Source organism: Maylandia zebra, linkage group LG4 (assembly GCF_041146795.1).
Source record: "Maylandia zebra isolate NMK-2024a linkage group LG4, Mzebra_GT3a, whole genome shotgun sequence".
Taxonomy (NCBI): domain Eukaryota; kingdom Metazoa; phylum Chordata; class Actinopteri; order Cichliformes; family Cichlidae; genus Maylandia; species Maylandia zebra.
Genome location: NC_135170.1, coordinates 27633337 through 27768743, shown reverse-complemented (window position 1 = coordinate 27768743; position 135407 = coordinate 27633337). Strand labels below are relative to the sequence as shown.

General features: G+C 39.1%; 7 protein-coding genes and 1 non-coding gene across 15 annotated transcripts; 3 read left to right on the top strand and 5 right to left on the bottom strand.

The window, feature by feature from the left end:
• Positions 1-2444: 2444 nt before the first annotated feature.
• Positions 2445-32392, bottom strand: axin1 (axin 1). Of its 6 annotated transcripts, none has more exons than XM_076883336.1 (12): positions 32263-32392; positions 28557-28742; positions 22201-23172; positions 16887-17027; positions 16176-16272; positions 13598-13735; positions 9912-10435; positions 9659-9823; positions 9233-9472; positions 8754-8837; positions 5825-5974; positions 2445-5729 (listed from the first exon to the last, which is right to left on the bottom strand). In XM_076883336.1, exons 3-12 carry the CDS (start codon positions 23094-23096, stop codon positions 5603-5605), a joined length of 2562 nt encoding a protein of 853 aa, XP_076739451.1. In that variant the 5' UTR covers positions 23097-23172; positions 28557-28742; positions 32263-32392; the 3' UTR covers positions 2445-5602. The 6 variants fall into 6 exon arrangements, with proteins under 6 accessions (XP_076739451.1, XP_004552275.1, XP_076739452.1 ...); XM_004552218.3 differs by lacking the exon at positions 32263-32392 and adding an exon at positions 31343-31618; XM_076883337.1 differs by lacking the exon at positions 32263-32392 and adding an exon at positions 31343-31618 and having other exon boundaries at positions 28557-28739.
• Positions 32393-36609: 4217 nt separating this feature from the next.
• Positions 36610-36681, top strand: trnat-cgu (transfer RNA threonine (anticodon CGU)). Its single transcript has one exon. It is a non-coding gene; the product is annotated as a tRNA-Thr (tRNA).
• A 4921-nt stretch (positions 36682-41602) lies between these two features.
• Positions 41603-44620, bottom strand: pla2g10 (phospholipase A2 group X). The gene is made up of 4 exons (XM_004552217.5): positions 44518-44620; positions 43825-43993; positions 43039-43145; positions 41603-41775 (listed from the first exon to the last, which is right to left on the bottom strand). The coding sequence occupies exons 1-4, from the start codon at positions 44552-44554 to the stop codon at positions 41627-41629; spliced, it is 462 nt and encodes a 153-aa protein (XP_004552274.1). The 5' UTR covers positions 44555-44620; the 3' UTR covers positions 41603-41626.
• Positions 44621-55113: 10493 nt separating this feature from the next.
• Positions 55114-76371, top strand: zc3h7a (zinc finger CCCH-type containing 7A). 2 transcript variants are annotated; one of them, XM_014408093.4, is made up of 23 exons: positions 55114-55275; positions 56561-56663; positions 61056-61095; positions 61290-61493; positions 63168-63326; positions 65352-65432; positions 66697-66750; positions 66837-66876; positions 66972-67315; positions 67403-67655; positions 67752-67786; positions 67876-68020; positions 68160-68318; positions 69476-69681; positions 70326-70426; positions 70586-70767; positions 70920-70993; positions 72758-72891; positions 72974-73079; positions 73180-73288; positions 73379-73512; positions 75400-75563; positions 75653-76371. In XM_014408093.4, exons 2-23 carry the CDS (start codon positions 56596-56598, stop codon positions 75840-75842), a joined length of 2982 nt encoding a protein of 993 aa, XP_014263579.1. In that variant the 5' UTR covers positions 55114-55275; positions 56561-56595; the 3' UTR covers positions 75843-76371. The 2 variants fall into 2 exon arrangements, with proteins under 2 accessions (XP_014263579.1, XP_014263578.1); XM_014408092.4 differs by having other exon boundaries at positions 72755-72891.
• A 148-nt stretch (positions 76372-76519) lies between these two features.
• On the bottom strand, positions 76520-78201 carry rmi2 (RecQ mediated genome instability 2). Its single transcript, XM_004552216.4, has 2 exons — positions 77806-78201; positions 76520-77141 (listed from the first exon to the last, which is right to left on the bottom strand). Exons 1-2 carry the CDS (start codon positions 78092-78094, stop codon positions 76990-76992), a joined length of 441 nt encoding a protein of 146 aa, XP_004552273.2. The 5' UTR covers positions 78095-78201; the 3' UTR covers positions 76520-76989.
• Positions 78202-79952: 1751 nt separating this feature from the next.
• On the bottom strand, positions 79953-87237 carry ubfd1 (ubiquitin family domain containing 1). Its single transcript, XM_004552215.4, has 8 exons — positions 87100-87237; positions 86689-86808; positions 83533-83802; positions 83208-83416; positions 83063-83128; positions 82841-82946; positions 82680-82762; positions 79953-80374 (listed from the first exon to the last, which is right to left on the bottom strand). Exons 2-8 carry the CDS (start codon positions 86702-86704, stop codon positions 80264-80266), a joined length of 861 nt encoding a protein of 286 aa, XP_004552272.1. The 5' UTR covers positions 86705-86808; positions 87100-87237; the 3' UTR covers positions 79953-80263.
• A 1958-nt stretch (positions 87238-89195) lies between these two features.
• Positions 89196-100043, top strand: LOC101485820 (UNC93-like protein MFSD11). Its single transcript, XM_004552213.5, has 13 exons — positions 89196-89706; positions 90083-90138; positions 90234-90341; positions 90423-90502; positions 91587-91683; positions 94363-94421; positions 94549-94693; positions 95625-95674; positions 97398-97463; positions 97548-97673; positions 97768-97942; positions 98029-98164; positions 99319-100043. The coding sequence occupies exons 1-13, from the start codon at positions 89617-89619 to the stop codon at positions 99469-99471; spliced, it is 1341 nt and encodes a 446-aa protein (XP_004552270.3). The 5' UTR covers positions 89196-89616; the 3' UTR covers positions 99472-100043.
• A 2570-nt stretch (positions 100044-102613) lies between these two features.
• Positions 102614-108617, bottom strand: kdm8 (lysine (K)-specific demethylase 8). 2 transcript variants are annotated; one of them, XM_004552211.3, is made up of 8 exons: positions 108517-108617; positions 106757-107241; positions 105850-106022; positions 104956-105088; positions 104338-104388; positions 103086-103235; positions 102894-102986; positions 102614-102809 (listed from the first exon to the last, which is right to left on the bottom strand). In XM_004552211.3, exons 2-8 carry the CDS (start codon positions 107222-107224, stop codon positions 102645-102647), a joined length of 1233 nt encoding a protein of 410 aa, XP_004552268.3. In that variant the 5' UTR covers positions 107225-107241; positions 108517-108617; the 3' UTR covers positions 102614-102644. The 2 variants fall into 2 exon arrangements, with proteins under 2 accessions (XP_004552268.3, XP_076739449.1); XM_076883334.1 differs by lacking the exon at positions 108517-108617 and adding an exon at positions 108325-108490.
• Positions 108618-135407: the final 26790 nt, after the last annotated feature.

Sequence of the window (135407 nt, the reverse complement as noted above, 5' to 3'; positions counted from 1 at the left end):
AGAAATAGTCTGATTGATAATGCCATTCATATTACTTTCGTTTATTTAACTGAATCAGGAGATGTTAGTCACCTAAAAAGATCCCACACCCCACCCCACACCCCCACCCACCTCCCCAAATATGATAATAAACCACAGCAACATAACTAACAATATGGCAGCATCAGCAGAGATTGCCTTATTTGCTCTCAGCATCATGTTCATTTAACTCTCCATTATATAAAATGCTGATCAGACTTTATGTGTAAAGTGACAAACACAGCACTTCCTGGTAATCTATGCAGGAAACCCATCGTTAGCAATGAGAGCGAGTAGTTATTAACTCTGCTACCTGCTCCTCGCAGGAGATTTGTTTCAATGTTATTTTGTAAAATGGGTTTTTTCTTTTCTTTTCTTTTCTTTTTGGTCCAAGTTTGAGATGTGTGAGGAGATCTTCTGGTTCAGCTGTTCACTCTCTCTCAGACAAGTAAACATATTATACACACTAAATACATTTCACATGAATCAGTGGTAATTGTGCACAGAAATTCATTTCACTGTAGTTGTGTAGCTTCCAATCCATATGTTTGTCCAAATTATATCCTAAAGCCTCAGCAATATTGCTTTATAAAACTTTCATGCCCATAAGACCCCTTTGAACTGAATTGAACTGAGCAGTGTTTGCATCCTCCATTCTTGTAATCTTCTAATGTTGGTGAACAAAGCTCAGCAGGATTTCCCGGCGAGATTCTGATTTCTTCACATCCACAATATCCTTTCTTTCTTTATACTCAGTAAACACATTGAGCCACCGTTCATTTTTCATGTATAGCATCCGATATGCTTGTCCTAACCATTTGGCTTGGAAGAATATGAGTATTATGTAAAAATAAGGTGCAGCAAATCTATTATTACCAGCACCCTGTGAGTGCCATCTACAGTCTGCAACAAAACACTGCAGTTGTACCAAGCTGCTGCTATCTGAAGCATGGTATGATTACCAGCAGTGACAGTGTGGACAGGGTTGTTTACACCTAATGAGTCTGTGCGTCTATGCATGTTGATTATCGCAGCAAAATATGGGCCTGGAGATGACTACAACAGCAGTAAATATCAAAAAGTTAGGTGTGGTTAGTGGTATATGTCTGTGGACAGATTTTTTTTCCAAGACACAAAATTTGTGGCTGGGATCAAAATAGAGGTCAAGTTTACAGATCAATGTGGTTTGACCCAAGGGTAATGATTAAAGGATACTGGAACTATGGGGTCAAAGGGTTCCGTGGCCTTTTTCCACAAAACATGGTTGAATATCCAGTCTCTTTAATATTCAGTATGTAATTAGCTATTTAAAGTAAGTTTACATTTTAAATATCATTATCCTGGGGGCCTGCTCATTGGTGTCACAGGTCACTCCATCCGTATGGACTGGAGCTCCAACCATAGGTTGTATATGAAAGATAGAAGCCTGATAATTAATGAGTAGAAACAGACAAGTCAAATGCTAAAATTCTTACCACCACCACACTCACCAAAACAAAGGCACAATTGTTCTCTAGTGGTGTGTATCATGCAGTACTGTAGTGCTCCAAAAGCCATCAACACCTCTAATTTGGTTGAAAGATGACATGACTCAGATGGGTACAGTTGCATGTGTCAGTACGCTAAGATCATAAATTTAAGCTACAACAATATGAAATGTTTTAACAACAAATAAAAGCTCAACCTGCATAGTTGTGATGGAGGAAGAAATTAGCTAATGTGATTTTTCCCCTATCACTGTGTCTTAGCCTACTTTATCCCTGGGTTAGCACTTGTTTTACGGTGTAGCTCCAGAATGTGCTGCACTTTAAAAGCTTATAGAAATAGTAAGGCATTTTTAGCAACCCTATGAAGTATTTATTTTTAAAGTATTCCCCAATTACTTTTAAATAGAGCAAGGATTTTTTTTTAAACATTTAGCCTCACTGATGCTAACAGTCAATTGTGTATTTTTTTTTTTTTTTTGGGGGGGGGGGGAATGACAGCCTGCAGTCATTTGAGTTTTCAACAAGTCTCCCACACGTCTCCTGAGCAATCCCAGCCCACTCTTTTTTTCGTCAAATCCCCCAGATTTAGTGGTTCTCTGGCATGGACCTCAACCTTCACTTCACCCCACAGATAAACAAGTCAGGGCTTTGTGCAGGGCTGTCAGTAATGTTCACTCTGGTCTTCTCGAGGCTGTTCTTCACCGGGAGCGACATATGTTTTGGGTCACTGTCATGTTGGAAGTCAAAACAACGACAAATGTAAGTAGCGTCTCTATGCCCAGAGAGCTCTCGCTTCATCTCATCTGACCAAAAGCACTTGGGAAAATTTTGACAAAACCTTTACATTTCCTAGCACGGCTACAAATTTTATTGTGCCACAACACTCACTACTACGTAACCAATTCAGCAAATAAAGATGCAACGGAACAATTTGTATTGAACACAAGTGCTTTTTTATTGCAAGTATTTATTGGTACCTCAAATGGTTCCCATGCCAGTCACTGAACAGAAACCGCTCCAAGGTACTGAATGAGACAGTTGGGCTGCTGGTCAGGGGCAATTTAAGTTTTACATATTTACATTAAAAGGTGGAACTGTTACAAATACTGAACTAAACTCATGGCAATGCAAAATTAAAGCTCGTCCCCATATCCCTCTGAAAGTTACACTAAAGACATCATTAGCATAGCAATAAAGGCACTCTGCTGTTTGTTATCCACATACTGATCTTAAATAAGAGAAGTTCACTTCTGGGACTATTACAGTAAGACTGATGATAGAGTTGATATTTTAAAAGAAATAATAAATGGGAATTTCAATTTGTTAAATGCACAATTTACCAGGCAAACGACAACAGAAGGCTAACACACTTCATATATTAAACTGACTTAAATTAGAAATCTAAAAAAAGCAGCATGTCAAGAAAAAAAAAGCAGGCATTCTTTACACAAGGTTCTACGCAACAACGCATACAATACAGCACTTTGAATTCAAGGCCCACGGGTCTTTCCATTACAAAGGAATACACACTCATTACAGCACACTGCTTCAGCACAATGGGGAAGAACAGAAAATAAGAAAAAATAAAACATGGAGGCCTTGAATCTTAATGTCACCTTAGACACTCTAGCTGACTTTTTTTGTGTGAGATATTTCAGTATAAACCTGGTGCCATAATCAAAAAGTCAGAAAATACAAACAGGTGGAAAAATACCACTGTAGTTAAACTGTATTATTCAAATATATTAAAGCCTAAATGGTTTAAACCCTGTTACTTGGATAATACATTTTACATGTTTGTATATTATGAAACTGCCCAATCTTTTTTGAAGCAAGTTGCTGAAATCAAATCAATTCTGTAGGCTTTCACTTACAGCTATTTTGGAAACGAGGCTTCAACATTTATGAGCATTTGCCTCCTTTTCCTCCTCTTTGGTTTAATGTGTCCGTTGCAAATTTACTAAACGTCAATAAACACATCCTGTCAGGCACAATATGTGACTGTTATAAGCTAGAAAAGGCGATCGAGTAGACATGAGCTCTTAGTGCAGTCCCTTATTAATTTACCAGCCAACTACGGACCTCAAAGTTGAAAAGACAAAAAATAAACTTGAAATTGATATTGAGATGCTTTTTGGCATCACGATGTTCAAATAGATTCTGTAATTAAAAATTAAAAATTAAAAAAAAATTAAAACTTGTTTACCTCAAACAAGCAAAAGTTAGAATTTTAACTGGTAATATCAGTTTTACACAAGTCAATAAATAATTAGAACGAAAAATCTGCAAAATCTCGTGCCGTTTCAAATGTTGGCTTTATTTAATTTATTGATACTGACTTTTTATAGCCTGACAGATATGTGAAGTCTTTAATTATATATTTTTTTCTATTTAATGTGCTTATTTTGACTTAAAAAACGCAACGCCTAATGTTTTTGTTGTTGTTAAGTAACCAAAATTATAAACCAAGTTGCATAGGTATTCACCTTGGGATTTTTAATCACAACTTTTTCGTCACTATTATTGCATCCATTTTCACCTGTTAAGTTTAATTTAGGATAAAAGCAATGTAATGGACAAATCTTAAAGAACATAGCAATAAGCCACACTTACATGCCATATACAGCAAATGTATGGAGGATATGGTTGTTCTCTGTTACAGTCACCTATACCAGGGAAAACAGTGGCTGAGAGACTGTGACAAAAAAAATTAATTGAAGCCACATGCAATAAACTTGTGGTCTTGTTGCCTTTGTAACGGTTGCTTCAACTAGATGTAGTAAGTTGCCATTTTTAAAGCAACTTTCGTTGGGGTCAAGTTGGCATGCAATAAATCGCCAAAAAGAGAAAATCTGTTTCCAACAACATACACAGAAATTCACATTAACTACTTACATTCAGAGTCAAGCCAGAACCTCACAGATATGAAACAGATTCCTGCAAAAATAGTGACATAGTTTCTGTAGGACAGTAATTTAACTGCAAAATAGCATGGGTGCTTGACAACCTATCAAGTCCCCTAATGCAAAATGATGCAAGGCAGCAAGACTGACTCAGAACGACTGGAATATGTTTGCAGTCTGCATTTATAAATCAAATGGCAGATATTTGTCAGCCTTTGCTAATCTAAGAGTGACTGCAGTCAGTCCAACTCAAATCGTTACTGCTTGGCCCTGTTCAAATGGCAGAGGAGATCTAAAGTGGTCACCCACAGGTTGAGGGTGTTACACATTAAACCACTGGTGGCTTGTGACCATAACTACTTGCAGTCCAACAGCAAACAAATTCAGTGCAATCAAACTGTTGCAAGAAGGTTGCCATCCTACTTTTACTCATGTGTGACTGAGCCATAAGACAGACATTATAATCTGTTCTGTATTGGACTTTTTAAATATATTTTTAAATACATTAATAAAATTCCTACACTGGGTTGCAAGAATGGGTTCTTAAGAAGGTCTACACCGAGTCAGTAGTATATAATATAACGAACAAGCAGTCTGATTTGATGCCTCTAAATAAAGTTCTGAGAAGTGAAGTATTAAAAGCACTTTAAAGTCACAAACATTAGCGTCCAGAGGGCTCTTACAATTAATGAAAAAAAGCAAACAAGAATCAGCCCTATCGAGGAATCGGATCGTCTTCACGAGGGGCAACGCTTCAGCTTTAATTAGGCTTAAAAGTAGCAATTTAAATACTTAAATAGATAGAAATTTTTTGCTGTATTTTAACACAAACTGTACACATCTGGTATCAATACATATAAAAATTACAAGTGCAGTTATTTTAGAAAGGAAACCCTTTGATAAGTCATTATCAAAAATACGTAGCATTAGTAGCACTTTTTGTTCTTGTTTTCTAGTAAACTTTACAATGCTACATTACACTCCAAAAAGAAAATGAGATTTTTCTTCTTCAAGTCCAACTTCACTGCAGCCGTGATACAGAAGTCAATGACCACTACTATAATCTTCTGATGCTGGATCCACCTTTTTTCTTGCCTCCTTATCCATTCTCCTTTGTAAAGCACTTCCTCTTCACCATCCACTTGCTCCTCAGTCCATCATACACTGGCTACTCGGCTCTCTCCTCTTTAAAATTTAGTCAACTTTTTCTACTTTGCCAATGATCTTCTCCTCAAAGATGGGCAGGATAGCGTCATCTTCACGTACCTCTTCAAACACCACCCCACAGTCAAACTCATCGCTTACCTTCTTGAAATAATACCTAAAAAGAGAAAAAAAAATAATACAAGGTCAACTTGACTTTCTTTGATACCAGAAGACACCCCACATGTTACCCAGTAGCACCGTGAGTCTCACCTGTAATTTCCTTTCTTTGTTAGCAGTTCTTTGAACTGGCCCAGCGTGACAACCCTCCCTTTGACAGAAGTCCTGTAAGGTATCAGCTCCTCACAGAAGTAGTACGCCACAGTAATGTTTTCACACGGCTGCTTTTTAGTAGCTTTGTGTCTGAAAAGAGTAAAGAGAGGATTTTCTTTTTTAGAACATTTGAAGTTCTCTCATGTCCAAAGCTATGTAAAACATTTTTCACTTAAAAGACACACAGAGGGAAAAAAGTCTACTTTGAATAGAGTTTGCTGAGACTTAGAGTAGTGACAATTGTAAGTTACTCAAAAAAATCACAGCAATAGATGGAAGAACAGGGGAAAAAAAGACTAATTGAATTCATGGACTGGAAAGGAGGTTTACATTTTTGCTACAAACTTGATCAATTGTATAACTTGATTCAAGTTACGGAAAGTTTCAGATATAAACTGATTTTTGTCCGCAATTTATAGCCTGTGATTTCATGATGAATCAAGGCCAATAATCACAGCTGAGAGATGTCAATGAATAAGCAGCTATCATTAGTCAACACGTTACTGTAGGAGTGCATTTACATAGCATCGCATCCATCTGGCCTCTAACAGATGGCAAAATGCAGGTGGCCGTTTTTCCATCGATCTAAACACACAGCTTTCATTATAGGATACATACATTGGTTTTGATGCATTCGTATTAATACGTCTCTGCCGCATGATTTTCTCTTTTCTGCAAGAACTGCGGATGCAAATTAAGCCTGATATTCACAATTTGCTTCCAAAATCCTCATCCTTGTGAGTCACAGCTGGTCATGAAAACACAACACGCATGCTTTTGGATTCAGTGTCACATTTACCAAAGATGTCATTATCCACCTCAAACATGCTCCCTCAAGTAAACATCCATAAATCTAGTTAGAAATCACAGAAAGATTAGAGAGAAGATACTTATGACTCCAGAATTTCTGTGAGAACCTAGCCTTTAAGCTTCTTTAATAAGACACTTCAAATAATCTAATACCAGCACACAGCACAGAGAGCATAAAAGCTTCCGAGTCTCAAAAATGAAGAAAATCTAATCTGTAGAAATCTGAGGTAAAACTGCTCTCAGCTCTGACCTCAGTAAACACTTTCCTGATGAGTTTAGAGCAGCGGTGTCAAACATATGGCCCGTGGGCCGGATATAATTGTATCAGGCGAGTGAGATAATTTCATATGTCAATTATTAATGGCCCATTGGTATGTGCGAGCCGAATCTTCAGCCCTGCTGAGAATCCAGGAAGGAGTGGGACTTTATTTTGATGGGCACACCATCCGGCCAATCACATGCAAACCTTTATGTGAAACAAGAAAGGGGTGCAGACGTTCTGAAGCCAGCCAGTATAGGCATACAGGCCAGGTACACAGAAGTAAACTCAAAAGTGTCGGGAAGAAGTGAAGAAAGGAGCAAAATGTAAAATGAGCATCATGAAGCCATTTATAATTCTTATAATTCTTAACTTGTTTGATCTGCTGCTCACCACAAACAAGCACAAGCAGACATTTTGGACTTTTAACTGTATTTTCATATTTTTTGCAGCTTTTCCTATTGATAAAACCCTCCCTTGTAGCCATTCATACTACACAAAGTAATTAAACAATAAATAATCAAATGACAGAATAGTTTCTGCTTTTCACTTTCTACTGTAGACATTTTTTTACGACTACAGCTGAAAAAAAGGACAGTCTGGGCAATGAGCTAACAGAACTTGTTTTGTAATTTTACACATTTATTTCTTACAATTTAAGTCCAAAGAGTCAAGACAGATTTCTTTCTTTGTCGCAGGAGCCTTTTCGTTATCGTGTAGAAAAACGGACATGGAATTTCTTTACACTGACAGGAAGGCGGAGTTTCACTCGTCCGGCCCACTTAAGATCAAAGTGGGCTGTATGTGTCCCGCAATGTAAAATGAGTTTGACACCTCAGGTTTAGAGGCTTCGTCATTTTGGGTCACAGTGAATAAAGTTCATTTTGTAAAATACGGCCCATCTAAAAGGACTGGTGGATTCTCCAGTTTATGCTCATGTGCTAATGAATCGTGAATAACAAGTTCAGTTTCAAAATATTAAGACGGTGATGACAAAAACGCTTTCGAAGAAAATAAGTGACAACAGTGGCTACGCCCAGCTTTTATACTGCCAGTGATGCAGGGTTTCCAGTATACGCCCCAGCCCACAGCTGTCTCACCAAAAGTATCAGAAATTCTATATTTATAATTTAGATTTATGTATAATTATAATTCCTAAATACTATTATTATTATTATCCTATTGTCCTTCATATTTTCTGTATTCCAATTTTGCTGTCATCTTTAAGTAATTTTTTTAGAGGTGCGTACTCGAGTTACGGAAAGGTCCGGTCAGTAAACGAATGCCAGACCTCGCAAATCTAACAGGAGGATTCAGGAGGTGGTGTCACGTAATCTTTCTTTCATCTGCAGTTCTCATGTTCTTCCTCATCTGGTAGGCAGCTATCAGGCAGTCAGACATCAAACAGAAATACATGTTTCTCAAATAACATCAAAAACAGATCCTTTTTGTAACACTCTAGCTAGTCTGCCGCTCCGGGAACAGAGAAAACATACACTCCTACTTCCTCTGTGACCTAATTTTTTTTTTGGTCTTCACAGAAACTAATCACCAAGAAATCTGATGATCTCAGCCTTCAAGTCTGATCAATTTATTTGTGAGCAGTTGAGGAAATGATAAACCTTAGATCATGAAAATATTCTGCCACATACAGTTAACAGTAAAACCATTGTTATTAAATCAGTAATAATCCTGCAATAGGGCAGTACTGCAGGAAAGTGCTATTTGTCCATTATTTTCCACTGACTTAACATGTCGCACACAATGTTAAAAGCTATTTGTGGAACACAGTGGACGTACTCGGGCTCGGAGAGCTCGCTGAGCTGAGGGAACTGTACGGGCCTGACTGCTGTGCGATCTCTCTGGATCACCTCCAGCACATACCTGAGAGACCAAAAAACCCCGGTGGTTAGACACAGACCAGCTTAAAAAAAAAAAAAAGAGGCACACGGGCTAAAGCTTTTCACTAGATAACAGGGAAAGGGCTGGCTTTCTCTTTTGTGGCTTAACTAATATATATAAATTACAGTCTGTGACATGCAAACCCTTTTCAAACCGTTTACACAAGCTTGTCTGTGCCTTTTAAATCTCTTTGTATTTCACAATATATTTGAGATTTCTATCTGCTGACAGCCAGCAATGACTTAGCTCCCAGAGCTGAAGAGGGGAGCAATTGTCACAAGTACGACAGAGCAGGGTACAGATATGGCAGAATATTATATTCTTTGGAAAAACTGAAGAACTAAACAAGTGGACATGAGTCATATCTGTTCTTTTACCTTTGCTTAGGCTGCAATGTTCCGGACTTCATCTTCTCCTCCTCGAGTCGCCGGCAAACCTCCTCCAGCTGAATGAGGGGGCTGGGAGCTGGGTTGGGCGGCATGGTGGGATCCTGGATGAAAGGGTGAGAGGGCTGCACACTGTTCCGCAGCTGACCACTGATGCACGGATGCATCGACCCCGTTGAGCCGAGGCGGGATCCCTCATGTCCAACAGTCCTTTTGGACCCAGTGGTGCTCCTATGATAAAAAACATATCAGCAATTTATTTAATAAAATAAAGAAACATGCTTATTTTAGCATATTTTAGCTTTACTTGTGCACTGGTGACGTAGTGGCATGAGCACATGTCTAAAATGTTTTAGTTTTATTTAATTTTAAAAAAGGAAAAAAAATTATGTTTTCTAATAAAAGGTAATCACTGACCCATATGGGCTTCTCTTATGCTGAACCATTTCTTTCTGTCCTTCCATCAGCCACAAAAGGATCTTCTGGTTTTTCTCCATCTCCTCTCCAGGCCCCGGCATGTCATAAGGCCGCAATTCCTCACCTCTCTTTGATGCTCTTTTACACTGTGTGCCACCTCTGCCGCTACAAAATAGAAAATAAATAACTGATAAGTAGAAAACAACAGGTATTTTTCATGTGTGAATTCAGTTTTTCTTAGTTTGTTCCTTACATGTACCCTGCATAGTCCATGGGGTTGGATCCCATGCCGTCTGCATAGCTGCGAGACTTTGATCCGTAATGACTTGACTCGGTGCTCCAGGGAAAGCTCCCATGCACATGCGTGACTAAATCAGCCTCCACCTGCTCTTTGGGCTTGCCCACGCTTGTGTGGTGGCCATGGTGTTTGTGGTGGTACAAGTGGCTAGTTTCTCCCTTGAAACCGTGCCTGGATGCATGTTTACCCTGGCCTGGCATCCCAATCCCTTTTATCCCTGGGAAACCGTCTGGTGAGCGCGACTTCGGAGAATGACGGCCGGTTCCCGGCGACTGGCAGCCCGGGGTCTTCATGACTCGCTGCACGTGGTCGTCCAAGATGCTCTCTGGGTTTTCTTCATGAGCATCTCCGACAAAAGGAGCGCTGTAGGTGTTGTCAGCATAGCGAGGGTTGTAATTCTGTGAATAAGCACCAGGGGGGAACCTGTGACTGGATAATGATGTTGCTGTGGCCATCATGACTTCGTCAGCCTCCTCTTCCTTTAGCACAAACACATATACGCACAATGTAAAAGATAAAACCTTGAAATAAAAATCTAAATAAAGATAAACACAACATATAACACAAAGAAAACACAAAAAAGGCTAACCTAATTTATAAATAATGTATATATACTCGTAGCATGGATTACAATGAATGTTTAAATCATATAGCAAAGAAATACAAAATATGTAAATGTGCATTTTATTTATTCACCAGCTGTGTTCCATGTGCACTATCAGCACAACTGATGCTATTCCACCAGGCTGCAGCTGCAGTACTTATTTCAACCTGAAGATGGCAGGTTTAACCTTAAGTTGAAATGTGTGTTCTCCTTCTTAATGCAGCAGTTTGGAGACAATCTATGAATACAACCGTTTCAGCATCCAAATAGCATATTTCTGTGGCTTCGTGTCATGACAAGCAGAATTGCTACAGCTCGAGCGCTGACTGACTGGGACAAAACTCTCTGACAGACTCGTCTCCAGGGGGATTTAAAGGGTGGGGTGCTGCAGGCTTTCATAATAGGTTTTGATAAGCAGGCACTGTAGGAAGTGCAGGACGTGCAATGTTAAACGGAAAGAGTGAACGGAGAATGCCGGTCAAGAACTGCATGGTCATGTTGTTATTCCTATATGGCCCAGGATCTCACGCCTCTGTTAACAGAAATACTTTATTCTAAATGAAATACTGACATAACAAACCATCATAAAACATTACTAGATTTTTTTAATGTAAACTTCTAGGAGTGTAATGTCTCTAGAAATCCACACTTGAGCTCGAGCATTTTTATTTGATACTCGTGGTTGAAAAAATAAATCCCTATCAGAGATTACCGATCATGACAGGATCACGAATGATATATAATTTCCCCTCTTCTAACTTGTTTCCACATAATCCTTGATGTGAATGATATTTTAGCTTAGCACTAGCATGCTTCACTACTATACAATAAGGCCCCGTGGCTATTTAAACGAAGCAGCATTAAGCAAAGGGCAGATTTACATGAGCACTTTAAAACTATTTCTCCACCTATTCAAACACATGTTGTTTACACCAAACCAAAATGAGCACCTATTTACAACAACGGCTCTTGGCTTGTGGTTAAAACTGATGACACAGTCATCATGTAATCCTACTGCCCCCTGTAATCTCAACAGTCATGCCAGTAGGTTGTCCAGGGTGACAGTAAAGACCTTAAGCATTCAGTTTTACCCTGATAATAATATATTCATCATAATTTCCCGGGGAAATTTGGATAAAGAGAAAACATTTTATTGTAGGTGGAGAAATGAGCACCATACGCCTTTTATTTTGCCTCCTGTATAAAGGTGGGAACATTTTGGCAGAGAAAGAAGGTAAAGGAGAGAATATGTATATATGGAAAGACAGATTTTACTTTTCATTTTTAACCAGCACAAGCTCAAACCTTTCATGCCAGCTATGTCAATAATTAAATCAACCTTCAATAGATCTCCACTTGTAAACATGCCAAACCATCTTTTGAGCGCTGCCTCTGTGCTCGCCATCCTCTTACTCCAACTGTGTGAAAAGGAAACTCAGCCTGTTCATACACGCAGTTAACTTTCTCATGCCCACGGCTTTCTTAGATGCAGCTGTATTGCAAAATATGACCCATGCAGGCCAAGTATTTTTTGGCAAGTTTTTAAGTAATTGATGTTTCTTTACATCTCCGCGTTCCATCCGGATATCTGCGCTAGCCGAGCCCACAAAATCCACACAGAACAATGAAGAAGAGACGAGCAGATATTTCGAGGAATCAATGAGAGCCCTGCTCACAATCTTTTGCCGATAATTTGCTTACTCCGTACAATAATTACATTATGTGAAGTCCTAATCAAATTTTGTGCAGAATGCATGACGGAGCTGTAGAAAGCTGAAAAGTTGCATTGTCATGGAATCAGATTTTGGATTTTTTAACAAGATGGCACACCCTTAAAAATCTAATTTTATGCTACAGACACCATAACTATATCACATTTTACTGCTTCTGATATCCTCATTTACAAGCTAAAACCCAAGCTCACATTTCCAAAGTATTACTTGATGAATGGCGTCCTCGCCTCCCGTTTCCACAGGCCAAACCTTCAGCTGCGTGATGGCACCTTCTTTCCTTTCATAGCTACCCACATAAATTGCCTGCCTTGAGACTTAATACTTGGCACCGTACACTGAGGGAGATTTCATTTGTGGTTTCAGGAACCATTTCATCAACATTCAAGTGACATCAAACAGGCGGCTCACTGTTCCAGGCTTACAAGTGGCGGAATGTGCAGGTGCTCCATCTGATTCACAGACAAAGCCAGATTGCTGACAGGCCAAGGACAGAATTCTCCAAGTGATTCATAATGTTTTTTATTCCCTATTCAAATGGTTGGCCTCATTAATTTCATTAAGGCCAGGTGGATTTAAGTCTCCTTTGTTACTGAAGACTTAAAGCTCAACGGCCGAGCACACACCTCACAGTCTGGCTCAGAAATAAGCATCGGTAGAATCTACTGTTACACTTCAACCAGCAATCTGCTTTTCAATAAGCTTTCACAATCTATTCAAGTATTCTTTTATTAAAGTAAACCAAACTTAGTAAATTGGGAAAACAGAGCTCTTTGATTTTACCATTTGCACTGTGAGGACTTTAAATGTGATCTTTAAAACCAGCCCTTCATGTTGCAATCACAAACAATCTCTGACTCAAGCTTTGCAAATGAAAAAAATGTTTTAAGTTTAGTTCTTTAGGTCACTGTACTGCATTTTTCATTATTAGCTGACATATTACTGATGATATAGCAAATAAAAAAAGAATTGTTCCTTTGCCCCAAAGCATTTTTAACTTTAGGAACTCATACTTTAATTTCCCCTATCCCCTCATCACTAAAATTCTTCAGTTGTGTTACACAGTAGTAGCAATATTCAGCTCCTAACACTTCCTCACATGACTTGAATGTGTAACCAGTAGCTCTGCACTGTTGAGACTATATTAGAGGTCATTCAGTGAACACGTGATTCCATTCAGCCTGAACCTCTGTAGAAACCGCTAAAGGATGCTTCTTATTCATATAAATTAGGCAGAATTAACAAAATACAGCTTCTGATTGTTCTTTCAATAGTATACGCTTCTTCAGAAAACAGAGAGAACATACCAACTGTACTCTCTTCAGTCGTTCCTCTAGTTTCTCCTGAGCCTCCCTCTCTTTCAGTACGCCCTCCAGTCTCCTGATCAGCTCTGCAGCAAACCTTTCTGGCTCCACGTGTATATCCTTTGGAATCCGGTTTGGGCGCTGGAGAAAGAAATGTCAAAATGTAAGCACTGCTGCATTACTGTCAAAGCCACTTCAGCAGTCCCAGGATGTTTTCCCACCTTGGCCTCCAACATCCTTTCAGCAATCACATTAAAGTGCTTAAACATAAGCAGGAAGACATTAAACTAGATGGTGTTGAGTGTTAAAAACACCAAAGGGATAATAAATTTAAGTATTAGCAAATGTGCCACAACTTTACCACTAAATATCACTAAAGCTGATGGGCTTTTTTTCAGTATGCTTCATTCACTGCTGTAAAATACTCTTAACCTTGCAAGTCTGAGTATTTGCTCAAGACTGATTGGTGTGAACCATGAAAAACCTTAAAATAAGTATTAACAGTAATTATTTCTGAAGATGTGGGTTTGCTCCCCAGCAGTAGGGACTCACCAGTTTGGTATCTGAATCATTTAGTCTTCAATTCAGTTAATAATATTTCATTGACAAGTGTCTTGCCATATTGTACAAAGAACTTTTACAGAAGAATATCAGGGCAGCACAACCTTAGGAGAGGTTGACTAATGGAAAAAGACAATGACAGAAAGAACATAAGTATGAATGACAAGACGTTAATCTTATTGAAGTTTTAAGGCATGAACTAAAAATATTAATGATAATTTTAATGAGCTAAAACTGTTTTGTTGGAATAAAATGGCACAAAATTATTGTTTGTGCTGCTTAAGGAGGTTCTCTGACATAAAAGTAAGATAAGATAACTCTTAATTGTCATTGCACAGTCATACCTCGTACAATAACACAACGAAATTGGAAAACTGTCCCATGTCGGCACTAAACACAAAAAAAAAAAAAACACAACACAGTAAACCTTAAAGTGCAAAAAAAAAGATATGAATAATAAATTAAAGAATGAATGTTCATTGTGCATTATTGCCCCCCCCACAAAAATAGCTAATCAGGTCAGCTGTTAGCACTGATTAGGGCTATTGCCCCGTTGTAAAAACAACAGGGCAATGTAGTTCATATATTTAACTAACATAAAGATCAAATCACATTTTCTCATAAACACAGTTATCTTAGAAATACATCACTTACATTATTTTACTTACTTACATTATAATACATATATTTGATAAAGGTGTCTTTCTTTGTGAGGACATAAAGAGATTTAGACCAGATTTAATAACGGCCTCATTCTACAGATATGTGACAAATTCAATTTAAAGCAGGAATGCTTGGTCCCTACAGTGAGGGGGATCCACCAGAGCTGTTATGCTGTGGGAGCATTTTTCTGGCATAGCTGGGCCCAACTAGACCCCTGCTTTTTCGGGTGTTCGTCTTTCATGTCTGTCATGATGGAAGTAGTCTGCTGAATTGAAAGACAGTCATGCGTAGGTCTTGTGGGGGTTGGGATGAATATCAAAATGATGTAAAACATATGCTACTGCTTTTACCATAGGCATATTTAAACCTTGTTAACCGACTGCAGATTTAACACACCACAGTCACAAAAACTCTAAATGGAGGCTTTGGGAGAACTGTCCAGTAGAGTTCCTGGGACCTCGAGAATTAACACCAATGAGCACTAAAGCTGTTGTGCCAGCATTCATTAGCCCAACACCTTAGAAAGACAGTTAATGTTGTTTTTTGTTCTTTTAAATAAGGTTTTAAATAATATTAAGTACTGCATGATTTCCTTCCACTTTTCCACCACTTTAATTTATTTCCTTGTTTGATTGCTTTTTTAGTGTACCTACCTTTAAGTATTTGTATGTTAATATAATTACATTGTCATTTCAAATAAAATAAATTCTACTGAAATTCTACTTAATTACACAGGAACTGCAACTTTAGTCTTGGGATTTTTTGTAAAGTGTACAATTTCTTCTCCTGTCAGTGTATGCAATTACACTGCAATCTTACCTATTCAAACTGTGCCCCCGATTTGAATCCAGTAAGTGCAAAAATAACTTGACAAGAGACTCTTCTTTAAACATATTTAAAACATAATCTCTGTTTTTTCTTATTAAAAAAAAACTGAAGAGTAATTTGTTAGGGGTAGAGATTTGGGCTCTTCTATATAGTCAATTCTTACATCTTAATGAGAGGCTGGATGAGGCATTTTAATTTGACGCTTTACTCCAAGGCCTAATTAGAGCTCGAGTTTCCTACCAAGAGAGAGCAGGAGCTGCAGAGGGAGGCATCAGGCTGTCACAGGGAAAGGTTCATGTCTACTAGGCTTCAAGCGCACGCAGCTTAGGAAAGCATCAAGCTGCATTTAGACAGACTACTCTTTCACCATCAGCTATTCTTATACTCCATCACAGGACCCCGCGACACAGCAGAGCTTAAATATGCACATCTCCAATGGCGGAGCAGAAAAAAATAAGCCAGGAACCGACAGCTAAAGGTGTCGAGGCAGAAATGGAGAGAAAAGGGAAATAACCCATGAATAACTCACTGGAATATGAGGTAGTGGCACTAGCCCATTTGCTCTGGCACTTTCATGCATCTCGCGGCGATGCTGCTTGCGGTATCTGTAGGGTGGAACCCCGTCTCTGGAATTAAACAAAGACATTTTCATAAAACATGCTCATGAATAAACAACAGAGGCAGCTTTGAAGTTGAAAGCTTTTCACAGAATTTGTGCCTAAAATGAACACCTAGATAGTGATTAATTCGTAAAGCAGGACAGGTATGCTCACAGGCTAATAGTGTCCCTTCTGCACAAGCGGCGTTGCACATTATGGTCACATATCACATGCAGAAGAGTGTCATTTTATATGATATTACTCATTCTGGGGTTTTTTTCCTGTTCTGGAAGTCCTGGATCAGTTAGCTGATAACAGCCTCTAATCCATTCAGCTTCAAAAACATTTTTGTGCAGTTGTGCATGCTTTGAAGCTTCGTTGGCTGAATTCCCCAGTGTCATATCTGCAACTAAAAGTCTTTATTTTGCATATCTTCATTCAAAAGCACACAACTGGCAATGACTTAAAAACACTGAAATCCAAGTTGCACTAAAATATATACTATTCCCACATATAATAGGATCCTGTCTATTTTATTGGTGAAGGTAAAACTGTCATTCCCCTAAAAGTTGTAACCTGCATAGCCTGTTTTAACTGGTACAACTGTGTGTGAAATGTTTGGATGAAGCCAAAATACATACACACTGCTGTCTGTAAGGGAAATGGTGTCTGCGTCACTGGACATGCTCTGTTGCTCACTGTCATTGGCGCTGGTGGCAGGAGCCATAACATGGCCAGTGTTGACGTAGTACGGGTTGATTGTCTCCCGACATGGTGCATGCCTGGAAAAATGAGGGGAAAAAAGAAAGAAGAAAAAAACAAAAAACAGGACATGGTGACAAAAGGGTAACAAACAGAAGTAGACCGAGATATGAAAGGCATCCTCAAGTTTTTTGGATGATTTCTAAGGTAGTTAACATACCAACATAAACAAGATTAGAAATGCTACATCTTGTAAAACACCAGCCTTCAGGCCAAGAATCAGTTGAACTGAGTGCATTAATGAGAAGTCAGTTTTGTTTTGTTTTTTGTGCAGTATAGGCAGCAGTGTGCTGTCTTCACAACTTTGAAGCAAAGAATAAAGGAGCAGAGGACATACAATTTGCATATAAAAACAAATCAATACATGAATGAATATTGATTGATTGATATTTTATCTTGCTTTTTTTTAAACTGAGTTTGCCTCAAAGTAAGGATGAAGTAAGCAGGATGGATAAACTCTATGTCACTACATTCTGGAGTTTATTTGTTCCTGCTATTTATTTTCTGTAACATACTCATTTAAATGTTTTCCATCTGTCAGAAAGCTCTACTATTATAACAGAACCTGCAGCTCTTGTAGCTGGATGAAGATTTCTATCTTCAACCACAGGAATGAGGATAGGAGAACATGAGAGTCCTTCGATTTAATTCTTCATATTTGCTTAATTTTTTGCCATTGTTGGCATAAGTGAGATTGGATTTAAGTTCATATAGGCCCACCAATTATACACAACTTAGGTCATTTGCAAATACTATACAGTGTTTTCCCAAGTTTGACAGTGAGCCTAATGCTAGTTTATATCAATCCCCTGACCCCTCCTGACCCCTCGCGCCACCTGACTGCCAGTGATTCACATCTGAAAAATGTCTGGCACAAGGAAGCAGAGGCTTCAAAGGCCATAAACAGCCATTAACTGCGAGTTATGAATGACTCCGTTTGTTCATACAGTGTAAAAGGTTTTTATCTTTTTTATTTATTTTTTTGCTGCTGTAATATCCTGTCACTCGCACTTCTATCTCTTTGGCATGGCTTACACAAACAGGCTCTCAACCAGAGTAAAGTAAGAGCAACAGAGAGCAAGAAAGGCTAGCAACAGCATTTTTGATAGCATTTCAGCATGTAAAATACTCAAATGCCCTGTGTGCCCTGTGGCTCAAATCAGAGTCACAGGGCATTGGGGCCTATTCCAGCTGTCATAGGGCAAAAGGCAGGGTACAACCTGGACAGACCACCAGTCCACAGCAGGAACACAGAGATGACCATTCACGCTCACATTCACACCTACGGACAATTATAGGATCACCTTACGTGCATGCTTTTGGATAGTCGGGGGAAGCTGGAGTACTTTGGGAGAACACAGGAACTTGGAGAACATGTAAACTCCAGATGGCCTGATCAGGGATCTTATTGCTCTGAGGCAACAGTGCTGACTGCTGCACCATCATGCCATACTCTTCAAATTCAATACCAGAGTATTGGACAGTCAAATGTCAGACACATCCAGATGCAATTCTTCCTCATAGATTTAATGAAATTTAGGGAAACTTCTTTTAAAACCTTTTACATTTTTAGAAAACATTTCTATAAATGTTTTTCTGTAACTGTGAGACACCTGCTGCTGCCTATCTTGGCCAGGTCTCCCTTGAGAGTTAAGAGTTTCCTTGTTAAGAGCCAGAGTTCAAAACAAAATCACTGCACTCAACTTCATTAACATTTAGCTTATAAATATGTTATAATTATGAATAATTAGAACGCCAGGTTAGCAAAGGGCTAGTACAAGTATAAAAATTGCATTCTATCAAAACCTTTAAACTGGTAATTGTGGAGTATGTGGTAACAGTTTTGATACAACTGAAAGAAGAAAAGGTGTTATCTGTTTACTGGTTTCTTAACCCACCACCTCTGTTCAATGATAGTCATTCACTGGGTACATAGATGCTTTCTTTAAGGCCAGATTTTCCCGGCCCAATTGTCACTTTTCTCGCCACTGTAACATTGTCTCAAATTGCAGTATTCTCCTGAATGATAGGTGTTGCAACTCAGATAATACTGGCACATAAATACTGATATACAAGGAAAATAAGCCAAAACCAGAAGCAAAGATTTGACTTTTTGTTTTTTTGCAAAGTTTTCGCAAATTCACAAATTCTCAAGTTTTCAAAAAGTTGCAAAATCTTCCTCTGTATATCTGTAAGTCTTTGAGCTTCTGTGCTGGAATATCATTAAAGTGGCCGTAAAAAACCCGACACGATCGTACACTCGTGTCTTCAACCCAGCTTTGGCACCCGGTTTCAAAAACGGCGAGGTACACGACCTGACTGGCTGAAGCGCCACAAAGATTTTGGCATGCAACACACGAAGCTACGTCAAAATCAGCACACGACACCCGCGATAATGAGCGTAGGGCCATTAGTCGTATCGAACCATCTCTGTCACCGAACACTGAACACTCGTCTCTTCGATACATTCAGGCATAGCTCTCGAAACATGTGCATTTCAGCATTCTTTGCCAGCCAGGAAGAAAGCATGGGTGGCACTGGCAGTTCAAGATTTTAACTTGAAAAATGCAATACAGTATCTCAGTATCTCTATCTAACTTACACAATATAAAAATTGTGACTAATATTATTATTCCATGTGCAACTCAACTCTACTTAAGCCTGGTGATTGTTGTGGGGTGGCTTTTAATATTACTCAGAGGCAACAACAACTTTCATTGAAAATAACAAATATAGTGAAGTCGTGCCTTTGAAATATAACTTTAACTTTAATGAGAACAAATCTGACTCGTTCACATTGCAAAAATCTCCCAAAACATTAACGCACTTAAAGGCTATTCTCTTTCAAGTCATCTGATTTCTTAAAGCTGTTCTGAAAGACTATTTAATGTCTCTTGTTGCCTGTCTCTGAAGAGATCTGACAAAACTGCTGTAAAATTTAGTTTCACAAAAACCCAATGGGTGATGCTTTAAAAATGAAATGCTTTTTTGTAATTCTGGCCAAATGCTTGATTGCTGAAATAATGATGTGGAAATAAGCTCACAAGTGTGTTTCAATCACAACTTAAAACCTCTTTATCAGTTGCCGTGTAGATTTTCACCAGCAAACGCCCGAAATGCCTGCGGCAGAAGCTTTTTTTGTTTTTTGTTCCTTTCTATATTTTGGATAAGATTTCAAACATTCATATCCTCCAACAGAGCCTTTTGCATTCTGCAATCTTCAGATATCAGCTAGTAAGAGTCTAGGTGCCCACAGTGAACGAATTTAGAAAGAAAGGGTAGTAGTCATGCTCACGCTATTTAACTGACCAAATGATTATCGGGATTTTTTCAGTCACAGATACATAGTACAGGGCTGTGTTCAATATTGCTGCAACAGAGAACTTTCTATCTGTAAGGTATTCTATGTTTGTCAGCTGATGTAAATTCCTGTCCCCACCATCATACCGCTGCTACTGCAGGAACAGAGGTCAAACATGGCAACATTTTTGTAGTCTGACAGTGATGCAAATTGAAAATTATACATAACAGCAAATTAGGCAATTGCGTTAAAGTCTTACAATGTAGCTATTTACGTTGTAGCAATAACCGAACAATGCTACAAGTGCTCCTTGTGAGATTTCAACAGTGACACACACCAAACATGCTTCTGTTGGCCATTTTTACTGCAAGAGTCCTTAACCCTCCGCTGAAGCCGTAACCTTAGTTCACACTAAGTTTTAGAAGTTGACTTCCTATCAGCCCTTGTAACAAAGTTTCTGTTTCTAAGCTGCTTTTTTTTTTTAATTTAACAGGATTATAATTTCCTTTGCCTTTGAATCATCTAGATCCTGGTCTAAATACTCAGAACCTACCAAAGCCAATAAAATATCACTTCTTTCTGCCAGTCTCTCGACTGCTGTATGTTGGAAAGGTTCCATGCATAAAATATCACTGAGATCTACCCACATATATCCAGTACATTCTGTAATATAACCAACCTTAAACCAAAGTTTTCTTTCCCTTCATACAGCTCCAAGCTATTAATTATTTGCACTATTATGCATATTTAAAAATCAAGGAAAAGATTACCAACAACCTAAGGCCAGCCTATACAAAAAAAAAAGAACAAGAAAGAAATCCAAGTGTTGCATCAGTGAAGATTTGTCTTGTTTGATTAATCAGACTTGGTCTTCCGGGGCATTTCCAGTTCACTCATGCAGACATTACCAAATATAACAGCACATAGCTATAGGTAATTTAATAAACCACCAGTTCTGTTCAGCTGTTAACAATGCAATCAGAAATATCAGCACTGGAATAAATACTGTGAACAACAAGAGCATGTGCAGGAGCATGACAGGCAAACACAAAACAGTACACCTCGACTCAACACTTGACTGGCGCTAAAAAGCCAAGACTTTGTAGACCTGGACATTGGTATGCAGCTGATGTGCTTCAGAATACAAAAAATGAACTTTGTCCCAATTCTACATAACACATTCCACTTTTTATTAGCATATTTTCTTTGACTTTAAGCTGCACTATTGACCATGTAATGTACTGAAAGCTTGTAGCAGATGTGTAAACTGAAAAAAGATCATATAGGATTGTGCATTCCAACATGTCATATTGTTGTGAAGATTTTAATATTTTTGTGAATTAAAATTCAAAAAGGATCCCTACTTTAAGGATCTATTAACAGCCCTGGCTAACAGTAAAAAAATGTTTGGGAGCTCTAGACTAAACAGTCAAACAGGATTTTTGCAATATTTTATTATGGAGCCCTCATATACAGAGGAAAGGGAAGGCAAAGATTACAAACTCCAGGGTCAATGATTTCAGGAGAACTCCTCCTTAAACAAAATCATTGTTTGACTCTTTCAATACAAAGTCTGTTCCAGTGCCTAAGCAAAACACATGATTATTAGAGCGCCCTCACAAGCACCACAGAGATTTCTGCTGCAACCTCCAAACAGTCGGTAATGCAGCCTTATTATCTTCTGAGATTTGTTCACCACCATAAGTGCAAATACTTAAAACTCTCTTCACACACAGTCTTTGCCATCTCCTGAGCTACACTCACAGTCACATCAGCCCAAGTGCTGGTGTGCAGTTTCAGGGCTTTTTTATTTTTCTAATTCAGCAGTTTTCAGAGGAATGCTGTGCAGCTAAAACTGAAGTGAAGCTTTTTCGATTGCTCAGAGGATTTACCTGTACTCGTGACTGTCCTGGAATCTTGTGCTGTTGGCAACTCGTTGCTGTGCCGTCTCCATCAGCAGCTTCTGAGTCAGACGGCTGCTTGGCGTGGGGTCGCACTCAGGCAGCTCCTCTGGTCCTTGGTCGCATCTCCATTCCTCATACTCCTTTAAAGGTGGTAAATAGCTCGATAGCCCCTTTCCATTGCCAGAAACCGAGCTCTGGTCACTGTACAACTTTGGGCTTTCACCCCCTGTCCGTGTGTATTCCAAATATAGGTCAGATTTAAGGAATAATGGATAGGTATTTTCCTCCATCATAGTCTGTATTTCAGTCTGAGCCTGATCAAACATGGCAGGATCAATGTGAAGCTTCATCACACAGTCTCTGATGAAGGACTTTGTAGCTGGTTTGATCTGTCTAGAGACAATCCCATTGTTGTCCAGGATGTATTTTTTATATATCAGCTTTGCCAGTTTCACCTTCTTCTCCTCAGTAACCTCACTGGCTTCAAGTTTCCGAAAACCACTGCAGGCAAACCAGAAGTCCAACATATCTGCACATTCCTCTTGCTTGAGGAACGTCCTAAACAGCAGGATGCCATCCTGGTCATCCAGGAGAGAATGAAGAGATTCCGCCCACTTTAAGTAGGGTGGTGTTGGCGAAGCGCTGCCCTCCGGCTCGTAACCCAGGTCCAAGTCAGATCGCCTGGGTGTAGCCACAGACGGCTCACATTTGAGGCTCTCATTCTTCGAGGAGAAGCTGAGGTTGCTGTGCTGGCGACCATCACTGCATATGAGCTCTCCTTCTTCACCGGGGACAGGAGGTCTGGGAGCATCCTCAGTGAAGCTGCCTCCTAGGTCTGCTAAGTAGCCCCGTTTGTCGCTTATGCTCATAGTCCCAGCATCCATATACCACTTCCCCGTAGAGCCCACACTGCACAACTATTCGATCCAGAGTTCTACTTATGCCACTGCAAAAGAACTCCTGCAAGGAGGAAAATTTATAATGAGATGCAGCTTCAACACGTCATAGAAAGGCAGTCTTTTGCTACTCAGTGACAGGGCACTAACAGTGTAACATTGCTCTGAGGTTTTTACAATACAATTTATTCCACACTGAGAAATTCACAATCAATAGAATACCAATGTGGTTTTTGGGCTTTTTCTTTTGCCGGATTTTTTTAAAGCAGGTAAATAAATATCACTTATTTCTGTGTCAGCTTTTGAAAACTACTCTAAAGCCCTAAAGCACATTGATCTCACATTTGAGTCATGTCCAATAACACACCCACAGTAAAAATCAGTACAGCGGTACTTTATAATCAAAAAAGCATAAAGTGAAAGAAAAGCATTCATGCGCTAGGATCAGATATTCGACATTCAATCTGCAAACCTGAGCAGAAATCGAAATCTACAGCTATTAGGCCTTTAATATGCGCCGAAAGTCTAGAGGCGTATTTTTACTAGACAGCAGTATGAATACAGTGTAGCAAATGCATATCATTAGCTCACACATCTATTCCAGTTTCATTCAAATTAGTATTGGAAGGGTGAAAATTCACTTGGGGTTTACAAAATTAAATTGATAATGAAGCAGCCCAAGTCTATTTCCCACTAGCTGACATAGCAGTACTGCAAATGACACATTCTACATCCTTATGCCATATTCTCGTTTTATATGATACCCCCTGGTGTTAGGGAAGGACCTGGGATGGTGTATCAAATGATTTTAGGGATCAAGGACACATCTTAGTCTTTGTGTAATAACCAAGTGTGCTGCTTTTTTGCTGAGGAACGACACCGTAGAGCCCGGATCTCCACCTCTACGCAGTCCGGACTGCTTAGCTTATGGCTAAGCTTCCCAGATACTGTGTCAGGATTCAATTTAAGGTCTAATGCAGCCACAGCTGACCCTTTAAATTCACATATCCACAGCAGCTCCACTACATATCCACTACTTCTTGACAGCTGCAAGCAGATCCAAATCACGGGTAGAGAAGCTGAACGCAAATAGCCCTGACTTCAGCCTAAATCACTTCCCAATCGAAATCCCAGTGCAGCCTACTTGTTGACTAATAGGATTAAATATAAATGTTGCCAAATTATGATTTCAGAACAAATGACAGGTGGGTTTACTGTAGCAAGATCACCCTTCCCTTTAGGGCACACCCACTCTCTTGTCTGGTTCAGTACTGATACAAATCTTTTCTTTCTGATTGAACAAAGGCTGTATGAAGACAAAACTGGCAGCAGCGGCTCTGCTCGCTGCAGAGCCCTGGAGTGTGAGCAGCACGTGCACTGTGCATCAGGCCAGATGTGCTGGAATGAAAATTAGCCCTCCCCTCCAAGAAAACGAGCGTTTCAGGCCTATTAACGATGCTGGTAGGAATAAATCACCCGGGCAAACTGCTGCTACCTGTAAAGACGATGCATCCGCGTATTAATATATAAATGAACCTTCTGTGCTCTCAGGTGTGCGGCTCCGGCGGAGGTATATTTAGAAGGGATTCCATACAATTTCCGCCGGTCAGAGTCGAGTTAAAACAGGGGAAAAATGACCCTTTTTTCTGAAACCGTGTCAGTTGGGTTGTTCCTTTGAAGTGAGCCTCTCATCACATCCATGTCTTGGCCTCTCCAGAATGAGCAGAACGACAGCGAGTGGGGGAGGGGAGCCAGAAACAAACTCCACACACACACACACACACACACACATAGAGGGAGAGAGCGAGCCAGGCCTATCAGCAGCCGACCGACAAGTGCACAACTTTGTCACACTAATAATATCTGTGGTGTACCCGCTAACAGCTGCTAAACTAAACACACAGCATAAGCACCCGTAAACATTTCCCCTACCGTCAGAGGACACAGAGGGAATCCCAGCAACCATTTCCGAACACATTTACAATCAGCAAAGCAAAGCGATGGTATATTTCCCCCCCGATTACCGCAATCCCAATCTCTGAGCAAGGGGGGAGCCATTAAAAAAAGTGACATATACTTAACCGGTGAAAATCTTTCTGCTTGCGAGTGCATCGGGCTATCGGACCGACACGAGTCCCAGCCGACAGTGTCATTGTTGCGAATTGCAAGAGTTTAAAAATAACAAAGAAAGCAGCCCGCTCTCCGCCTCTCCATGGCTGTCTCTCACTGTCTGTATGGAGCTGAGGCTACAGGAGATGATGCACAGCGCCTCGCCTGTTCACTTCACAAACTGCCGGTGTTAAGCTTCGGTACATGTGGTACACCGATTTTTCCTCTCCACCCGCCTCCTCCTCCCCTCTCTCTCTCTTTCAAGTGGTGAAATACATGAAAATTCATGCATAATGCACAGAAATACGACATAACAACACATTTAAAAAGTCAACCTAAAATAAAACCGCAGTGCAATACGACTGATTAACTGCTACACACATCAGCATCACTGTGCACATTAAGCTGAAAAGCCGTTTTTTTGTTGTTCACATCAGATCTACAGCCAGTATGATAACCTGTGATGTCAGCGTTGCCCTGATTTTTAATCCCTGGTATATATAAAGATTCAAAAATGCTCAAATGTTTACCTTAATGGGTTTGAGGAGCCTTATTTTGTCAGAGTGTGTCTTGCCAGGCAGAAACCATGACACAGACTCAGAATGTATCCACAAAAGACACTAAAGAACTTCTTCAGGGAATGAGTAGCACTTATCAGCAAGAGTAGACTACACTTCAGAGCAGGTTGGGCAACCACTTGTTTCGGAGTCAGAGAGTCTACAGGTTTCATTCCAACCACAGACTGCATCAGATGACTTTACTGATTATTCTACAAGAGCCGCTTTGATCAGTTAAAATCAGCAAAGGTTTACTCTTCCTGTTATGTGCTGCATTCAGGCGGCCTTTATCATAAACTTTTACCACCAGGAAGTTTCGCTAGAACATCTGATAAAGCAGACATCAAACGTACCGGTACATAACACATAATGATGAGGCCATCAGCTAAACTTTAACATACTAATAGTGTGAAAACAATGAATCTGGCTGGCCTCATTATTCATGACACAAAAAAATATGGTACATTTTCTGTGTAAATGCAATTTTTGCAAGTATTTTTAAAGCAACTGGGATAAAGAGATCTTGTTCAAGTGTCTTTATGAAGAAAACTGAAATGCATGAATTAACAAATATAATAAGCAGTTTGCAATAGCCAATGTGCAGCTGCTGACTGATTGTGTCATTTGAATTCCTCAGCTGTCACACTGTTTTACTGAGCCTAAGATGTAAAGCTAGTGGGACACTATAATAACATATTGTTTTTGATTAGTAAGTAATTACATGAAATCATTAAAAAAAAAACTAGAGTAGGATAACAGGATACAGGTGTATACAACAAGAACACAAACATTTCACACTTTGTCTCAACGTATCACTCCAAACACCGGCTCAAACCTGGAAACCTTTCAAGTGTGAACTGTAGTTCTTACAATATTTATGCGGGCAACATAAAACATGAAAAAGGCCCAATGCACTGCAGCCTCCTCGAGGCAAAATTGATTTTGTGCAGAAGCAGTTTAAGCATTTTAAGTACCCTGACAGTTCTCTCTTTATAGCATCAGTTACTCTGTGTTATTGTTGTTTCTTCCAAAAGCAAATCAGAATAATTCCAGCACTGTCAATTTTTTAACTGGTACTTTCTTTGAGTGAAACAAAAATAATTTGGTCCTCTAGTCACATATGTAGATCTGTAGTTTAAATCTTGATGTTTTTATGGATTCATTCTTAGCTTTTAACAATCAAACAGGTAATGTTGTGAAGAACAGCTTCTTACGAACTACAAGTGCTAATACAAATAGTTATCCAAACCTTTGTCACTCCTCAGCTGGTTAACTGTAAATCCCTGCACATATTCGTGACATATCGATATCAGAATTTGTAATGGCCGATGAATATAAGATGGGAGATGTTGCATAGTCTGTCAGCCAGGGGGCACTGTGTAACTTCCCAGTTGGCAACACTTGTTTGGAATATCCCAATCATAACAACCAGTTTGTCCGAGCAGAGTCGGGCAGAGCGTAAACAGAGTGTACACAAGTAATCCATGGCTTGCTGTGACAATAATCAAGCATTGTGATGTTATCTTAATAAGGACTCGTGAATAACTACTCCTATCAAATGATAGGCAAATCTGTTTATGTTTGAAAGGGAAAAAAATGGCTGATTATATTTGTAAATGACCATATATCAGTATTGGCCTTAAAAATCTTGCATTGGCCAGGCTATAGTATTATAGTCTTATAGTATTATAAGACAACGCATCACTGTTGTTTTTACTCACTGGCCAGCTGTGAAATAAGGAACTGATTTTAAACATTTTAATTGTTAAAGCCCTTCATGAATCAGCTGCACAAAAATATTACAGGTTTTTTAATTCCATATTTTGCTCCTTAAGGTCATCCCAACAATTTCTCTTCGTCTTGTCTATAATCTAAAGGCAACCATTCTCTGCCACCAGACTCTGGAATCGTCCCACATAAGAACATATTTATGTGCTTATTTTAACTGACAAATTAATCATTTTATCCTAGGGTTTGCATACCATTTTATTTATTTATTGCATATTTTATTAGGTTTTTTTTATTGTTATCACATTGCCTTGTTATGGGTTCTTGCGTTTTGTACCTGTTTTTGGAGACTTGAGAGTATACTATGAAGCAAGATCAATGGGTTAGCGATGATGAGTTTAAAGTCAGAGTTTTACATGAGCAACTTGCTAAGGCGTACATTACTAAAGCTATTTTAATATCCCCTTTAGTGGGCTACTTGGAATAGTAACATGTGATGTTACTTGTATCTAATCTAAAGTTTCCAAGCTCCAATTAAAAATCCAATTAAAAACAACCAGCAGCACCAAGAGTGCAATCAGCTTTAAAATAAATACATGAACTCCAGTCAAAATCTTTATTTTAACGCTCTTGTTGCAGCATTACTCTCTTTGCTTATTTCCAGTAGTGTTGTACTTTTTGTCGGATTGTTTTTGAATCATCATGACCTGATAATGTCTACGATTGGAATCATTTTGTGAAAAAGAAAAGTCATATGGCGAGTGAAACGCCTCCTTTTATGTCAGGACACACAAAGCCTGAACCAGAAAACCAAGTTTAACGGAGAAAGTTGAAAGATACCCCTTATCACTGACTGAGAGTTTCAGGTTTAGTCAAGCCAGCTAGCGCAAAGGAAGTGTTGCTATGTCAAACTTCTTTTGTAGTATACTCCTTTGTAGTGTTAACTGGAAATTTTCTCCTCCAAGGGTCAACAGCTTCTGGGTCTACATGTTTATATTTGGTGAACACACAGATGGAGAAAAGGCAGATCTGCAAGCAAATCCACCTGCATTACCTTGAGTTTGATTGACTTCCTCACGCATCCTCCAGTAGTGCATCCTTTTATTGAAGATTCCATTGTATTGTTACTCAGCACACATTTCTTCTGCAAAGGTAAAGCCCTTCTCACCCCCGTGAAATGGAAAGTCCTGGCTGAAGCAGAATGTCGCCATAATGGTTTGCCATTGCCATCCATTTGCTTCTGAAAAGAAAGAAATATTGGTTAAGACTAGTTCCTACATAACTGAAAAAATGCAGGAGTTCAACATTATGGAACAGTTACATTTTCATTTGAAGATGTTTCTGCTGCAATATATCTGAAACCAAAACCATTACTGATCTACATTCGAAATATTCTTGAAAAAACAAAGCTAAAGCTCCTAACACTAGGGTAGGGTGGCCTCATGCCCAACACAATGACCCAGTCCATTACACCGATAGTTTAAAATTGTAAAAAACTATAAAATTGTAGGGTCTTTACTTTAGATTATAAAGTGCCTTGAGGCGTTGTGATTTGGTGCCCTATAAATAAAACTGAATTGAATTAAAAAGCTCAACTTTTTACAGTTTAATGATTGGAGAGAAGAGTCATTCAGTCCCTCCTGAGATAATTTGAGATGTTTTCTTAGTCACCACCCAAGTAGGATCTGTTGCACTACAAAAACCACTGACACAAGTTGACACTGAGGAAAGTACAGGAGTAGGTCAAAGAATCAAGAAGCAGGCAAACCATGCACAATATAGCATCCTCTCTAACCTTAGCCCTGCTGCCACCTTTAGTTCAAAGATGAATAACAATCTTACCGTAAATAAATCTCCCCGTTTGTACAAACTCCTCTTGTACAATCAGGAGTTGTGCAACCACAATTGGCACACAGATACCTCATGAGCATCTAAAGGTTCTTATCTATACCACATGTAATGATGTTGTCACATTGTCTTGCAACTTTGTAACAGGCTAAGATGATATGATGACAACATTACATCTGATATAGATAAGAACCTTCAGATGCCCAAGAGGTATCTGTGTGCCAGTTTTGGTTGCACAACTCCTGATTGTACAGGAGGTGTCTGTGAGTAATCAGAGAGAGATTTCTCATATTACAGTTAAAGTAAATAAGAGGAGGTTAAAGTCCCCAAAATTAACAGATTTGATGGTTCCCAGAAGTCAGTTATCTGCTTTTAACTTCAGCAATTAACAAGAAATAAAATGTGCCTTTCTGCATAGAACTGTCCCTAAAAATAAGTGTGCTTTATCATAAAAGACAAATTCACACTTTGACCTCTTTTGGCATGCTGTCCAAAACATAACACCACAAACTGTAAATAACTGCAACAGTGAAAAGGTTTAAAAACATAAGCTCAAGAAGTCCTGTAACCAGAAGGCTTTTCAAACTGGACCTCTTTGATAGTTTGAAACAGCTGGGTGTGAAATTTGTACAAAAAAAATGTTCTTCCCTTTCTTTTTAACTACAAATAAATAACCCTCAAGCAACTGGCTCGGCCAAGCTGCTTAGTGCACAGAGGAACAATAGAAGAGGCTTCTCTGTGCCTAACTCTGAAGTGTGAACAAGTTTTCACTAAAATCAGCAAACCTATTGTAAAATAAGCACTTTGTGTCAGAATTGTTATGGAAACACACTTGTATAAAACCTTTAAGGAGAAGATTTTACATTTTATTCTTAATTCCTTTATGCATGCACCCATCCTTCATACTAAATTCTAAAAATGCACATTCACTATTCTGTACTTTGCAGGGGGGATTTTTTTTTCACAACCCTACAAAGCTACCTTTTAAAAACTGTTCTCATATTTTAAAATATTCTCAAATTACTGCTGCAGTTAAGCATTACCAGAGGACAACTTCATGTCTCCCAGTTCAGCTCTTTATGCATTCTTTTGTTCCACCTGTCAGTGTGGATTTAGGCTCTTTTGTAGGCTTTGGCTGAAACAGGCTTATCTCTGCTGAAGACTCTCTGATGAACAAAGCCACATTAAGATATTTAAATGGAAGCTCCCATTTTCAGTGCACACAATAAAGATTTTTCAAGCTGGCTGTCTTCAAAGAGTTTGCCAAAAGTTAAGAAGTATAAAAGAAACAACGAAGAGGACAATGCATCTTTCAAAGCTCTCAAAACTATAATGTAAAGCAATCGCGGGGCTTATGGACTAAAAACATTCAAAACCGTTGATATGACGAACGAATATTAAAGCTTTTCTGTATTTGTTTTAAGTTCTGGAAATGATCCAAAGAGTAATATCAAAAGACTGTCAGAAAATGTATTCTGATGTCCTGCTGATATCCTTTGTCCAGGCTGAATAGATCATGACTAACAAGTCTTGGAATGGATTAGCCACAGAGGATTGAGCAATTTGCAGACTTGAGTTTATTTTGCAGGATATTATAGCTTGCAGAGCACCATATTCCCAGAAAAAGGGAAAATAAAGCTTATTAAAAGGCCTACATTTCCCATGGTGATATAATACCAAAGACATACATGCAGAACCATGTACCAAATGGCGAAAATACATTGCCAGACATCAGCCGGCTGGAAGAAATCCAAATTAATTTAAGTGTTCAATCTATCGTGGTCTTCACTTGTCTGGTCATCCGATACACACTCACTGGTCAAATCAGATGATGTGCTTTGCTTTTGATGAGAGGGCTGACACAACAAAACAGTACGGCACAGACATGAAAGACGGTAACAGACGTAAGGGAACGATACACAAGACAAAGGAACGTAACACCAATTTTCATCCTCACAGATTCCAAAGCAAACATTAGACCTGCTGGTTTACCTTACTGTGTGCTTCTTGGTTTTGTTGTGCTGAATCGCAGACTACTCCCACCGCTTTTCTAGGCATCGAGTATAGTCCTTCATAGTCTGCAGTAAAGACAGCCGCCATCTTTAATCACAACAGAGTCCATCTGTCGATGGTTCTTCCCTTTCTACCCTCTCTTTCTCTGTTCCAGTCTCTCTGTTCCAGCCCTCTGTTTGTTGTGGGGGGGTTCTTATTTTCCATCCAACATCAAACCACCATATCGACAGGCTCATGGGCCGCCCAGTAGGGGAGCAGCTTGAACATGCTGCATTGGCTGTTGTCCTTTTCCAAGCTGCAGTTGAACTGACCGCATTTATTTTTCTCTGACTTATATGGATAGCTCGCGTAACATATTTCTGCTCTCAGGCCTTTGATTTCAACAAGCCTGGCCTCAAAGCTCCTCCATGATTGGTCCTGAATGCATCTTTTCTTTGGATGTTCTGATTGATGTGTTTTGGGGTTCTCTTTGATTTAGGCCACATCTGTGTAACTACAATTAAATTCATGTATTTTTATTCAGGATTCAGATCGTTTAAGCCTCAAATCTGTTTTAATGTTTTGGGTCTCTTCCCCTTATTTTCAGCTATTCCGTCATATGAAATGTACAAAGAACATCGTTCCTTTAAAGCAAAGCTCAGCTGAAATTCTTTGATCTCACCAACTGAAGCTCAGTTTGACTTAAGAACCTTCGGACACAATTATAAGTCTAAAGACTGTATCTGCCAGCTTTCGTCCAGCTAATGCATTTCATTTAAAGTGACATTTCTTTTTTGCTCCTTTTTGGCTTTCAAAGCTTGAATGCAAAGCCGTATATTGTTTACTGTCACTGTTGTTGCACCAAACTCTTTGAATGAACAATGAAAGGAGTTGAATTTCAAAATGGTAGATGCTCTCACCTTTCTCTCCTGCTGTTTGGCTCGTCGGATCTTATTTCTGTTGTCCGCCATGACTGGGCGCAGTCCCCTGTCTGCCACTCTACAATACTTTCTGCTCATAATGATTCTTACTAGTGTGTTGCTGAAAGATGAGCATCTTTACTTTATATTACAGCTTTAGCCGTGCGACCCTATTGGAGGAAACAAGGACCAGATGATTGCATGCACAATGGTATTGTAGCTATGGTAACAGACCCAACAGGCATGAGGACGTGCACCTAATTGCTTGTACAAATTTTAAAAAGAGAGAGAGGGAGTAAGGAAAAGAGTGAAAGAGAGGGAGAAATATAAGTATTCAGTCAAATTGAATTGTTTCTTAGACGTCTTGCAGGCTTTTCAGCCATGAGAGGATTTGTTATTTAAACTTACACGTATGTGCTGTGTAAGGCGGTGGAAACAGCCCCGTTAATAAGCAAATGAATGCAAAGAAAAGAGAAGAGATGTGGGTGAACAGAATATTTGGAGAGAGAAAGAGAGATGATATTCCCTTTGTCATGCAGCTTAATCAGTTGCTTACCTTTCAAGTGGATTTCACACTTGCATGTCTGTTTGCGACCAGGGTCAAATCCGGCATACCCTTCGCACAATGACCAATTTTCCCTTCAAACTACACCAGCAGAGACCTGCAGCGTTGGCTGCCACTTCATCACATTTAATTTACACTATCTACGCTTAAAACTTACATTTAGGTTGCTCTATTTAAAAAAAACAAAAAACATATTTGTGCAAATCTGTCAAAATTACTATCACTTTGTTACTTTGTTCTTTTTCTCAACAAAATTCCAACCGCTTAGCTGTCCAAGTAACTTTACTGTGTATTGCTTTAACAGAGGTTAGTGCTCTTTTTATGTGATTTTCTACAAAAAACGGAGGAAACAATTATCTTTATTGAGGTAATCTAACATACTTCTGCACTTCTAAAGTTTATTTTATGGTTCTGCATGTATCTTCATTTCCATAAGTATTTGCCTATGCAGAGGGACTTACGCAACTTACGCAAACACGCTTGCATCCAGCTCTCCAAGGAACTAACAGTATGAAGCTCAGTCAATGAACGTGCGCTGACTGACTGAAAATTGGGCCATAACAGAAATGGGAGGAATAGAAGAGTTCACCACAAACAGTGGAAACACAAAAAAGCAAAAAGCACAGTTGGTTGCTACAGTGGATGCTTTTCCTTCTTTTTAACACTTCATTTCACATCAGCTTTTTGTATAACTTTGCTCTTCTCCATGGCCACTTGCTTGTGACAGTGACCCCCAGTGATGGGAAGCAGCTACAAAGTATCAACACGCAGCCAAAGATGGTTGCAATTACTGATAAGTCAAAGGAGCAATGTATTGACAGCATTTAGTAGAAGCCCTCAGGGATTAATGAAGGTCTGTTATCGTGATGGTGGTGCTAATGTGCATGCTCTGCATGTACATGGTTATTAAGGAAAACATCTCTAAGCGTTTTATGCATGGACAAGGAAAATAAGAGTCAACATCAGCTTTGACTGTGCATGCTTTTATCTAATTTTTAACTTCAGACTGTGCACAGTATTCTCGACAGCACTTTTCTACAGTTGACCACCTGATGTGCTACGATGTTCTTGACAGCACTTCCTTTGCATTTTTCATGGATGAAATGAAAACAGAAAATCCTTTCTTTAAAATAACTCGTGTTGACGTAGCCCTTTTTAAGGAACTATAAAAGATAGAAATAGCTACAGAGATGTCACCCATTGGTTTGTGAAGTCCCATTTTGAAGCCTTGAGATCAGCCTTTCCAGGAAAACAGATGTGATAAGAACAGGCGTGTCTGAAACATCACTTGCTCATTGGCTCATTGGCCATAGCTTGTTAGTAACAAGTCCTTAGCCAGAGAGTGGGGAGAAAATGCCACGGCATGACCAAAATTTCCAAAATAGATTTAGGTTTTTATTTAGTGTGACACAAAATAAGTTACTGAGTGCATAAACACAGCAGGGAAGTGTTTAACGGGCCAAACAGAAAAAAATATTTTCTGATAAAATTCTACAGGATCAGGAGTCTTTTTGCAATAATAGCCATCACCATCTAGAGGCACTTTTACATTGACTTCAAACTAATTCTATAAAACTAATTTTAAAGGCACCAAAGGCAATTGATTAGCTTTTCTGCCACAACAAAAAAAAAGGTTAATAACTATATCGATCAAATCAAAACAAGAATGATAACTTTCTGGTTCGGTCGAATTTGTCAATTTGTTGGCTTTCTTTTATTCCATACTTTCTGCTAAAGTACAAGTGCAAACTTTAAACATAGTGCATACATGGTTAGCACTTGTGATCTCTGCAATATGAAAGAATATACAGGGAATTATTTTTTTATGAAATGAACAACTTTTTATCAAAACCAGTCTAGCGTGACTGCCATAAAAATGCTTAAAGATGTAAAATAGAAAAACAACCAGAAGGTTAGTGCAGACTATTTATTTTTATATTTATTTATTGTCCACTTACTGTCAGTTACCAGAACTCAGACAAAGCAAATGTGCTTCAGTCTAGAGGAAAAAAAAATCTTGTCTGTTTACCACAAAAAATAAATAAATAAATAAATATTCTCATAGTTTCAGGGCAAAAGAGTATTCATTCACAGGCAGCATAGCAAAATAGGATTTCTCACAGCAACAGACCAATAAATAATTAAACAGACTGCTACAGTGATACTACTTATTCTCTCAGGGAGTAAGATGCTTGGTGTTTCCTTCATAAAGAAGAATGCACACTGTAATCTTACACTGGAAAATATTCTATTTCTCAGGTTGTAATGTTGCAGGGGTTTATGATTTGAAAAAGAAGACCAGGGAAAAAATCATCTATGAGCTATAAAATAAACCACAGGCCCTTTGAGCAGTTTGAAATCCTTTTGATTCAATGCTGGATACTTATCTGGTTTTATTGTAGAAACCTGCCCGTAAGACAGTTACAGTCTGCTCAATAAAAGTTCATCTTAAGAGCATGCAATCCAAATCAAATCACATAATTCCCTAGATGGGAACTGTAGTTCAACAGTCACCTTTGTTAAATACTTGAGAAACTTAAAAAAATCTCACAGTCTGAAAAAATATATTAGTATATTAATAAATGTAACACTCTTGTTTTTAAGTACTTTGCTATTTATTTTAGATGAAAGTTTGCTGCTTTGGTCTACTAAAGCACAGAAAGAAACTGGCACGTTTCAAGGCACTCTGAATTCAATTTACCTGTGTGTTTTTATTCCACAGAAAGCCAATTTTCAGTCTGTAGTGCTGTATGTGCTATAAGCAGGTCAAGGTGAGTACTCTACATCTGCAGTTTCCACTGCTAACACACTCCCACTGGAAATGAGTCTTATTCATTTTTCAAACAGCCTCTAGCATATCTGATAAAATAAAATATAAAAAGCAGCTCGGCCAAGCATTCATCTTTGATGTTTTGCAAAGAAATACTGTGGAAAGCTGCAGTCTGATTTCATGCATATTGTATTCCTTGTATTCCTTAGCAACGAATTGCAAGCAGCTCACTGGTTTTTGTAGCTACTTCTCATTCATGTCCATCTCTGTCAATTCCATACTGACTAAAACAATAGGACTGCACAAAATTGGATTCGATTTAGATTTGTTCTGATCATACATTTTCTGTAGCACCACTGTTAGGCCAAGCTGGGAAATACAATGTTTTTGAGTTCCTGAGCTTGCAGACATTATTTCAATCACTTACACTTTATACATTGTTTGATAACAGTTTTTTGTTTGTTTGTTTGTTTGTTTGTTTGTTTGTTTGTTTTAAGAAAAATAACTTTATCAATAAGATAATTATTTATATATAAGAAGGGTAAACCTTCAGGTAACATCATCTTTACTTTTGCTTGACCCCATTGCTTAAATTAGTTCAATTCTACATTGTGTACTGTTTTAGTTTTGCAGAGTGTAGCAACATCACCAATTCTAGTAGCTTTCAACAGAAACAAAGAGTAACAAAGAGTAACAACAACAGCAAACCTACCTTCTGTGTAGCTCTCTGTTGCTAACACTAGTCATAGGAGAGCAGAGACCTCTGCCTGCCAAAGATTACAAACCGATCTTGTTTTCATGGAGTAGAGAACAGTGCCCTCTTGTGGCCAAATGTCGACAATACATTTGTACCGATTGCATGTTTTATCTCAGCAGCATAATGGCGCCTGTCTCGTGGGAAAAAGACCTGAAGTAGCAGCTCTCCACAATAAGTCATGGAATATAAACTCACAATGAAAATACAGCTATTCTTATAACTATTAAATGATATCTTGATGACGAACACAGCGCAGGCGCGGTGGCCAAGTGGTAAGGCGTCGGTCTCGTAAACCGAAGATCGCGGGTTCGAACCCCGTCCGTGCCTTTTGTAGTATTAATTACTTTTAAACGTTAACTTTTGTGAGAGTAATTGCATTTGGGACCTTTTTCATTATTTTTCAAACAGTATATAGCTAGAAAATTAGCCACTGTAATCCAGGATGTTGAATACTTGCATTAATGTCTTGTCATACATTGAAAATACTGTACAAATAATACTTGGCTTGAGCTTGATAACTAAAAAAATATGTTTTTTTGTCATTTATAAACTAAAATAGCAGTTCAACATTATGAAATTTGAAATTCTGTACCCCATATCTGCTCAATAATTCTCAATGAAACACATGTTGGTCACATAGCACTGTGATCAGCTCTGAGACAGAATTAAATTCAATTTGTTACAAAATGTATTCAGAATCCACCCTCTTTCCTATATAGATAAAAGGTCCATAAATATTTGGACATGTTGTTTACATCACCACGGCAAATTTTAAATGAAACAATCGAGGTGTGCATATTTTCATCTATTTCAAATAATGCATTGATGAAAGTATTGTATTGAATGTTTAAGAATTTAAATACATATTTTTCAAAAAGGTTTTGATATTTGACTGACAAATGAGACCTGGTACTTTGTAATTCCATTACAAGCAGATAAAAGGTACTTGGCATCTGTTCATGGGAACAGGTCGTGCAATCAAATTCTTAATTATAAAAGACTATACTTACATATCGCGTAAGCAACCCAAGAGTTTCTAAGGACAGAGAAACAGGATATTCTTCAATAGTCAAGCCAGTCACTTGGTCTGAACTCAATATCACATTGTTCTCATGTACTGAAGACAAAACCAAAGACAAAGGCAGAGAGAGCAACAAACAAGCAGCAACTGCAGGAGGCTGGAGTAAAGGCCTAGCAGAGCATCTCAAGGAAGTAAATGCAGCATTTAGTCAAGTCTATGGATTCTACATTTCAGACAGTCATTGAGTACTTAAATATAGCCCGTTATATTTAAAATTATATTAGCTTGTCCAGTTACTTTTGAGCATTCAAAAATGTATAAAGGCTCAAAAGTAACTGGACAAGGTGTGATGTCTCTATGTGTATAGAGACATCACACCTTCTAATTTGAATTTTGGGATAAGATCAAATTACTGGCGCAATCAGTATCATGAGAACTCATTTCAATGCAAGGCATAACTGCAAAGAGCCATGGATGAAGATTACATGGAAATGGAAAAATCTGTAGTAGATTTGCATATTTACCCATGTGTTTAAACAGCTCTAGCAGAGATCCACATTTTCTTATTGAACACTATTATGACATCACGAGTGTACATTTTATTCCCCAAAAACATTTCATTAGCTCAAAAATATATATTTGTATTTTTTATGCTCTGCAAACATACCACTGATGGTAGACTAGTGCAGTTTCCTGGGTAACGCTTCGTGTTGCAGCATCAATGATTCATATCTGGTTCATGTTGCATTGCAATCACGTTCTGTGTGCTGAAGTGACCCTTTGTGAAATGAGAGGTGATAGAAGGAAAACAACTGGAAAATGCTGCAGTGCTTTGCAAAAGCTTTAATCAGTGATGTTGACAACACACCGCTGACGGCTGATTTTCAGACTCTGGCTACAATCACTGAGACTCAGTGCTACACTTCCTTGGTCCTAAATCAGCACCTTTGTCACTAAAAAATATCACATGGCAAATTCACTGGTTCTGGAAGGTTTTCTTGTCATGATTGTGAAGTGGAAATGTCTTTTTGACTCTATGAGCAGAAGTTTTCAGGAACATGTTTACGACAAATTTTCTAAGATGAGTTTTTACTTACATCCATCCAAGTATATAATGCTGTGGGCGTTTTTTCCATCCTAAGATTTGTTGCCTTCAACCTTGTGCTTAATGCTTTTAATTCAAGATTCAGCTCAAGATCTATACTAGTCACCCAAGATGACATATACCAGCATGTACGCATAATGACACAGTCTCACCTTAGTGCCTATGAGATCAGAAAAGCAATTATCGCCTTCAAAATAGCTTTGGCTTTCACAGCAGCTTTTAAAATCCTAATATAGTAAGTAAGATACTACAACCAAGACACTTAGTAAGCTCAAATAGCCTCTGGACTGCCTAATGACAGATGTTTATCGCTTTTCCCTCTAGAGTTTTCCGTCACAGGTGGAGGCTGTGTGGAGAAACATGGAGGAAAATACTTTGAAAATGCGTCTTCACACAGAATCACAGAGTCATTCATTAGTTTAAAAGGGCTGAGTCAGGGCTGTATTTCCAAATATAAAAAGTGCCACCCCAAGCTGAAACTTGAATAAATTCAGCTACTTGTTGCTTATATAATGACACATGGTATTTAAGTAGCAGGTTGTTATTACAAAGGGACTGTTAAGATTTCTACAGATTCTACTTTTCCCTAATTATAAACATTATTATTTTTGTGAATAATCCATGTGAAGAGCTGTATCATCTCTGTAATAGAATCCCCTTGAATTCATTTTCTGCCCTCTGCAATTTAAGCCTTAGAAAGAAGAAAAACACCACAAATGGAGTATAACAGGAGTAAAACAGGAGGAGGAGAACAAAGGAATCAGTAGCACGTGGCAGACTGGCAGCAGGTCTAGGCTGCGCTCACATTGATTTCCTTGTGGGCTGTATACTCTGCTTTCAAAAGAGATTTTTATACAGTGAAGGCAAGAGAAAGTGACCCATTCAACCTGCTCTTACATTCGGATCTCAGTTGGTAATTGTATTATGGAAATCAAAGTCCTTCAGTATCATCACTGAATTAGATGAATACAAAATCATCTGACATAGCATGTGGATAGCCTCCAGTCTAGCAAGGCATATCCACATATTTGTTTGTTGTTTATGTTTTGCGCCCTTTAAGCCAGACTTCACTGCGTGCCGTCTGGCTCTCCGTTGGGGACCCAAACAGTTGATTAAAGAATGCAATTAGCATGGAGCAGATTCTGTCAGCTCTCCTTTGGGGATTTAAATGCTATGAGTCGATGCACGATTTCTTCAAGAGGACCACATTGCTCTGCAAGATGCTAATATAGGGTCAGCTAAGACCAGGTTTTGCATTTGTATGCGCTAAAGGAAACATTATTTTCGGCAGTTTAAATGTAATGACTACCTAAAACTTACAGTGTATCTAAAATGTGTTTTAAAGAGAAACGGAATAAAATGTTTGTTCTTCAGAAACTTATAATGGCTAAAAGTGTTATTTTTACATATTTATTCATATTCATTCACCGTCTGTAGCAACCAGACCAGTGCGACCGAAGCTTTTCATAGTATTTATCTTTTCATTTTTACAGATGAAAATGAAAAGGAAAAAATAAAGAAGAAGAGTGGAATTTTGAGTCACTTTGTCTGCCATGCGGTGGATAGAGATGACTTCTTTAACCTCAGAGTTTACACATGGCCAAGCCTGGACACAATCACACAAGTGTTTTTGGGCTGTGACCCAGATTCTTAGTTCCAGTCCGGGACTTTGGGTGGAGCACTTTGGCGTCATCTCCCATTTCAGCCCACACAACTGAACTGCACTAATTCAAAGAAAACGTGTTTCCTATGTGAATTCCCTGACCAAGCTTACAGAAGTGTAATATCAGATAACATCAGATCAAGTAACGTTGAAGAAAGCTTTGGCTACTTTGATTACTGGCTGAGATACTCTTTACTGGACATCAGAGAGGAAATAAAGTTTTACCCCTTTTATCTAAAATTGGTCCCAAAACCAGAACACCAGTTGTGGATCCAAGAGAACATAAAACATTAATGCTTTTTAGTTAATATACTTTATTGAGTCAGTGACATGTTACTGATCATTATGAAGCACTAACAAGAGCTTTGTTTGGATGTGTAAAGATGCCTGCGTAGCTGTGGATGTGGCTCCATCTACAGGTGAATATCAAATGTGTCAGTGTATTTACATATAGCCTCCTGTTATGAAGAGGGCTGAAGATGTAAAAAAAAAAAAAAGTTTCTTTATTTCAGCGACTAAAGGAAACCATTGAAGAAACAATAAGATTCTGCAAGCAAAGTTTCCTAATGGCAACCCAGACAAAATCACCTGAGATCACCTTTAACCCTTATGAAAAGAAAAATTTAAAATTAAATATGTAAATCTTTTAATCAGTAACCTGTGTGGTATGCAGATGTGTGTACTTGTGGTAGGTATATTAATTAAGAAATAAAGCACGCAATATTCTAACAATCTCAAATTAGCTGGAGGAGAGAAATAAAAAGACTGAGTCACTATATACCTTAGATGAACAATCAAATCACAGACCAAATATTGCCGCAGCTGAGTCATTCTCCTAACCGCGAATCCAGGAAGTGGATATAGAGGCTTCAGGCCGTTGCACATGCAAAATCATTTGGTAGCTATTTAGGGATTATGAGGTAATCTGTACACATCATAGGAAAACACATGCAACTGTGACCATATTTTAAAACCTTAAAAGGAAGTAAACATGCAAGAGGTTTGAATTTTTTTTTTCAGTAATAAATACAAAAATAAAATTTGGCGCTGCTGCTGAGACTTTTCCCTCACTGGCTTTGGAAAAAAGTGGAGGAAGTCGTGTCAGAGCAGATTTTAAATATAAAGAAAACAACCCTCACCATTAGCTCAAGTGTGGGGAGTTTTTTTTTTTTAACTCCAGTAAATGAAATCCAGTCAAAAACACACCCAAAGCATAGAGTCAGCTTCACTGTTATGAAGCAGGCACTCCACTTCACAGTTCAGTAACACATGCTAGCCAATAAAAGTACTATTGTTAGGTCTGAGTATTTGATTGTTCCCTCTATTTGACTCGAGAAAGAAAATAGGTGGTGTTCATTTACTGTAATACGTTTTGTGTTTTTTATTAAAACAATTTCTGCAAAAGCAGAGTGACTGACTTACTGTAACGCTGCGTATATTAAAAGAAAAGGCACATAAGACACATAAAGATGTATTTATTGTGTCAGTAAATATTGCATGTAGGATGCTCATGGCCACATAGAAAATCTGGCCATAGTGCATATTTCCGAATGAAAGGTGCTTTTCTCAAACATTTGGCAGCATCTCTGTCACACTTGCACAGCAGCTTTTCGCATTGGTCCTTCAAATTATCTGCAATGAAGAACAGGATTTTCACTCATTTTCAGTCAATTTTTCATTAACATTGTGAATCTCTTTTTACGTTTTTCTGTTTCATAGCTACGTATACAAACATTTGGAGAACTCCAGCTATATTTTTGTTTCATTTTTAGCAGTTTGTCTATAATTAGAGAAGTTCAGTAACCAGTTATAAATACCATTTGGGTCATGTTTAAACCTAATAATGTACAGTGCTTAATAAATTTAGCAGACCAACACTCGAAGTAAGGTTTATGACACAGCTGACCTAAATTAATACTCTTGGTAATCACCAAAATCATTTTTTATATATTTCTGTCATGGTTAATCTGCCAGTAAGTGCAAGTTCTTTAGTCAAAACTAGATTTTTTATGTGAAAATATAATTATTGCTGTTATCCACGAAATTCCAAGTTTACTGTTATACAAAAACCATGTTATTATTTTTTGATTCAGATGCCAAATTACAGTTATTTCTAAACAGAAAAAAATTTAGTGAATGAATAATATGCTTGATTCATTTCTGACCTCTAGGAGAAACCCAGTGTGCTAGGTATAAAAACATGAATTCAGTTTCCTATTTGCCTAATAAAAAACAAAACAATTTTAAGATAAGACAGGATTTTGACAGATTTCTAAAATATTTGTTTTGTCTTGTTTTTTTTTGGGGGGGGGGGGGGGGGGGGGGGGTTTGACAGCTGGTCTTTTTGATAAGCAAATACTGTGCTTTATGCCATTAAGATATCCTGGATAAATCCTTCTTTTCTCCAATCAACTGTCTTCTTATTTGCTTTCTGTGTTTCACTATGGGAAAGCATGAGCAGCCTCATCCTTTCTGTGGCATAAACATGAAGGTGCAGGTGCCCACATGGCAGTTAAGCTGATTATAAGAGTGAGTGATCAAGGGCGATGACCATCTGACCACCAATTTCAAAATAAAATGAATAAATAACAGCGCTGCAATGTCAGTAATGGTCTCCGCTGGGGCATTCCTTTCAAAATTGTGTGCTTCTGCCACTGTTTGTCAGTAAGATTACACTAAAGCTATCTGTCTGCCTTTTGTGAATCCATCTAGGAGACATTGAGGGGTAGCAAAGGAAGATTTTATATTGGTACTGATCTCAATCTGAGTACAATTGGACTTAGTGAAGAACATCCTAAAATTCAAAGCCATGGAATTAATAAGAGCATCAGCTGTTTTAACTTTAAATCATGGATCGCAAAAAGAAAAACAAAAGAATGATAGAAATCGCAATACCACACTCAGCTGTCTTGTCCTCACAGGTCCACCGATACTGACTCAATTTTGTATAGCAGCCAAGACGTTCTGCATCTCCATAACAGCAATCATGTCTGTGGCAGCACCTGCACACAGACAGATTAACAACATGATAAATCCATTATTTTGAAAACTGAACTCGGCCCGATCTCAATCTAGGAAAGGCAGGGTAAAGAAAACAGTAGGTGGGTGGTTGCAAGGCTGTGGTTTAAATCACACCAGGACTATTTAAAAGGCAGGGCAGGATCACCACATGAGTTTTCACAACAGATAGTTAGAAGTTAACTGGCTTGAGGGGGTGAGATGTCTTGTGGTTAAGAAGGAAAAGAAGGAGACGGTAATTAGGATTTGGGTGTGGAATTTTTGGAGTAAGTATTGGACCGTGTGAGTCTGCTGAATTTACACAGCATTCCCTCCTTCCATCCCGTCGCACTGCATTTGTGGTTCACTCGACTCATTCAGAAGCGGAAACTATGCGTACACATCAGGATGTGGATAGACTGGGAAGAACCAACGGCATTTAGGAGGAGAAAATAATATGTACACATTATTTCCTCCTCCTGCGACGAAAGGCTAAACTTGACCTAAGTACTTGGAAGGATATTTTTTGCGAAGTGTAATGCCTAGGTTGGTTATATATAGTGTCAGCTGACTGTTTACATTTTGGAGTGCGCTATCTTCAGGTGACCAGATATACTATCCTCACCAATTTGTATTTTCTTCTGTCAGGTTCTTAAGGGAATGTGATAATAAATGCTGCCTCACCAGTCTGCCCTGTCCTTGGGCCAGCCTTGGCCGCCCAGACCACAGTAGCATCCGTACACCATATAAGCCAAAGCAGATCTCCCGGTGCTGCATTTGATTGCTCCTGCCAACTCAAGTAACCCTCGCTTTGTCCGCTGCGATCTGCGTGTTGCCGCAGAGGCCACAGTCACTGCAAAGAGACACAAACAACACAAGAGAAGGAAAGAAGTTATCTCTCTGTCCCTACACCGGTCCATGTACTATATATGCTTTAGTGATTTGGTATGCAACACAATCTTGATAAAATTATACATTAAAGAGTTGCAAAGACGTTTGTGCTGCTATTTGCTGGCTTTATATTGTAAAATGTATCTGCAAATTGGATTTAGGATATAAGAAACTTTCTGTAGCTGGAATTGAAATGTTCAGATGTCCGTTGCAATAGGTAACAGTACTCAGAGGACTGACTTTCCTGTTACTCTCCCTGAACACCATACCTAAGGCTTAAAATCACAGACAAGCACATACTATTTTACAGCAAAATCAACACAATTTGCTCCATTTCAAGTGCTCACTGAATCACTGTTCTTGTGTAAACACAGGTAGTTTTCCCCTCAAACATGCACTGACTACCTCTTGAAATAACTTCTTAAGCGTGTAGTTTTCACTATGCTTCCCTGTGGAGCTCTCTTTTAAAGTAAATAATCACCTTACCAGATAGCAGGAGAAGTATCCGATAAAATACTGCCATGGCATGCAACAGGTAGTTAAAAATCTCATCTGTAAGTGCTCTTCACTTCCACCCTCTGAGTGTAACATTGAAAGGAGTGGAGAGCTTTTTATAGATGCTGTTTGAATAATCTCCTGAGCGTAACTATTGGCTGGAGGCTAATCCAGTGTTTGTGAATCTATGCTCCCCCTAGTGCTTTATTGAAGTTGGATCAATGTTTGTGTTTTTCTTTCGTTTTAGCATTAACACTGCAATATTGAGAAAACAAAATGTTCTGTTTTTAGATTTTCTAGAGGTGTAAGATGAGTCGAAGTTTTATGGAAAGACACATATTATTGTTATTATCGTTATTATAAGAATTTTAAACATAGAAAAAAAGATTTTCAGCTTTTTTGGGGGGTTGACAGTGACATATAATCATTATTACATTCCCCTCCTTTGCCTTTGGAAAGCAATACCACCTACCCACTCAGAACATAGGGAGCATCAGGGGCTGCTAGGTGGGAAAGGTTTTAAGTCTACCGTAATATGTTAGCACTCGATCTCAGACAAAGAAAAAATTGTCCCTAGACCCTCTGAAAGGGTTTTTTTTTTCTAATTGGATGAATTGCATCCACAAACCAAACCAAACCAAAGCAGTAATGTGTTATAAAAGCAATGATGTTTTTATGTCTTTTTTCCCTGTTCCCTCTTTTTCCCTCTTGTCAAATGTCTTCTATCTCCTGCTAAAACCAGGCAAAGACCCTGTATATCCCTCAAGCTATCGTCCAATATCCCTTATAAATGTAGACCTTAAAATAATCTGCAAAGCTCTCTCAAAGAGACTGGAGAAAATAACCCCCCTCTTAATTCATCCTGACCAAACTGGTTTCATAAAAGGTAGGCACTCATCAACAAATACACGTAGATTACTTAATTTGATAGACTACTCATACAGTAAAAACCTAGAAACTATAATATTCTCTTTAGACGCAGAAAAAGCATTTGACAGAGTTAACTGGAAATTTCTATTTGCAACTTTACACAAATTTGGTTTTGGATCCTCTTTCATAAACTGGTTAAAAATATTATATAATTCCCCAACAGCTTGTGTTAGAACAAATGACCAGACATCCTCCAGCTTCTGTCTCTTGAGGGGCACCAGGCAGGGATGCCCACTCTCCCCTTCACTATTTGCAATTTTTATTGAACCACTAGCAGCAGCAATTAGACAGAATTCAGTAATTAAGGGCATAAAATGCAAGAACGTGGAACATAAAATCAGCCTTTATGCGGATGATGTGTTACTCTTTCTCCAAAATTCACAAACCAATATCTCTGGGGTGATTGAATTGATAAACTCTTTTGCAAGAATATCAGATTACTCAATTAACTGGTCAAAATCTACAGTCCTACCGATTAATTGCTCCTTCCATAATTCCTCTTCTACACCACTGCAATCGGGAAATATAAAATATTTAGGTATTAATGTTTCTCCCAAGCTTGCAGATCTAACTAAATTAAACCATATCCCACTTTTAAAGAAGGTAGAAGATGATCTGGCTAGATGGAAATGTCTACCCATATCACTCATGGGAAGGGTTGCCGCTATAAAAATGATGGTCTTACCAAAATTAAATTATTTATTCTCAATGATCCCAACTAAACCGCCACAAGATTGGTTCAGATCTCTAGATTCATGTATGTCCAAATTCCTTTGGAAAAATAAACCCCCACGTATAAGCTTAAAAACACTACAAAAGACCAAGGATAAAGGAGGACTAGAACTGCCTAACTTTCAGCACTACTTCTTAGCCAACAGGCTTCAGTTTATCTCAGGATGGCTAAAACACACCCTCTTAGATGAACCTTGGCTAGATGTAGAACAAGCACTCTGCAATAATCTAGAGATCTCAGACCTACCATTTATCAGCTCAAACATCCAACGACATGAATGCTTTAAAAGCATCAACATCAGCTCTTCTCTGACAGCATGGTGGGAGTTTCTAAAATTGACGGCGTCTTCATTAATCCCATGCAAACGTACACCTATCTGGAACAACCCTGACATATTACAAAACAATAATATGATAAACTTTTCAGATTGGAGTGATAAAGGAATCAAATATTTAGAACATATACTAGAAGGAACAGAATTTATTTCATTTGACGGACTAGTTACACAATATGGGATCAACAAGAAAAGATTTTTAGAATATCAACAAATTAAATCCATAGTAAAAAAGAAATTTAAACCGGGTCAAGTTGAACTACAAACACCACCAAGTGTGGTTCAATTTCTTACTCTTAAACCCCCCAAATTACTATCCAAAATATACAGAATGCTTTCTAAAACAGATGAATCAATATCACTTCCTATTGCAAAATGGGAAGCGGATTTATCAGTTAACTTAGACCTAAACTTCTGGTCTCAGATTTGCTTAAAAACCTTTCATCTAATTAGAAATCCCAGTCTTCAATTAATTCAATACAAAATATTACATAGAGTGCACTATACAGGTCATCGGATGTTCAAGATGGGCTTTTCGTCTACCAACAACTGCTCACACTGCCAAACCAATTCACCGGACAATTATATCCACGCTCTTTGGTTCTGTCCACCAGTTCAGAAGTTTTGGCGCGAGATATGTGAAGACTTATCGAAGTGTCTGAAATGTAACATTCCAACTTCCCCCTTAGTGTGTTTGTTGGGCAGCTTAGATAATGTCACTTCAGAAAAGAATATCGCCCATATGGTTTTCACTGCCCTATGCATAGCCAAGAAAACAGTCCTCATGAACTGGAAAAATAAAAATAATCTTAATTCTAACCAATATAGAAATTATCTATTAGATTACATTAGTCTTGATACAGCCTCTGCCACCACATCAGATCAATTGCTCTGGGCTCCTTTGATCAGCTCCATCACCTAGTGGGGGTGGGGGGTCATAGTTTGGTCCCGCCTTCACTGTTGTGATTGGTGTGGGGGTAGGGACAGGCTTAGGGCGTCGGGGGGTTCCCCGGAGGCATCTTCCTTGGGGGGCTCAACCCGGGGTAGCGGTCATGTCCGGTTAGGGGCTCTGTTGGCTCTCAGGTGACTGTTTCCTCGCGGCTGCGTGCAGCGGGGCTAGGGGAGGGTCTGTGCTGACGGACGTGGGTTACTGACCTGGTAGCCTGGCTGGCCCTGGGTGGGTCCGGGATGGGCGTGAGGTTCTGGGGGCGCTCCGTCTCTGGGCTGGGACCCGGACTGGGCCTCGGGGGCTTGGGTCCTGGTTGGTGTGTTGCCGGGGTTGTGGGCGGGTGGGTGCATGGGGGCCCAGCCCTGGAGCAGGGTGCCGCCGGTGCGTCGAGCCACCTGGGGGGCTCTTCAACTGGTGGGGGAGATTGTCACATCTTGCAGGAGCTTTCCTCTCCTCAGGAGCTCCCTCTGCAGGAGGGGGAGATACAGGAGAGGTGGAGGAAGATCTCAGCCTGGGTGTTTATTGTCTTATGTAGTCTGGAAGATGAGTGGATGGTGGGGTGGGTGCAGTTTTCTCTGTGGTGGGGTTGGGTGGACTGTCCCGGGCTCTGTGGGGCCAGGCGGCGCTGCTGCACTGGGCCCGGTCTGGATGGGCCTGGGCCCCCTCTCCCTGGCGGGTCGCGGAGTATGGGGGTGCCTACTGGGGTCAGCGGGGGAGCTGGCCCCAGGGAGGGGTCACTTGCCCCTCCCTTCCTTCCCTCCCCATCTCCAGCTGCCTCCCTCTTCCCGCTCCACCACAACCACCCACACATGCAGGGCCTTGGAGTAGGGGTATGTCACCAGGGTGCAGAGGAGGCTACCCCCCCTCTGTCCCCTTCTGGCTGCCTCTGCCTCAATTTTATCCCACAACTTAGACATTCACATTACTCACACTCTCATTACACATACATATAGGATCTTGGGGGTGGGCACGATACACGGAGTCCAAAGTACCATCAGGGTGTACACCCCACCCCTGGCATCGTTGCCCACCTCTCAATTTTAAATACACGTAGACATTGAGGGCTAGCAGGAGGGACCATGCGCTTACCTGCTGCTCTCTGGCAGGTAGCTCCATGCCCTCCTGGGTTTTAAATGCACCTTAGAACACACATGCATCAACATTACAATGAGCGGGTGGAGGGAGGTTTGGAGTCTTCTCTCACCCCCGTTCTCTGCGACCTGCTGGAGCAGGGGGGCTAGGAGGAGGAGTTGGCCGTCCGACTGCGGTCTGGAGTGTGGAGCCTTCCTGCTGCTGCGGAGTCGGGGCGGTCTGCCTCCCCCCACCGCAGGGAAAAGGGAAACACCACCTGGGTCTGGGTGCAGTTCCCCCCTCCAGGGGCGAGGGCACCTAGACCCGGTTTGTAGAGTACGCTTGGGGAGTGTGATCGTGTGTACAACGTCTCTTTATGTCTGTCTCCACGTTGGTTGAGTGTGGAGTAAGTGCATATGAGAGCATGAGGGTGGGAATGGATGTTTGTATCTGTGTGTGCCTGTATGTCTGTGTCTATATGTCAGGTTGGGTGTCAGGCGCCACCTCTCTGGGGACATCTCAGGCCCTCCAAGGTTTGGAGGCCTATCTCCCCCTACCACCACTTCCCCTGCCAGTGGCGGACCCCCTCAGACATCGGTGCGTTGGTGGTTCTTTGTGTCCGGGGATGGGCGTCCAGGTACACACCGGCTCACTCCTTGGCGGCCGCTTATCGGGGCCTGGAGCCTGGGGCTCGCTCGGGCCACTTCGGAGGTGGGGTGCCCCCGGCCTCTCGGCCTGGGGCTCGGTCACTCAGGCGCAGCTGGCTGCCGGCGGAGCTCACGGGCGCGTCACTGCAACTCCCCCTGGCTTCTGCTCCACAGCTGCTGAGTGAGCCCTCATCTGGGACTCTCCTCAGCTCTTTCCGGGACAGTGGCGCAGCTGCCCCTCTGTTGGTCTTCCTTGGTCTCTTGTGTTCTGGGGGCCTCTGGATGTCTGGAGTTTTGATCTCCTCCACACCTGCTTCACGCCCTGGAGGACGGGGCTGTGGCCCCCCCACACCCTCTAGCAGATTATTACATGAAGGAACCTTTTAAAAAAACAAAAAACAAGCGCATCCATGCTCACAGGTGTACACACGGGTGATCACACCCACAAACTACACCCTTTTTGGCTCCTACCTCAAAGCACACTGTGTTCTGTTGATCTTATGTGCTGCACAATAAGCAGGAGAGGAACTACCAGACCCCCGTCATCAACGAGTGCCCAGTGGAGAGAGTGGACAGCTTCAAATACCTCGGAGTTTACATCACGCAGGACCTGTCATGGTCCTGTCACATCAACACCGTGGTGAAAAAGGCCCGACAGCGTCTCTACCACCTCAGACGCTTGAGAGACTTCCAACTGCCCTCCAAGGTGCTCAGGAACTTTTACTCGTGCACCATAGAGAGCATCCTGGCGGGAAACATCTTAACCTGGTTCGGGAACAGCACCATGCAGGACAGACGAGCTCTACAGAGGGTTGTGCGGTCAGCTGAGCGCACCATCCGCTCCGAGCTCCCTGACCTGCACTCAATCTACAGCAGGCGGTGCTGGACCAAGGCCAGGAAGATCGTGAAGGACCTCAGTCATCCCAACAACAGACTGTTCTCTCTGTTGAGGTCAGGAAAGCGATTCCGCTCCCTGAAGACCAACACAGAGAGACTGAGGAGGAGCTTCTTCCCGCAGGCGATACGGTCTCTCAATCACACCACCACACAGTACTGACCCAAACATATTGTGTTTACACACACACTGGACTTTCTGGACTTTGGTTTTGCACAACACTGGTCACTATATTCTTCATTTCCGGTTAATACTTGTACAGCTGCTGTTATTGTGTATATATTTATTTATATTTAGATTTCTTCATACATTCTTATATAGTTCTATATTGTGTATTTTGTTGTACAGTTATTTTATTTTCAACTTTAATTTATATATTTTATCTTTATCTTATTCTTCCCAGTTAAATTTACCCTTCATTCTAATTTGTGTTGTACAGTTATTTCATTTTTAACCTTAATTTATATTTTATTCCTTCCTAGTTAAATTTACCCTTTTTAATTTTTCATATTTATTTCCTATCTTATTCATAGCCTTTTCCTTTTTTGTTTTCTTTAGGTCACGAGCAGTTGTCCAAGCATTTCACTACATATCGTACTGTGTATGACTGTGTACGTGACAAATAAAATTTGAATTTGAATTTGAATTTGAATAATGTTTAACATTTAGTATTTACTGTCATATTCCCATATATCATTGTGATGTTGTTTATTCTATTACTCTTGTTCTCTTCTGCTTGCTTTCTTTTTTCTTTCTCAGCAGGTGATCCAGGTGATTGATATATGCATTTTTTTTCTCTGCCCGTTCTGTTGGTTTTTGTCTTTTGCCCTTCTCCCCCGTCCCTCTTCTCAGCTGTTTCTCTTTCCCTCTTTCTTTCTCCCCTTCTTTCCCCCAGTCAAGTCTGTCCCGTATTCAGTAAGTGAAAATAAAATAAACAATAAAAGGTGAATCAAATGGACCATTACGGCAAGGCTGGGATGGTCAGTTTGGTAAAGTAAATCCGTTGGGCATCTTTCTTTGCCTTTAGACAACAATTCTGATGGCAAAAGAGCCAAACGGGACAGGCCAAAGAAAAAAAAAAAAAAAAAAAAAAAAAAGTCTTCTATCTGTAATAACAAATATGGCCGTTACTGCACTGGGTTGGATAGTGATGTTAAGTGCTTCTGACAGTGTTTTAAAAATCTTAGACCAGTATGTTATTAAAGCTGGGCATGACCAAAACATGTGGGTCAAGTGTTCTGACACCTGTTGTAACTTGCATATCTTACTCACTTCGCCGAAGTGAGTGTGATGTAAGATTTTGAACTGTCTTATACTTCATTTGGCACAGGAAGAGCTGTAATTCGGGCATTATAGAGCACTATTTTCAGCTTTTTAAATGTTCTGTCTCCATACAATAGTAAATAAAAACTAATAAAATATTTGTTCTTGGAGAATAAAAGTATGTCTTAGATCAGCTCCAGCACTCCCAACCCACTGAACCTACATGTTCCAAATGAGTTCAAACTTTTTAAACTTAAACAGTCATTTTAATACTATTGAAGAGTCATTGTATAGTCCACTCATACTTATGCATTTGTGTTAGTATTTGTAAGCTAAACCTGGACATTTTGGCCATATTCCATAATTTCAATATTTTTCCTGAACAATTCGAGTTTTTGTTGCCAGATGATCTACCAATGTATAATAGGATCATTATCCAATCATTTTCTATTTTCAGCTGGCTATTTTATATGTATTGTTTGGAGTTATTCAGCTAATTGTTTTCTATTTATTTATTGCTTTTAGATCAATTTTACACTGCCACAATCTTCCTGTCCACTGGTGACTCATTTTTCTTTTTAATCAATTTGTGCTTTACAGTACATTTCTAATGTTTTTCTGATTCAGCCATAACAAAAAAGAAAGAAAGAAAGAAAAGAAAAGAAAATCCCCCCTTAGCTGTTAACACACCTGACCTGCAAACTGCTAAAACCTCTGCCTTTTCTTAACAGTGTTCACACTTGGTGGTGATCAGTTATTAAGTGCATTTGATTAGCAGCACCTGGCTGCTATTTCGCCTCCTAATTCTTATGGAAGGGTGTACTTAGTTTTTCACACATTACTTCTGCATTTTGGCTCAGTTTTTGCTCAATAAATAACGATTTTGTGTAATGAGTCATGTTTTGTAGTTTCCTAATTTTAAGGACCCAGTTATTTTTATTTAATCCTGACATGTAAAAATGTAGAACTGAAAGAGGGTGTGCTTTCTTTTTACTATGACACTATCTGTTTTATTTTTTTAAACGCCACACAATTGCAACTTTTCAACTATCCCTTGGAAACTACAAAAGCACCATCTAAGTTACAATTACCCTTGGCTGAGAATCACCGTCTTAAGGTATAGAAGCTTTCAAACAGCACATCATTATTCATACGTCTCCACTTCTTCACAACAATTGCAACCAGACAAGCTAATTACGGTCATTAAACCCTAATAATATACCTTTTCTTCCTTAATTATAAAGAGATGTGCTCATGTGTCTCATCTGTCACTCTTCTTTTTCTAAATAAACAATTCAGTGAGGAGAACAGAAGAGGCTTTCACTGCTTAAAACTCTCAGCATATATTGCAGCTATCATTATTGTCTGTTTGATTTACAGAGCAGCACTTCAAGTGTCTAACTTCTGAAACTGTTTCAATGACAAATTTCAAGCCCGATTTGAAAATGGCACTGTGTTGTATCACTGCTTCTCATCTTTTTTATTATGTTTTTCTGAGAGTATTTTTCCAGATCTGTCACACTTGACTCTGTCGTCATCAATAATGTGCCAATGTCAGGGAAGCTAAATCATAAAAAGGATAGCTAAGACATACAGTATTCTTCACTTCTTTTGTGATTCGGCTCCTCGGGGATGCTTCTGCACAATATGAGATAAGCGCCTCCTCCTGGCAGTTATTACACCTGGCAGACTGCTTCCTGAGGCACACATCCTTCAGTTCTTGTTTATCCGATCAGCCTTATCTCAACGTAGCCATTGCCACAAAATATCCAGCCAGCAGTAGGATCCCATCAGGCTCAATGCACACTGCTGAAGATGTTAATGTTAAACATGAGCAAACTACAAATGTAAAATGAGTCAAATAGCACTAAGCACAATGGTGACATTCAGTGTGTTGCTTCTTCTTCTTTCTTTCTTTCTTTCTTTTTTTTTTTTTTTTATCATAAAACTCCCTAAAACTGGAAGCAATACTAATACATGAACAGCATTTCATCCTGGTTCAGACATTACAGTTTACCCAGTTAGGACAAACCTGGGTTTGTTTGATGAATGACTAGATGTTACTGTGAGTTACTAAACTGGTGTTATAATGAATTTGACATTTTAGTCATCATTTAGAAACTGCAGAAAGATGAAGGCACTTTTGAAGGTTTCCATGGTACCAGAGGATTACTGGCTTTTTACTGTTATTTAACAAAGAAAATGTCTTAAATGTTAAATATTTAAATGTGCGCTGTCTGCCCTGCTGACAACCTGTGGTCAAAATTTCCTGAATTCTCCAACTGAGTTTGGAAGGGAAAAAGAAGCAAATAACAGGTTGTGTGCTTGCTCAAAAAGATCTGTGCAGCTATGTCTTTTTTTTTTTTTTAATCAACCAACACTTAATATATACACACTAAAACCACTTTATGTCCTTATCACACACACTTTATGTGTGTGTGTGTATATATATATATATATATATATATATATATATATATATATATACACACACACACACACACACACACACACACACACACACACACACACACACACACACACACACACACACACACACATATTGGTGTACTACTTGTGGTCAAAACTTCCTGAATTTCCTGTATATATTATCACATCCTCTTCCTTTACAAAAACAGAATAATTAGTGTGTTGTGCAGACTTTGTTAGTAAAGTAACTTCGAGCTTGGTTTGTTTATAAGTGTGAAGCTCAATGTGAAGCAGTGGACCACTAGTAGTTATTTTTTCTTTTTTTCATTTACAGTGGAGTAACATATTTTTTAAACTGCTTTTTAGTCTTCTTCTTCTTCTTTGAAGTTGTTCCCATCCTATCCCTAATGTCCTCCTCTGTTACACCAATCATCTACATGTCTTCTTTTACCACTTCCATGAATCTCTGTGCTTATCTTCTTTTCCTCCTGCCTGGCAGCTCCATATACAATGTCCTTTGTTCAATATATAACCACCATCCCTCCACTCCACATGTCCAGAGTACCCCAACCTTGCCTCTCCAACTTTGTCTCCAAATCACTCAACTTGAGCTGTTTGCAGGTTGCTCCGAGAAAAAGTGAACCTTATTTTACCTCTATCACATGAAAGTCTCTTATGGGCTCCTCCCTCTAGTTTTTGAGCCACACTTCTATTTTTAAATGCTCTGTGTGCTGATAAATTCAAGGAGGAAACGCGCTGTCAAAGAAAGATTTGCACAAGGGTTGATGGAGAGGAGCTGTGGATGCCTCGGGCTCAGCGGTCTGAAATGTTGTGCTTTGTAGATTGTAAGGAGATTGAAAGTGGGTGCCTTGCCAATGTATATGCATTAGAGAGAGTCTGAAGTACTGACAATCTTAGAATTATGGTGAGCCCCATGTATGGATTGAGAGAAGGGGGAAAAAGAAAGAAAAAAGAATCAATCAGTTTATTATATAATATATTGTAAAATTATATGCAGATTATACAGTTAGCTATAATTTCTGCATATGTATATTTTAATGTATTGGTTAAAAATCACAACAACAACAAAAAAGATAAAAAAAACAAAAAAAACAAAAAAAACCCTTAAGTCTAAAACATAAAAGTTTATCTCTGTAAGCTACACTGATTCCAATGATTAGGGGACTATTCTAGCTGTAGGGTACACTTTGGACAGGTTGTTGCTAATAAGAATAAACAAATATCCACGTGTTTTGTCTTATTATTAATCGCCACACACCTAAATCCTACTTGCTACAACCTTTCAGTGCCTGTAGGGGCACCAGAGCTAATGGACTCGATGTTTGCGCTCGCTTGCATCAGAGCAGAAAAAGAAGCAAAGGGCGGCCTTCAGCGATATCCCACATTTAGCCAAGTTCTTTTAGCTATAACGAAAAATCACTTTCCCTCCCTTTAGATAGCCGATGTAAGGTTTGTGCGGAATAAAGACTCATTCATGTAAGTGTGAACGACAGCTACTTCTTATCCATTTCTTTGATATTTATTGTGTGTTAGCTACAGCTAAACAGCTACACCTCGCTATTGTTTGCGTTGAGGAACTAGTTTAACTTAGGCATGCCTATGCTTTGTTAGGTTCAGTCTACTTCCTAGAAACTTAGGCGAGTAGCGTCGTGTTTTTGGTAACGTCCGCGTATTTCTGCATACATAGAAGACGTGTGTTGTATCACTTCGGTATATTTTGGAACAGTATGAAAATTGCTAATATTTGCTAGCCGATGGTGATGGCTGGTGAGAACTGGACGGTCCCTGGCCGCGGGTAACACACGTGCGCTAACTGTTATGCGCCCATTATCGGACATATTCACGAAGCGCTTTCCCTCCTCTCCTGTAAAACTTTGTTGAAATAAATGTATTCTCCACACAGTGCTGTCTTCATATAGAGGAGAGTGCTTAGTGGCTAGAAAGAAAAAAAAGCGTGTCTAAACACAAAAGCACTGCAATAATAAAGTTAATTTCGGTCCGACTGTTAAGTTAATGGAACATAACGGGTGACTGTCTAAAGCTAGTATAACCGTCCGCATGACTCGGTAGCAGCCCATATTCTCTTCCGATTAGCAACCACAATTAAGAAGTGCCTTTGAAAATGTTTAGAAATGACAGGTGATATCATGTTATTTATGACCATCCAGGGTTGACTGCTTCATTTACCGGGTTTATGCGCCGTGGCCGCAGTACTGTCAGAAGGTGATAAATGCTCGAAGACTTGTGCACATTGTTTAGCACACAGTGTGCACTTTGTGTTGATGAATTTCGTGACAAACCCAAAAATATTTACATGAGGCAATGAGCTATCCGATGATGGAGCGCTTGATTCCAGATGCTAAGTTTAAATGGGTCCTAACGGCTCTGCTTATTGTCAAACTCTTCAGGTGTGTAGGTTTTGTAGCTTTCTATGGCTTCTACATTATACTAACCCGTATCTGCTCTGTTGTTACTGTTATTACCTCGCAAGCTAACAAAATGTTTAGCGTCACTTTCCGGAACTAAAAGCATGTCGTCATTACTAAATGCGGAAGCTAGAAATAATGGAAGGCAAGCGGCAAAGAAGCCCCTGATAAGTTGAAATCATATACTGACGGTTAACACTGAGCAAAGGAGCTTTTTAGTTAGTACAATCTGCCCGTGTCCAGTCAATGATGAGAAGTAATTTTTTATTTATTTCGTTTTCACCTGTCATTTTAAAATGACTCTACTGAATCTTCTGATTCTGATACAATTTCAGGTGCTGACTGAGGGAAAGGGACAAAACACGCAGACATGTCTGGAGCGTGTCTGGACAGAAGGACCCGCTGGCAGGAGATTCAAAAGGGCCTCCAGTTCATCCAGTAAGTGTCCCTGGTTTGTTTCTTTTTCTTCAGTGTGTGACTGTTTTCCTGAGCCATTTATTAGTTAGTCTTGGTCAGCTTTGGCAACTATTTTGATAATCTGATAATCATCTTATTGGTTTGTTTACATACAAAAAATTAGGGTCTGTGAAAGTGTGGTTTTTCATTCTATTATGGTTTTGCATGTGATGTCATGTGCATATTGCTCAAGAGCTGTCCGCCTCATTAGATGTGATAACCGGTAGAGATCACATCCAATAACTTGTATATATATATATTTTTTTTCATATTTATATTACTGCCTCTTCTTCATCTGCTTCCTACACCATTACTCTCTCCTGCTCATTGCTCTCATCCTCTTTCTCCCCACTCCTGAACTGACGTTAGTTGCCATACTTAAAAGTAAACATAGGGTTCTAGCATAATAATGTTTAGTAGGTTATTCACTTACTTGACGTGTCAGGATTGCTACACATCTAAAATGGCCGAAACGTTCATGTCACATGGGAAGCGATCACGTGTCTTCAAAACCACAATCTCTCATTTATGTTTTAAGATTCGTACATTAAAATTTTCATCATCTTTCTCTTCATCCGCCTCCTCCCTCGTCTCCACCTTATCGACTTCCTCCTCACTTCAAGCCTTGATGTGAGGAGGAAATCTCTTGATTTCAAATTAGGGATCTAACAAAAGAAAACTCTATATAATGTTTATTTATAATGAGTGTTGTCACAGTAAGTTATTGTCACTAGCTGTCATCAGACTTGCAGCCCTTCTGTCTCTGGACAGCTAACGATAGATGGCTGTAAGCTAATGTTATGCCAGTGTCCTAAAACACTCTGACTTTCACTCACATTTTGATTACATTGTCAGACCGTATGAGAGTTTATTTGCTAAGTTTACGAGTCATTAACAACATTACACCCACTTCAAAGAAAATTTGAGTAATGAGCTGTGCTTACTTAGGTTCAGGAGATCCTCAACAACTCTCCTCAGTATTGTGGTCAGAGGTGAGGTTCATTGACTCATTACTCCAGGTTAAGGCAGAAACAGTGGGAGAAACATGCTGGTACAAAAGCTCAAAATTCATAGGCAAAAGGAATCAGTGACAATAATAGTTTATATCCTTGTATCAGAATATTAGATTACTTGGGTATTCAAACAAGTTACTTTTGAATTTTTACATATACATACATACATTTTTTTAACATCAGTTTGACTCACTTTTTCCTTCTTTGAATTTGGGTATCATTGACATTAACATATATAGTGATGCCACGATACCAAAACATTTAGTAGTCAGTACTCAATAGAATCGCATGATTCTCAATACTCAAACAAAATGATCCCCTTATGTAGTTAAACAAAATATGTATTAAAAAGTTGTTGTAAAACATGGAGTCAGATCTTTTATTTAAAATGCATGCATGTTGTGTTGACAGAATACAGACTGAAATGTTAGGATGTTTGCAGAATAGCCTACTAATATTACAGCTACGTTACATCAGCATTAGGGCTGCAACTAAAGGTTAGTAATACAAATTAAATTGCTAGTAGGATTTAAACAAAAGTTAATGTGCAAATAGGAAATTAAAAACGGCTTCTGTCCATAAGTTAGGGTTTAAATTAAATCAAAAAGATTTTCTTTCCAGCTCATGAATTCACGATTGCTCTTATCTTTGAGATGATGTTCCCAGATGCTGATAACCATCCTAAAGATGCTCTCTGTCATTACTTCAGCCATTTGAGAGGTGCAAAGCCTGGAAACTCATCTTAATACTAGTAAAACAGAATTAGAAAAAACTGTTACTTATCAGAAATGTAGTTATATATCATAGTTTCTCAGATGGCGTAGTGTTCAATGTCAATTAAACTAAATAATTATTGACATGATCCAACCTACAGATTAACTACCTAAAGATAGGTGAAAGACTATTCAGAAGAAATGTTAATGTGTGAGGGGGGGGGACTTAAGTTTGTAGCTACTTCTGTTTAATTGTTTCCTCTTGCGTATCACTCATTGGCTAACAAAATTTACATAGTGTTCGCTTAGCAAGCATCATGCTGAGAAGTTTTCCGACAGGTAAGCTAACATAAACATTACTGTAAAAACCTAAACATTATCGTACAAACATTAACATAAATGAGACATCAATGCAATGCACCAACTTAACGCCCTAAATCTGATCATTCAGAGTTGACATCACAGCTCCATTGTGTCGTGGAAGGTTTGGTTTATTTGAACACTGCTTTTTAAGAGTGAACCATTATCCCTTTGTCAGCCACCCTTGAGTGCAAAGTACTCTCATAGCTGAATCTGCCTTTCTTGAGTTGGAGCAGAGCTGCACTACTTGCCATCTTCCAAGTGTAGTTTTTGCTGTCCCATTTGTATTTTTCCCTGTGCTTGTGGGCTTTGTTTCTAGTATTCTACTTCAGCATGTTTGGCTAGATTAGAACACTTATATCCTTCTTCAGTTTCAGAAGAATGGCCACCTCTGTGCATACATCGCCTGTGGATGTTGGTATGGAATCATAAGTAGTATTGATTCTGGTGACATCCCTGACGTCCCCCCTACAGTGTAATCCTGTCACACAATATAAATACATTTCTTGAGGTTTTAAGCATGTAGCACATGGCTTCTTCATATGATATTACACTATTTTTTTTTTTTTTTTTTTTTTAAACACTATTTTGCTCTTCACTCTACTCTGAGCCCCTCCCAGATGGCCAAACTCCTCACCCTATCTCTAAGGGAGAGGCCAGCCACCTTTTGGAGAAAGCTGATTTTTAACGCTCGGATCTGCGATACCGTTCTTTCAGTCACTACCCAAAGTTCATGACTGTAGGTGAAAGTAAGCACGTCAACCAGTAAATCGAGAGTTTTTGCTTTTACACTCAGCTCTCTCTTTACCACAATGGACCGGTACAGTGTCCGCATCGCTGCAGCGCCAATCCGTCTGTCGATCTCGCGCCCCCCTCTCTGCTGACTCACAAACAAGACCCCGAATACTTAAATTCCGCTACTTAAAATACTTAAAGTCAGATAACACAATACCCATTGGATGATTGTAAAGGAACAGATTGAAAATAAAATCTTGTCTTTCTACCCCCCCTTTAAGAGTAACTAACAGTCCACCACAATCTCATTGGGTTGTTAATATCAGTTGGAGGTAAGAGAGACAGCCGATTACTGGTATTACTTCAGTTTTGTTTCTAGCTTCGTATTCAAGCATCAGGCAGAATTCCTTTATGACCACATGTTGTTTTAGAGCTGAGCAAAGCAGTTTAGCTTTTCATTTCATCTAATCCACCAAGGGCATTTTGTTTTAAAACAAAAGTGATACTTAAAATACTATGGTGAATGCCGTCACTGTGATGTAGTATGTGTGTGTAAAGTTGACAAAGATGAATGAAATAGGTCTGCCACTTAGATTTTTTCACACCGAATCATTAAATACTTAATTGTTCAAAAACATGGCAACGAGCAAAGTGGTATTTTGTTGTATGCAGAGGAGCTCATCATGCCTTGGTTGAAAGGACTGCCTAGAATATATCGCCCTCCTACTCCACTGTTTAAAAGAAGAAATGCAACTCTACATACCAGGCAGCAGCTGTAGTGGAAAACAGCCTTTGAGAAAAAAAAGACAAACTTTTCCATGATAGCATTTAATGGCACAATGGAACCTTTTAGTGTAGCAATTTATCCAGCTAGTTTAACATTGCATCAAATAATTGATGACTGTTGATGATATTAAGCTTGATAATGACTGTAGGTCTGTGTTGACATCTAAATGAAATGTAGGTTTGTGAACTGCTTGTGACATAAACCACACCCTGATTAGAATCGTAATACAATTTTACTTCCTGGCAGTCACTACTATTTAGTATAACTTAACAATACAGTCAGAACCAAACCAGTTGATGATGATGATGATGATGATAATAATAATAATAATAATGGATTGCATTTATATAGCGCTTTTCGGGACCCCTCAAAGCGCTTTACAATTCCACTATTCATTCACTCTCACATTCATACACTGGTGAAGGCAAGCTACAGTTGTAGCCACAGCTGCCCTGGGGCAGACTGACAGAGGCAAGGCTGCCATATCACGCCATCGGCCCCTCTGGCCAACACCAGTAGGCGGTAGGTGAAGTGTCTTGCCCAAGGGCACAACGTCCGAGACTGTCCGAGCCGGGGCTCGAACCGGCAACCTTCCGATTACAAAATGGATGGTTTGGTTTCAATACAGTTTTTAGGATGTTTTACTTTAAAAAAAAAAGGGTAAAAAAGATCAGCGTAATTAATGTAATTTACAGTTTCTCACACACATACATAATTTATTTAATGGCTGGCACTTTGTAATTTCATTTTTATTTCTTTCTTCTAGATCAACCCTTCCATTTCCTGGGAGTCAGGAGCAGTATGAGGTAAGCAGTGTAAATTTGAATGTACGGTGACCCAGTTCCATCAAAATTTGAGTTAAACAAATTTGACGTTATTTTAATTTATTGGGTAAAAAAATAAAAGGCAACATGTAATTTCCTGCATCTGTGTAAAGACGTATTACTATATTACTGGACTTTGTATGTTTTGTTTTATTTGTATGTTTTAAATTTTCCAGGTGTTCATAAAGGACCTTGTGTGGAATCTGTTTGGAGAAGGAAACGACGTGTTTAGGGAAGGAGAATGGACAAAATCCATCGAGATGTTTACTGAAGCACTGAATATAGCAGATTATGCTGAATCAGAAGATATCTGTGTTCAAACAGGTTTACTAGAAAAGCTGTATGCAAATCGAGCTGCGGCATACCTAAATATTGTTCCGGTAAGTTGTGAGCACGACATTGATCACAAGTCACTTTCAAACTTTGCTCTTAAATTTTACATATTAGTTTTGTTAGTAAAATGCATAATGGTGAGAAGGAAAACTTTAAGGATAAGATACTGTACTAAAATTTTGGATGTGAAAAACAAGCTACCTTATTGTTTGGTCTGTTTGTGCTGTTGGCAAAGTGATTTACTTAATCATATTGAGATAATACAGTTAAATATAGTTACTGCCCATTTTTTTTTTTTTTTTTTTTTTTTTTTTTTTTTTTTTTTGTTGTTGCTCCCCTGCTCTGCTGTGTAATTGTTATTGTAGTCTGTTGGTAGATGGTTGCTATGACACATGTCATGCACTATTCAATTTTTTGTGGATGGGAAGATGTTGTGAAATTAAAATGACAGAATGTTTTAATAAGGTTTCTTAGGTGCATAAATGCTAGAAATGGGTCATTTTAACCCAGTGGTATGTGGTTGCTAGGCAGCATGATAATGTCATTATTTGCCATGTAAATAAGAAACTTAATGGGTTTAAGATTTATCTGTGTGCCAAATTTGGTTGCTCAACTGATTGCCAGAGCAATTTGGTAGTGAAGGAATATAAACAGTGTGTTCAGATTGAATTCAGTTTGAATTCAGACTGCATTGACAGGAGAAAGTTTCCTCTGTAAGTAAGATGGACACATTCCAGGGGCTCAGCACAGTCTAAATGCAGTCCAGAAAGTGTAGCAATGTCTCTCTGGAGCACATCATACTACACTCACCATATTCCTTCTGGAACTTAATCACTGCTCTGAGCTCATCCATGATATTGTCCAGGGTCCTCGCATTCCTCGTGATGATAGCTGTACAGACGGTTTATATTTCCCCCTGTTTAACCCTGTGCTTAGCTCCTCTGAAAACATGTGGGGTTTTTTTTTTTTTTTTTGTTTTTTTTTTCATATCTCTTCTTGAATGTGGGGTGTTTAACTTTGATAACCAGGTCGATTTATGCCAGATATATATTTTTGGTCTTTATAAAAACACATCCAAGAGTTCTGTTCTGTACTGGTGAAGCTGACACTAGATTGATTCGATTTTGGACAGTGATTTAATAACACGTGCTGCTTTTAACTTTGATTTAAATTGTTACCAACACTCTGCATTTAGAAAAAATAAAATATATTTAAAATGTCACATTTTAGGAAATATGCTCATTTGCTTTCTTTCTTTGTGAGTGTAATACCTCTCAAGTCTAAATACAGATAGCAACTGCTTAGCACAAAGACAAAGAATCTTAAGAAATGGCTAGTCTTGCTCTAAGATATTAAATTATAGTGTATGTCATGTATTAAATCCATTTGAAACTAGTTGAAAACATATAACAATACACCAGAAAGGTGTAGGTTTCATTCATCAAAATGTAACTTAGTAATGGGAGAGACTGGGTTCCAGTAAATCAAACTGGTGGAAAATCAACCCTACTTTCCTGTTAGTGTGTTTGCCTGTATTGAGTCATGTTACATGGCAGTAAAAGCACTCTGCTGTCTTCAGGGAGGAAAAACAACACACCACACCCTTACCTGAGTCAACTCACTGAACGTGTAATTTCAATTTAGGACACAGGAAACTTTTGTTTTGTGCACACAGACCATGCCTCAGTATTCTTACTATGTAACATGTTTTTTTTCCATAGGGACTCTATGACCAAGCACTAGAAGACTGTGAAAAGGCTCTCCGGTTGAATGAGGGCAACTACAGAGCTCTGTACAGAAAAGCAAGAGCCTTGAAAGAGTTGGGGCGACATCAAGAGGCCTATGAGGCTGTTGCCAAATGCTCTCTAGCAGTGCCTCAGGTAAGGAGGCCCAATCACCCCACCTTTTTTTTGTCATGGACAAGTTAGCTAGTAATTCTCATACTGGATATATATAGAGGATACACCAAATGACTGCTTTAGCAAATGAGCGGGACTTAAGAAAGTTTCATAGACTGATATACCCTGGTCTTCAGTGTAATTAGCAATCGGTTTTGCTTTCTGCCATCTTAATTTACTGATTTCTCTTCCTTTCGTACAAATAGTGCTCAAATCTCAGCTCAGGAGAAGTTTTAAATTACCAAATGTTGCCAAATCACTCAACCCCCACTGGTCGTGGCAGATGGCCGCCCCTCCCTGAGCCTGGTTCTGCTGGAGGTTTCTTCCTGCTAAAAGGGAGTTTTTCCTTCCCACTGTTGCCAAAGCGCTTGCTCATAGGGGGTCATTTGATTGTTGGCGTTTTCTTTGTATTCTTGCAGGGTCTTTATCTTACAGTATAGAGCACCTTGTGGCTAATGTTGGTGCTATATAAATAAAATTGGATTCAAATGAATACTGAGTTATTCCTACTTAATGCTGTGAAATGAAAACAATACTCTGCTTTAAGTGTTACGAGTGCATAAATGCTAATAAGGCCTGACTTAGATTTCTGTGGGGAGTCTTTACAGTTTTCTTTACAACTAAACCTACATAAATGGCTGACATTGTCGCAGGTATTTATGTTTGTGCTGGTGCTTTGTGTTAATTATCTTGTGGTTGTGTCCCAGCTGAGAGAAATAAATAAAATGCTGGAACTTTATTTCCCCCTGGGTCTCCCTTCTTTCTGGGGATTTATGCTTCAGCAGGAAAAATACGCCATCTATGTCGTAACTACAAACCGCTCAAACGGCATAGCCTTACGTACGCCGCCCGAGAAATGTAGCTACATGTCAAGTTGGCACAGCCTCAAAATATTGTGATTGGCCTGTTCATCATCGTTTCCTCCTATCTGCTTTTTTGCTGCACTTTTTGAATTTATCAATGAGAGGATAACAATCATCCTCTCAATAAAAGGAATAGCAACCATAGCATCAACATAAGGATTCACAAATGTCAGCAAATTCTTGAAGGGTAATCGTGGCAATTGTCGTATACGAGGGAAATATACAAAGATGTGGAAAAGCGTGAGGGACAACAATGTTAGCCCCTGAAGGGGGAAAAACCTGACCATAACAAAGGCCTGCTTTAGACTTCCACAGGTAGACTTTGTAGAGCGCAGAGACCATAGGGTTTTTATAGGAGTTTGAGGTTACGACGTATCAGAAGCATAAATCACCAGTAATTGGTCATTTTAGCCTAATGGTAGGTGGTTGCTTGGCCACATGGCCTATATGACAGAGAAGCACCTTCAGGGGCAGACATACCTGTATGCCAAGTTTGTCTGCTTAACTCTTGATCGTGTAGGAGTATTTTGCAGACAGAGATTTTAAAGATTTTGTTATAGTGAGTTAGAGATTGTTTTCATAAAAGGTGTATTGTGCTGCATAAACCATATACCAGAAGTATGAACATGTGCTGTTACATTCACTGGATCTTTGTAGTAAAGGTATAAAAGTAGTAATTCTACATGTGCACTTTGAATCATCATAGATAATATAAAAAATGAAGAAAGTTTGGTCTGTAGCCAAATTTTTGTCCACCTCCACCCACACCCTTTCTTTCCCCTAACCTCTGTACGCATTCTGGTACAGAAATTTGCTTGCTTGAAGGACTGCAAATGTAACCTTGGATACAAAAAATGTCAGGAAGACTTTGTATTACAGCCATGCTTTAAGAAGCTCTGCTTTATAAAGTAGTGGTCTCAACTGCACCATGTTTCTGTCATGTATTTGTATAGAATACTATGAATGGAGGGGGGTATCTGTCAGATTTAATTTTAGATAGACTCTCCAGGTTGGTAAAATAGTGCAGTGAAAAATTTCGAGAAAAAAAAAATCTTAATTTAACATGAATAGGATGTAGGAGATTATTAATAGCTGTAAAACATAAAGAATCAAAGGCGGTAACTGTCCTGTGTTGTTTCCCCAGGACTCCAGTGTCACACAGCTGACTCAGGACCTTGCCAAAACTTTGGGGTTGAAAATCCGTAAAGCTTATGTGAGGAGTAAGGTATGGATGTATGATGACAAAGGGGACCTGTTAGGTTTTTCAGAATTTTCTTTATTTTTTTGTATATCCGCTAATTAAGCAATGACTTACAAACCCTGCTTCTGGGTCCAAGCTCCTACTGTGTTCATTAAGGCTGTTCTCTTTTTTACATGTTGCAATGCTCTGTATATTTTTTTTATTTATAAACAAACCCCTTAAAAAATTCCTGTGATTGTTGTATGCTTCTCTAGCTGTTCATTAGCACAGTTCATATGCATCACATCTTTAGGCTTAGTTTTTAAAACCCTGCGATGTAACTATTCTTCACAAAAGAATATCTCTGAGGCTCAGTAGGTGCATGACTAACCCTGTGTTGTGGATCGATCATCACAGGCATTCTCTTGACTGAAGTTTGGTCTGTTTTCAGCATCTTTTTCACTGCCACATGATTGCATCTGTCTCTGCCCAACAGGGACACTCAACTTAACATTCATCCTCCATTCCTGTTTAGTTTTCAGTCTCCATTGATGTTCAAAGAGAGAGCAGAGCTGCACGTTTTTTTTTTTTTTTTTTTTTGTTTGTTTGTTTTATTTATAAATCCCTCTGTCAGAACAAGGTGGATCAACTTTAGATGGAAACTAGCAAGCTAACTTCCTGCTGACTTTAGGTTCTGTTACACTTCAATCCTGTAAAGCCCCTTTTTCATGGATACCTGGATGTTAAACTTTATCGTAACACGTGGGAGAGCAACCACACGGAACATTTTATTGACAAGTTAGGGCAATTTTAACTCTGCGATATCAGTGTTTGTTTGAGTTTGGACCTGGAAATGATGATGATGTCAGACTTAAGGCAGCTAAAATATTTGACATAAACGTGTAATCCCTACAATCCAAAAGCTCAGGATTCAGAGTGCACTAAAAGTTAAGCTTGAGTCAGACTTTACAACTTTTGGCTTAATGTGATGCTAATCAGTTGCTTTGCTTACTGCAGTTGTCCCTGTCTGTGAGCCCACACCTGCTCTCCACACATACTCCACCTGACCACCTGTTGTTTAGACTTTCTGTTCACAATGGAATAGCCACTCAGAACAAAGTTTGCTTAAAGGAAAAGGAGCTAAAACTGCTCTGTCCAAAAAAAAAAACAGCTTGGAGCATAATGGGTCCCCGGTTACGCTCAAAACAAGTAAAACCACTCTGATTCATGGAGGTGGTTTTCAATGAATTGCTGTGTTAATCGAATGATAAGGAAGTGAATTCATAAAAAGATTTTTATTTATTTACAGCCTGCCTTGAATGTTTTGAGAGGATCAAGTTATCAAGATGCGTCATGTGACAAGGTAAGCAACCTCAGCCACACAAAAGAAAATATGTAGCAGTAGTTTTCCAAGACACAAGGTGATCAATAACAATTTGTATTTTCCAGTTTTCTTATGGCTCAGATTCGGTTGAAAATATAGAAATTGGTAAGTTTTGGTCCTTGATAACCTTTTTATTTGCATATCAAAAGATGCCAGGGCTAAAATCACTCAATCTGTCCATCCTGTTATGTGTTTTTTAGAAGTGCCTCAGTTAACCCAGGATAGCAGTGTTTTGACTCCAGGACCAGCTCCCATCCAACTTCCGGTGGCAGTGCACCTACCTCTGAATGAAGCAGTGGTGGATGAACTCCCCTCTACCAACAATATTTCATCTGTCCCCTCATCTGAACCTCCAGGCTTCGAATCTGTCGCCCTGCCTGTGTCTGCATCCACGTCCGATCCCCTCCCTGCACTCACATTCGTAAATGGGTGCCGAGCCAGTAAGCCTTACCCAATTCTTGATACTAGTCAAGATTTTGATACGGACATCATTGGGGACGACCTAGATGATCTTCTGGACCAAGCTGGCCCCGAATCTACTATGGTTAGTTAGCAGAATCCCTGGCAAATCAATAAGACAGTGAGTTTATATTTGAACAGACGTGTGACTTTCCCTAATCTCCTCTGTCAGGTTATTCCTACGGTGAAGGGGCCTCTTCCTTTACCTGCCAGTATTGCCTCAGGCAGTTCCATGTCAAGTCCATTCCTGATGCCATCGCACATCAACCCTTTTCTCCCCAGTGGTCCACATCAGTGCACTGTAACGCTGCCGCCTCTCTATCACAAATCGGGGTCAAGTGCGTATTTTGGTATGGACACTTTTGACCCCATTTCACCACCACTGGACTCTCTGGATAGTCTCAGCATATCAGACTTTAAACCAGGTATGCTACTTCACCTCTTTACTTGGGCTAAGATCACTATTTTTCCATCTGTATCAGATACACAAATAAGCATTTTTTCCCCTCCTACTGTCACAGTTTCAGATTATGCTCCAAGTGGATTCCTTCCACAGGTAATTACTGTTTATCAATAATATCGAACCATCATCAGTTCAATCTTTGTTACAGGCTCATATCACATTGTTTTTCTTTGTTATTACAGATCAACAATAATCACACCCCAATGGGGATGGCTGTGGGTATGCCTGATGTAAAAGGCCTCCCTGCTGCTGTTGATTTAGCAAAGAACCCCCTAGCTGAAACGCATGAATTCAAACAAGCCTGTTCAGTGTGCTATGTCAAAACTGGTGAGGAATTGTTTTGACAGTACACTTATTTAACTGTCTGCTTTTTGTTCTGCTGTAAGCTCAAATTTGTCACCGTCTTTGAGGATGGGATGGGAAGTAGGGTTTGGTGCAACTTGTTTCATATTTTCTCTATTCACAGGGCCTGGAGTGTTGGATTACACACTTCATACGGAAGACCATAAATGCAAAAAGGATGTATTACTTGGCAGAATCAAGCATTTGCCAGACAAAACATGGAAACTCATTCGACCCAGACCAACAAAAACTCAATATGTTGGACCTTATTACATTTGCAAAGGTTAGTTAATTTATTTTTAGTGTAAATGCCTTTCTCACAACCTGTTTCATTTATTTATGTTGATTCCCCAAAGCATGGATGGGGAACTCTTGGCCTCATGGGCCGGTGTCCTGCAGGTTTTAGATGTGTCCTTGATCCAACACAGCTGATTCAAATGGCTAAATTACCTCCTCAACATGTCTTGAAGTTCTCCAGAAGCCTGGTAATGAACTAATTATTTGATTCAGGTGTGTTAACCCAGGATGATATCTAAAACCCGCAGGACACCGGCCTGGAGTTCCCCTCCTTTACACTAAATCAAAACATTAATTTACGTTTGTTTTGCCAAGAAATACCTGAATTATCAAAGCTCTTTTTGCACATTTGCATTGTTACATTGCGCTTATTTTGTTATGTTCATCTTCAGCTCCGCATTGTTATTGTTTGATAACTTTGCAAAAAAACCTTAATTATCATATAATTACCAGTTCAGCTCCTCTCCCTTTTAAGGCTACGCTGTCTTTAAACTTTCTTCTGATTGGTCGCCACTCCCAAATAGAAGTTTGGTCTGTATTTTATTTGATCATCCACCATTTTAACTGTATACATGACATAGAAAATAAGGAAAAGCTTAATAGCCCCACTTTAAACTCGAATCATTTACCACCTTTTTACAGAGACTGAATAAGATGAGAAATCCCTCTTAGTAGGTCCCATTCCCTCTTTGCTTGTTTACACTAAAACCAACAAATGTGGCGTAATGCTGTCCCAGTGTGCGTTTTCAGAAAGCTTGCCAGCATTCTGAAATCAGAGGCATGACGTGTATTACAACAGTGTCAGTGTCTAGTGTAGCGTGTCCCCCCCCCCCCCCCCCCCCCCCCCCCCCCACACTGGCTTTCTCATGAACACAGATGTCAGTTCAGCTCTGTGACTAAGTCTGCCTCTGGCTTAAAGGAGCAACAACAATATGCCCCATTCCCTCTCTGTACCTTTCACTCAGAAAAGCAAGGCAGGAAAAAATCATGCAACAGCACTGCTATTTCCTGTTTTATTTTACCTACTTATCCCTACTGAACATGTACACATTTATCTTCAGAGGAACATCTGTAACATGTTTTATGGCTGACTTTGCTTCTAGCACTCTTTGTGATAATAAAACGTGACCTTGCGTGTTGCAGAGGTGGCTGTTGGAAAAGATTGCTTGTATCCTGGCCACTGCACATTTGCATACTGCCAAGAAGAAATTGATGTTTGGACTCTGGAGCGGAAAGGATTTATTTCCAGAGAACTGCTCTTCGATCCTTTTGGGCCAAACTCCAACATCAGGTTGACTGTTCCCAAGATCTTGCAGGAGCATCATGGGATATTCATGTTTCTCTGTGGGGTGTGTATTTTGATTTAGTGTCTTATCCAAAACTAGTGTGGATGTATGCAAGGCATGACCAGTACTTCTGGTTAAGTTATATTAAAGTGCCAAATCTTCGCTTTAAAAAGATTTATATTTTCGGTTCAGTGTTTTAAAAGTAATTGGAAATACAAATTCAAGGGGGAAAAATCCTCACATTTAATATTATGCTAAATGTTTTGGTGCGAAACTGTTTTGTTTCAAATAAATGTGCTGATGCACAGATGGTGAAGTAGGATATCTATCAGTGTGCATTCATCTCATAGACTGTAGTGATAGTGTTGTAGTGCTGCTGCATGTGGCCATGTGGGGATTTGTTTGTTTTTTCCTTGTGAGTTGAGGAGAAAATCTTTGGCCTCGTTGTAAATTGATTCTTTTGCTCAAATATGTTAAATGCAGAAAACAATGCAGACATTTATGAAATGAATAAACTGGCTCATTTAACGACAGTAGTAAATATATTTTTCATTTTCATTGGAATGGAATGAGAGACACTTTTTATGCTGCTCACGTTTTATAGGTGATCAAAGTGTGTATAGCATAAAAGTGTGTATATATAGTTTATTGTCTTGTTAGTTTAATGCCTAAAACAGATATTTTATGGGAAATGTGCTGTTCTGCAGGTGTGCTTTGACCACAAACCCAGAATAATCAGCAAGACCAACAAAGATGACCCTTCAGTTTGTTCTCATCCTGTGACAAAGCATGACTTTGAGGATCATAAGTAAGTCAATCACCATTTCAGCACATGAAACCATCCTCATTTTATTTGTGACTTAAAGGATTTACTCTTACAGTGTTTAGATCTTAGAATATGAAGATATTCTGGAAATGCATAAGAATTATCAGATTGCGAGTTTGATCACTCTGTTTCTTTTTGAAGGTGCCTGGTCCACATTTTGAAAGAGAATACAGTCCGGTATTCCAAAATAAGACCCTTGAGTCCCCATTGCCAGCTGGATCTTTGTCGCCACGAAGTCCGGTACGGTTGCGTGAGAGAGGATGACTGTTTCTACGCCCACAGCCTCATCGAGCTGAAGGTCTGGATGATGCAGCACGAGCTTGGTAAGACTATTCTTTGAAAATGATACAAGAACTGGGTGGTATTGCATCTGAAATGCTCCCTTTTCTTTCCCATAAAAGATTGTCATTTTAAATGCTATGTTTTTAAAAAATTAATCAAATTACATGGATATTTGGTTTTCTGGATTACACAGGTATCACTCACGAAAACATTGTCCAAGAGGCTAATAAGTTTTGGAATGCAACAGCTTCATTGCAGGGAGCTCAGGTAAAACCAGTGTTTGTTTGTTTTTCCCTTTCTCTAGTAGGTATTTCTACATTAAACATACATAAAATAACAATAAGAAGAATTTTATTGATCCCAAAGGAAAATTCCTGTCTCTGACATATGAATTTAAGGGTTAAGTGTAAAACATTTCTGTTTTACATTTAACAATAAGGAAATGAAGAACCCGTATTTTAGACCGTTTTTTGCCCTGAATTAAAGTACAGTGGGGGAAGTAATTGTTTGATGCTCTGCTGAATTTCTTTTTTGCTCACAAAGAAATAAACAGTCTCTAATTTTTATGGTATATTCATTTTAATGGAGACAACAATTCAATCAAAACAAAAAATCGATTGCATAAATTGATTTGCATGTCAATGAGTGAAATAAGTATTTGATACCCTACAGCCCAAACAGAATTCTGACTCCCACAGATTGGGCAAACAGCCATTTAGTCAGTTACAGATACTTGTGCTCTCACAGAGAGCCCTTTTTCACTAGTAAGTACTTGGGTCAGCTCGGCTCAACTCAACTCATTTTTAAGGGCTTTCCATTAGGTGATAGTACCTGGAACCTTTTTAGTACCTACTTGGCTGGGATTCCAAGCAATCTGAGGCAATCCGACCATGTGACCGCATGCCACTGATTGACGTCACTTGATCAGTCATGGGAGCGTCTCCTTTATGAAAATAAAAACGGCCATTTTTGAAACCCGGCAGCAAGGGAAATTGCTACAAATAAAACAACACCATGGTCCCTACATACACCAAGCAGCAGGTATGCCATCTCCATCGTTGTGGTGTTTGTGTTGCATACAAATGACGTCATAGGACTTTTCGCTACGTTGCTATAATGACCCCATGCACATTTAAGTGGTGCGCCGTTGAAATGGAAAACATCTTGAGTCAAGTAAGTACTAGTGGAAAAGGGCTATGAAATGTCTTCCATTACAACCTTTCCACCACCAAGACCAAAGGGCTGTCAGAGGATGTCACTGACAAGACTGTAGACCTGCACAAGGCTGGAAAGACCATCAACATGTACAGGCCTATCTTAAGTTTGCCAGTGAACCTCTAAGTGTCTAAGAGAAGGCGAGACGAGAACCTCTTTCTCTCAACCAGAACACTGAAGATGGGTAGTGGATGGGTCTTCCTGCATTACAGTAATCCAAAACACATTGCCAACAGACAAAGAAGTGGCTAAAGAATCATATTAAGGTCATGGAGTGGCCTAGCCAGTCTCTAGTGCTAAATCCTATAGTAAATCGGTGGGAGCTCAAGCTTTGAGTTGCCAACTGGCAGCCAAGAAGCCTAAAGGATTCAGACAGCTTCTATAGAGAGGAGTAGGCCAAAATCCCTCCTGAGATGTGTGCAAACCTGGTGACCAACTACAAGAGGCTGCAACAGGGGTTTCTCCACCAAGCTGTAAGATGCTTTGTTTGGGGATTCAGTGTTATTTTACTCAATGATATCCAAATCAGTTTATAACTTATATGTAATGTGGTTTTTATGGATTTGTGGTTGATATTCTTTCCATTAAAATGACAGTACTACAAACATGACACATTGTTCATTTCCTTGTAAGTGAGCCAACTTACTTGATCTGCTGCTGAATTTGTAATTATTTTCCCCACGCTAAGCTGTTGCCATTGTCATTAGCCTTGCAGTATATACATTCCTTTAATTCTTTTAGTTGTTTCATTGTCGCGAAGGGAAAATTTATATTTAGTCACAGATTTTAACAAGTCCTTCAAAATATAATCAGCAGCTTCCCAGTGCACTGAGAAGATTTGGACCTCCGAATCTGAAGATGATGTTTGTTTGTGGCCAGTGCTGGAGAAACGGCCAACTAAGTGAAGCTGACAAAAACAAGAAGTATTGCACAGCCAAGGCAAGACACACGTAAGTATTTGGATGTCTTTGTGTATGTGGGGGACTACAATCCATTATGTCATTATTGAGTCACGCTGTCTTTCTGTCTCAGGTGGGCAAAAGACAGGCGGGTGGTGCTTGTAAGTTCCCATGAAAGGAAAAAGTGGACAACTGTAAGACCGCTTCCAACCAAAAAACCCATTCCATCTCAATTTGAGGTATGTTTCCAGCACAGTCTTCCCATCTTATATTTGCCAGACATATAATATATTCAGATTTCGAATAATGGAGACCAAATGTTTTCTGGTCTCTGTTTAGATTTGCATGCATGTGACAGCTGGCAAGAAGTGTCAGTACATTGGGAACTGCACATTTGCTCACAGTGTGGAAGAAAGAGACCTTTGGACCTACATGAAGGAAAACAACAGTGAGTTTTGTTGAAGCGATTGGCTCTCTTAATGTGTAAAATTTAATTGGTGAATGTGATGTGGCAAACACATTATATCCCCTCATTTAGTTGGAGATATGGATCAACTTTATGAGCAATGGCTGCAGTCTCAAAGGCCTGGCTGGGGTGATGAAACTTCCACTAACTCAGTCAGAGAAAATGGGAAACAGATCCACATGCCAACTGACTACGCAGAGGAAGTGGTGAGTTGATAAGTTAGTGAATATGAAATGTAGCTCAGTGGCATCTAGTTAATATTGTGCTCAGGGATGTTTGCAGCTAGACTATTAAATTGTGGTTCTTTCCCTAATTTGCAAGTAAACTACACTACCTGGTAACTATTAACTTAAACTTAATCATTCCTATTTCATTAATGTATAACAACATGGTATTTGTGTGGATGCTATTTCACCTTGTTTTTTAGATTGTCCCTAATTATTCCTGTTTCCTGGTAAGTTCTGCCTTTTAGATAAGTTAGCAGTTTTTAATCGACTAGTACACTAAAGTGTACTTGGACTGAGTGATGCATACATGCCAGAATACATTTTAACGCTGTGCATTATGTCCTGGCTCGCTTTTCGTTTTGGGCCCAGGTGTGGTGTGATAGGTAGTATGAAGGTTAACCAAGCCCAAGCGTGGACCAAAAATTGCCCAAATTAAATGGTAAAATGGCCTGTATTTATATAGCGCTTTACTAGTCCCTAAGGACCCCAAAGCGCTTTACATATCCAGTCATCCACCCATACATTCACACACTGGTGATGGCAAGCTACACTGTAGCCACAGCCACCCTGGGGCGCACTGACAGAGGCGAGGCTGCCGGACACTGGCGCCACCGGGCCCTCTGACCACCACCAGTAGGCAGCGGGTGAAGTGTCTTGCCCAAGGACACAACGACCGAGACTGTTGGAGCCGGGGCTCGAACCGGCAACCTTCCGATTACAAGGCGAACTCCCAACTCTTGAGCCACGATCGCCCCATTAAGTTAAGCCAAAGAGTGCATAAAGTTATGAATCTCATTGTGTTCATACATACTTGGAAGGGGTGTCTGAAAGAGAGAGTGAATGGGCGATCGAAATGGGAGCTGAAATAGTAAGAATTATACTTGGGCATAGATCCTTAAACAGAATGTGAGTTTGGGGTAGAATTGAGAGGAATAGCTATGTGGGGACTGGAGTACAAGCCTGTGCTTACTTTAAGTACACTCTTTTGCCTGGATTATATTTCCTGCGTCCGTGTGATCGCTAAAGTCTGTGTGATATAAATTAGTCATCAGACTAGACTGAGTTATGAGGATGTGGATGTCTGTATTTTTTTTGTGGCTGTGTGGATTCGTATATAAAGAATTTGCATTATAATGCACTAGCTACACATGCGCCCCAGGCAGCATACTTCAGAATTATAAGCGGAAAGTCTATTTGTGTCCTATTCAGTAGAATGTAATTGAGGCTTTGTTCAGTGGCAACATCCGTAATTATGCATCCTGAATTATGAATGTTTTATTTAATTTTTTTTTTTAACTGGAAGCAAAGCCAGTGCTGAATTTCGTTAAATGTGCCTTTTTATTTATTGGCCATGAGGTCAAAGGTCAAATCCTGTATAAGTCTATGGAAAACTATCCTTCAAGCTGACCTCTGTAAAAGGCGTTCTTGTCGAGTTCAACAAGCTCTGTCACTTAAGTTTTATTGTATAGAACATTAAGTTCTTTTTGGAAATGTTGGTTATTCTAAGCATTGTGGCAATTATCCAGGGTTTCTGCTTGAATAGGTGTTAGCCAATTAGCATATGGTTTTACAATCCTATTCGGACGGCACTCGTCGCATCCAGCTTTAATTGAACAAGATGGCCAGTGTGAAAGTTTTATGTAACAGGGCTTCGCCAAATAGTGGGTGATACCATGATTGCTAAATCCATCATTTATCCTGTCTTTCATGAAAGTGTTTTCATTAACAACAATGTTATTCTGTTCCTAGTGCTATTTATTGATGAAGCAGAAAATAGTTGGATCTAGTGTGTCTACTCTGCATATTTTTGTGAAATTTCTAAAATGTATTTATTTGTTAATTAATTAAATGGAATTGTTTCTGCAGGCTGGCAATCATTGTTGGCTCTGTGGTAAAAACTGCAACAGTGAGAAGCAGTGGCAGCAGCATATCACTTCAGAAAAACACAAAGAACGAGTTTTCAACTCTGAGGATGATCAGAATTGCTGGCAGTATCGATTTCCCACAGGCACTTTCAAAGTTTGTGAGAGGTAGGTTTATCAGAAACAACGCATACTATGTGTCTTGTTACGAGTCTGATTGTTTTCGATGGTTGACATTTGCTGTCACTCTTTGGCAGGTTCCTCAAAGGCACGTGCACAGAGGATGACTTGTGTAAGCTGGCTCACGGGGAGCAGGAACTAAAAGAATGGAGGGAGCGCAGGGAATTCCTTTTGATGAAACTTGCCAAAGCCACAAAAGACCATCTTATAGCACCAAATGACAATGACTTTGGAAAATACAGTTTTCTGCTTAAAGACATTAAATAATGACGTGATCACAATATTCATGCACACTTGCAAATGATGCAGTATTCAGTCTCGAATCAGGTCATCTTTGAGGGCCTCTGACGTGCACAGGAAATAGCCTGATCACAGCATGATTTTAAAGGAGGGCATACAGGACAGGCCCCCTGAATGATGGCTGTTTGCTCTGATCAGAATTACAGGAGTGTTATCATTAAAAGCAAATACTGAGTGTTAAAACACTTTCCAGAAGCTTTGCAGTGCACCATTCTGTCATACCTGAAAATGGTGGGGAGGGAGGAAGCACGAGTAAACCTTGATCAGAGTCATGTTCAGATTCTTACAGTTGACCTAAACAAATTTTTTTTTTTCCCCACAAACAGTTTGTATATGTTAATGACCTTTTACTGTTTTAAGTATCAATTACTTAAATAAAGAGTTGAGTTGACATTCTTTTATTTTAATCAGTAAGCATAGGTCATCTTCACTTTCCATTTATCTAATAGTGTTACCAATGTAATGGGCACCACACCAAATAAAGCTCCTTTTTTAATCTGTTTTGAAATGGCTTTTATTTAAGCATACACATGCCCAATTCCAGTAACTAAATACAGAAAAGGTGTCCATCTCACTGTAATCATTATGAAAGCAGTTTCATACATTGTTGATTGTTGTATTGTCTTATAATGGTCCATATATTACAAGCCTGTATGTTACAGGTAACATTGTTAGAGTTGAACTAAAATCATTTACATTAAACACAAGTTCAGAGCAATCCTCAGTGATGGCTTTATACACAATGGGGAGTTTTGAACTCTCATGTCAATACTGATGCAGTGTTTTAATAAAGACCTGATGCATTATTGAAAAGTTATTTGACCATGTTTACTTAACAAAGGTATTCTGAAAAAGAGTCAAAACCTCAAAACGGTACTAGTACAATGAAGATAGTTTTTTTTTTTTTTTTTTTTTGGTCAAGGTTAAGTTATCCATCTAACAGCTCCAGTGACAACTTTGGATTAGGAGCCACACACCAGTTTTCTTAATCACTTGACCTCCATCAAACAAGTCCAGCAGAAAGGAAAGTCATCTTTTAAGTCTGCTGAGGTAACATTTGACACTTCAGTAGTATGTAGCAAGCTACAGGAGGAGGAGCACTTCAGCCCAGCATTCAAGCCAGCACCTGCTGCAGGTCATCCACCTCAAGCTTCCACATCCGTCTGTGAAGTGCAGCAAGCTCCGAGAGGTCTGCCATCTTCACTGCACGGATGGCTGGTTCTGGTGAGATCGCCTGAATGATGCCCATCACCATGACATATTTCCCTGTAAGAACAGCAGCAAGTGGTGAACTGTTGACCGACAGTGATTTCAACGGTAAATCGTGGTTGGAGAGATAAATCTGCCAGCTTGCTGCTACAGATTTTAGGATTAATGCTCTCCTTTCAGCCTAACAAGCTGTGCACTGATGAAAATATTCACATTAACCAGGATTCTCATGAATTCAATAACAGGCCACTAATATCTAGAGTGAAAATGATCTCATTTAAAAATTGTTGTTCAACTACAGCTTTTGAACTTGCAGTGTGTTAAAACCGTATTAGAATTTTAAAATACAGGTCTGAGTTCATTAACAATAGTAGTTCTACTTTTTATTTGTAATTAAAAAAGAGTATCCTGTTGATTTTTTTCTTCTATTAAGATACTTCATAATAACTCCTAGAATGTAATGTCATTTTGTGTTTGATTCTGTCACTAGATAAAAATGCAGTAAATGGGGACAAAGCTATATTTTTCTCTAACCAAACAGAATATACGTCCCCTTTCTAATTGGTCCCAATAATAATGACTAAGCAACAAAAGCAGTTTCTTTTCACTTACCGGTATATATGCCTAATAGCCAATAATTGTTCTCGGGGGGGGGGGTGTAATTAAATTTTAGCTTCTGTGTGGATTGAAACAGAATCTAGCTTGGGTCTGGGTCAGTTACCTTGGGACAAGCACGGTTTCCCTTTGGGGATGTTGTTAACACCCTGAACAATGAAAGTCCCCGTCTCATCCATCAACAGCACGGTGTCTCTGTCCTGCTGGACTTCCAGCACAGTCCCCTGCATCCACACCAGCGAGACAGGCAAAGAGCGTCCCCTGCCCAGTCTAATTACACAGCCGGCCCCGCTATCAGCGGTGCCCCAGTTCCCTGCCGCCCTCAGCTGTCCCGACAGCACTTTAACAGGCGGGGGACGTGTCCTTTCCACGTCTGTCTTCTCTACTTTGGACATCACTGACAGACTGCTGCTGGCGTCAAGCGACGGACAACTTGCGACAGCGTTTTCATTTCCCGCCTCCCCACGAGCGGAAGTCGTGGCAGCACTCTTTTCCGGCAATAAAACACGTCCTCGCCTGATTTCTTCAGAGTAAAAGCATCAAAACTGAACTTCAATCACAGGCAGGTGAATAGGAGGCAGCATATGATAGAGGGGAAATTCACAGATAAAACACATTTAATTAGTGTAACTGTCATTTCCGTATTGTTTGTAAGCATCACAGGGGGGATCTCTGGGCATCAGGTCCATTTGTGAATGTTACAAAGTTTTAGTCTGCTGTGATAAAGAGCTAAAACCTTGTATAGAAATCAGCCTGGCAAACTGTGATAATGAATGAAATGTACAGTAGTGTATGTTTACAATCCGACAATCCTGAAGCTATATAAAAAAAAAAACATGTTTTTTAAAATGGACAAAATAGAAAGTGTCTCCATTGGTATTTTTGTTTTTCTTTTAAATACTGATAGCCATTTAAGAAAGAAAAGAAGAAAGAAAGAAAGTGTACTTTATTGGTCCCCGTGGGGAAAATCCCTCTCTGCATTTAACCCATTCACTCAGTGAAGCAGTGGGCAGCCACTGGGCGCCCGGGGAGCAGTGTGTAGGGACGGTACCTTGCTCAGGGGTACCTCAGGGTAGCCGAACCCCTGACCTTCCGATCATGGGGCCACCACTCTACCTACTGAGCTATCCCTGCCCTTATAATTTATGCAAGATTGCTGCAAAATATGGCTTTAAAACAATTTGTTAAACTGAATTTGTGTTTGATTTCTTCAGTTTATGCATCTTCGTTATAATGGTTGTGATACTTTAATCAAAAATAATAAAGAAGGGAAACCAAGAAAAAAAAATGTACATCTGAGTCCAAGGAGCAGCTCATTTTGTTATTTAAATCTGATGCATACTCCATTGATGCATAGGAATAGCTCTAACTGCAGCATAATATTCACTAAAGCCACATGGGAGGGGGGTCTCATACAACTGCTTTAGTTGCATATTATAGGGGTGAGTGATGCTGATTAATATTACTGTGGAAAAACACTGCTTGAATAAACAAAATGAAAAACCACAAATTAATACTAATTAAACATACCAACAACTGCTGTTGTTCAGCTCCTAAAAATACAGAGCTGTTTATTAATCTGCCAAAAAGTGTTGAAGACTAATGAACACTACATAATGCCACTCTGGACATGACAATAATCATGACAAATGAGTTTATTACTAGAATTTATGCAACTCACCTCCGCTATGACAAGACTAATAAGTCATTTTGAGAAAGTTGCATAATGTGGTTTATAGATTCAGCTTCACTTCCACCCCTCATCGTGTAACTTTTCCTTGAAAATTAAGGGTTAGGAAGTCTGAACATTTCAAGTCCATAATAAAACTTTTTGTTGGCTGTTTAATACAAGGCAAGCACTTCACATCACTGCAGGGCTAATAACAGAGCAAAATCCTGGAGGAAAACATGCTGCGGTCTGCAAAAAAGCTGCTACTCTGGAGATTTGTTTGTCTGCAAGACAATGACCCACAACAAGAAAGCCAAAACTGCACAGGATTGACTTTAAAGGTTCTGCAGTGGCATATTCCAGACCTCAATCTAATTCACAATTTGTGGCAGGACATGAAAATTGCTGCTTGTTCACAGCCTCTATTCCACTAGACAGCACGAGCAGTTTTTTGCCAAGAGAATTGGAAAGAACTGCATCTGTTCTTAAGTGTAAAACTTGGAAAAATAAAATAATGCAGACGAAGTTTGCGTGGATTTAATACTGAATGGAGAAGACAGACAGCAATGATCTGGCACATTCAATTCATTAAATATTTTTTTTTTATTTCTTTAAGAATAACTGAAGAAAAGTGTTAGCAATTTCTGTACATTTTTTTTGTAATTGTTTTCCCTTGGATTTGCTGAAAACCTTGAATGATCAACAGGGCTGAGAAATGTTATGCTGCCACATAGTGCACTTTAAACCTAAAAAGAATATGATTAGTCCACAGGCATCCGTCAGTGTCCTTGGAATACACTCCAAGAGGTTCCTTAAACTGCTGACACTGCTGACTCCAGTTTCATGTTATCATCTCCTCTCAATCCCAGTTCATCATTGTCAAAAAAGAGGCACATTAGAAATACTGCCATTTTCCAAGGACTGTGTCTTTGATTGCATCGACAAACTGTGCAGGCACCCAGTAGACCCAATACTGCGAAGCTTCCGTTGGACCCAGCTGAAAAGCCTGCAAAGGTGGAAGACAAACCGGTAAGTACATTAAGTGGTTTCAGAGGCATTTGCAAATGTAAACATGTATTGAGAATAAATAAACACATTGTGTCTTGTATAGATTTTAAAAGCAAATTTAATTTATAGAAAAAATAACTTATTTTGCAATAAATAAAATTCAACCACTTGCATTATGAACAGATGTTAAGACACAAAAATCTGGACTTCAGGAAGCCTTAAATGTCTACTGTCATACATACTCACTGGATACTTTATCAGGCATACTTATTCTAATGCAACTCAATGCATTTAAGCACATAAACATGGCCAAGACTAACACCAGAAGTTCAAACCGAGCACCAGAATTGGGAATAAAGGTGATTTAAGAGATAGTGAACGTGGCATGAATGTTGGAGTGATGCTGTCAACTGAATATGACATCGACCAAAATCTCCAAGGAATGTTTCCAGTACTTTTTTGAATCTGCACCACTAAGATAGCTCTAAAGGAAAAATGGGGTACAACCCAGTACTAACATGTTGAGTGTGCGCAGTGCCTCTTAGAAGCCCTTTCAACACAAAGCGTCATTTATTATAATCCACTAAAATGTTATTTTGCAATTTAATATGATATAGTATGCTTAATTTAAAAACAGCCACTGTACTGAATCTTTCTTTTATTTTAAAGTAAACAACCTGGCTAACCAAATCCAATGTTTGGCTTTTATCTTTCTTCTATCTTAAATCATTCCCATCTCCTCGTCTATCTGCTTTGAATATGTTTTCAACTGTTGAGAGATGCAAAAACAAACTCGGAGGAAGCTGCAGGCATCACTTTTCATTTTTGAGCCAAAAACATGACAACACAAAGCATTGTTTTGACTCCACTATCATACATTTGAATATCTCTGCTCTACAGCTGTAACATTATCTGCATTTAGATCTGTTACACTGAGGGTGATATCTGATGAGGTGGTAATAAAGCTCAATACCAGGGAAGTCCCTCAAAGCCCCACTCATATGTGCTCAGACATTATACTATTTGATTGGATGCACTCATGTGAAGCTGCTATGGAATTCAAACAAAATTACACAGAGACATACTTTGGTCTCAAAGTCTTTTTTGGTGTATTGATCACTTCTATACACACACAAAGTATCTGCTCGTTCTGATGTTGTTAGCCATTTCTGGGTACAAAGACTCCAGAACAGCAAGATACTCCTGAGAGTGAAAAATACTTCAGATTTGTTAATCTCCAATAAAATAATCAATGTGGCTGTTTGACTAGGTATTACAATAAAAAGCAACAATAAAAAGCAATAACTGGATGAAGAAGGAGACTTGCAGCAATACAATTAGCAATACTGTTAGTTAGCTAAAGATGATATACCATGTCCTGACGAACATTTTATATAAAAAAACAAACAATCAAGAAACAACTGTAGCTAGCCAGAGATCTATTGTCAGGCTATTATGGACACTGGACAGGAAAGATGTAGGATGACAGGATGAGTATTAAACTGTCTGAGGGTCCTCCATCTTCCAATGGTTATCCCAGTCTAAATAGAGACCTCCCTCTCGCCAATACCTCTCCCAGCTCTTCCCCTGGCCACAATGAGGTGTTCCCAAGCCTGCAGAAGACATAATCTCTCCTGAATGTCCTGAATCTACATTGGGGCTTCCTCCCAGTGGAAAATGTCCAAAGCACCTCTCCTTTGAGGCGCCCAGGAGGCATTCAACCCAAATGACCAACTGTATCCTTTTGATATGAAGTGGCTCTACACTGTGACCAAGCTCCTCGCCCTATTTCTACCACTTGTATCAACAATCTTATTCTTTCAGTCACTACCCAGGGCTCACAGGTCATAGGTGAGGGTAGGAACGTAGACCGACTGGTAAATAGACAGCTTTGCTTTCACACTGAGTTCTTTCTTCACCACAACAGACCAGTACAGCACCCACATCACTGCTGCCACCACACTCTGTTAATCTCCCACTCCTTTTCTCCGTCACGTGTGAACACAGCTGAGACATGTGTTGAGGGTCCTGTAAGTGACCCTTTTGGGGTTTTTGTATCTATTCGCAAATCAAAAGAACAAGAGACAAAACGCTACAGCACTTTAAAAAGACAAGAACCCTAACCCTAGCTAGGAACAAGTGTCATTACATCACTACTTAAAAAAATGGATAGTATACCAACCAAAGAAACTTTTTTTTAACTGAAAACCTTCTATTACAGTGACTCCATCGTTGAGGCACACATAGTTCAGTCACTTTAGTGAACAGCCACACCAGCTTTTTACCACACAAAAGATAGTTACCATCATGTGATAGTCCTCATGGCCTTCGATGGGTTCAGACACTATGTTTTTAATGGAGCCCATTGGGACTTTCTCCGTCCTCTCTGCAGATGAGAAATTTAAATTATCAGCATCTTTATGGTACAGTGCAGCTAGCAAAAGTAGGTTAGCTATAATCTTACCTTTTGTTCCAATCCACAACTGATCTTGCTCCAGCTTGAATGTGAGTCTAACTTTTCCTCCGGATTTGTTATACATTCCGGATAAAGGCACTGTTGGTAATCGTTCCTGTTAAGCGGCACAAGACAGCTGTCAGTTGTGTTTAGTTGTGTATATTCAAACACACTGTATCACTGTAAAAGCACCTTTATCTACAGCTAATAACAGGTTAATTTTCCTCTTACCTTTGTTCCTTTAATAGCTGGCATGATGTCATCAGGTTTACCTTTGTCCAAAACTTTCCTATGTTGCTGAGATAATAGTGCAGATTTAAAATGACAAATAAAAACAACAAAAAAACTCTTTCTACAATAAGGCGACAAATCAAACCTTTTGCCTGCATAAAGGCTCCTTCTTGTTTTCTTCAGCTTTAACTTCCTGCTGGATGACTTCTTTGGGTGTATTTACAGCTAATACATCATTTATTGTAGATCCTACTACCATTATTTTTGCACCATTTGTAATCTTTATTTCACGTAGCGTCTTGTCCTCTGGAAGCAATCCTTTATACATCACTTTTTGCATTGCCGGTGGAAGACCTAAAATAAAAAGGAAAGAAAGAACTATCTTTGAGTTCTTATTGTTTATGCGTTGCTAAACAACACTCATTGTAACAATTAATTTAAAAGAAGAAATGTATGCTGTTGGCTCTCACCAGTGAGTGAGTGAATGCTCTCTTTTAGTTTGGCTCCGGTGCTATCAACAGGAATTTTCAGATCATATTTATTTTTGTTCCAAATGATCTTCAAGTCCACTGTTTCCTTGTCCTCTGTATCATCCCCATTGCTAATATTAGAGTCCTGAGTTGTGGAGTTTCCTGCATCTGTGTGAGACGTCGCTTCTGCACCACCTTTTTCAACATCTTCACCTAGTGATTCAGCTTCTTTTGGTTTTGCCTCAGTTTCCATTATGACTTCTTCACTTCCTGGAAAAGAATGAAATCTTAGACTTATGTTCCTTTAAAGTAACCCTTCCAAGTTTAAATTATTATATCTCAAATTTTCCATATAAGAGTGCCTATGCATTATGATACTGCCTATAGAGATGTGGTCAAAGGTCTCCATACACTCACATGTGGTGGTAATTTGGGGATTTTAATGATTTCTTTGAAAATTTATTTTTCCAAGATCGAATGATAGTACAATATACATCTTTAATGGCAATAACAAAATAATAATTGGGTGCTAGAGCATCTTAACCAATTTCCAGTTTGTTTCTTCTTCCAGCCCTCAGCAAAGTAATGACACATCTGACTAACTTGTACTAATGTACAATTGTTTGAACTAATGATGTTCAAATCTGCAGTTGTTTAGAAATGGCTCCAAGAGACCTTTACAACTTGTGTACATCTACAATTCTTCTTAGATCTTCCCTGAGTTCCTTGGACTTTCCAATTGTTCTGGTTATTGGTCACTCAAATGAGTGCTGTCAGGCAAATCTTTTTATGCTAGCGAAGGGAAACTCCCAGTTATAGTTAATCACATTCACCATAATCACCAAAGAGATGTTAAAAGACACACATAACAGAAGCTGATTACAGGAAGGCCGTCAGTGCCAGCAACAGCACTGCAAAAAACAATGTATCACAATAACAACCACAAAGTTTTCTAAAGAGAGAAAGAAATGTGTTGTCTCAGCCTATCAGATGATTACACTTGTCTCTCTTTTACAACAAAGAAACTTTTTGCATTAAAAATAACAACAGACCAAAATGTTGATATTCCTATTATATTCACTCTACCGTGACATTTGTTACAAATGTCTTTCTTTCAGGGAACTTTTTTATTACAAGTGTTTCTTGTGTTTTATGCTGGAGGTTGACCACCTTGCCTTAAATGACAACCACCTGCACTGTCGCAGTCTCCTATGAATTAGATTAGTATTAGGGCAGACATACATATATAATATCAGATTTTTACAGAAAGATTAACATAGTGATGATATCTTAGTTGTCAGAAATTGTGGCTATTGTTCTCATTGTTAGTGGGGGGGAACAATCATCCTCCCAGCCTTGTTACCGTAAATTAATAAGACATGAAATGCTAGTATCTGCAGTAAATGAGTTTAACCCAGTCATTGCATAACAAAATGATAACGGCAATCTATGAGCAGACCAGCACATAAATAGAACTATCTCAACTAACTGTATGTCGACCGCTAATCCCTGCACAAGAACAATTGAAGAATGATAACAGCCTCAAATCATGATATTTTTTTCACAAAACATCCACCGAAATATCAATATCTGTTTCAAAGCTTGAATCCAGTTTTGTCCGAACTCAAAGCCTCATGTCAACCTACTGCCTTTGGATGACGTGTCAGTTTCTTTGCAAACTGCAGCAAAGTTTACAACAGACTTTTTTGCTGTTGGTTATAGCAAAATGCAGCCATAACATCTTTAACACAATGTCAATTAGTCTGGAAGTGACTCAGATTAAACGTAAACAGAGCTGTGAAGCTGAACTTAAGTTTTTTTCCACAGCTCTTTCCACTGAAGGACTTGTTTTGAAAGACTGTTGGTAAGCATATCAAGGAAAAATGACTGGCTGACAAAGAGGCTACGGTCCTAAAAATTCCAGGAGTAAAGTGCTTCCCACAGAATCAGACTGTATCTGCTGCGGCAGAACACATATATGTATACTTAAGCGAAAGGTAGCAATGCTTTCTTTCCATGGAAGACTCAAACTACATACAATTGTGCAGGTTGTATTTAACACAAATAATTTACCAAAATAGTTGTGAAATAGCTGAGTGACTAAGTGTCAAAACTCTGCTCATTAAAAACTAACAATAAAACTAAATGAGGCTGAACCTAGACGGCTTACTCACAATGGCTTAAAACGAAACAAAATAAAACGGGGAAACCCAGCTCACTTTTATCACTTACAAAATACATTCCTGTGAACTATATTTAGCTACCTATCATATCTATGTCTACTTTGCAACTTTAAATAAGACTTTTGTTTTGTTTACCTTGATATAATACAAAACATCGACGTGTTTGGAAGCGTTTAAATCAATAAACTAGAAGTTGACTTAATACTTAATACTCTTTATTTTATATATATATATATATATATATATATATATATATATATATATATATATAGAGAGAGAGAGAGAGAGAGAGAGAGAGAGAGAGAGCTAATAAGAATCTCACTTTCGTGCAGTTCCCGATAGTTTCACACAATAAGCAATTATGTATGGAGCTATTATGAGTTAATAACAAAGATGTAACGAAGTCTAATTTAGTCTTATCTGCTAACCACTTTCCCCCTCGTGGTTTTTCTAGGTCTTTCCACCGCTTCTAGTAAGCAGTCTTTCGATGTGTGCTGAGAAATGGGATACATAAAAGCGAATAGCCGCCAAAAGAAAACAGAAAAACGTTTTTAAACAACAATAAGCACTCGCAAAACAACACATCTCATAACAAGAATGGCCTTACTGCAAAACTAGTAAAGTAAATAGGCTGTATGTTAGTGTTTGATCGCTACAATACTTAATCCTATACAGTTAAGTCTTTAACAGCTTAAGTTAACTTGATAAAACAAAAAACATATGTTAAATGACATCACGTTAACCGCAGTGCTTCACACATCCAGCTAAATGTAAATGGTAGTTAGCAACCGTTAACATTAGCTAGCCGCAACACTAGTGAACGTTAAAAAATTACCCTGCGGAAAGACGAAAATGTCCATTATTAGTTCAGTATATTTACAGTATATTTAGAGGTACGTATAATTTCATTAACATTATATGAGCTCAATTTAAAGATATTATTGAAATACTGCTGAATTTTCTCAATACTCACCATCCTGCGTCGCCATGATGATTGTGTACAATCCGTTGTAGGTTGTGGCAAAGATACTACAGGAAGCAGGATGGGTCCAGTATTCAGGAAACAACAGCTAAAATTGTTCTTCTGTCCACACTCGCGCGTGACAACGTAGAAACAGAAACAATTTAATCATTTATTTTGAAAACGCATTATTAATATAGCTATACGCAACCAAACAAAGTTTAAACGTTAATAGTTTCAGTTAGCTCGTGGGCAAACAGGGATAATGGAAATGCGCATGCGCACGCTGAAACAACTGAAGATAACTTTTTCTTGTTTTTGTAAAAACTGTTACAGGTTAGCTAACGCTACTGTCGATATATTATGGCTAAACATAAAGGCAACAAAACACTTTTTCAAGCACGAACAGTCCAATGTACATACGGCCAAGATAACGGACACGGAAGTGAAGAGACGTAATACTCTCGCTTGGCTTCGTTTCTTTGTTGTTGTGAAAGCAAGGGAGACACCGGGAGGTGGCACTTTAATCAATGGCTATTGGCTAAGTCTTTCCTTAAAAGGTGTAAAGGTTCGAAATTTAAAATGACTTTACCTCGCCAACTCTTTTACACAAGATTTTCAGTTATGGAAAAGTAAAAATTAAAAAAAAAAAAAACCCCAAGCAGATGGCGTTCATGAACTCATTTTACAACTGATGGCGTTGGACAGGATCGTAATATTTTTTAAGATACTGTTTTTATATTATGGTAACACGTACCAACATGCATATCTTACTTATGAAAATATTTTTGAGACATTAACCTACAGTGTAATATATATATACATATATACATAGATATGAGTTACTGGTTTCATGCTGAAATAGTGTCACGGATGCTGGATAATTAGTCCACAATGAATAATCTGACTTTAACAGTTTCTGTAGACTTAATGAACTTTCTACCTTTTTAAAACTGCGGCTGTGGTTATTCTACAGTCTCTTACACAGTGTGGAAAGTAATTTCTCTCTTTTATGTGCTGCTTTGGTCCCTGATTGCAGTACTGTGCAAAAGTCACTTGCTATTTCTTTATATTTTGTTTCCACGGAGCCAGACTTGCTTGTAATTTTTTTTTAAAGTGGCAATAGTTCTACCAGGCCTTCTGGAGGTCTTTCAAAGTATTTCTTTGGACGTTGTCTGCTTTCTCGCACATTTATAGTCCAGACCTTGTATCTGATTTTCAGAGGAATTGTTTGTTTGTTTGCTGAAGCACTCAACACTGACCCATGAATCATTCCATCATTCAATAACACAGAGCACCTCAACAGATGAACCAGTGTTGTGTCTACATATAAGAGAAAACTTAGCAAATTGTATAGTTAGGCACTTCTTTTCACTAAAGCCTGTTGCAAAAATATCACTTGTTCCTATTTCTTTAGTTGAATGTATGAAAAATGCTAAAGAAAATACAGTTTGACAGGCATAAGATAGTATTTTTACACCAACATAGTGATTCCCAAAAAGCTATTAGCTGAAAACGTGGCATATCTCAGCATACTGTGCAGTGTGTCCTTAAAAAAATGGATTGGACAGTAGAAGTGGCAAGCATAAAGAAAATCTACAGGCTCTGTTATATTGGGAATCTTGTCAAAACTGATGGATTTATGAAGGCAGAGAAATACTGTTGGGATTTTATTCACAATGCAATACCATCTCGAGAGTAGATGATAGCAGGGGCTTCATTTTTCCTCATGATAATAATCCCCAATACAACAGCAATGCAGTAAAAGTATACCTGGATAGAAAAACACACATTTGAAGACAATCGGTCGTAGATTGCTCTCCCCAGAGATCGGACCTCAACATTATTGAAGTAGTGTGAGATCATCTGTAAAGAGACCGGAAGAAAAATCCCCGAACATCCAAAGAAGAGCATTGAATGTTATCCAGAAAGCCTGGAGAACTATTCCTAAGGACGTCTTAAAGGAACAAGAAAGTTGCCTAAGAAAGCTCAGATTGTTTTGAAGAATAAAGGTGGTCATACCAAATATTGATTTTTAAGCTCCTTAGAATTGTGTGAACTCTCTTTTTGCCTCATATAGTGTATTTCCCTGTATGTCAGCAGAATGTTTCCGTAAACCACCCCTTATCCATTTTCCTAGCAAAATAGGAAGAAATGAATGGTGCAAGACTTTTGCACAGTATTGGATTACTTTGTTTGATCATGTGTTTTGGTTTTTTTGTGGATGTGTGGATTTTTTGTCTTTTAGATTTAATACAATAATTATAATACAATAGCAAAAACATTGTGTTAATCAGTCAAAAATGAGATATTTAGGGGTAATAAGGATGCAATGCGAACTAATCTCTATTTTCCACTCCAACGTCCTTATGCGTGGAAGGGACATGTACTCCATAAACTTTTTCCTATTGCGTAATAGCGCAATAAAAAGTCATCTATTTCCCACGGGGAATGTTTCTCCTGGTCACCTCTGGAAGGCAGCAAAGATAAAATGCGTGTAAATGTCCGCAAATTGCACAAGAAGAAGAAACTGAAGGCGAAAAGGAGAGTGACGAAAGCCATGACGAAGAGGTCACAGTAAAAGGAAGATCTCAAAAAAAAAAAAGAAAAAAGAAAAAATCCCCAGCAACTTTTAATTTAAGTCACAAGTTGTCATGCGTACTTTGGGTAATAGGAGAGACGTGTTCTCGTGACAGTGCTGCTCCTTTAACTGTCTGCATATACGCCACACCGCTCATCTCCGGCCGCTGTTCGCTCACTAAACGCGAACTTTACAAGTTTGTGAAGTGAACTTTATTTTCGCAGCTGCTGAAATGGATCCACGCGAGTGAGTGCACATGGGAGGCTTTAGGCTTATAGTACAAACTTAGCGACGCTACTGAATCGCGAGTCTGCAGTGAATTCAAAATGTGTTTGATTTAACGCGATTAAGAAGACGCCATGGCAGACAGAAGGACTTTCAACGTTGTGATTTTGGGTGTGGGATTTTTGTTTATTTTCACCGCCTTCACCACCTGTGGAAATGTTGAGGTAACTTCGTAAACTTTGCTTTTTAAATTACATTTCATTTTTACTTTGCCCCAGAATGTTAGAGGACAGCGCATTGAGTTGAGATTTGTATTTAAGAGACAGGAGGTTCATTTATGTTGCTCGTATACAACAACGTTTTTTTCTTGTCATAACAGCTTTTAAAGTAATTTCTAAAGAAAAAAAATTAACCGCCTCACGGGATGTATGAAACAGATCAGCCAAAGGACTATATGAGGCGCATCTCGTGTTTCTAATTTTCTTCAGTGCTCACTGAACTAATCAAATCTTATGAATGACTTAAGGACATTACTGTGACTTAATATGTAAATTCTAACCCTGTGGTTCACATAGACTTTTATTCTTTTCCTATTTGCAGCAAACTGTAGTGAAAAGCCTGGGAAATTCTACTTTCACTGGAAGTGGGTACCACAGGTAGGTCATGGTGGAGAAACGGGGGAAAATGCTGGTGTTCAGTTCACCAACTTGCATTTATTTACTTACTGCTACTTACTGCCCCCACTTTACAGCCTTGGAATCATCTATGGAGTCTTCTCGTTCTCCAATCTGCTTGCACCAATGATTGTTACAGTTATTGGACCAAAATTTACCATGTTTCTGAGCGGCCTGCTGTACAGGTAAATACTGACGTGCTGTTTGCATAAAGGAAACGAACAAAGATGCTGAGACGTGTTCATCATCATTATGTTTTTCTCTAGTGGTTACATTGCGATGTTCGTCGTCCCCTCGACATGGTCTTTTTACTTGACCTCCGTTCTCATCGGCATAGGAGCAGCCAGTAAGTCGCTCTCTCCTAAACTGTCTTTGGAACTTCAAGCCTGGCTTTTAAATGTCTTTGAATACATGCTTGCAATTGCATGCAGATTATATACAAATTGAGAGTTAGTGTCTGTTTAAAAGACATACAGAATGGTGTGAAACATTGCAGTACGGTTATTATCATTATTTAACTGAATAATTATTAATATAAATTTGAAACCTGAGTATGTCAACAATTACTGATTGGACGGGTTTTTTTGGTCGTTATTCTGGTGTTTTTACTGGCTATTTTATTTTCACAGCTGGGTTGCAACTGATCAGTTTCATCATCGATTAATGTGTTGATTTTTTTCTGCATAAAATATCTTTAAAATAACCCAGTCTTACCTGGACTGATCATTGCTGCGACATTGCTAGGGGTCAGAATTTGGCATAAACCACATGAAAGCCGTGTATCAACAGTTCAGGCTTTCATGTTTTATGTTTAATTTTGAGTATATATTTGTATTTTTGATTTGTTTAAATATTCACCTTTCAGAGTTTTCTTTGTCACATACATCACATCACAGCCCACTTACTAAAATGTGCGTATGAACACTGAGGCAGGATACAGTGTAGTAACAGATGAAGACTTTCAGCAAACATAAATACTTGAAGGTGGCTGTTGTTGGCTTTTGCAGTCCATGCAAGCTCAATTTCTGTGCCAAAATCCAAATGCAGTTTAATCATGCATACAGGGATTATCATGGCTGGGATATGATGATGAACATAAACAGTATATCCCAAATTAGACCTTAAATGGGTTAGGGGCTGATTCTGTAAAGAGTGCTTAACACCTTTGGTTTGCTTGTAAATGTTAGCGGAAATACAGAGAAAGCAGACCTCATGCTGAGCATGTGCTGGAAAAATGAAGAAAAAATGTTTTTAATGCAGCCTCAAATCACTGCAGAGCAATGAATTTTTATCAAGTCCTAGGGCTACTGTATGGTATGATGCATTACTTGACAATGTAAAAAAAATTAAAATTATATATTTATTAATGTGGGCAATTAATTGACCTTTTTTCCTACTTCAATGACCCGCCCTCATTCACGTTCCTTCAGTGCTCTGGACAGCTCAAGGACAGTTTCTGGTGGAAAACTCAGAGGCCTCCACCATCAACAGAAACACTGGAATGTTCTGGGCTCTCCTACAGTGCAGGTATGGAGCTCAGTCTTTGTGTCTTTTAAAGACAAACCTTTAACATTTTAAAGTTTCTTTAAACCAGAGAGTATTTCATTTCATTTCATTGATTTAGTTTTCATTTGCATCACGCTGTATATGAGAATTTTTAACTTTGGGCTGTGTGAAGTAAATAGTAATGTTTTATTTGAGAATATAACAGTCTTCCTGCTCATCTGCGCTCTGAACAAACCCAAAGTTACAATTAATTGACCTTGCATCAAAATATTTATTTCCACCAGTACATCCGGTTCATAAAACACGACTGATCACCGTGTTTTCGCTTGTTATCGTTTTGTTCTGCTGTTTGATGAAGCTGCTCCAGTTGATCAAAGGTGTAACTGCAGTGCAGCTGCCAACATTTTGTTCTGTCTGTATTTTCAGCTCGAAAATATATAGTGCAAACTACAAAGAAAAAGAAATATTTAGTAGATCATTTTATAAATGATCTTTTCTTTAAACCAGTCATAAGTTTCTCTGCAAAATCTAAAAAACATGAAAGCCTCTTAAAGTTCGCTAGGTGACAGTTATGGTCTTTTCATCTTCTCCATTTGGCCCATTGCTCTCGCACACTGGCTCGGACGACTAATTTGTATTTGTTAAAATATGCAAATTGAATTAGTATAATAATAACATTGGCTGTCACCTGTGCCAACGCTCCCAATAGGGCAATGCTAATCTGACTCTCCAGTGGTGATCACTGCCACAGTAAACTTATGAATCAGTTCTTCACAGCCTGCAGACACAAACACAGAATACGACTGAAAATCACTGTTATCTTTCATGACTAACTCCTTTCATCCATTGCTGTGGCTCTGGGACAGACTAATTGCTCATCTACATTTTTTAGTTTAGGTAGATATGTAATTAAAGACAGAAATAGATCACAGAATTCCAGTGTTAACCGTGAAAGGCAAATAAACAGCTTCAAAAAAACGAAAGAAGAATCCTCGGAGGCAAAAATGCAGATTATTATGCCTATAAAGTCAGTGTTTGATCCAGCCAGTAAATAAACTTTCTCCACATTTTCTGTCTATCATACATGATTTCTCAAATGATTCAGCTAACACCATGTCCACGGTCTTTTCTTTTAATTACTCTGATTGTCCAAATGGGAGCACTTTAATTAAAGGTCACTATTTTAAGGTTTGAAAGGCCCAGAGAGGTTTGGTGCATAAAATTTGATGTACACATAATAAATTGCACAGAGAGCAGAGAAGAGAATGTTTAACTGAACTAATAATGAAAGTCAATAGTGGTTAAACTGTGATAACTGTGATAAATTCTGAAGGAGTTTCTGTGTTCCTCATTGGCTCGCATGGTGTATTTGCCTTACCAAACGCCAAAAACAAATGCGTCCCCATGAAGCTTTTCCTTACCCTATTTATACATATACACTATATTACCAAAAGCATTTACTCACACATCCAAATAATTTCATTCTGGTGTTCTAACTACTTCTATGGCTACAGCTATATAAAATCAAGGACCTAGGCATGGAGACTGCTTCTACAAACATTTGTGAAAGAGTGGGTCACTCTCAGGAGCTCAGTGAATTCCAGCATGATACTGTGATAGGAGATAAGATAGGATATATTTCCCTGATACTAAATTTTCCACAGTCAACTGTTAGTGGTATTATAACAATGTGGAAGTCGGTGGCAATCTCCATTTGCCAATCAGATGGATAAATCTGGGTTTTGATGGTTGTCAGGAGAACACTACTTTCAATGAAAGGAAGTCTTAATGCTTCAGCATACCAAGACATTTTGGACAATTTTATGTTTCTGACTTAGTGGTAATAGTTTTGGGATGGCCTCTTGCTTTATCCACCAGTGCACAAAGCAAGGTCCACCAAGACACGGATGAGCAAGTTTGGTGTAGAAGAACTTGACTGGCATGCACAGAGTCCTGACCTCAATCCGACAGAGCTAGAGCAGATACTGTGAGCCAGGCCTTCTTGTCCAACATCAATATCTGACCTCACTAATGCACTTCTGGAAGAATGGTCCAAAATTCCCATAAACACACTTCTAAACCTTGTAAAAAGAAAGCCTTCCCAGAAGAGCTTAAGCTGTTATATCTGCAAAGGATAGGCTGACATCATATTAAACTTTATGAATTCACACGTTCATAGGCGTGTGAAGGAAGATGAGCGAATACTTTTGGAAGTATAGTCTAAATGATATCTTTTAGTTTATTTTCTCAGTAAATCACCATCATGATCAGACACAGATGTTCTATCAGCATCATTTTTACATCTATAAATGCAGCTCATCCACAGTAGAGTCCTTGTCCACCTAGTACATTTTGAATGCCGCTGTGGAGATTTTGGAGGGTGCTGTACGCAATAAATTATATTTGGACGACAGTGAAATGAAAATAATTTGGCATGCAGCATAGCTGCACCAATCAGCCACAACATTAAAATAAATGGCATCTCGCTAAAATGCACCAACTAGCTGAGAAACCTTGGCATATATGTGGAAGTTGATACATACCTATTAACATGAAATTAAGGAGGAGGCGGTTTATTAACTTTATCAAAATAAAGGAAAACAAGAATTTAACCTATCAGCAAGTCCAGTACATCCCTGCTTTGTTTGAGAAATGTTCTTTTACTTATTTTCTTTGCACCATTTTTTTTTGTCTTGACAGCATGTTGTTTGGTAATCTTTACATTTATTTTGACTGGAATGGAAGAACAGAAATACCAGGTAAGGCCAAACTTGTGTAAGTTAACGGCATGAAAATGCTCTTTAGTTTGAGTATGCTCCAGCTTAATGTTATTAATATTTCTAGCACATTTTCATTAAGCGATTTACTTTAATCTTCCTGTCTCAGACAACAGCAGGAGAAACATTTTTCTGTCCCTGCTGGTTATATCCATCCTCGGCACACTTAGCTTCCTGGTGTTGAGAAAGAGCCATCATGAAGAGGAGATGCTCTCTGAAGAGGAAGGGCAGTCACTGCTCTCAACTCGCACGATGTAAATGAATATCCTTTAGATAATTACACATTTTTCACTGCAGACCCACAGAATGACTCAGAATACATAAAGTGTCTGAACTACTGCTCGGATAGGATACACAACGGCTAACATGGCCAAAAATGTCCTTTTTAATCCAGTTGACCTTCTTAAGGTGTTTTCAGACCTCCCACGAAACAGGTTTTTTTTTCTTAAATCACCCACTTTTTGACTTACTGCTGCTCTTCTACAAGACTTATAAATCACTCTTGTCCTTCACAAAAAATGGACTGATCCTTTTCTCTAGATCAATGCAATTTTGACAGAGTCTTGTCTAATCACAGCGCTTTACTTAAGTAGGGCGCAATCAGGCGGATTTGGGGAAGAGAAGACAGAACATTTCTCTTTGAGAGAGACAGCAGTTAAAGACCCCAACCTTCAACATTTTTAAGGCATATTAAAATTTTAATGTCTTGAATTATGAACAAAGTTTGACTGAAATCACAAGATGGGGGAAAAAATCTGTAAAAAAAAAAAAAAACTTGCATCAAAGGCAAATAAAAGTCATAGGGAAAATTAAATTACATTCCATAAATGTATCATTCACAAACATCCATCGCAAAAAACAAACCATGAGACTAAAAGTCTTGTTAGCAAAACATACTCTTTCCAGCACTCTTGTGGCAGCAGCTGTGTGTGAAGAACAGTTATGGGTATGCGTGATGCATGTATGGGTTTTAGTGTTTATTAGCCAAGTCTGGAACGAAACAATGACTCCAACAGAATAACAAAGAATGCCATCGGGAGCAATCCTTCCACTGTCTGATTTTTAAATTCCTCCACCTGTTCTTTAGTTGAAGGGACGTTTGAGATTGTCTGTGTATGCAGTTTATCTCTGTTGATTAATTTCAGTGTTGTGGAAGTTGTTATTGATTTAATTGTTGTTGTCTAGGTACAAGCACAGAGCGAACACTGCCATGCAGGATACTAAATCGGAGTTCAGTAAGTTTTATCTGCACTTTTGGAAAGCCACATTGAGGCGTACCTAACGAGCTTTGCTAAAATGATACTTGCTCATTTACATACATTTACTGGATTCATTATACATCCATATAAATGTGCATATTGAATGCAGTAAATGCATGCTGGTGCAAAGTGTAATTGAGAAAATCCCATATGTGCTGTATATATGGATACATAAGGAACTTTGTGTAGTAACAAGACTAATGTGCTCTAAATGGATACTGTGAGCTCATTCAAGGTTTTTATAATCTGTTTTATTCATGCTGGAAGAGTGAAAAAGTGACACTGTTGAATATATTCCTGACAGACAGCATGGATAATAAATGTTCTTTCACAGGAAAATAAAGAGCTCTACACACACACACACCTACCTACCTATCTATCTATCTATCTATCTATCTCTCTATCTCTCTATCTCTATCTCTATCTCTCTATCTCTCTATCTATCTCTCTATCTCTCTCTCTCTCTCTCTATCTCTCTCTCTCTCTCTCTCTATCTCTCTCTCTCTCTCTATCTCTCTCTCTTCTCTATTTCAAGCTATTCCCTTTGTCGCTAGAGATGGTTATGTGGGAAAAATCCCAGTAGAACAGCAGTTTCTAAAAGACCAGCCCATCTGGCACTAATAACCATGCCACGTTTAAAGTCACTTAAATCACTCTTCTTCAGTGGATAGTTTTGACCATGTCTACATATTTATGCACCAAGGGCTGATTAGATATTTGCGTTAATGAGTACACAAACAGGTGACTTAATAAAGTAGCCGCTGAGTGTATATTTGTAAGGATAACTGCAGTGACATTTCAAAGTCATTAAATTCCAACACTGTAGTTCTCTCTTCCTGTTTGTACGAAGGAACATATATCAGTTTTTTGTTTGTTTGTTTTTTTAAATCCTAAGGGGTACATCCAGATTTCCTGGCAATCAGCCAATATTGAACCAAAGAGTTGAAATTCCTGCCTGTACAGCTATTCACTGTTCCCCCCCCCCCCCCCCCCCCCCCCCCCCCCCTTGCACTGTAGATGGGTATCATCTGATATACTGAGCATTCAAAAGGAATGTAAGTTCCTACCGAAGTATTTATTTTCCCTTTCCCTCTCTGTTATTTGCATTGCTTTTCATTGCTCTTTTTGTGAAACTAGCAGGCACTCACAGGCGGTTTTGTTTTTCTTGAAGGCGAAAATCGCTTTCATATGGATAAAAATCTTCTAGCATTACAACAGAGTACATAGAATCTGCCTATGCGTTAGTTTATTTCAGATTCTATCTGTTTGTCAACTGGAAACTCTGCTGCTGCACTTGCACCTGCCTTCAGTGCAGCCTCAAGTTGTTTGGATGATCAGATTGCACCTTGTCTCGCGTGTATCTCTGTGTGCATTTAGACTCGTGCACACCTGCCTTAAAGGTATCAGCTTTTATCAAAGATGCAAGCTGATTCATGTCAAGAAGGGCCATCCAGGCATATATAAACAAGCCTAGTGGGATTTCCTCTTTTAAAATCTGAATTTTTCTAACAGCCAAGTCTCTCTTGGCTGTTTTTTTTTAAATTAGCATTTATATATGGCTTATTATGACAGAATATTTTCTTTCTGCATTGGACTGTGTTAAATTCTCAGCTCAATACCGAGCTAAAGGAGATTGTATTAGTGGAAGAACGGCATTTATTAGCATTTTAAATCATTGTGTTGTAACTCTCCCTTTTAGAAACCATCCTACGACTGCTGAAGACTAAAACTACCCTTCTTCTGAGTCCTTGCATGGCGTACAGCGGTAAGTCAAATGCTTTTGCATATTAAATATTTTAGCCTCCAGTAAAAATGCCTGCAGCTACAGCATGCACTTCCTGTTCTCCAGGCCTTGAGCTATCTTTTTACAGTGGAGTGTATGGGACGTGTATCGGAGCAACTGCACAGTTTGCAGAAGCAGCTAAAGGCTTGATTGGGATCTCAGGGATTGTTGTAGGCATTGGAGAAATAGTAGGTACGTTCACTTTCTGCTCTTAGCAAAGTTATTTAAAGTCATTCAAGGCCGTGCAGATTGATTGATTTATGCAGAATATGCCCTTTTCCATCAGGTGGGGGTTTGTTTGGATTGTTGTGCAAGAACAGCCGCTTCAGACGAACTTCTGTGGTGTTTCTGGGAATGGTTGCCCATTTTGTTGCTTTCTATTTGATCTTTCTTAACATCCCTGATGATGCCCCCATTGTTTTTGAAACCACGTCCCTAAAGAAGCCATATCTAACTCCAAGGTATCCAGTTTTTATGATAATTTAGCATATAAGAAAATACTGTTTGAGATTATGCTTTGATTTTATTTCTTCTTTTTCTTTCTTAGTGTATCCATTGCCCTGCTGTGCAGCTTTTTGCTTGGACTCGGGGACAGCTGTTTCAACACACAGCTCTACAGCATATTAGGCCATGTTTATGCTGAAGAAAGCACGCCGGCTTTCGCCATTTTTAAATTCATCCAGGTAATCCTGGGTTGCCAGTTCTCAGACGTTGTTAGCAGAGCGGACCAAAGCTGCTGCAAAATGTGTTCCTTCCAAGTGAAATAAATTCACCTGAAGTCACAGTACAAAGAAAAAAGGCAGATATGCTGGATATCATACCTTCTTCCTTTTTTTTTTTTTTTGAATTGAAAATTAAGCTCTAGAAATTAATGTATGCTTTATAACTATTCAAAAAAAATCTTTTTGATTTTGTCAAGGCGTGGAAAATACACCACAATGCAATGAACAGAAACAAACTGAGAAATCTTGACATGGTTGTGCCACCTAGTTGAAGATTTTGATTTTGCTGTTACTGGGAAATTGTTAACAGTAAATCTGAAAGTGGGGTTCATGAGTTTGAAAGTAATAGTATGTTTAGTGTCTTTTAAAGCTCTCTGATTCTGCCCAGAAAAATGAAAACCACGTGTGATTTAAACACATCTCATCTCTTCTTCAACGCCATCTTCAGCGCTGCACTGCTACCAGTGCTGGTGCTGTTTTTCATGCTCTCTGTAGGCCACACCTCTCCCACATGTGCATTTCCACTTGAGAAACATTCAGACTTTTATGGGGATCAGGATATAAACCCCAACCCAAACTGACAGTGGAACGCATGCAGAATCCAAACTTTAAGACGGAGCATTGGGTCAGCTCAGGAGCATGTTTATGGTTGATTTAGGTTCAGACTGTTTATGAGGATTTCTACGACAGTATAATATCCTGTGGTGTATGAGGGAGAGCATCATGTGAAAATGAACTGAATGGTGTGGTTTGCCTGTAATATCATGCACTGGCAGACAGCAAATTGAAAATACAGGAACCCTTTTGGCCACTTCACCATTATCGTCACTCACCACTGGCCACATTTTGCTCACTGTGGCTTTTTCCACTACTCCTAAATAAAGCTTAAGTTGAAGGGTCATTGTTTGGATTGTTTAGAATGGCAATGATCTGAAAATAGCAGACATTACAGAAGTTGTGCTGTGCTACTCAAGGATATGACTTTGAGGGGGTGATTGGTGAAGCTGGAAAACGTAATATTTTTGTGTAATAATTTGTGCAACTTAGTTTATTAGATTTGTAAAAGCACTTTATCATATTAATCAACAACATTAAATCTGTCTGTCCCTTGTTAGTCTGTCTGTGCAGCAGCTGCGTTCTTCTACAGTGGTTACATCATGCTGATGTGGCAGCTCCTGCTGATGGTCATCCTGGGCTTCACTGGAACACTTTGCTTCTTCGTGGTGGAGAGGATGCAGAACTTCTCTGTAGATATACAGGAATTTTAGGATTCATCTCAGCATTAATGGCTTTCTGAAACTCATTTTCAGGATAAAATGAGGCCATCAGAAATCCTGTAATTTAAAAAAATCTCATTTCATGAAGCGCTTTTTAAAAATCTCTTTCTATAATGAAGCACCGAGGGTCATGCAGATTCACATAGCATTGACACTAACGAGAGTTTGAATTGATGCCATAGCTGAAACCAAGCTGCCTTACAAGTCTACACTGTACTTTGCACAATCCTTTTTTCCTCTCACTCTACAAAGTGGTCATCGGACATCTTTAAAGTTATTTTTCTATTACTCTGTTGTACTGCACGTGGTCTTAATATGGAATTTTAATAACTTACCTTATCATCTGCTTTGCATTGCTTTGGAAGCTCATGTTCGTAATAACGGTGCCATTGTTGAAGTTAATTTATGACTCTAAAGCGTTACTGCAGGATGTTTAGTGCTGTTTATAATGACAAGAATAGATGACACTAATTAATGCTTGACAATCACTTCATTTTTTTTTACATTCTTGCATATTAATGTAATGTTTTCACCAATTTTGCTGAATAAATTTTAAAACACTGGGGGGGCTCAAGTATAGACTGTGTTGTGGTCTACATGATTATTATAAATCATCATTTAAGTCAGCGGTGCAAATGTTAGAGTCAAGGCAAGTGGTAACAGCTGACAAAAGGTTTGATCTGTAGATAAACATTAATGTGCTCATGTGTATTAATTAAATTACATGTGACCTGTAAACAAGTTGAGAGCCTGCACTTTAATTTTTGGGTTGTTTTCTTTCATTCTTCATTCCAATTCACAAATTCTGGCTCTTAAAACAATGTGGCATTATTGAGCTACTTATATTACATATCTGTACAGAAATAATCTTGAGCTTTTTCCAAATCTGTGTTTCAGATTTATTGGGGTTTCAGCATTTTCTCACTAAAACTTGTCTATTGCCTACTGTAAATCGAATGGATCTAATCCTGATTTGCCAGATTTATTTGAAAATCAATTGCCATTAATCAAAAAGAAGGCGAAAGCGAGGTCTAAGTTTAAGGGAAAGGGTTACAGGCCCAGAGGTCCCACATTATTTCACTGGTAATTGAGTATTGATTACATTATAATGAGAGTAAGCAGTTTTGTGTGATCTTAAGTCAATTGTGCCACTTACTTGACAACAACAAAGCACTGAAGGGCTAAGTGAAGTGTACGGCATTTACTTACAGAATTAAATCCTGGCAGGGTTCATATTATTAAGTTTGGAGAGATAAGCTTGTGAGGAAAGTAACCAACTTTGGATAGGTCTATTACCTGAAATTTGCAGAAACCAGGCCAAACACTGGCATCTTTAATGCAGGGGGCATTATTTATTATGCCACCTTATCTACAGAAACAAAAAAGGGAAAGAGGCCTCATAGCTAAACTTGCATATTTTTAAATATTAAAACTACTTTTGCTTGGTTTTACCAACATTGCAATACTGCAGTGTAGGTTGGGAGAATTTAATTGACCCAGAGACAGACATTTTAAGTTTGGTGTGTGTTAACAATGCTACAATATTCCCAGGAGTGGACATCCCAGCAAATCTACCCCAAGGTCAGATTGTGCAATGCTCAGGGAATCTGCAAAAAAAATCCCAGAGCTACATCTCAGACTCTAAAGGGCTCAGTTATGTTGAATTTTAAAGTTCACAACAGTACAATTAGAAGAAGGCTGAACAAATGTGGCTTGTTTGAAAGGTTTGAAAACCCAAAGACAGCACATCTGCACAAACAGCTCAGACTAACTGTCAAACGTGGTGGTGTAGGGGTGAGGATTTGGGCTTGTTTTGCAGCCACAGTACCTGGGCACTTTGCAGTCATCGATTCATCCACGAATTCCTCTGTAGGCTGAAGTATTCTAGAGGCAAATGTGAAGCCATTTGTCTGACAGCTAAAGCTCGGCCAAAACTGGGTCATGTAACAGGACAATGATCCTACGCACAGGAGGAAATCTACAACAAAAGAAAAGAATCACGGTGTTGCAATGACCCAGTTAAAGTTCAGGCTTCAACTTGATCGAAATGCTGTGGGGGGACCTCCAGAGAGCTGTGCATAAAGTTTTTTGGCAAAACCACTTTCGGAGTCAGACAGTATATAGCTTGTGTTTTCAGAAAAATATTTTAGCTTGTTGAGGCCACTTTGTTGTTTTGAACTACAATTCCTTTGTATTTTTACCCTCTTAAACTGAAGGAAAAAGTGTCTATTATATATCCTTTCCTTGAGCTACAGCGCTTTATCAAAGCATTCCCCACAACTCTTCAAGTTCACCTGTCTGACACTGCCTTGATTTCCCAAAACGCCGCTACTTCTGACTCAATCCAGATCAAACACGCACATTAGGGCAGATCTGCTTAATTTTGTCACTTCCTCACATCATAGTTGTAATAACCAGGCTTGACTGAACAGGACCTACAGGATACACGACTGTGGCTTGTCAGAGGTCTGAAATCCGCGGCTCCCTTTGTTGTCAGGTTTTGCGTTTCTGGTGCCAAACAAGAGTTGTGCTGTCAAAGTACTTTACCAATGAGATGGTTTTAATTTCAAAGTCTGTGTATGCCCAGGGGATTAATTCATTTAATTTATTAATTTTCATCTGTGACCTGCTTGATTAGCTCAGGCTGTCAGTTTAACCAGAGAGCCGTGTTTATTACCACATTTCTGTACCTGTAGCTCACTTGGTTATTAAATTTGAAGACTTGCCTCATTTCCATGAATTATGGAAATCACACATCTGAGAATATTTGTGGGAATAAGGTTGAGAACACAATTAAATAAGCCAATTTGAAAAGAGAAACATACCCTATCAAATTAGATGACTAACAACCCTCTGTAAATTATATGCAGAATGAAATGAGCAGAAACACTTTTAACTGCTCATTTGTTGTTTTCTGTGGCTGCCGGTCGCTTTCCACATAATAGATGTTGCAATCATCAGCAGCACAATTAAAGTAATCATTGAGCAATGTGTGTGCATAGTTCATGGATCAAAGGTTTTTGTAATCAGAGGTCGTCCTAATACTTTTATTAGCCTCACATTAGTTAAAAGCTCTCCAGTGACCTTCTTCAACAGCAGGAGAAATCAGGCTGAACTAGTTTCATTACACACATGCTATATGGTTTTTTATTTGGAAACTGCAATCACGACCACCAGAAGCTGACAGAGAAGCTGAGCTCTAAGGAGCGGACGTAGTGCCAGTGTCGGACAGGGATGAAAAGAACGTCTCCAGGCTGTAACACGCATTCGAGATACGGAGCTCTGGCAAACTCCGGGAAGCGCTCGGCATCTGGATTTTCCACCTGCACCTAGACGGAAGAAGTCAGAAATTGGAAATACTGCATACATTTGCACGTCCGACATGTGCTATCTCCATGGACTGTCAATCCTACCTGACTGGTATTGTGAAGCAGCTGTGATTGATGAGGGTACAGCTTGCCTGTGTCCTCGGGGGAATATAGGCGAATGTATTTGCTTCCCACTACCTGTATATACAGAAGGAATCCCATGTGGTAAGGAAACTGTTATCACATGATCAACCTTTGACATTAATTTAATTCATAAAGCATTACAGTTAACAGCACCTGCGCCAGAAAGTTCTGTTGAGGATCTTGGTGAAGAGGAGAGACTGTACCCCCGGGACCAAACCACGCATTCACAGTAATATCCTCTTCGTCGCCTTCACCAAGACAGCAATAATCAGGGAGGCGGATATCATCCTTGAGCTCTGGTATCTAAGGTATAATCAAACAGTAATAGGGCATTTAAGACTAATTTTACTTACTAAATAGTATCTTTTTTTCTCATGAGAACTTTGCCAACATTTCCTGGCAAGTAAAAAGAATTGCTAATTATTTTTCCACCTTCTGCCATGCAAACTAAAAAAAATGCATGACTTCTTTTTGTCAGTATATCCACCATAGTTTTCCAACTGAAAAATATTCATAAATACTCGATGGATTTCCATGAAAACTGGCACAGATATTCTGCCATAAGGTTGGTTTTTACTTAACTATTACTGATGAGCTCCCGTACAGCCTCAGAGAGTCACCCGAATGTCTGCAAACAGTCTGTTTATTTATTGGAATTTTCAGTCTCATTACAGCCCAGAGATATTTATCAGCCTGATAAATATCAGTCACAGATTGGCCTCCCCAAAGCCTGGACCTCAATATTACTGAAACAGTGTAGGATCATCCTAACAGGGAATTAAACAAAAGGCAGCCGACATCCAAAGAAGAGCCTTGAACGTCCTTAAGAAGCCTGGAGAACTGTTCATGAAGACTACTTAAAGGAATTACAAGAAAGCTTGCCTAAGACCGTTCACACTGTGCCACATATTCACTTTCAAGCTCATCAGAATTGTATAATCTCGGTTTTTGCCTTTTACCTTGTATTCCCATGTATGTTTGCAGATGTTTCAACAAATCACTGCACAGACTTTGTATTTTCCAAGTGATATATAAAGAAATCAAAGCTTTTGCACATCAAAAATAAATGTTTCATTTAGAAACATGGCACTATAAAATCCCCAAGAAATGTAAAAAAATATAGATGCTGTGTGAAAATCGGTCTAAATGGTGACTCTGTGGCTGTGATCCTTCTAATCTAATCATAGAGTCCAAAAAATTGATCTTAATTATCCAGCCCTGATGTTGAAATTACTGCTAAAAAATACCACTAATGTTAAAAGCAATCTTGTGTTAGTATGACAGCTAGAAAAAGAATCCCGTTCTTTATAGTGCTGAAAATGTCATTTTTAAAGAAGTAAGTGTTAAACTGACAAAATTATTCACTTTTATTTTGGTGTTTCAAAACTAAAAATCTGAACTCTACCTGGTCAAAAAGCTGGTGCTGAGCCAAATAACCCAAAGCTTTCACTCCATCCTGTTCAATGTTGATACACAAAACAAACAACAAAAGCCCAGATATCATGTTAGAAATCCCAAGGTCTTCTCTTTCTCTCATTCACATAAATCGGCAGTCCCCCACCTCCGGGCCACAGACCGGTACCGGGCTGCGAGGGTTGCGTCTTGGGTGTGAAATTTATGGTTTCCAGGGTTCTTATTGTTTACTCTGTTTCCCTGGGTCTTTTTCCTGTGTTGTAGTTGTGTGTCTTATTTTGAAAGAAATATTTACGTGTTACCATAGCGACCAGAGAGCATTAAGGGGCAGAGGGGAGCGTGTTACTCTCAATGTTGTTGGCGCATTTCAGGAGGACGCTGCTAATAAAGTTACACAATTACACAGTGAATTTGCGTTTAGTGTTATATTTACAAAATACTGCAGTTTTTGTCTTGGTTATATCATTTTATTTTGTTGCATTTAGCCGCGACACCTTAAAGCCGGTCCATGAAAATATTGTCTGACATTAAACCGGTCTGTGGCGCAAAAAAGGTTGGGGACCACTGATATAAATAATGTGATTTAAAGACTTGCTCAAGATGCACTTACTTTATTCAAAACATATCTATCAATGAATTCATTGACCGTGAGCAGCGTTTGTGACCAATCCTCATCAGTGTACCTGGATCCCACCTCAACAGGAACAGTCCGGCAGCCGGCCACAGACCTCAGGTATTCTATGCTTTGCAAGAGGGAGACAGTTACTTGAGTGAGTCACACATAAATGTGGCGATCCTGGTTTCAAGCGATGCTTCAAAACATCTTATATATAAGCACGTCAGGATGTGACTGAGGTGCCAGAAGCTGTATGTCAGATGCCAGAGTGAATAGGCTGCTGTCAGGAGTGAGCAATGAGAGGGAGGACAGTGAAGGATATTATTAAATTGAAAGAAAGTTATATCAGACGCTGGTGTCAGACTTGAGAGTCAGGAATCACATATGCAGAGATGAGTAAACAGACCTGTTGTCCCTATTTGTTCACATAGTTAAGGAAATGACAGATAGATATCAAAGTGATACACACTGCATACTACATGTCAGCTGCCTCTCTGTACCAAAGTCCTTCAGGTTTTCTGTCCTCTCAGCTTGATAAGTGCACTCTGCTGCTGCCGCAAGTGTAAAATAGTCTGATTACAAGGCTGGACTGGATGTAAGTGCTGCATTTAACCACGGTGGAGGAGCTCAAACATGGTAATACTGTGAAGCTTATTGTCACAGACAGAATGTACAATTTTGAGAGTGGTTTACAAATCGACTTTAACCTTTTCAGTGCATGATTGAGATTAGCATACTAATGAGAGTAAATTGGTTCATAGTTGGGGGAAACAGCTGGCTGAGGTCATCCGGACAAAAATATGCAAACCACAATGATTGATAATAGCCAATTAATTAATACAAATAGCAATCATGAACTGAACAACAATACATTCTGTACAAACAAACCTCCAGGGGTGTTTGTTGAAAGCAGGCCAATGGTCGATGATTCCTTCTAAAATCACCGGTTTGAGGGGGAGCAGGAAGTTTGTTTTGAAACTTTCCAGTGAAGGACACTTTATCCTGAGAACAGCCGACTCTTCTTTGATTGCAGAGACAAGCGGGCTTTCAATCTTTATTCTCTGGAAATGATTTCAAAATGAAAAAAAAAAAAATCAATTCAACCTTTAGAGGAAAACGATAAGAAAAACAAGTCCTTGATTATATCTCACATATGTGAGTAAACAACTATCAATTAAGTCTTCTCTGGGTTCCAGCTTATACTGATTTCAGTGTTCTTTTGTACTGTAAGTGTGGCAGGCAATTTAATCATAGTATGACTTTAAGCTTCTGGGAAATGTGGTGCTACTTTCTACCATTTCCTTGCCCTGATTAACCAAGAACAAATTAAAGACAACATTTCTAAATACTTGTTAGTTGCAGCCCCATTCCCCACTGTGCAGCTCGTGACAGATGGGTAGACTATTCCAACAGCTTTTTTAAGATGATAGCTTTTAAAAGGGGAAAAAAAGCACGAAAAATCCTGCCAGCCCTGCACTAAACTCTCCATCTCTATTTAGATGGTGTCTAAACAAAGTGACCTGACATTTGAAAAGTTGCTGCACTTAATCTTCAGTGACATCTGATGGAGTGCAACAAAATGAAGGTCACAGAGGAATTTCTTTTCCAAGCGTCCAGAAGATTTACTCTGAAATGTCCCCATCAGTCACTATTAGTTCGAACTCTGAATCAGGTTGAATGAAATGTACAAGAATGTTTTCTCACAAGTAGAACTATCAGTTAGTAATTACTAAATAAACTAAAGGACTGACAGAAAATTGTGCATTTCAGATGAAAGAAAAAAAAAATCGCTGACCTTGACCTCAGCATGTTCACTCTCATCCTCTTCTTTAGTAGAGCTCAATGTCCTTATGTGACTTTGCAGAATCCGAACAATAACCTGAAGTATATCACCCATGATGGCCGCGCCCATGATTAGACCCATGTCACAAGTCCGAACAGCCTCCAGGATCTTGTCTTCGGAAGGACTTTCACAACACAGTGCCGCCACTTTGAAGAGGCAGCCATATGAGTAAACGCGCCTCCACTCCTTGTCCACATGCCGCCATGTTCCGGTGTTGAGCTTCTCCCATGAAATGTCCAAAATAATCTGAGCATTAAGCAACCGGCTGGAACTTGTGATGTCTCCGTACAACTGCTTCCTGGACTGTTGCAGCATTTCCACCACACTCAGCTCCACTTTGTCACTGAATTTCAGTGGAAACTGGTCTTCATTAGCAGGCAGTACTGGAGAGATTTTTGACCACAGCGATGCCATTGACATGAAGGTCGTTACTTTTACTGTGAAATGAACAATGAAAGTGAGTCAGGGTTAACAGTGAAGTGTCAACTCAAGTTTTTATAATGAAGCACTTAGAAGTTAAATTTGCTCAGATTTAGGCTCACTTTCACCAATTCACTGACTCTTCTTTTTTTAAAGGGGAGGGATGTAATTTAATGACTCCTTATGTATTTAGCTGGTTATTGAGCCCACCAACTGTTAAAACAGCCTGCCATTGTCGCACAAATACACAGTACGCTTGTTCAGCCTCTTTGGTGCTGTGAAACAGATGTATACAACTAATTACTAAACTGGCAACAACAGAACACAGGTGAGGGCATCCTGAGCCAGAACCGGGGGGGCGAGACACATGCATGAAAACAACACTTTTGCCGCATTGTTGCTGGAGCCGCCAACTCCGCCTCCATGTGACTCCATCAGCGTTTGGATGGTCTGTGTTGCTGGAGATGATGCCAAAGCAGGAGGCAGCCAACTCCGAGGGCCTGATTCATTTTAGTACAGAAACGCAGCCCTGTGAACTCAGAGGCAGACTGGACTAAACAAAGAAAGCATTTGATATGCCACATGCCTAAGCCATCCACGACCCTGGAGTGCACTCCAACTGATTTTTACACAGTCACATGGGCTGTGCAGCAAACCCAAAAATCCAATGGAAACCCCAACGACTTAGGATATTTGGGGAATTACAGTCCCTTCAGTGAGATTTCATTATGGAAGTCATCAAAGTATGAGCAAAGAGTGAACTTTATCTCATTCATTTTTTTTCTTTATGCAGCAGCGGGAGAAAGCCAATTATATTTTTCGTTAAAGCCTCGGAGATTAGACTCACGCAGTGCAATTCACTCTATGCTCAATTTTATCCCAAAATCTCACAAGAAACAAAGATGTAACATGAACGCAAGGCTGTAGCTTTAAAACGTGGCTACTTACACATACACACAGAGAGATATATATTTTCCTATAAATATAAATGTTCCTATTTTTTGCTACTAAAGCTTGCCGGGAATTTCCCATTTAAAGCTATGACGCAACGCACTTAATACCTGAAACAGGTTTATGGACACAGAAATAGAGGACCAGACCTCATGAAAATATTTAGTTTTCCATATTTATCCCTTTCTTCCTTCTGTCATTCTTCGTCTCTTTCCTGTTACTAGCAGTCTGTGAATTTTGCACACTTGTGAAAAACGTTTTGGCGGCAATGTTTCACGATGACTCGTAAACACGGAGACTTAATTTAAGTTCAAATTAAATCCCTAAAATGCCACATTTACCTTTTACTAAGCCATTTACACCAATAATCCGATAATATCTGTGAAATTACGGAACAACTCCACACACATGCGCGCGCTGCTCTGACGCCTGTGGCACAACAAAAACACACCGGGAGGAAACTCGAATAGCTAAACATATTGGTTCCACGCTGCAGTGTAGATATTAAAAGCTGTATATAAAAACTGATCCCATCAAATTATTAATGACAAAATATTGCTTTTATGGTTTATTTATTTTCAAGAACTTAAGCCTTTTCTTTTCCTTCTCAAAAGGCAGAAACTGGGATTCCCTTTGTGGTCCAGTAGATGGTGGCAGCATCTGCACTTCCTCTAACCCGTGAGGTTACAGTCCCACTGCAAAGGCAGGATGGCATTGAATTAAATGGTACTTTGCTAAGTCCTTGGACTTTGCGACCCCCCCACCCTCCCCTTCTCCAAGTCAAGCTGGCGCACTGCACACCCCTGTTTGTTTGTCATGTGCTGCCAGTTTCCTGCCAAGCATACACACTCCCACGCATATCCTACTCCTACACACACATTTTTGCTCACAACCTCTCAGACTACTGGCTATTTAAAACCTGTGTCTGTCTCATTTCTGTCTTTTTAGATGATTAACCAGATGCTCTGAAGCTCAGTTAAAATGAAACAGCGCTCTGGTGACAGCACCACCTCATTTACATACAATTATAAATTTGGCTTAACAGGTGAAATGACAGAGTCCAGTCAATAGACTGTCTTGCAGTGAGACCCCAGCTCTTTTGTCACATTAAATGACAGCACACAACTATTTGTTTTTCCTCCCTTTTAATTGCTCCCACTGCTCGAAACGATTTATGTAAACACAGATATTCCAAGAAGGATGATTGATATTTATCAGCTCAAGTGAAACCATAATTGGATTTGTCTTTTTGATGTCACACAGAGATATTTGGAGGGGCAGGGCAGTTATATTGCTTTTTTAGGGGGTATGTAGCCTGAACAAGCATGATAGGAAACCTTCGGCAGGGAAGTGTAGAATCTATAAACACAGTGCACTATTATCAAATGTCAAACACTCTATGAAATTCAAATATTCTCTCAGTGCAAACTGCACAGCCGCTCTTGTATGTAAAGCAGATGGAAACAAGAGAGAGACAGCGTGGCTTTCCAGGAATCACGGGGGATTTTAAAATGTTTCAGATGTTTCTATTCATTCTCACAGTGTAAACAGCAGAATCCTCATTGCTCGATCTTTTGTTCACCTCCTGCATGGAGGTGAGAAATTACTGTGACAGCCAAAAAAGGCTTTGTGTTCTTTTATGCTTTTTAAGCTTTTCCCAAAAAAATTAAAATTAAAATTAAAAGGACTAATTGCAAAAACAGGTAATTACAAATTTAAAAGAATAAAGAAAATCAGTATTTGAGTGCTTGACAAGATACTTGTGCACAATTGCCTAAAACAATGACCTTTTGTAATAATGTTAAAGGTTTAAAAAAATAAAGTAATATGCCAACAAGCATCGAAGATTTTTAAAAAAAAGCCACTCAATCGGATAAGTTCCTATAGGCAATAAATATTGGACCAAACCTCAGCTCTGCTCACTATTGTGTAGGATGTCGAGGGACACAAACCTTACACTGTGGATGTGAATGATGTGTTTCTGAACCTCTGCTTGTGTGAGCAGTGAGGGTGGTCCCAGCAGGAGAGGTCGATGTATTATTCAGATGTGTCTGACTCTGGTTGTAAGACAGCACAGGGCTGAAGGTCAGAGGCCCAGCACTGTTGTTCCTCCCTGTGCTCACAGCACTGACTTCATGTGCAGGCCGTCCTTCCAACACTTCATCGACAGGGGTCAGCAACCTTTCTCTTCTTTATGTAGAAGGAAAGGCCCATGACTCTGTTCCTCCCAGGGCCTAGTTAGAGCGTGCCATTCAGAAAATATCTTGGAATTTAATTTCTAAATATTTTTTTTACACCTGATTTGAAAAGATTTCTTGATTTCAGCTAGTGAGTCCACCGATATGTAATCTAACACATACATGTCAGTAAAACCAACAGCATGTTGCTCATCCTAACAATTAAATTTAGGGCAAAGACTGTTTCTGTGGACAATGTGGAACAGCTTAGCAATTTAACTTTAAAAAATTAAAACAAAATAAATAATAACTATGCAGGTCACATTGTCATTTAGCACGTTAAGGAAACATATATTTTATTTGAAACAACTTGTACAACACCTTCACTCCAAAAAGCACAAAAGGCAACTCAAGTGTGTTGTCATGGCATCGTGTGATAGTCTTAATAATCCTGTAGCCAAAAGATTTGCACGCCTGTTTCAGCATTTTTTAACCAATTATCACACACACACTGCACATTGCAATATATCTCCCCTTATGCAAAACAGAAAACAAAAAACTATAACAAAAACTATATTTCCCATTATGAAAGGTTGTGCATAAGTTAAATGCATCCTCTAGGAAGCTCAAATGAATAAATGGATGTGTCCTGTTGTGATTCAAGTTGCTAGTCTTACCAATACAATGATTATGTCATTTTGATGCTTCCAGATTGATCAGTGGCTTTCTCTGTTCCAGCATTGGCATCAAAACACACGGTAACCTGAATCTGACTACAGTTAAATGCCTTCCCTGTTTTCTTCACGTGGTTTGGGTAAAATCCAGATTTTAGAAAAGTGAATTCCCTTCAAAGCTGCCCAAAATGATATACAGTGTCTCCATATATTTGTGCAGTTCCATATAAAGGAGACATCTGGTAGCGCCACCTAACTTAACGTCTTTGAAGACCAAGCATGCTCTCCATGGCAACAACATCCCCCAATGGCAGTGGTTCTTTTAAGCAGGGGAATATACCACCGTTAGTAAAGCGTAAACCATAGAAAATGTGCTATTAACTATTTAGTTTTATTTTTTTAACACATTTTTTGGTTGCTGAATCTGGAAGCATTAAAATGACATAATCATTGTATCGGTAAGACTAGCAACCTGAACCACAACAGGACACATCCATTTATTCATTTGAGCTTCCTAGAGGATGCGTTTAACTTATGCACAACCTTTCATAATGCCCAGAGCGACATGAACCAATCACACAGATGCAAAACAAAAACAACTCCTCAGAGCACAACAGAGTCTGAACCAATTCAACAACAACCCTGTGGGCAGTTCTCGGCTTGCAGTTTCCTTGGATTTGTAGTCTTCTTTTCAAGAAACAACTGATAAGTCAAATAATTTTAGAAAGACTGCAGGAGCTCTGTTGAGGTTCAAGTCATCTTATATGATCTTCATTTGCAGATGAAGATACAGGATTTACCAAGGAAAATGACAATGTGATCTAAAGCTCCAGATCCTTTTGGTAAGACTGATTTGTAAACAACTGTTTCTGACACTTCAGTTTTTTTTTTGTTTTTTTTTAAAGTTACTCCACTTTTCCTAAAAAGTTAAATTATTTTATAGTGTTCTTAGTCCCTTATAACATATTTCAGCACCTAAATTTTTCTGAATTACATTACCACCAGATTTATATTATATTATCTAATATAATAACGTAATAATAATACACGTACTCTATATCCGTTTCCTCTTTTGGTCAAGTTGAATGATTTCATTTCATAAAAGTGCTCTCCAAGTAGCTTTATTTAATTCAATTTCTTTCCAAGTAAACAGTTTTAATTTTATGCCTCTGCAAGTAGGAGGCTTTCCTGATACATTGTTTGGAATCTCAGCTGTGCCCGGGTTTGTGCAGTAAACAATTAATTTGGTTTGTATTATCATAATTCCCTTTGAACCTGGGCTTGTCTCAGCAGTGGTACAACAAAAAATCTCAGCAGCAGCAGCTCAGGGTTTGCCAGCAGTCAAACAGGGCAGCAGGGCAGCATGGACCGTGACTGTCAGCAGCATATTCCCAGAGGCCGTGAGGGTAGAACCACCGAGGCACCACAGGAGGGATGTAATCACCACCATTACGCTCCAGGTGCTGCTGAAAAAAAAAAGGAAGATTGAAACAAGCCTCCGGTGGTGTTGCCATGGATCAGAATCCAATTAAACACTGTTTAGCTTGACACAAACTGCCAGTCGTAGCCTGTTGACTCATGAAATTAATGTATTGTCATGGCACAAAGAAATTGTTGCCACAGAGAGTGCAGCATGACCTGAGGCAGTACCCATTTGAAGCGCTGCAGCTTCATTCTGAGGTCATGTAAATTTCATCAGGCAATTCAAGTGTCAGAGAAATCACACAATATTGCATCTGTAATTTCACAATGAGTATTTTTTTTGTCACTGCTCAGTTTTAGAGGTCACCTGTTTGCTTAACCTTGCACAGGAAAACACATCATGTCACAACTACCAAATTCAGTGTCACATTTATCCCCAAGGCAATTTATGCATACATAAAAGCTAGCAGAGGTTAAGGGTTGCTACATTCCTTGGAAACCTGGTAATGGATATTTGGAAATGCCCTGGAGAGGTAACAAATGAGAGGTGTAAAGTTAAATGTCCTGTGAAATCATCAGGAGATCTGAAACAAGCTGCCTTTACAGCCTCGGGGAGGTTTCCACAGACAATTATCTCTGGCACACCCGGCCGTCAGCTCAGTGTGACTACAGGTCAGCGTTGCAGGGCTGCTCACTTACAGATGTTCCTGGTAAGTCAGAGGCAGGGATGACAGAGCCGTCCCCTGGGTCACTGCGAAGACATGGGCTTGCCAGCTTGGCATACCTCCACAAAGCAGTGTTAGCGAAGCGCTCTAGCCCACATGCTCCAAATAGGTGCTCAGTTCCACTGGCTTTCTGTGGGACGCTAGAGTGCAGACAGTCCGCCAAAACCACTTTGGATCAAATTAATGCAACCAGGTGTGCTCCTGCAGTTGGGGCTCAGGTGACACCTGCTACTTCCCTTTAATTAGAGCTCAAACAGCTGTTTCAGGGTAGACAGAAAGGGGGAAAGTCCCCAGGTTACTCTGCTTCCTCAGTCACCACTTGATACTGGTCATGTTTGATTATTGATGGAAACTTGGGGTGATGCTTATACGCAAATCAATACCAGGCGGTGGGGAAATATACCGTTTCAACCTTTCATTGGAATAGAAAAAAATAATGACACTGAATGTGTTTGCCTGCTTGAAAAATCCCCCCCCTTTTTCAACTCTTCCCTCGGTGCATTTCTAAGAAGAGCATGGCACTTCTGGCCAAAAAGATTCACTTCTGACAAATATGACTCACTTGGTAAGCAAGGTGGAGATAAAAGTGGAAGCAGTCTTCTCCTCGTTATTCTAGTACTGTGAAAAATCTTCAGTGGGCTGCAAGCTCTGAGGGTAGTTTAGGTAGCTTTGATCTTTCTTGGATGCAGTAATAAGCATAGTATATATGAAGAGAAAGGGTATCATCTTGAAATATGATTTCCCTTTGGTTCTTTAACAAGGCTAAAACGAGGTGGGTGGTCACCTCCAGGGGTTCTGCAGGAAATTCTTAGCTTCTGACAAGGTGCTGGTGTAGAGCTCATACATACAACCGTAGCATCTGAACAAAGTGATATTACTCCAAATGTCTTGGAGGCCCCTGCAGCTGGAGAGCCTACGAGTCATTAGTAAAACTGCCACTGCTATGCAGCCTTTAAATCTTCAAGTCACAATGTGGATAATCTGTAAATGAGGACAACACATTTGCCTATGTTCTACAGTGCATGTCTGATGTACTGCATTTCTGAGCTACAGAGAAAAAAGACGTTAATGACACTGGTTTGATTGATTGCTCTCAGTGCATACATATGCAAATGTGAATAATATGCATTTTTAATAACAGGTTAACAATGAAGAGTTGAAGGACTGGAATGATTTCAGGAGGTTTTTGCTTTTTCTGCCCGGAAATCGTACCTCTTTTGCAGCTTTAAGCCGTTTTCTTGAACAAATACAACCTCGACTCCTTAATCTCTCCTTATTCTAGCCTGCAAATGTTCAAAGGTCAGTCCAACACAAGGAGTTCATTTACCAGCAGAGAGCAGTGTTGTGGCAGCAAAGTGCTCCTCCTTCACGGCTTAACAATTTAGTATGCAAAGAGGAAACAGAGATAGTTGCGTATGTCATGCTTTCTTTGTTGACAATTCTTGACTCCAAAGGTTTTTCATCAGGTCAGATTTATGAACGACACCCCCAACATTAGAGAGAGAGGCTGTAGAACAGAGATTAAGACTTCAAAAGCGAGTCAAGACAAAGAGGAAAAAAATAGCTATGTACACCACAGAAAACTCTCAAAATCTTTTTCATCGCTTCACGCTTTTCAACGCACAGAACAATGATTTTATTCAGGTTTATGAATATTATGGTTGACCCATGCAGTCAACAGATCATTTTCAATTGAGAACTCGTAGAATTCTGCTCATTTTCAACCGCGACTTGAATGCATCCAGTTATATTAACAAAGTATTTAATCTTTTCTGCTTTCTCCTGTTTTGCATTTGGCAAAATTAAAGTTGGAAATTAAAAAACAAATTCCATCCAAAGACCAAAACTGTGATGCACAGTCGCTTATTCCTGTGTGTCTCCGTGTAAAACAGGAGAATGCTTTTTGTACCTATTACAGGTTCCAGAAACATCCCTTATCCTTTTCTTCGTGTTAGAAAAAGGTTACAGAAGATCAGAAAGGCACTCAGAATTGAAAATACATGCACTCAGAGACTCCTTAACAGTGCATGCACCAAGTCAACAATGCCTTTTGGTGGTTTGTGAACAAATAAAAGTTGTGGATGTCTGACCTTGGCACACATTACCTGCTTCAACTGGGTTAGCAGTCACCTCCACTTGTGAAGAGGAGTCTATTCTTCATTTGTGCACAAGCGGAAACCTAATGCTTCGGGAGAATGCATCCACAAAGTTCTATTTCAGTATAAGGGAGGGTAAATGTTCACACTTGTTTGCAGTGAAGGGAAGAAGATGGTTAATTTTCATGGCACCTGTGACCTGCCACCGTCTCTGTCACAAACAACTGCCTCGGTAAATAAGGAGGAAGAGAGGAAAATGTATCATGGCAGATTCAGTGACAGAGCGGTGTTCTTTGTCCCAATAGTCCTGGTTGTAACTGTGTAGAAATGTTGTCACATTGTATTGATTTAGGAAAGCAGAAGTGTTGATGGATTATTTCACTTTGGGTTTGCATGCGTGAAAGAGATGCTTTATATGAGAGGAAAGCCTCCGTTTATTCATCTGCATCGCTGTAATCATTTTTTATAATCAGCATCATTCAACATCCTGCTCAGATTGCAAAAATATTAATTTCCTTGCATTATATGTTGTGTGGGAGCCGGAACAAAAACACAAATAAAGCAGAGGAAAGCGATTCAGTTCTTCAACCACCTGCCTCTCTGATGAACAAATACACAGAAACAACTCTGAGCATACCCAGGGGCTCTTATCACATCCTGCTGTCAAATGGGTACTGATCCATCATCCAAGTTCAGTGTTCACATTGTGACACACTGACCTCTTTGAATCTTTAATATGAATGAGCTGGATGTCCGGGGTTATCGTGCTGAAATATACAGCGAAAAATTTCCATATTAGAAAACTGCTTCTTTTTGAGCAGCTGCGCTTGAAAACCCATTTAATGTACACGTTGTGCCAGTGTGAGTGTCTAGATGCAGTCCTTTATATTGCTTTTATTGTCTTATTCAGGGATAGTTAGGAGAGCGCAGACAAAATGTGGCCAGTTGTTCCCAGCTTCCCTCCACCTTTTCCCCCCCACCCGACACAGCAGACTTTCACAGATTTCCTATTACAAGTGTTTCTTCTTCTTTTTGCTCCTCATCCAAGAGAAATTATGATCTATTCTCAAGTCCTACAAAGCTACATTTCTGGTAACCTTGGAAACTGCAGCTTTGTTGGAAATGGCTGTAGCACTGGTCTTTCGAAATGTCAGATTATCCAACCATCCACAACTTCTGTGTTTTACGTTAGTTGACATAAAATATGATAAAGCACTTTTGCACATTTTCTCGCCTTGTCAGATTTGTTGGGCAGCAGCAGTGGCTAAACTAATGTATGTCTTTGGATTCTGGGAGGATACTAGAGCACTTGGAGAAAACCAACACAGCCACAGGTAGAAAGTGCAAGGTCCCAAATGACCAGCAGGTGTGAACTCAGCACTGTCTTGAGTGTCAGTGTTTGTCAGCTTCTCTGTATTAGTCTGTGATGGACTGGCAAACAGGATGCACATCCTCTACTGCTCCATAGGCAGGTGGGTTAGACTTTACATTTTCTTTAATCCTTAATTAGATAATTTGACAAATGTGTTACTCTTATTCTCTTTGTCAAATTTTCTCAAAGAGGGATCAGTGAAATGTCTGAAAGAACACCACACAGATGAACTGGCTGAAGGCGTCTTGTCCTCTGTAAGCTTCTTACATTTCATTTGAAATCAAACTCAGAGCAATTCATAAGCTTTCTATGTTAGTTCTGAGAAGATTTGCCCTGAGGGGGGATCTGTCCTGCATAGCCACTGGGCTGCAATTTAATTCGTTTTCATTTGATTGTCTTTTTGACTTTGACAATTAAAAAAGCAAAAACTTATTGAATTCAAAGTCATTTTAACTGCCCATCAAAGAATACTGCGTATTAGTAAACTGGTGCTTTTTTAAAATATACATCAAAATAGTTTAATAATTCAGAAGTCAGTATTACCAGCAGCTCTGACTATTGCACTTTATTGACTTTATTTATAAAAAACAAAACGAAACTTAAAATATGAGCAGGAAGAAACCTTTGATTGCCTGTCTGGCCACTGGAAGGATTTTTTTGTTTTTCATATTTTCTGCAGTTGAAAGCATGTGATGAATCCTCTGCTTGTAGGATGTGAACGCTTTGGCAGTTCACTGACTCCAGGCAAACTTGGCAAGCCTCACTAGGTTATGTTTTAACTTAGACAGATTAAAGTCTCACACTCAAGCCTCTCCCTTGATATGCTTCTCTAATCCTGATGGTAATGCTAAGTAAAACATAGAAATATTGGGATTCATTATGGTAATATTGCATATTTGCAGAGTCTGTGTGAAATCATGGAAATAATTCAAGCTGTTCACTTTATTTCATTTTTCAGTGCAGTTTATGACTCTTCTCCCAAATTAGAAAAGGGGAAAATATAATTAAACCCTGTATTATATTGAAATATAATGATGTGAACAATAGGAGGATAAAAATACAAGGTAAAATATAGCTGTATTACATTTTGCCAGCATTAAATGCCATTTTTTGTATTTATACATGCATGATATGCCTGTGTGGTCACTGCAATCATTATGATAATCTTACATCAGTAAATTAAATTTATCCATATAAAAATATTGATATTAATTTTACATAAAGAATATAAAACACATGCATGAGTTAATACATGCATATATGCCTGTACATTTATACATACGCATCTACTTATTGCAGTGAAAACAAATCTAAATACTCAGAAAATATAAACAACATATTTAAAAAAATAAATTGATAGTACATTCAGGCTCTGTCTACAATTTTAGCAGCAAGCACCAAGTTACTGTTATCTTAATCTTGCCTAAATTACCACTGTGCAAAAAATCTATTTTATTTGAATTCTCCTGAGACACTCTCACAAAATTAAATTTGGAGACCCTCCAACCCTGCTTGATTTGTGCTGGAAGTGCATGATGACTTCGACTCTGGGAGAAAATATAAATAGCAGAGGCTGTTGGATGAGAAGAAGAATGATGCATATCTCACAACTATCTCAAACCAGCGAGAGAGAGAGAGAGAAAAACAGCAGCAGATCTGATTTCTTCTTCTGTCAAAATGTATTTCCCCAGTGATTCATTCATAAAATGATTGCACCTCAATAGATAAGGCTGGTAAAGCTGTTTTTCAATATTTTTCCTAATGTCAACAAAACATGTAATAAATCCTGAAATAAATACAAGGGATAGTTTACTAAGCACGTTTAGTATATCATGAATTACATGTTAAATAATACAATATTAACAGTTTTTCAGAGTAAACACCCCAGATGAAGATATCTGCCAGCCATTTATTTGTTTCTATTTTCTTGTCTTCTTTTTTTCTTTTTTTATGTTTACAGGTACAAGAATAGTAGACTCTTAGATTGTAACTGTGTAGATTGTATTACCCCTGTAACGATTCAATAGCTGTGACTTATCAGGATGAATCAAACAGAACATTAATGACTGACAACAAGTCAGTAGTTTGTTGTTAGTCAATAATTCTATGCTATTCTATATCTATGTCTGTCTATTCTATTCTATTCAAGCTTTCTACAGCTACTTGACAATAAAAGATGAATATAGAATATCATATTTTCCAACATGCACCCCCAATAATCCATACTTTTTCTTAAAATATTATCTTCCATTGCCCCTACTGTTGTCATTCCCACATTTGCTCTGCATTCATAAATCTCATTGAGTTCTTACCATACATTTATTGTTCTGTCTATCCAGTTTCTTCAATTCATGGTTTCAAAGGCAGTCACTGGGCTACCACAGACAAACCGACAACTATTCACACTTAAGGCAAATTTTAGAATCACCAGTTAACCTAACGAGTATGCAAACACCGACCAGCAGATTCAAACCCAGGACTTTGTTGCTGTTAGAGTGACAGCCCTAACCAGTGCACCGCAGTACCACTGATCCACCCTGCCACACATACATTTGTGTGCATATTCTAACAGGAGAACACAAGCGCCTTCAGACAAGCTAATATTTAAATCACAACTCAGTTCAAGGTTGAAGATCGGAGGTTTTTCTGCCTCTTTTTCAATTTATATGCTTGGCATTGTTGCCACATTTTTTTCCCAGAGTACAGTACACAAGGGCATGATTGCCTTCCTACCTGTGTGATGGAGACATTTCCTCTGTGACTTGAGGTCCCTTCATGCTTTCATTACAACAGGACCATACATCTTCCCTGTATCTTGATGGTGCTCAGGGAGTGCAGCAACCATCTGGGGAAGCATACAGACATACAACACTGTATCATTTGTGGCAACCTATCAACACCTGCCTCACCTTTTTTAATTCTGATTTAGAGGGCGAAGCAAGCAGCTATGAGGCAGTGCTGATGATACAATCCCCTTCAAACTGGGCCTGCTGAACAAAAGAGACCATGGAGACCAACTCTCCTCCAAGAGACACATGAATCATCACTGACAAGGCTCCTCCCCTTGCACTGTTGCCGCCATGAATTATCTACCTCTTGTAAAGGCCTTGATCAATTAGTCAATCTCTCAACTGCGGCCCTCAATTAACAAGGTGATTCCCAATGCTGCTAGCTCCTAACATGTTGTGCATTACTTGATGCTGCCAATTAAAGTCGTGCACTGCCACAGCACTCAGAGCCGATATGAGTATACAGAGGGATTCATCTATAACCACTCTGAGCCTGTGAAGCTGAAAATGAGGGGGTAGAAAGCATCTTTCTTAGATTGATGTGCTCAGGGATGCTGTTAGAGAATTGATTTTGTTATAAATTCAGCAAGAAGGTGCCAATCACCTGTGCTGGCAGCCAAAAACAGCCAGTATGAACAGAATCTGAAACGAAAGCAGGGCTAAAAGGAGATGTGTGCGGGTTCAAACAGAATACAGATTGGCATTGGGATATGTGGGCCCCCAGTGCTCCAGAGCAACATGCCACTACCCTAAGTCCACTCCAATAGACCGTTGCATGTGTCAAGGGGAATCTGGTGCGTGAGGCTTGCTGTAATTGGAGCAATCTGTTCCCTTGGCCTGAAGCTGCTGAGGCTGTTACATGTTTGAAGTCATAACCCTGGCAAGATGTCCTCTATTTCCCACTACTGGTGAGTGGCTATGCTGCTTGTTCGAGAAGCTCCGGCCCCTGCATGCTCTTCACTGCACCAAAACGCCCTTTGACATTTGCACTCCTGAATTGCCAGATTGCAGCCATCATGTCTGAATGCTTGGTCTATCCCAATTCCCTTTTCTGTCTGTGAGGTAAGGTACTTGCTTGAAAGGTAATTTCAAGCAAGTACAAAAGAAGCTATTAGAGCTTGAAGAGGCTTTCTATTAGAATGTGTGGATTTCGTAATCTTTGCACAGAACTTGAATTATTCTCGACAGGTTCAAATTAGCAGCAAGCTAACTCGGGTGCAATAGCTTTTAATTATGAACTGTCCCTGAAAATTTGAGAACTTTTCTGATAAAGTGAATATTCTTAAGCTATACAATGGTCATTACTCAAAAATAAAGTATTACACATTAAACATGACATCATTGGGAGTAATTAATTGATCTCCAAGACAGTAATTTGGTACACTGTTCGTTACATTACATTCACATTACCACACACGCTCATAAATCACTATCTTAATGAGGACATGAGTCTTTTCAGCCCAAAGAGACTTTAAAATGATTGCTACAGTTGTAGTCAGTATGCTGACTGCAATACAACACATGTTATGTAAGAATACATATTTTGCAAAGTTTCTTTAAATAGTGGTCCCCGGTATCGGTCCATGAGTCGTTTGGTACCAGGCTGCGAGAGTTGAGTCTTGGGTTTGAAATTTATGGTTTCTGGGGTTTTCAGGGTTTTAACTCTGTTTTGTAGTTGCGTGTCTTATTTTGAAAGAAATATTTACGTGTTACCATAGCGACCAGAGAGCATTAAGGGGCAGAGAGGAGGATGTTACTCTCAATGTTGTTGGTGCATTTCAGGAGGACGCTGCTAACAGTTACACAGTGAATTTGTGTTTAGTATTATATTTACAAAATACCACAGTTTTTGTCTTGGTCAAATCATTTTATTTTGTTGTATTTATCCGCGACATCCTAAAGGCCGGTCCGTGAAAATATTGTTTGACATTAAACTGGTCCGTGGTGCAAAAAAGTTACACCAGTTAGCATGTCTTTATCAGAGACTGAGGTTTGTGTTAGCTTTAGCTGATTGTGGCTCATAGCTACAGATCAACGGCACTGACAAAAGAATGATATTAATATTCTCATATAACTCAGTGTACTAAGAAGTATTAGGCAGAATTATCTTCTAACATGTGAATTAGTGTCATTTGCTTCATTTTAATGTGCTATTTTGAACCAGAAAATAATCCCATATTTTTCTTGTTAAATCAACTTTGGTGCTGTTACCATGTCTACAAATGAGTCTACTATTTACTGACCATGAAAAAAATACATAATTTGCCACCTGATGACATCATGACGGCTCTTAACCGACTCAAATATCAAAGATTATATTTGCTATTTCCTCTCTCATCTGGATAATCTAGGTGATATTTGTTTGACTTCACTCAGCACAGCAGTGACAATGCGGGAGAGGATATGGAGGGAAAATGTCCAGCAGGTCCGAGGTGATCTCTGTAGAAGTGCTAACCCATGTAATATAAAAGCTGCGTTCTTTCTCAGCTGGAGAGCATGACACATGAATGGCCACACAAATCCTCACATTCATATTGCAGCTGATAGACTGCCATCAAAGGTGCTGGGCCAGATGCATTACATTTCCTGGCTCATTGAAATCTCTCCCCCTCCCTTCATTCTATTTCAAATTAGACATGCTTTGTTGGAAAAGTGTCTTCTCTCAGATGAGAGCTGTAGATCTTTTCCAGAGCTGACTACTAAAACAATCCCGACAATATTGTGATACATCAGCCTTTTGTATTAAGTAGCTGTGATTCTTTGAAGAGACCTGAGTGTAATTTGAGCTAATGGCTAACTCTGTCAGCTCATTTTGCGCTTTCAGATAAATAAGGAAGAAGAATCCCTTTCAGAGATATTTGTCTTTTCTGTATTTTACTCTCAGTCAGAGTGATCCATGGGGAGCCCGGACAATTTGATGTCAATTTCTAACTGCATCACAATGCTTGGCCATTAAACTTTCAATTTGTAGTAAGTTGTCATTCTCTGGTGCTCTTTGACGCATTTGAATACTCATGATATTTGTAGATCTGGAGCAGCTGACATCCACAGGGCTCCATATAAGGGCATCTCAATTATTCTGCAGATGTATCCACGTGGCCTGAACTGTACCTGACAGCCTGCATAATTGCAAAATTCCTATGGGTCTTCCACGGTGAGATGAAAGGAAAGCTGGAAAGTTATTTTTTCAGTAACTGCACATATGTTTTATTTTTAAATAAAAGAGAATATTACAGGTGTGTAATGTGTTAATACATGCAGTATAAATATGCTCACACCATTACATCAGGACACCACTGATGCTTTGCCTTTCATCCATCTAGTGTCTGGCCTCCCAAGCTCTGATCATATATGTCAAGACAGAACCTAGTTTGTTTGATTTAGCTGTGCCTACAGCTCCGTCACATAATGAATAAGCTTAAAAATCAATGTCAAATTAAGCTGCACACGAGAAAGAAGATTGCACTACAGTGACATAAAGCACAAAGTTCAGATCTGACTTGAGAAAATCAGTTCATTCCTGTGTCTCTTGCATCATTGCGCATTATATTTAATGTGTTAGGAGTTGTAATTCCTTGAGTCATGTTAAATGGCTTAAATAAATAAATGTAGATGGAATACTTGAGGAAAATTAAGGAAGGGAGGAATAAATTAAACAGTGCTGCAGTAAGATAAGTAGGTCAAAGGAAGTATTTGTATCTAATGCAAAGGGGTTTTGCATTCAACAGCTGAACATAATATTATAATGTACATAAACACTTCTATATATAAATTAGTATATTAATATAATGGGTTTATATAATATGTAACTGTATACTTGTATATAATAATATTAGTATATCTATGGCTCTGTAAAAATGAAGGATACATGAAATCTTCATTTAAAAAATATATAATAATACATGTTTATCGTGTGCATTATACTTTGCTGTCTTAGGAAGAATAAGAAATTTATTCAAGCAAGTTTTTGCTTAAATTGATGCATATAGTGCTTTTCAACTCTTACTGAGTACTCAAAGCAATTTTAGACTAAATTCACACAGCACTTCGTTTTATGCACTTTTATCTAGCACACAAACACAATAGATGCTTTGCAGGAAATTTGGGGTTTAGTTGCTTAAGCAGAGGTATTATTCAAAGCTTGGTCTTAAATCCATGAGTCAGATCTTTTCCTGCACTTTGTTCTTCAATCCTATAAACAGAACGAATGTGTATCTTCTTTCTGCCAACTGGTTCTCCAAACTGAATATCCAAATGGGTTTTTGTCCCTTTCTTTGATAAGCACCATAGGTTTCATAATACTGGTCTCATCCTTGTTATAATAATAAATAGATAGATAAGGTCATGCCGTGGTCTTGGTAAACAGAATAAAGCTACAGCTTTGAAGCAGAAAATGAACAGCCACTTCGAGTGTTAAAGTTCAATGTTTTGTCAAGCTATTGATTTAACTTGATGTGCCAACATTTGAAATGTAGCTCTTTATAACAGCTCTCTCCTTTGCTCTCAACATAATTACTATACCCACAAGTAGGCTTTGACACAATAAAATGTAACTGTGGGTCATAATAAGGAACTTGGACAAACAACCTATGGGGTTATTTTTTATGGACTCTCTCTTCTGTGCTCAAAGATATTAAATTTGTAAAACTGATGCAAACATATCACTTTAGAAATTATGCTAAGGTTTAATATTTCATTAAAAATACTGCTAAATTGCAAGGGATTACAATAAGAGCATGTGCCCTGCCATCAAAATTCAAATTTTATAAATCATATTTCAGCCAACCAAAGGCCTTTCTCATGCTAGAACCCAAAATGATCAAATGAACTTTATTAACTATTTCTTGCAGTTTTTGGCTAATTATGAGGCACAGATGCAGCATAACTCTAGACAGATGCATAGCCTAGATGGATCTCTGTACACAATGGATGATAAGCAAGAGGAGGCTTTACAGCATATAAAGAGCACTGAAAGCTGGTTAGAGTTTTTCACCACTTTTCACCACTAGTTTGCTAGCCAAACAGATAACTTGCCCTTCATTTGAAATGTAATTTAAATTTCACTAGGGAGAGAGGGTGGGGCACGTAAACGAGAATGAACAGCTTGCAGAACTGGGGGAACCTATATAGATGATGTGGAGCAGGGAAATTATTTTACTGCTATTGTTAAATAATCATCATTATTACCATTGCATTAATAATATAATCTGGAGTTTATATTGCATTCAGGGGTTGAACAGTGTGTGTCTTTCAGAAAGGCTAAAAGTAACAGGACAGGAAACAGGCTTGGAGAGTTTTGCAGAAGTGAAAGTTATTTTGAGCAGCAGGCTAAGACGAGGCTTTAACAATGTAACAGATAGCTTTAAGATGGCCTTAAGATGTTTATGATGATGTTAATTTTGTATTTCAGATGCAGTTATAACTATTTTATACACAATGCATATCTGTGCTTATTAAAGAGTTGGAGCTCGGTCAATTAATTGGGGGTTGGAAGCTTTGTTTGGCGCGATGTCCGGACAATCTATTGTGCAAGTGACTTGGAGCCATAGAAGGAATTGCAATACATGCTTACAAAACACTTATATCAGGTCATTTTATATTAAGGTTTTAAGTAGAGGTTCTTGGTTAAAACATTTATTTAGTAGAAGACATACACATAGTCTCAGTGAGCCTCTGGTCTGGTAAAAGGTCAGAAGTGCAACAGGTGAATTGAGAAAGAGCATTTGAGGACGAGACACAGACAGTTAGTAGGTGAAGAGGTGACACAAAGAGCATGTGAGGTCAACACACACACACACATGAGTTAGATTTATTTAGAGGAGAGATTAGTCATGTCTCGGCAAGAAAGAGGAACAATTCACTTTAAGACAAGAACGGAAAGTACCAGCCATGAAAATAGAAGATGATCTTCTGGGTTAAAAGTCATTGTGGTGTTGATCTGATCTATGTATAAAATGCATCTGTGACGCATGAAGGGGCGTCAGTAAATCAAACCCTGATGCTATAAAATATCTGTTTATGCTTTGATTAAGTCGAAAGACTACTTGCTGTCGGCGTACAGAGTTGTCTTCCCACACGTGTGTATTCATTAAAATCATTGTTGGACCAAGAGCTTCTGGACCAAGGGTGGTTTGTACTCTCCCTCCTCAATTTTGAACCTTAACAATGACAACCGGAAGGAGCGTGTTTGGAGGCGTGGTCTTGCTCCTGAAATTCCGATACATAATCTCCAATAGCTCTAAACATCCATTTAAAAAATGTATATATAATTTTTGGGCCAGTTTTGTCTAAATAGTGGACAGGAATATGGGAAGAGAGTGAGGTGAACCAAGAGCCTCAGATCAGACTCAAGCTTGCATTCTTACCCTGAGAGCTAAACTTGCTCCCACAAACATCTTTTTGTACTCAAAATTTACACTTTTTGAAGTCACTTTTGCAAAATATGTCCCCTGCTGAGACCGGAACATTTACCCATTACTGTTTTGTAATCTTCAGTCATTTTGGTCTACAATGACGAACACTTTCCCTGTTGTAAAAAATCTTTAGACTTTAAAAGTATGCCTGATGACGCAAATGAATAACCACTAACCATAGTTAGGGTCAGTGTAGTTTACAATTATAGTCTTTTACCAGAAGGTGTTAATGATTTAGTAGCCACTTACCTGAAAGGGCTGCAAAAATCATATCCACATGTCGGCTCTCTAATGACTGTGAAGCTCTCTGAGTGGTATTTGCATGTTACCTATTTTATTCATTTCTGTTTCTATTAAATCTAAATTCTGTCCTGCCATTTTCTATAATACAGCACTTTTTTATGCCAGCTGTCAGAGGAAGGAGAATATCTCGTTCTCTTCTCATAAGGGTTCTTCTTTTTTTCCTTTGATGGTTACCTTTTACTTGTTTTTTTCTTGTCTTTGGGAGTTTGGGCTTGGTTGGGTAACTGTTGCTGTTGTGAGCCTGTTAAGCCCATTGAGACGTTTTATGTGATATTGGGGTTGTACAAATAAACTTGAGTTGACTTCACACAGCTTTTCCTCTGGGTGCTCCAACATCCTCTTGCAGTCCAAAGACATGCAGGTCAAGTTGACTGCATCCACTGAATTTCCCAGATGTGTGAATGTGAGTGTGAAATTGTGTTAGTCTGTAAAGGACTGCTGACCTGTCCTGAGTTTTCGGTGCCTTTTGACCAATGCTGCATCTTGACAGAGGATGTTGAGTATAGACAATGGATGGATGAATGGGAAATATGAGGCTAATTGTTTGCGCTTTCTCCTTTATGAACATGAAGAGATTGAAATCAGCCATGTTTCTTATAACAGATGGTCGGACATATTAAATGGAGAATCTGTGAGCTGGAAAGCAAATAGATTCATTTAGTTTACAATGAAATGACTGAACAAATACAACTCACCAAATCACTGGTGTGGTTCAGCTCACAGGCCTTAACAGGCATTATACTGTAGTTTAAACAAACAATTCAGTCCTGCTTTGTCTGTCACTCTGCTGCACATTTGATCATGCAAATTTTCAGAGGCGTGTTATTTACTGTGGCTTCTCCGTTAGCTTCACTAAGATAATGAGCAGTTGTTGTTAAATAAACATATCTGGTATGTTGTTACAAACATTGACACAGAATGTGTCAGAGTGCCCGATGGCCAAAATGTCCAACGAGGTATGATAAATACACAAAAATGTTACGTGTCAACACAGTTGAGGCAGCGATATGTCTGTCACCACAATATGTTTTGGAAAACCATTTTGGAAAATCACCGTTCATCCTTTGGAAACAGACTTCCAATGCATTCAGCTGTGTCTCTTCTTAATATTTTTTTTTCTCTTTTTCTCAATTTTGACTACAATTCTGATTAAAAATATAGGCTTTTTTGTTTTATTTTTTTTTATCCACTGAAAGCATTAAATTCATTCCACATGCATTAATCTGTGAATCTGTAAAACAGATTAATGAGTACACATACATATGGGCGGTCCTATCATTCAAGCTCGGGTCCTCTACCAGAGCCCTGGGAGCTTCCTGGGATCTGCTTGAGCCACTTTGCCCAGCTTGGAGGTCACTGCTCCGAGTGCTTCAGTTACCATGGAGACTACTGTTTCCTTCATCCTCCACATCTTCTCTAGCCCTTGTCTCAGCCCTTGGTATTTCTAGGTATTTCTTGAGCTTCTTATGTTATGTTAGGTCACTATCACTTGGTATAATATGGCCTCCTTCCTCTGCTTGTCCACCATTACTATGCCCGGTTGGTTAGCCATCACCAGTTTGTCCATCTATATCTGGAAGTCCCACAGGATCTTAGCTTGGTCGTTCTCAACCAACCTTAGGGGCATATCCTATTTTGACCTCAGGACTTGTAGGTCGTACTGGGCAAAGATGTTGCTGTATACTCTGCCAGCCATTTATGGATTTAGATATGCCCTGGCTGCTAGCGTCTTGCAGCCCGTTGTTATGTGCTGAATTGTCTCAGGGGTATCTTTGCATAGCCAGCCTGGGGATAGCCATTCAGTTAGCCATTGCGGGTGCATTTCATCCATTAGTAGCTTGTTTGTTTGTGCTGCCAGATGCTCATGAAGTGCAGTTAGCTTCTTTTGCCAGTAGGTGATGATCATGTCAGGACCGTTTTCTTGGATGTCTGCTACTTTGATGGTTACTGTATCCTGCTCAGGATGGCTGCTGTGGTCCACTCTTACATCCACTAGCCACTGAGCATTATTGTCATTGTTGCATCCTCCTATATGCTCTTCCAGTATCGCTCCATCTTCAGTCTTGGTGGTTCTTGTATTGTTCGTCTGCTACTGAGAGTACACCTTGGATGTTTTAGTGAAGAACAGCTGGTTTATGGTACTGCATGATCAACCATGCAATACCATCTGGAAAGTGTCTGATTTGCAACAGGTTCATTTCTGAGAATGACACCTGTCAGTTATTGATTGGCCTCCCCAGAGCCCAGACCTCAACATTATTCATGCAGTTCATCTTGTCAGAAAACAAAAGGCAGCCAACATCCAAAGATCTCTGAACATCCTTCAAGAATCTTGGAGAACTTTTCCTAACAACTACTTAAAGAACAAAACATCTTGCCTAAGAGAATTCAGACTGTTTTCATTTATTTTGCATTCTCCCAGTAAAATATTAAGAAATAAGGAGTAGCTTGAGACCACAGTATAGTAAATATGTTTTGTTTGAAAGGAGTATTTTCTATTATTAAATAGCCTGTTGTATTCTTTTTCTGCCTTTGCCATACATTACTAATGATCCCATGGGCAAGAAGCTAGAATGGAACTTCTGGCCCAAAACAAAAACAAAAAACCTAATTTATTCTGAAAATACAGCCCTTCCCCTCCACCTCTCACTATACTAGCACTTCACACCCTATATAAAAATGAGAAGAAATTACCCCTAGTTGCAGCCAGCTGACCTTCTCAGTACAGTTAACAGCAGGCTAACCAACGAACAAATTACACTGTATATTATGAAGCGTGTTTCATATTATGAAAATACAAAGAGAAACCCAGTCAAGAGAGCAATTTTGCAGAAAGTATTAATCTATAATTGGTATATTTATTTTGTATGCTGTTCATTCTAGCATTTATTTCTAACATGAAAGCTGCAAATTTCAGTTCTGATACATACATTTTTGATACGTCAGTGCACTCATGTGAGATATTTGTTTTTGGCCAGTTTAATTATTAGTAATATAAGCCCATAAATAGACAGATCTGTTAAGATCAACCATTAAAAACATTTATTTTCTGCATAAATGACATGTGAATTCCTCCGACTCTCTCACACATTTGGTACCAGTAGAGTGTAAGCCTCTACAGGTATATATCTATAATTCCTTCAACAGAGAATCTTCACTGCAAATACACCAAACAAACAAGCAAGCAAAGTGAAATGTGGTGCTTCAAACCACAGTTAAAGCAGAACTCTGAACACAAAAACTCCTCAAGACAAGGTTATGTGTTCAGCATAAGTTGCTATGATGACATAACTAGGTAAAAAGAGCCACTTGTGTGACACTAAAAACTGAAAGCTCAAGATACCTCACTAACCCAGTAATCTAGCTTCGTAACACGCCTCTTTGTTTCATCATCTACTCAACTTATCCAACCACTACAGCAAATATACTCCCTATATTGCAGTAAAGTGTAGTTAGTTAAAATGCAGCAGCTTACCCACCCAAGAAAAGAATGGAAAGCAAGGGATAATACTTCTGTAAGTATGCTTATGCAATATTGACATGTTGTCACACTGTCTTTCATGTTTTAAGTTCATCTTCCTTTTGGGAGGAGGGGTTAGCAGGTTAGCTGTAGCCAGTGTTGGAAGCCAGTGTTGGAATAGCAATTTTTCCTGCAGGTGTTTCTGTCATTGCATTGGAATTTCAGCTGAAGTGATTGATGTGCACATGCATTGTAACACCCATCTCTGATAAAAGCTGATAAAAGCTATAAAGACTTTAAATTGTATTGCAAGTTAGATGTTTAAACAAAGAAGAGAGGAAACAAAAATGAAAAGGAGGATTGCAATGAATAAAAAAAAAAAGAGTAATTATTTTTACTGGAAGAATAATTTGTTCAGGTTCAGGATTCTATAAAGCAGAATTACCAGATTTACAGACTACATGCTGTCTGTTAAAAAGCAGCTAATTTGTTTGGAAAGCCAATAAAACACAGGTAAAACTCTGGCTATACAGTTAAAGCTGTAACAGAGTTTGGCCTTTGCAAGAAATATTGCAGGTTTAAATATACTGAATCTGGATTTATATCTTCAGATATTATCCTTTGCATAAATGTAGCTTATGAGGGAATGAATCATTGTGCTGGCAGCAGAGGCCAGCCCTGAGCACAGGATCAGTCAGGATCAGTAGCTCTCTTTCTGATTCCTGAGGTGTAATGCTAGTCTAATAGCCATCATACTGCATACTAAAGAGACTCTTTTATTCATCCAAATTACTATGCGGAGAAATTCAACGGCTCAAATTCACAGCAAGTGATAAGCTAAATATGCCACCCAAAACATAACAGATTTAACAGTAATCCATTTAACAGGCCAGAATGGGACCAAGATAGTGGCAGATAGCATGACCAGCAAACCCTGATAAGAAACGAGAGCTGACTCTCAACCTTTATCCTCTTTAGAAAAATCCAAATATGCATACTTGGTCTACTTAAATTTGGCTGGCACATTTAACAGGAGGGTCTCACATTCAGCGGAAATCCTATTTCTATTAGGCAAATTAAGCAAAGCCCAGGCCTGATGTTATTATAAACTAAAAATACCTCTTAGCAGCGTAATGTGTGCTCATTTATCCTTACTAGCTGACAATGACATATGTAGTTTTCGCCATGATATTATTGCTGGTGTTGTTTCTTCCACACTGACATTGGTAATTAAGTCTTGTCTTAGGATTAATGATTCATGAACATCAGCATCAGAGCAATATGACTCAATAAATAGGTATATTTAACTTGATACATTTAACCTATTACGTCTTCTCTGAAATTAAAGGTCATCTTTGTAATTTATGCTTCTTTTTTGGAACTTGGTGCTCTTCAGCTTGAAACTGTTCATTTAAGAGTGTATTAGTGTATAGCCTGTGGAGTATTTAGAGCACAGAGGGGATTTAATAGTTGTATTCTCTTTTCCTCCTGCCTAAAGATTAAAATGTATGTGACCTGGAATTACATTTTTTAAATCTTCTCATCGTTTCAGTTTTGTCACGCTTATTGACTGTATTCATGCGTCGCCTTTACTTTATAGTGGGCTTGCTGGTGCACTAACGTTTATTAATGTTTACATGCTCTGGTGTTTGCACACTCTCGCTCTCTGCGAGTGCAGATTTGTGCCACCATCCAACATGGAATAATTAAAGTCATTCAGTTTACTGTGACTATCCCATAAATAAATAAGGCACTGAAACAGTAAACACAATTTGCTCGCCTGCAACAGTGTTGCTATGTATTTAAAAGAGCCAGTGAAACTGACACTTGAAAATTTGAAAAGGCGGGGCTCCCCTACTTTCAGCTTTGAAAACAACACAGTTTAGAATATTATTTACAGGTCATGAAGCTTGAACAGTGAGCATGAATAATAACAACCAACACCATCTGGGGAACTTCAAAGTTTCACATTAGCTAGTAATGAACATTAGTGTTACGAAGAGGGTCACTGAGCAAATCTATCTCACACAGCATGTTCCATCATTCGATGCAGCCTCTGAGAAAGCACCAAATGCTGCAATAAACCAGTGAGTGAGTATGAGCCTTATAGCATGGGAGTGAAACTGCATCTATCACAGCCATTGTGGTAGTGGATCCCCCCCCCCACTCCATCTCAAACTACCATGATAAAAAATCCAGACAAAGGTTTCAGATGCGTTTTTGTTTGGACTTAATCTCAGATTGTACCCTGGGAAAAATCCCAGGGTACAATGTGATAAGTATATAATTAAAAACTAGTATGCAAGACTTCATGTGTTATGGTTTACCTATAGAGTCATGTAATAAAGAAAGGGCTGCCATTCCAAACAAGGCGCACTTGTTCTGTGTTTGTCTAACTGCACTGTCATGAACTTTAACATTTAACCAGCTATCTGAGGCCTTTAGAGTCTCAGATATAGCTCTTTCCCCCCCATTTTTTTCAATTTCTCTGAGCATCTGACCTTGCAGTGAATTTGCTGGGATGGTCTGCTCCTGAAAGATTGCGGCATTGTTGTTAACACACGCCTCACCAGCCAAAAAGTTCACACTTGCTGATGATAATTAAGTGCTTCTGGTCAGCACCTGGCTGCTACTTACCCTCCCAATTTCAGTGGAGGCACAAAAGGTGTACTTTTTCTACCCAAATCAGTGTACATGTCAGTAACACGCTCTTGCAAAATGCATTAAATGACTAAGTGTATTTAAAATTGAGAGGTGGGCAACGACGTCAGGGGTGAGGTATACACCCTGATGGTGATTTGGACTCCGTACACTTAGTCATTGAGGGTTAGCAGGAGGGACTATGCGCTTACCTGCTGCTCCTTGGCAGGTAGCTCCATGCCCTCCTGGGTTTTAATTGCACCTTAGAACACATATGCATCAACACTACAATGAGCGGGTGGAGGGAGGTTTGGAGTCTTCTCCCACCCCCATTCTCTGCGGCCTGCTGGAGCGGGAGGGCTAGTAGGAGGAGTTGGCCGTCCGACTGCGGTCTGGGGTGTGGGGCCTCCCTGCTGCTGCGGAGTCGGGGTGGTCTGCCTCTCCCCACCGCAGGGAAAAGGGTAACACCACCTGGGTCTGGGTGCAATTCCCCCCTCCAGGGGCAAGGGTACCTAGACCCGGTTTGTAGAGTACGCTTGGGGAGTGTGATTGTGTGTACAGCGTCTCTTTATGTCTGTCTCCACGTTGGTTGAGTGTGGAGTGAGTGCATATGAGAGCATGAGGGTGGGAATGGATGTTTGTGTCTGTGTGTGCCTGTATGTCTGTGTCTATATGTCAGGTTGGGTATCAGACGCCACCTCTCTGGGGACACCTCAGGCCCTCCAAGGTTTGGAGGCCTATCTCCACCCACCACCACTTCCCCTGCCGGTGGCGGACTCCCTCAGGTGTCGGTGTGTTGGTGGTTCTTTGTGTCTGGGGGTGGGCGTCCGGGTACACACCGGCTCACTCCTTGGCGGCCGCTTGTCGGGGCCTGGGGCCTGGGGCTCGCTCGGGCCCCTTTGGAGGTGGGGTGCCCCCGGCCTCTCGGCCTAGGGCTCGGTCACTCAGGCGCAGCTGGGGGCCGGCGGAGCTCACGGGCGCGTCACTGCAACTCCCCCTGACTTCTGCTCCGCGGCTGCTGGGCGAGCCCTCATCTGGGACTCTCCTCAGCTCTTACTGGGACAGTGGCGCGGCTGCCCCTCTGTTGGTCTTCCATGGTCTCTTGTGTTCTGGGGGCCTCTGGATGTCTGGAGTTTTGATCTCCTCCATACCCGCTTCACACCCTGGAGGACGGGGCTGTGGCCCCCCCACACTCCCTAGCAGATCATTACATGGAGAAACCTTTGGAATGCAAGCATGCTGATCCACACAGGTATGCACACATGGGTATTCACAGACGCGGACTAAAGCTTTCTTGGCTGCTGCCTCAAAGCACACTGTGCGCTGTCTATCTTGCGTGCTGCACAATATCGTTTATTACTTAGTAAATACTGATATCTATGACTAGCTAGTTTATTGTGATGGTGCTTTGTTTTCTCTATTATTATGTTGCTCTTTGTTGTTTGCTGTCTCCTCTGTTTGTTTTTGTTTGTTTGTTTTTTTTTTTTTTTCTCCATACAGGTGACCCAGGAGTTTTTTTTTTTTCTCTCTCTTCCCCCCCCCCTTCTCACCGTCTCTTCTCCCCTTTGGTTTTCTTTCTTTCTCTCCCCCTCTCTCTCTCATTCATTCCCCCTGTCCTATTTATTAAAAAAAAAAAAAAAAAAAAAAAAAAAAAATGACAAAGGATGAACTGAAGCTCTGCCATCACGTAATGTCGCATACTGCTGTTTCTGATGTCATTTAGGAAAAAAAAAAAAAAAAAAAAAAAAAAAAAAAAATGCATTAAATGACATACTGGAAAAATTTTAAAGGCTAGAGTAATTCACCTGTCTTTAAATCATATTCCCATGAATATTTATGCATTAAAATTAAGATAATGTGATGCAATATTGACACTGTAACATAAAAACTTGGAGCTATCAAAATTGAATATATTCAACATTTCCTAAATTAGATGCTGCTGTAGAGAAATAAAAATCATACAATTTTTTGATATGGTACATAACACACACACACACCTGTCCCTCATTACAAACAGACCAAAGGCTAAAAAGTATCAAAGCAAAGAAAAAGTGAAGTGATTTTTCTGTTTCATGTAGTTTTTGCACACTGACTCATGCTGGCACTCCTGGTATATTGATTCATAGATGATTAGAGAGGCAAGACAAGTCTGTTTGGGAATACAGTGCAGGAAATTTGGACATCATTTATCCCGCTGTATCTCAGAAGAATTTTGCTTGAACTTGTTTGGTATCATAACTCTGACAGAAGCCCCTTGTGCAGAAGTGAATGTGTGAAAATAGTCATGTTGTGAGAGGCAAGCAAGAACAAGTACAAACTGCAATGCTTCTAATATGTCATGTTTGCACTCTCCGAGTCCCCTGCAACAACTAAAAACAATATATTATTTATGCTTGTGTATGATATTGCCCCCCCCTCAATGAAGAAAGATGACATTATGAACAAACGCTTGAGGGTTCCAATGCTTCTAACTCAGACATGCAAGACATTTTGTAGAAATTTTATTTAGGATGCAGCTTTAGGTTTACAAATGTGACTTAAAATGGCAACAAAAATATTTGAGTACATCTCTGTTTATTAATTTGCGTGTCAATCATGATTTTTGCATGTCATTGTCGCCTCCAAAAAACTGCTAATTCCAATGTTGATGAGCAGGAACTGTTACAGTTGAAGGTTTTTGAGCTGATATTACTCATTATCAATGGAAACCTTGGTTATGTAATGTCGAGATTAGTTTAGTTTTAGACCAGTGGCAAACTCCTTCAACAAACAGTAGTGGGCTACAATGCAGGGGTCCCCCTTAAGATCCAACATAGCAACAATGAGAAAATAAAATTCAAATTCAAATTCAAATTTTTATTTGTCACGTACACAGTCATACACAGTACGATATGTAGTGAAATGCTTGGACAACTGCTCGTGACCTAAAGAAAAAGGAAAAGGCTATGAATAAGAAAGGAAATAAATATGAAAAATTAAAAAGGGTAAATTTAACTAGGAAGGAATAAAATATAAATTAAGGTTAAAAATGAAATAACTGTACAACACAAATTAGAATGAAGGGTAAATTTAACTGGGAAGAATAAGATAAAGATAAATATATAAATTAAAGTTGAAAATAAAATAACTGTACAACAAAATACACAATACACAATATAGAA

Bases quoted from the DNA above. Each gene is read 5' to 3' on its own strand.
- LOC101485820 (XM_004552213.5), top strand. From the start codon at position 89,617: ATGGCAGACAGAAGGACTTTCAACGTTGTGATTTTGGGTGTGGGATTT. The intron at 94,422-94,548 runs GTAAGGCCAAAC...TTCCTGTCTCAG, and splicing joins TGGAAGAACAGAAATACCAG to ACAACAGCAGGAGAAACATT. The intron at 97,674-97,767 runs GTACGTTCACTT...CTTTTCCATCAG, and splicing joins AGGCATTGGAGAAATAGTAG to GTGGGGGTTTGTTTGGATTG.
- ubfd1 (XM_004552215.4), bottom strand. The intron at 83,417-83,532 runs GTGAGAGCCAAC...TTTTTATTTTAG, and splicing joins GAGCATTCACTCACTCACTG to GTCTTCCACCGGCAATGCAA. The intron at 83,129-83,207 runs GTTTGATTTGTC...CTATTATCTCAG, and splicing joins AGCCTTTATGCAGGCAAAAG to CAACATAGGAAAGTTTTGGA.
- zc3h7a (XM_014408092.4), top strand. From the start codon at position 56,596: ATGTCTGGAGCGTGTCTGGACAGAAGGACCCGCTGGCAGGAGATTCAA. The intron at 67,656-67,751 runs GTATGCTACTTC...CTACTGTCACAG, and splicing joins CATATCAGACTTTAAACCAG to TTTCAGATTATGCTCCAAGT. The intron at 73,513-75,399 runs GTGAGTTGATAA...TTGTTTCTGCAG, and splicing joins CTGACTACGCAGAGGAAGTG to GCTGGCAATCATTGTTGGCT.
- rmi2 (XM_004552216.4), bottom strand. From the start codon at position 78,094: ATGTCCAAAGTAGAGAAGACAGACGTGGAAAGGACACGTCCCCCGCCT. The intron at 77,142-77,805 runs GTAACTGACCCA...CTGTTCTTACAG, and splicing joins GAAACCGTGCTTGTCCCAAG to GGAAATATGTCATGGTGATG.
- kdm8 (XM_004552211.3), bottom strand. From the start codon at position 107,224: ATGTCAATGGCATCGCTGTGGTCAAAAATCTCTCCAGTACTGCCTGCT. The intron at 106,023-106,756 runs GTCAGCGATTTT...AATCATTTCCAG, and splicing joins GTGAACATGCTGAGGTCAAG to AGAATAAAGATTGAAAGCCC. The intron at 102,810-102,893 runs GTAGGATTGACA...TCTTCCGTCTAG, and splicing joins TGCTTCACAATACCAGTCAG to GTGCAGGTGGAAAATCCAGA.
- axin1 (XM_076883336.1), bottom strand. From the start codon at position 23,096: ATGGATGCTGGGACTATGAGCATAAGCGACAAACGGGGCTACTTAGCA. The intron at 10,436-13,597 runs GTATGTTCTCTC...TTTGTGCTAAAG, and splicing joins GACTGAAGAGAGTACAGTTG to GAAGAGGAGGCTGACGAAGT. The intron at 9,824-9,911 runs GTAAGGAACAAA...TCTATTTTGTAG, and splicing joins ATGGACTATGCAGGGTACAT to CGGCAGAGGTGGCACACAGT.
- pla2g10 (XM_004552217.5), bottom strand. From the start codon at position 44,554: ATGGCAGTATTTTATCGGATACTTCTCCTGCTATCTG. The intron at 43,994-44,517 runs GTAAGGTGATTA...GTCTCTTTGCAG, and splicing joins GATACTTCTCCTGCTATCTG to TGACTGTGGCCTCTGCGGCA. The intron at 41,776-43,038 runs GTATTGCGATTT...TCTTCATTGCAG, and splicing joins GGACAAGACAGCTGAGTGTG to ATAATTTGAAGGACCAATGC.